This window comes from Pocillopora verrucosa, chromosome 12 (genome assembly GCF_036669915.1).
Source record: "Pocillopora verrucosa isolate sample1 chromosome 12, ASM3666991v2, whole genome shotgun sequence".
Lineage (NCBI taxonomy): Eukaryota > Metazoa > Cnidaria > Anthozoa > Scleractinia > Pocilloporidae > Pocillopora > Pocillopora verrucosa.
In genome coordinates this window covers 16,232,690-16,348,325 of record NC_089323.1, presented here as the reverse complement: position 1 = coordinate 16,348,325, position 115,636 = coordinate 16,232,690, and the positions used below count along the sequence as shown (strand labels likewise).

Sequence of the window (115,636 nt, the reverse complement as noted above, 5' to 3'; positions counted from 1 at the left end):
CTCTTGGAAGTAGCTATACTTTGCAGCAAATGACTAATTTTATCAATAGCAAAGACCAAGATGGAGATCAAAGGTTTAACTACAAAGGTAAGAATTCACCATTTGAATTTAAAACAGATACATGCAGCGAGTCAGGGAATTTAGAGTTGTTTTTACAAGGACTGCAAAAAATAATCTTTAAAAAAATGTGATGTAAAAATACCGTGATGTATGGTTCACCATAATTTACGCAGTTTTTTCAAGGTGTGCTAAGTTAAGCTACGCAAAATGTTTTTACCAAACGACAACCAAGTAGCTACAGCGTGTTAAATGTACGAAAGGGAAAATAAAGAGCTGAAGCGCAGTGGTTCAGGAAAACGGCAAACACTGAAATTTTGTGCAAACGCTTTCTGCCGTTTGCTTAGTAAACTGAAGAGATTTGCATATACTGCGAACAAGATGTTTGCATTTGTAGACCTCTAAGGATGATGGGATCGTAGGAAAATTTGCCAAAATCAGAGTTCAATTTTTGCACCTTGCCATTTGCCCTTGTCATAAAGTCATTAGTTGATGACGGTCTTGGAAAGTCCACTCGTGGCTAAGGGACGTGTATCTTCTTCAGTGTATGGGCTACAGACATACGACGACAAAATACTTCTTTAACATTCATAGTAACTATATGTTATTTCTCCAGTTACCTTAACTTTTTTTTTGGTTTGGATGCATCTCGTTGTTCTTTTTTTTCTGTATTTCAACCATAACGGAAAGACTTCTTTGAATGAGAGCTGATTATCTTTCCTGGTAGAAAAGGCTGGGATTTAATTGTTGTGAAATAGAAATAGTCTTATAGCAAGATTTTTTGCGTCTTGTCACGAGTGTGAGACAAAGAAAAAATTCTGAGTCCTAAGCTCGTGACAAGACGAAAAAATCTTCCTCTATTTCTTTACCGAGCTCAAACCTCACCATCTTTCTTATTCTGTTCACAAAAATGGCCTTCTCTGTCTTTTTTCATTAACCTTACATAAAAACCTTTAAACTCTGGCAATGATCCCTATTTCTTTCTTTCTTGTTTTTTTAGAGTTTAAAAAAGCGTTGTTTAACGCGGTGTGAGATCTGAAGGACCACAGATCACCCTGATGTGTCCTCAGCATTGTGATGCAGTGAAGGAAGATGATTCAGATCTTTGCTTGTAAAAACTGCTTACCTTCCAGCTTATCTGAAGGTTAATAAAATAGTGATGCAGTATTCTAGACTGTTTTTATTTTTTTTCCTTTTTCCATTGGTCTGTGAATTGCGTAGGCAACAACAGCGCGTCAAAAGTAAATGCATATTAGGATTTTCCTAACTGAAGAGATTTTAAATTTCTTGCACTCTATCAAAAATGGTTTCGGTAAATTTCTAGATGTAAAATGGTTTCGGTAAATTTCCAGATGTACCTTGTTTTTTTTTTCCCACAGGCCTTAGAAAAAAATTTTACACCCCTGAAAACCTAACACCCAAAGTACCTACACTTTCACGGTCAAAATATTCAACATTCAGTATCCCATGGTCCAATAAATCTAAGACCTAAATAAAAGACATCTGAATCCAAAGGACCGAAGACCCGAAAACCACTGCCCCGAAAAAGACAAAAAATAAAATTATTTTGACGCATCAGAGCGCATACAACACCGTCAGCTTCGTATTCCAGCACCAAAGAAACCGAAACTCCCCTCTTATGGCGATAAATTATTAGCTCGTAAGAAAAAACAGCAGATCAATATCAGTATCTGGGCAGCTGCCCACCTACCCCTCCCCTAACCCAACAACAGTCTATTGATAACAAGTTAGGGTTAATGTTGGGTTAGGGGAGGGGTAGGTGAGCAGTTACCCAGATACTGATATTGATCCAAAATAGCTTTAACCCCTTAACCCCTAAGAGTGATTAGCTTCTAATTTCTCTTTACAACATCACCCTTGCATTACACATTAAGTTATTGAGAAAAAAGGAAATGATCACCACCAAAAAGCAACTCTTTCTTGTTAGGCAAATTCTCCTTGTCACTGTCATACGAAAAGTATAAAGAATAGTGAGTTTAATTGTTGCTGGTGTACTTGGTTACAACCTTGATTCCTTTGCTGACGGCGTGTTTAGCCAGTTCACCGGGCAGAAGCAGCCTGATGGCAGTCTGGTCCTCGCGAAAACTGGTGGTCGATTTCTTGTTGTAGTGGGCAAGGCGAGAAGATTCCTTGGCGATGCGCTGTCGTTGACGAACGAGTTCACGATGCCCATGGCTTTGCTGGAGATACCAGTGTCGGGGTGAACTTGCTTCAATGCCTTGTAGATGTAGATAGCATAGCTCTTTCCTCTCCTCTTCTTCTTTCCATCAGCAATGGCTTTAGCGGTAAAGGTAACATTAAGGGAACCAAGTCTGGGAGCCGCTCATCCCGAGTAGGGCTTCAATTTCCAGTGGGTCGAATCCACAGTCTTCTACGCAAAGGCAATTACGCTGAGCGAGTTAGCGCCTGTGCTCCAGTGTACTTGGCTGCCGTGCTTGAACATTTGAGCGCTGAGATCCTCAAGTTGGCGGGTCACGCTGCTCGTGACAACAAGAAGACAAGAATCATTCCCCGTCACCCTCAGCTAGCTCTCTGTAATGACGAATAATTGAACAAATTAACTGGCTGTTGTCACCATTCCACAGGAAGGCGTTCTTCTCAAAATCCAGGCTGTATTTCTGCCCAAGAAGACAGAAAAGAAACCCAAGGCTTGAATCAGCTTTTCATCATCTAAAACGGCCCCATTAGAAGGCACCAAATATTACAGAAGTCTTGACCAATGAGCGAATTCTCACACAAACACCAAATTATTATCAACATTTTAACACAAACTCTTATCTTCTCCGAGATATTTCCTAGATTAGAATTTAGGATTTTTCTGTCAAACTATACCCATTGTTACAGCTTTGATTCGTTCCTCTGGTAAGGTCATGATATCACTGACCGTTGCAGGAGTTTGCGCTAAAAAAATTCGATATGAGATAACTCAAACCTGCTAGTCACTCTTAGGGGCTAAATGGTTAAGAAAAATGAAATTTTGAATTCCTTTTTGTGAAAGGTATCGGACTTTTTCTTTCAAAGCAAGAGGAGCGCACTTCACTGATCTCGAGATCTTGCGCTTCTATCACAGAACAGGTAGCCTTCAAAGTTTAAGTTTTCCTAGTAATCTTCGAGAAAATATGCTTCTTTTCTTCGAGCGCAATCACGTTGCGCTGTTAATACCGTCTAAAACGTTTGCGCGCAGCTTTGTGTAAGATGAGGTGCTCACATAAAAATGTGGAAGCGAATTTGGTACTTTCGGAAACGCTAGGAAAATCCGCTCGTCTCTCGTCTCTGGACTCTGTAGCTAACATTTACCAAGATTCACATTTTACGTATTTCTGAAGGGGGGAGGGGGGGTCAAGGGCACCCCAGGACCCTCCCTTGCTTCGTTCTTGTATTCAAGTCTTTGTCTTTCCTTTGCTTTTGAAGGAAACTATTCGCAAATACTTTTGATTGACAACTCTTTCCATAGTGTCATGCGATCGAATGCTTTCTAGCTGAAATGAGAAACATAACATTGAGACTTTCAAACATCTTTCGCTTCGTGTAGAAAAAAAAAGCAAAATAAAAAGACGTCAGCATGCAACCCACAGACCCACAGGCAAATGGATCGAGTGTATTAGCCTAAAACCGTAAAACGGCCAAAATATTTAGCCGTTAGACCTAAAAATTGACAAATTTTAACCGTTAGTCGTAAAAAAAGTTAACCGTAAAAAATATCTCTGGTGGAAACAATGGAAAGGTGTTAACCGTTAGCCGAAAATTGGCCAAAATTTTAACCGATAGCCGTAAAAGCCATCACCCCATTGAGACCCTCTACAAAGCGCACGCCTTGTAAAGCTATGTTATAATGAACTTTTCCATAGGAAATTTAAACGAGGAAACATCTCCGAAACAAAAACCAACAAAAAATTACGGACATGTTTTGTCTCCTGAAGACGAGTGCACCGGTTAAAGAGGGTAGTTTTCCGCATTGCATTGTCTGTTAAGATTAGCTTTGATGGCTGCAAATGGCTGGATGAAGTTGATATTACACAATGTATGTTAGCTCTTTTTTCCTTGAGCAGTGTAGCAAAATGAAATGATTTTTTTCTTAACCCTTTAACTCCTAAGAGTGATTGATATGTTATTTCTCCTTACAGTATCACTGTGTAATAAAACATAGAGGCCATAAGAATAAGGGAAATGATCAACAACCAGAGAGGCTCTTGATTGCTGATCACACTTTCCTCATCAGTATCATGGAAAGTTTATAAAGAACAGAACAAAGAATATGCCTACTGCTTCTATGGTTTAAAAGGTTAAAGATGGTCATCATGGGTTAAAGTTCATGGCAACACTCCACTCAAAAAATATCTCAAGAGTTACCCCCACCCCCTCTCCCCTTATGAGGCATTTGCATTATCTTCAGATACACCTGTTTCTGGAAGAGGTTGATTTATTTAACCCTTTACCCCCTAACATCAACATGCATATTCTCCATACTGTTCTCCATACATTTCCAAAGAGGCTAACAAGGAGAATATGTGTAGCAGTCAAGAGCTGCTTTAGTGATCATCTCCTCTATTCCCATAACTTCATGTTTGATTCAGGGGTGATATAACAGGGATAAATTAGATGCTTGTCACTCTTAGGGGCTAAAGGGTTTGGTATAACCCCCTGCTTTGTCTTCAACATAGAGCCTCTTCACAACATGTTATCTTATTATATTTATTTGATCATCTCCTCTATTCCCATAACTTCATGTTTGATTCAGGGGTAACAAAACAACGGTAAGCACTCGTACTCAAGTAGCAAAATATTTTGCTTTCTTGCTTAAGACTAAATAATACTTCCACAGAATTGCAACAATCTGCCCATCAGGGAGTTTTCAAGTATTCTATCCTTACCTCACTTGATCAGTGAATGTCACACGTGTTTTCCATTTTGGAGTTTCCTAGCCACTCTATCGTAGTTTTCTCCATCCAAACACCATAAAATAACCGCAAATGTGGAATGAAAAGCAAATTATGCTTAGGGCGCTATTTTTGCTTCTGTTTTGATACCAAAATAAGTGATCCCCTTTTCGATTATTCAAATATTTACGCCGCCATGTTGAATTTACTCTTAACTAGTTCCCAGTGTATGTCGTCCGGAAAAACACCCGGGTCACAGTTCATGCGAGCGACAACCAAAACGTCACTCTATATGGAGAAGAATGCGCAGTGATATACTGAGGAATCACCTCCGGGTACAACCATTAAAAACAAACTGGCTTTGTCCTTGCGAATCATAATTGTTTCCGATGTTGATGTTTCTGTGGACATTCATACTGTTTTTTCAGCAAACTTCTCAGATATACGATGTTATATCAAACGATGTACTAGTAAACTGCATCATTCAAAAATTAACAGAGCCTAGAAACTTATCAGTGGAACCTTATATTGTGGTGAAGCTTCAGCTGCACATATTACTTCAACCATAAACAGCATCACCCACTTCGCGGACGCGGCCATTTTTGGACACTTTTCCTGAAGAGGAAGGTTAGATCAGCACTCTTGACCACAGTTCGTAAGAGATCGTCAACTCTTATCATCAGTTCGACATAACAAAGCTTAAGTTAACTATAAAAACATGAAGAATACTATATACTTGGAAGCAATATGCCGCAGTTCTATCGGATGACCGATAATGGACTAATTTACGAATTAGTTCAGCTAACACTGACTTAGCTTAGTTCACATGCTGCGTCGGTGGATAACACCGACGCAGCACCACAGTTTTTTTAGAGACTTTCCCTTTTAAAACTGACTTACTTTGACTTTCCGGCAAATAATCTAAAACTGGCACAGTGAGGCTAGGCACTGGATCAAACTGACGAGATTTCGAGCATCACGGTGCTTTTATGGTAGAAATCTGACATGTCCGAAATAGCTGCACTTCTTCCACAATTTTGCGGCTTTATCGACTGAGTCAAAAGGTGGATTTTAAGAAAATTTGATAATTTTCAGAACATCTAAGGATTTTTAGACCATAATGTTAAAAAAAATACAGCTGATAACCGGAAAGTTAGTTTCAAGTCTTGGATAATTTATGGCTTCAAATGGTACTTGGCCAAGTAATTTTGTAATAGCGGTATAGCTGTCATGTTTTTGGCCTTAGTTATGCCATATGAAATGTCTAGCTTTGTTCATTGCTTATTGCCGTTATTGTTTGTTTGAAAGATAAATATTTGAGGAGACGAACTGCTTAATTAATAAATAATTGATTATTTTGAATCAGTTCGAAGGTGTTTCCATGCAGTTTCATCACAGGAATCCCATCTCACAGCTATGCTGGTTTTTTAGAGAAAATGTCGAGATCTTTAGAGATAAAGATGATATTTATGTCATTTATATTTGTTGGAAAATTTCGAATAGATTTCTATGCCATTTTTCGGGGCTTTGTATCTAGCCCCATGCTCAGCTTGGTCCCATTTTGGCACCCATTTGATGGTCATTTGAACTAATTTTTTCGAAAGATTTTTGATTTTTTTTAAAGGCATCTCATTCCAAAGTTTTTTTTCCAGTCTGAAGAAATAATGTAATTGATGTGAAAGTCCAGAACGTTGTTTATTAAGTTGTTATAAGCAGAAGATCGGGTGCTCTAAAAAGGGATCTCAGAAATATCTTGGAAGTCTTAGAGGATTTTTTTAATGCAGCAAGGTGCATTTCCATGTTTGATGTTAAACATCAAATTAGCGCGGGTAAGTTCACAGTAGCAAAATTGTAACGGTAAAACATTGGTATTAGTAAACAAAGGAATTGCATGCTGGTTGCGATCAGAAAAGTAATTAAAACCGAGGGTACATAACCCTTCGTCAGGGCGAAGGACGAAACGTCAGCTTTTAAACCCTTAACGCTGACCAATTAACGTTATCAACGAGTTGATAATACTGAATTACCCTATCAGACCATAAGTTAAGTATGGTACAATATGAGAAAAATAAATTTTTAAAAAACGTGTGTTGGCACAAAATATCGTATTTTTGAGGTCATTTGTATCACACACAGCTCTCGTTCAGTCACCCAATAGACAAGAAAGAACTCCCTTCGCGTGAACATCATTAGCAGTCTGCTTACGAAGGGAAAGTTTTTAAATTGAAGAATTGACCGTCCCTATTTATTTCAGAGGAAAAGGACATTTTTTTAGTCGGAAGTCAAAATTTCACCAATCGAATAAAGTGTGTTTTCCTTATAAAGTACGTTTAACGTAGGATCGGTTTCTTATTATCGTTGATAAAAACAACTAATACTTTCCACAATCAGAAAGCCACAAGTGTAAACAATTAACTGTTCAATTATAACCAACAGAACTATATTTGCATCTTACTCGCTTAACTCTGTATTAACATGCAAAACGCAACAATAGCCATTTGTTAACCGGGTTTTGATCGTCATTGAGTGTTTGGACGGGTAAATATCTACCAGCGCGTTGGGAACGAACTGACACAAACTGAGTGCGAATATTCTTACTTTGGGTACGAATCGACTGAGTGCGAAACGTCCGTGGCTACAAAACGACTGGATTTTAGTTGACCTCTCTAGCTTTTACGCTCTGTTTTCCGTCTGAAGGTCTCAAGGGGATTCCCCTCTTTGTATTTCGTAGATCAAGCGTACAGAAGCACGTGATTAGAACAAAATTTGAAAGAAACTGGAAATGATTTCGTTAATCAACTGAGTTGATAATATTTCGAGATATAGTCTTTTCTCAGAGCGAATAGAAGATTATAGTGGGTTGTGTGTGATTATATACGTAGGAAAATACCTAGGTAGCTTGGAAGGCTTTAACACTCTAGAACAAAAATTTATTTTTAACATCGGTTCTCTTGTTCCCCTCGGTATGAACATTGACGCAGCAAAACAATTTATTTAGAAACTTACCCACTTTATTCATTTGAAAAAGAAACAGCACTCTAGAATATTATTACAAGAATCACATTGGAAAAAAAAAAGTTAACGAAGTATATAAGTACTATAGTTATCCACTTTTGTGTTCCAAATGATGTTTTCATGGCAACGTCAAATTAGAACAAATGTGTAGCCAATAAGGGCAGATACATTTTCCATCATAAAAGCACCGTGATACTCGAGAGTGCCGTCAGTTTTATCCAGCGCTTAGCCTTACTGAGTCAGTTCGAGATCATTTGCTCAAAATTCAAGGTAAGTCGGAGCTAGTCGGTGTTAAAGGGGGTACGTCTCTAAAGAAACGGTGGTGCTGCGTTGGTGGGGAATGTCACAAGATAATTTGGTTTTAATAACGGAGTTGATAATGTTAATAAGTTACCGTTAAGAATTTGTAAAGCTAAGCTAGGTCAGTGTTATTTGGACTGATACCTGAAAAGCCAGTGAGATATTCATCTGTTATCGTTTGCTATACCTTTGCTATACCAAAAGAACGCTGAATGAATATTCATCGCCCTCTTACCATTATACCGCTCAAAATTTGGCGCCTTTTCAGCTTACATGATTAACTGAGCCTAAAATACGTCATTTTACAAAATTTGTCATTTCGAAGCAAGGTTATCTTTGTTCCTGTTCTAACTTCTTTCTGAGTTGGTTTCAAAAGTATAACTTGTAGAATTGCGCACGATATCAGAGAAAGAGAAATTATCTGAAGAGCACCGCGCCCACTGTTCCAGTAGGTTCCTAGGAAACCTTATGTAACCTTGTTAACAAATTAGTACCCCGTTCACAGGCTAGTTCACGAGCCTCAAGTTATCCTTCAATTGAGAAATACAGAAAAAGGGAAATATATGATCACAAGTTAAGAAAAATTCAAAGCAAAGATAACAACAGTGTTGTCAGTGCAAATGCAAATACAATACTCTGGGTGACCCAAGGGGAAACAATTATGAAATAAAGCATTATAATTCTTTGAATGAAGGGGTACCTTTCTAAAGGAACTGTGGTGCTCTGTCGGTGGGCGAGTATAACAGGGTAATTTAGTATTATCAATTGAATTTATAACGTAAATTTGCCACCTTAAAAACGTTTCGAGCGTCAGCCCTTCGTCAGCACAGTTGATGATACTCAACTTAGTTGATCATACCAAATTACACATTATAATCCCTTATTTAGTGAAGGATGCCTTAAAGGAATTCCAGTTGAGACTACCAACAACGAGCAGCTTCGTAACTGTAGAGCGATGTCTGGTGGAAATTGCACATATGACCTACACTGCTGATCTCGTAGAGAAGGAATTCCTGTCCAAAAAGGTACAGGATTTAATCCGACAGAAGGCCGACGTTAAGTCTCAAAAGGAAGTGTTCATCTTGGAGTTGGAAACTCACAAAAAGGAACTTGAGAAAGAAAAGGAAACCATTTATGATAGCGCCAGCTTCTTTGGTGTCTTTCTCAAGGAAAATGCCATGATCCCTTACAACGACTCCTTCAGTGAGTACCTGGACATGCTGATCAGGGAAGAAGAGGCAAAGGAGGACCTGATTAGAGACGACAAGAAGATCAAGCAGCTGAAGAATGACAAGCAAGCATATGAGGAGAGGAAGAATGTCATCACGAAGAACATCACAGACGCCATCACCTCAGGGTCTAAGGACAAGAAAGAAGTCATTCCCATTGAGAAGGTTGAACAAATGAGACAGACGCTGTGTTCTTTAAAGTATAATGGGAAAACTCTGAGTGAAGCTCTAGGTAAAGTGCATTTACAAAACTGGCATTTTAAAGCATCAAGTATAAGATTATTAAATTTTCAAGCCCAATATATGGTTTATTCCTTTTTTCCTATTTTCGTTTCCACATAAATTCAGCCTTAGGTTTTAGTCGCTACAGCTGAAGGTCGTGCATAACAAACTGCTAATTACTTTCTTGGCACTGTTATTCCTGCAGGTGTTGCCACCTCAGCTAGGAAGAAAATACTCAAGGTAGAAAGGTAAGAATAGTTTAAAAGAGCTGAAAGGGGAAAATAAGAACGATATGTCACAGATGAGAGAGATCTTGCCCAAGTCTGCGGTTCAAATCTCAAAGTCTTCGTCTTCAGTTTTTATGGCCTCCATGACATCAACGCTTTTTTATGTGACCTTGAAAGTTGTCACCAGTACCCGGACGCTCTTTCTCATGCCCTCAGTACGCACTAGCAAGTAATTAGTTTATTTGAAAATAATTAATTTTTCATCATCATCGTCATCATCATCATCATCGTCATCATCATCATCATCATCATCATCATGAAAATCGGATTTCTGTAAGATAGCCGGACCCGTCTGATATGCCTTCTTGGATATCATATAAGTTCATTACTCCTGATAATGACATTTTCAATATTCTTCAGCAGAATTTATTTTTTGACATCAAGTCAGATTGAATTACATTTTTTGCCATGCACTGCAACTCACGAATATATATCTGTTTTTAAAAATTAGGGCCAACGTCGTGATTGCAAAAAGAGGCATGTTCACCAAATTCTCCGACGCCTTTTCCAAGATGAACCCCTTCAACAGGGGAAAAAGCACCTAGAGGAGAAACTACGTCTGAAGACTAGAGCGGTGCAATAGTGGTAAATGCTACAGGAAACTCGCGCGTATTACAAGACGTTTTAAAACTACCATTAAGAATCCGTTTTCTGACATGTGGGGCTCATAATGTAGTTGACGTTTATCATTTAAGACTTTGAAGTGCTTAACCAAAAAAGGGTAACGAATGTGGGTTTGATATAATGTTGTCAAAAGGACAAACAAAGCCACGTTGCTACTGTAATTTGCTCGTGCAATTAATTAACTTTTACCAAACTTTCCCATGGCTGATTTGTATGTACAACCAATTTTAGGACAACCAAGCCAAAACAAAATTGGGCAACGAACTTTATACTGTCCTGCTGCACCAGACAAAATGGTTACAGGAAAAATCAATTATTTTCAATCCTGTCCTGATCGGGGAACGGAATGTTCCCGCGTTGACTTTGAACGTTTATAACTTCATCAAAACTCTGCCAAACTTTGCGAGTTTATCTCAAATTTATTTGGAAAAAATTGGATATTACAGGTTGCTGTGTCCAGAACTTGATGTTGCACCGCATTTTGACAGTGTGTTTTTCCAAATTTGGAATTTTTGTGTCTTTATTTATGAGAAATAACTTGAATACAGCTACTTTCACTTTTTGGTCATTTTTGTATCTTTCTATTGGTTTTGAGTTTTTTTCAGTAATTTTTAGCGATTTTCTGACATTTTGAAAAAAATTTTGAAATCCAAGATGGCGGCTGTTTGGACATGATGTCCTGTTTACCACGTGATAGATTTCGGACGTACTTTATACCCTCCTAGGCCCTGTTTATATAGTCTCGGATACCCGAGACAACCCTCCCTACCGAGGCAACTTTATCGAGCGTTTATATGAGAAAAAGTTGTCCCTGCTAGCCGAGTGCAAAGTTGACCCTACTTAATTATTCACAAAGACATCTTTCTTTGTTTGAGCTTGTTTCATTCATTTCATCAGTGTGGGATTTGTTGAGTTTATTTTACTTTTGTAACGTAAATTTGTGCTTTAAAACCTGAAATATCGAAAATAAGTGACACTCGGCACGCCGTGAGCTGTCCCGGGTGGGCGAGTTAAAGTGAATATGAGAAAAATTTGTCCCGCCCGCCATAGTTACCCTGCCCTATCCTTTCAAAGGTTTTAATGAAAGAAAAAGCTCGCGTAAGGTAACTCGGGGGGAGGGTAGTCTCGGGTACCCGAGACCATATAAACAGGGTCCTTTCATTGTCATTGCTAACATTTAGTTCTATTCCAATTTTTGGAATAGAAATGTTTCTCAGAAATCGCCCCCTTCCCACCTTTCTCTGCAAGATTTCCTTTGACCTTTTATTTTAAATTCAATCGAGTGATAGTGTGTTTTCAACACCACCACCCCCCCCCCCCCAAAAAAAATAGCTAGATACTTATTCACTTCAGTCTTCTTTCTTTGCTATAAATCGTTTCGTTGTCGCTGGGAGGCGAACGCAGTTAAGCAAAATAATCTGTTCAAGTTCATTTTATAAGTTTTAAAGAGTTTTGAACGTTTTACTGAAATATGCTAAGGGATGTGTGCGTGTGATATAGAGGATGTTACATGGCCAGGAGGAGATAAGTAATTTCTCTTCTCGTGTTGAAAAATATTTCACTCGTTCGCTGCGCTCACTCGGAAAATATTTTTCAACACAAGAAGAAAAATTTCCTTTCTCCTAGTGGCATTGTGATGTGCTGTTTAGTATATCAACACCAATTAAATACCAAACCATTTCACTCTCGCTGTAAAAGGCATGATTTATTATATGTAACCGTAGCAGCTGTGATCCTTTCGCGTGTGGAGATATCGTGGTTTTTTAATTGCAGAAAGGTTCACCCTGCATTCAGTTTAATTGATGTTTATATAATGAATAACGTTCTTAAAATGACAAACAGAGTCATCTTGCCACTATTATTCAGTCATTTATTTAATTAGCTTTTACCAAACTTCCTAACGTTAGATTTTGATAGTATCCACCACGAAATATTTTCCTTTATAACGATCAGTTGGTCGCCAACGCAACTACTTCCTGTTGGACCTGTTGACTTAGTGTCCGATAAGACCTCGGGAACCTATGTTTTTAACAAGTATTTGTAAACTCATCATAAATGTAAGAGTGGCAAGGCACGGGCTCTGACACTTAATTAGTTAAAAGAAACATTAAGTGTGATGATCCATGTGATTGCTTGTAGAGTGTAGGTTCTTACAATAAGTATGTCCATTGGCCGCGTACTTGCAAGAACTGTGGAAACTAGCTCTTCCGTTACAAGCGAGCAATGGAACAGTTTTATTGACGTTAACAAGGTCTCATATTACAATTTTGTTTCTTTTGTTGTTGCTTGAAGAAAATAGGATCACATTCGTCTTGCTTTCTAAGCATTCCGTCCAGCCACTGCTGCAGTGATTGGCCCCAAAACGTTCAGTTGTGAAATTTGTGAAGTTGAACTTCTATTTGGCGAATAGTAGATGCTGATTTCCCAAGCACGGTTTGGGATATCAAAGGTACCGGGTTTTGTAAGCACTTTTTATAAAATTTAAAAGAATATACGCGTTGGCCAATCACAGCTCAGAGCGCGGACGCGATGTCAACGAACTTAAACTTCAGATTTTTCGTTAAAGAGACAGCTAGTTGCCAGTTGCCTACAGCTGTACAATTGAGATTTGAAGAATAAACGTCTGTTGATCCGAGAAAGAAGCCCATCTTTGCTGTCTCGTGTTACCACCCTCAACATCAAACTAGCTCTGTTCTGAAGAAGGGTTTGGCAACGGACCGTTTGTAACTATTCATAATGATACAAATTACCTGTATAAGATGGTCATGTCATCCAATACTGATGAGCATCAATCAATCGTTCAGTCGTCCGATTTTAAACCGGGCGATGTTTTGTCCAAAAAGGTAAAGTGGACATCTGGCTATAGCTTACCCCGGTTTCTGTAGCGCAAAGCAACAAGGAGTATTGCTACTCCGCTCTGGAAGGCATACCTAGATAGCCAAAGAGGAGCTTACCACATATCAAACACGCAGGAGTGGAATAATGTTTTTGTTAAAGAAAAAAAGAAAAAGAAATACCTCAAGATCGACTACAATCATTAATTGGGAAAAAGACAGACACACCAAGCATATGGCGCAGACTTCAAAAGCTTTATGGAGCCCTTTCGGCTGATAGTTACCCCGCGGAAATTTAATGTTCTTCAAACAAACCTTCGAGGGCAACTATCAGCCGATACTTCCTCTACAGAAACGATCTATTGTTTAATTATTTCCCTCGTGCATGCGCCCGAGATTTTAAAGGGGATGCGTTAGAGCAGTGCAGGTGCGATCTTTCTGGATGGAGGGCCGGCTGGGTCGCAGGTGCCAGATGGTGGGGGTGGGGGGGGGTTGGTATTCTTTCCAGAAAATCTTTAAAACTTAGGTTCTTATTCTGTGACAGCACTTCGTGCGTTTTGAAAGTACTTTGTGACAGAACCAGCCGGCAGCCCAGGCCGAAAACAAGACAAGGATATTGCTGTAACGCTTTATTACAATCAATCCCAATATCATGCTTTTTACGACTATTTTGCAAATAGGAGTATTGATATGGAGTCTTTTGGGGGATCGACTAGTCAGTTCGTGTAGGTTCTCAAGCGAATATTTTTGGCTGTGGATGATTAACACGTCAGTCTATTAACATACCACAGGCAACCAAATATACTATACAAACTCTTACCATAAGAGTTTGTATGCATTTGGAAATATTGAGTTGTAAATATCGTTTTTTTTCTCTTTTAAGAGTATTAATAAGTTTTAAAACCTTACTTACTGTTTTTTTTTGGTGTTTTCCTGTGTTTGTAGCGCTTCTAAGAGCCGTAAGTGCGATTTTTCTTTTAACCGTCTGTTGTGTACTAAGAAAGCGACATGAAGGAAAGCAAGTTTAGAAAAGCCAACGAACACCAGTTCGAAAAGTTCGCCAAAAAAATGTCAAAGCAAACTAGTTGATTTCCGATCTCAAAAACGTCCTTTGAACTCACAACTCCGCCCACGAATCGCCGCCATTTTTCGTGAGACCGAAAAGAGAGCACCTTTCTCACTGTCAAACCTGGGCCGAGTTACTAAACTTCCCCCAACAGGGGGAGGGAAGACGCGCGAGAGCTGTAGCCAACACTTTCTTATACCAACCCCCACTGACGTAAGGTACGTTTTGTCATGGCAGAAAAACCCTTCAAAGTCAATGACCAATAACCCACTGTTTCTTTAGATTTTTTACTAAAAGGGGGACATAGAAAAGATTTGGATCAACAGACGTTTAATTCTACATCTCTATAAACTGTACAGCTGTAGGTAACTAACTGACTTTCAAACACAAAACCTGAATTTAAAAAAGTTTGCTCACATCACTCGTTCGTCCAAGCTCTGAGTTGTGATTGGTCAAAATGGGCATTCGTCCGAAAGCCAAAAAGGCAAAACCGTGCTTCGAAAACAAAGTGAAAACTAATGACTCCGGCGTAATTCACTGATGTTGGCTCAACTGGAAGCTAAACTTTAATTTACGACTGAACTTCTTTGGTACCAATCACCTCAGCGCAGTAGCTGGACGAAACTTAAACGAAGTGATCCTATTTTTTTAAGCAATAAAAGGAACAAGTCCTGCGCTATCACAATTGGGCAAATATTTTTGCTTATATTAGTACACACTAGTTAAAATGTTCCATTGTTCATTTGTATCGGAAACGTAAGTTTCCACAGTTCAGTTCAAGTATACGACCATTGTACTTATTGTAAGAGCATTTACTCTACAAGCAATCACACGGTTCTTCACACTTGTTGTTTATTCTCACTAAGATTACTTCCAAGGCCTTGGCACTCTAACATCAATGAGGCACCGTTTCTTGGGTTTTAAACGATGGCCTGGTCAAAAGAAAGTAACTATGCAGGCGACCAAAGAATTATAAAGAATAGTTTTCTCTGGAGGGTGCAATAAAAATTTACCGTTAGGAAGTTTGAAAAAATTAATTAATTCCGTGAATGAATTAGAGTGGCAATGCAGCTTTTTTTGTTGTATTAACAACATTATTTCACACCACGCATGCTCCAATCTCGTAAAACTGATAAAAAATATTTCAACATATTATTCGATCTCTTAATGAGGTCGCCTCCTGGCGACATGTAAGCGAATAATAGCGAAGGTCAAGAGATGCGAATAAGAAAAGACACATGTAAATAGCTTTTTTTAGCCTTTTAAATTTTGAGGGGGTGGGGGGGGGGTTGAGAACACACTAGCCATTACACTCGATTTTAAAAACACTCAATTTAAACGCATATTATGAAATAAAACGAGGAAAGCTTATAAAAAGGAAAGCAAAATGGGGTCAACTTGGAACACTTATACAAATAGTTCTTCCGAAAAAGGAGAGCGAATCGCAAGCTTAGCGTTGTTTCCCTGAGTACATAAATACAAAAGTAACTTTTACTTACAGCTAAAGTTCGTCAGTCGTTAAATGACTAAAATGTTTCTCGTTTCGAAGCCAAAACCGTCCTTTCCTTTCTAAAAACTGGACTGCTCTCACGAATATAATTATAACTAGCACCTATATTGTCGATGCCCTTTTAACCTATTTGAATTATACCTGACACACTATTGTAGGGGCAACAATGCTAAGCTTAAGATTCGTTCTCTGTTGTGCACTGGATAAATCGAAATCGAAATAGACAATGTACATAAGATAAAAAAAAAATCAATTATTTTGAGTAAATAATAGCATACTGGCTGATAACATCCGGGAGCAACAATTTTTTCCTGATAAGCAAAAGTAAAGTAACTGCGTGATATATTTGCTAAATCGCATTATTATAGTTTTACTGGGGACCAGCACCATCTTGAAGCCCGAAAAACTGATTTGTAACCCGGCATGTGTTGCACGCTGGCGTTTTCACGTCATACTGTTGAGCTCCTCGAGCACGCCTATATGCTGTTATCACGTTTCCTTCGTCAGTAAACAGTTGCGGGACACCTTGCTGCGGGACACCTCGCTTCTGTCTATATCGGATGTGTTGAAGATTTTGAGTTATTACCTGCTCCGCACAGTTACCATGGCCAGCTCCACGGCTACCGTCAGGGATTCTCTCCAAAACCGAGCGCTGACAGTTCGTTAAACGTCCATCAAGTACGCCCTGATTATTGTCGCCTCGAACAGAATGACCACCAAAGGCGTTCCCAGCTTCGTCCTGAACAACGGCTACCATTCCAGGTCGTTGTCTGGCCGGAAGACCATTTGCTTTGACCTGTGCATCCCTCCTCGCGCCTTCATGTGCTGCATTTCTATCTAATTGGTTTCCTGGGCGTTGGGGTCTCCAGACATCGCGAAAATGTGGATCCCTAACAGCACTTCCCTCCATGAACTCAAAATAATCTCCAATCAAAACGCCTTCAACGAGATTGTTGCCTTGCTCGACATAAAGTATTGTAGAATCATACGAAATAATTGAAATGCTAGAAGCATCCGAAGAACGAGAAACAGCCGATCCTGCTCTACTGGCCGCCACTGATCCAGCGGCGGATCCTGGCACTGATGACGGAGCACCTGAAGCACGAGAAACAGCCGATCCCGCTCTGCTGGCCGCCACTGATCCAGCGGCGGATCCTGGCACTGATGACGGAGCACCTGAAGCACGAGAAACAGCCGATCCCGCTCTGCTGGCCGCCACTGATCCAGCGGCTAACCCTGGCACTGATGACGGAGCATCCGACGCACGAGAAACAGCCGACCCTGACACTGATGACGGAGCACCCAAATCACGAGAAACAGCCGATCCTGCTCTACTGGCCGCCACTGATCCAGCGGCTGACCCTGGCACTGATGACGGAGCACCTGAAGCACGAGAAACAGCCGATCCCGCTCTGCTGGCCGCCACTGACCCAGCGGCTGATCCTTGCACTGATGACGGAGCACCCAAATTAGCAACATCTGCTGCTACTGCGGCCCTGCCCGCCGCTGCCCTGCCCACCATGCCGCCTCCAACGGCTCCACCCACACCACCCATCAGTGCAGCCGCTACTACTTCCCCAGCTTCAATTTTATCTTTCCTAAGTGCCTGCTCTGCTGCTGCGGCTCCAGCACCTACGCCAGCTCCTACAGCAGCCCCAACGCCTGCCGCTGCTGCAGCACCTAAGGGAGCTGCAGCACCTCCTGTTGCTATGGTTGCGGTAACTGCGGCAGTGGTAATACCTGCACTTATCGCTGCCTTCCCCATATTCTTTCCTAGTTCTTCTGCTCTTTCTGTATTTCCTTTGCCAGCCTCAACTGCTGCGTAGACCCCTGAGCCAATAACGCTATTTTCCGCATAATCGCCCCATCTTTGGGCAGCTGTTTCAGTATCTCCGCCTCCAATTACATCCCCTAATGAATCTCCTGCCGTCGCCAGTTCGTGAAAGAAGGGAACATTTTTAAGAAGCCCCCCTCCAAGTAAAGCAGATCCAGTAGCTCTTCCCATTCCTTTTCCTAATTCGATGGCTCTCTCTTCGTTTCCACGAGCCGCTTCAACAGCCGCATAAACCCCGGAGCCAATCACACTCTGCTCTGCATATGTATTCCAACGGTTAGCAGCTCCATCAAGGTCACCAGTGATAGCATCTCCAAGGGACTGAAATAATGTTGTTACTTCGTGAACAACCGGCAAATTGCCCATTCCTTCTTCTCCTTCTATAGAAACCTTAAGGAAATCAGAAAGAAATGTTATCAGTGTTACAGTTAGGACACTCAAACCATGAACACCTGATTTTTTTTTGTTCATATTTTTAATCCTTTTGTCTGGATAAGAGGTCTCATTCAGTTAACAAAAAAATATGTGCAAAAAAAAAATAATGATCAAGTGTTCACTGTAACATATTATGCCCATTAGATCGCTTGTCTTATTTCAGTAAACACGGAAGGTATTACACTGCAAAACTTATTATTTTTTAGGGAAAAACTTCAAATATTTTGTAATTGATGCGATGTAAAAACCAAATACTACACAACGAATTGAAAATCAGCCCTCTGCTAAATTCCTTCCTTACAAAACCAGCAATTGTTAGGAATTTTAAATAATACTTTTTGTTGGAACTATAGTAAGACATTGTTAAGACGTATTTCATGACATTAACAAGGTTTTCCATCTGTTTCTTGTAGCAATACGGTATTACTAGCTAACTACTTACAAGTTCTTAGCTAAATAAAAGCTACTTTTTGTTACTGTTACTAGCTAAAAGTAAAATAACATAATCGAAAATAAAACATAATATAATAAGCGCTCAAGCTTAAAATTGTTATGTATTTATAATTATTTTCCGTTCACTGCTCATGGTTTCCTTTAATTCTCTTTAGTTTACGTTCAGCTGCTTGCGTTGGTGTCTGATTAAAATACAATTCCTCGCTTTTCCCAAATCTCGAGACTTATCCTGAATTCATTTTCCCATGCAAACTCTCAGCATTTCTTGATATTCCTGGGATCCCAAACCAGAATACAATCCATTGTCTCCTACTCGCATCCACGGTTTTATTTTCGAACAGTGAGAGTGGTTTTTTTGATAGCCAGTTTTCAAAGAATCACCATTTTAATGGTCGGTGTTGATAGATGTAGACACCATTACAGTGCTAAGGTTTCACGTTAGCTATTGTTGTCCAGTTCAAGTATAAACTTGAACTTCCCTTAAGGGAGGAGACCCTTAACTACAAAACGGTCGCTACCGATGACTTCTAATCGTCGTATCTTGGGCTCCCTTAGTATCCTGGGTTTAGTTTTTGGCCATGTTTGTTCTTTGGGAGGTTGCCTTCAGTTTTGGTAGTCATGACCATATTGGGTAAGTCACGTGATCAGAACACAAAACCGTATAAACTCACACAGCTTACATCTTTCTCCGTTGAAACCAACGTTAACGGGAAGAGTGTAATGAGAAGCAAAATTTGTAGCATGGATATGTTGAAATTCGCGTTAATGAAAATGCTATGACTTCATAAAGTTTTTGTCACGTCATAACTTCTTTAATAACATGAATTTCAACAAATCCATGCTACAGATTTTGCATCTAAATGCACTTTACCCGTTGGCTTTTGTTTCATTGGAGAAAGATGTAAGCTGTGTGAGTTTATACGGGTTTTGTGTTCTGATCACGTGACTTACCAAATATGGTCATGACTACCGAAAGTGAAAGCAATCTCTTATGGAAGAAACATGGCTAAAAACTAAACCCAAGATACTAATGGATTCCAAGATATGCTGGTCTGAAGTCATCCATAGCAACCATATTGTAGTTAAGGGTCTCCCCCCTTAACTGAAGCGAAAACACATCTCCACTCGAAGCTGCGCTTGGCTGAAATGGCACGCTTGACAACGTATGACCGAAAAGGGGAGGGTGAAATTAAATATGAACAATGGGGCAAGTTTACAGTAAGGTACAGTAATAAAGCGAACTCTTCTAGCGTTTTGACTTAAGGAATATATTCATATTCTTTTAGTATAAATTTGTCTTTTTTATAGTTATTATGAAGTAGTCCCTAATGTGTCGGCGTCATAGGTATTTTTTCATTATATTTCATTTGTTTTAATATGATTGTCAAAATAGTATTGTAAATTAATCCAGAATACCCTTTTTAGGAGGATTAACCCTATCAATAGCCGACATCAGTAGAGTTTTAGCTTTCTCAATCATCACGGATGAGAGCGAATAGCGAGAGTATCGTTTTCTCGAGTTATGTACCCGAAATATAGTTTTATGTCCTCACTCATTTTAAACAGAGAAAGTGGTCATTTTTGGTGGTCAGTTTTCAAAGATGACTAATAGCCGGTATTTATACATGCAAAGATTCTACAAACTGTGTTAAGGTTTCGCGTTAGCCACTGTCATGAAGCTCTGTATCAGAGATTACAGATAAACACTTCAATCCTTTTGGCCGTAACAGGAAAAATACATTCGACAAATTAAATATGAATTTTTTCTGAACTTATCTTAAAAATAGCGCTAGCTTAAATAAACATAAGGTAGACTGTATGAAGGTTTAATTAGATAAATAGAGGAAGAACTTAAAGTTGTGCCTACCTTAAAGTAAAAACACGTCTTCACTCGAGCTGCACTTGGCACAATTGACAAATTTAACGACTTAAACAAGTGTTATCACAAGAGAGAGAGCGCAACCTGTGACCAACAGGGGAGGGGTGAATATAGATAAGATGTCTATAATAAGGCACAATAAAAAGCATTTAAATTACGTTTTAGAAAAACGATTTAGATCGTTTAAGTAAAAAAAAAACTTTTCACTATATATATAGTACCTAATCAGTATGTCTCCACAACAGAATGGTTTAGTATACAGTGTATAACATTTTTTTTTTTGCTTTTTGTGTTATTCTGTTTGTTTCTTCGGTTTCCCGTTGATATTGAGCTTTCACATACTGCCCATTAAGTGCACCTTCCACCGTTAAAACGGTGTGTTAGAATTATGTCTTCCTGTTTTCATCACACTTCTAGCTATTGTGTTTCCCGGTCACGTCACAAGTAGATAAATGAAGGGAACAACATTCAGAACATTTTTTTGTAACCGCACCTGTGCATTCTTCAAGAGGCACTGTTCACTACTCTATCCACAAAGCAGGTGTCTGTCTCAGGGATTTTAAGAGGCATTCTGCAAATAAGATCTCTACCTATCTCAGCCTTTATGTTTTTCGTGCTACTGCTTGCTGTTTTATTCCGGGTCATGATTTGTGGTATTTGTCTCAAATTCAGAGTATTTGTTAAATAAGATTTTGATGACACGCCATAGCGGAAATAAAACCTGAAGCAGCACAAAGAAGAATCATTCTATTTCAGATAAAATCTGCCGATTCATTCAGTCATTCATTCGAGTAGCTAATGAGTATTATATACGCTGTGAAGCCAAAACTTTTCTGAGAAAGCTACCATGATTCTGCTATTGTGTAGGTCTTACATAGGTTCAACAGAGAAATCTGAAAATTTAACGAGAAATTTTGTCTTGAGCCCAGTCTTCATATAAAACTAACAATCAGCTGAGCGTTGAACTGACAACAGGCAAATAAACCGAAATTTTTCTTATTGACCGCGTCCGTTTTTAGTTTCCCTTCTAGTCCTTTAGGAAATATTCTGGATGAATTTAAAACAAGGAATCAGCTAGGATACTCAATTCCTTGATTGATCTTTTTTTAATATGCCGGTGCTTTTGTAGTGGTTTTAAGAGAGAGTTCTAACCCCCTATTTGGTCTGGGAGTACTGTGATAAAATCAGGACAGTTTCCGTTTACAAGGTTCAGTAGATACAAACATCATTCGCGGCTATTATTCATTTTTTATTCACTTTTTAGCGTGTTCCTCGTGGAACCAAGCGAAGCAATTTTGTTTTCATTAGCCGACAACCAAAAATATATATATATCCTGGGTGTTTGCTGAAAAAAATTTACTTTCTAAATCATCAAGAATGACAAAAAATTAGTAAACCTGACAGGATTTTTAATATTCCAGTTCGCTTAAAATATTCAAAATTCCCCCTTTAGCTCGAGGTTCCCAAAACGTGCAAGAAACCAGGAAACAATAAAACAATCTTCAAAATATAAAGCGTACTAACCGGCCCGGATTTATCTTTATTAAGATATTAGTTCCATTAAATATACAAGCTGAAGCAGCACAAATAGCACTTTTTGTTTTAGTCAAAATCCCCGTTTTATGACATTAGTTTCGTTTCCTCAGCTCAGTAATAACTCAAGTTGGGAAATGCTTTTGCATTAGTTCCATTTTTTTTTTCTTTTTGTAAATCATTTCTGATTGTCCAGCTTCAGTAGTTATTAGTGTGCGTAAGCAATGTATGCTGTAAATTAAAGATGAACGCTTGTCGAAAGTGCACACGATTACTATTGTGTAGAGTATTAAGCCTTGAGCATATAAATTTAAAAATAGTCAAAATTCCACTAAAAATCTTTAAATCATACGTAGGTTTACCAGGAAATGTGGCTTTCATTTTAACAAACGATAAAAGAAAAAAAACATTGTAAACGCAACAGGAAATTTCGCCAGTAGAAAAAGAAAATTGGAGGAACATTCGATATAATTACGACAGTTTCTGTCAGTTAAAAAGAATTCTAACTTTTAAATAGATACACATATCATTCACCTCTATTATTCATGCTTATTGGCTTCTCCTATAGTAATTTGGCTGTTTTGTGTCCTTCAGTAAAAAGCTTGGAATGTTAAGGCCGGAATTATTATCCCTAAGAACCAAAGGAAACACTCTTATTCTAAATAGCCGACACCAAAACAATAATTCCATCCTGAATGTTCAACAGAAGAGATGTAGCTTTCTCAAACATCAAGAATGAACCAGAGTTAGTAAACGTAACATGATTTTTGATTGTCCGTTTGAAAATATCTAAAATTCCGCTTTCTCTCTAGCTTCCAGAAAATAGGTAACATTGAAATAATTATCAAAATACGAAATTTTAACATAAAGTTTATCCAAAAGTTAATTACCCTTTTAAACATAATGTTCATTGTAGGTATTTTAATTAAGGTTTCAACCAACAAGGAGTGAGATTATAGTGTACTCGAATTATGTATCCGAAATATAGTGTTATGTCCTCACTAATTTTGAACAGAAAAAAAGGCATTGTTGGTGGTCATTTTTCTAAAGAATCAACCGACCAATGGCCGGTATTTATACAAAGATTCTATAAGTGTTAAGATTTCGCGTGAACCAGGATTATCATCTAGCTCAGAATAAGAGATTATAGATAGACACCTCAATCATTCTGGTACCCGAAAAAAAAACATTCGACAAATTAAATATGGTACAGTTTTTGAACTTAATTAGAAAATAATTCAAAAATAACGTTAACTAAGAAAAAAACGGCGTTAACTGGAGTGTACGCAAGTTTAAATACGTAAATTAAGGAAGAACTTAAACTTTTGCCTACCTTTAAGTAAAAACACGTCTTCACTCGAAGCTACACTTGACGCAACTGACACTCTTGACAACTTAAACAAGTGTTATCACGGTCGAGAGCAACCTATGACCAACAGGGGGAGGGGTGAAATTAGATAAGATGTCTATCCGCGCTTGGGCCATAAATCGAAGGGGACAAAGCACAATGAAAGTATTTAAATTTACGACAAACAATTTAGATCGTGTCAGTGAAAAAAAAAGCAGTTTTTACTTTACAGGTATCATGGGGCCGTCCCTAATATGTCTTCATAACAGAATGGTATATTTCGATTATTAATTTGCATTTTAAGCTCTTAAGAACGTTTTTCTGTTTGTTTCTTGTCGGTTGATATTGAGCTTTCACTTACCACTGAAACGAAATATTAGAATTATGACTTCCTGTTTTGATCAAACTTCTAGCCATTGTGTTTCTCAGCCACGTCACAAAAAGGCTACAAGTAGATACTTAAAGGATCGACATTTTTAACATTTTTGTTAACCGCACCTGTGCCTTTTTTAAGAGAATCTGTTTATTACTCTATCCACAAAGAAGGTGTTAAAAGGATTTTAAAAAGCTCTCTTGTGATAAAATATATACCTCCTATATGGCTTCATATCAGTCTCACGCTAGTTTCTCGGTGATGCTCGCCAGTGTCTGTTGCATTTACGTGTTTGTTCAATAGGATATTAGTGTCATGTCATATAACCAATGAAAAGTTGAAGCAAACACAAATTGCACTCTTTCTTTCAGAAGAAACCCGCCATGTTTGATCACGCATTACAATATTGAGTCAAGACTTTTCAGTTCAGTAATAACACTCATATACGCTTTTGTGATAGTTGCTATTCTTTTTTACTTTTTATAAAAATATATACAAATAACCATAAAAAACTTCTTTGATTCACTGATTGTCTCGCTTCAGAGGTAGTGTCAATGGATCAGATCTTGAGTTGTTAATTCGCATTGAAAAGTGTCAACAGTATCTCCAAAAACAGATAACGATACGAAAATCAACAAACCTGGTTTTAACATGAGTCTGCCATGAAACTCACGACCAGTTGATCATTACACTGACTACAGACAGATAAACCGAATTTCTACTAGTGGACGTGAACGTTGTTAATTTTCCTTCTAACCCTTCAAGAAACGTCTAGGATGAATTTATACAACGAATTGTTCCCTTAACAATTCCTTTTCTGAAGTATGTAACAGCCGCGATACTCAATGTGATGTCTTTTGTGCCGGTTTCAATTAACTGAGGGAGTTTAAACTCAGAAATTAAAAATCTTGGGAGCAAAGTTTCCAAGCAGATAGACCGCCCAGATATCCGGAAAGCAGTTTACGCTGAATTAATGACAATTTTTGAAATGCGAGGCTTCAACATAAGAGTTTTCTTTCCCTAAATTTGGGTCAGCCAGAATCGTAAACTTGGATCAAGGAAATCCAAAAGGAGTGTTTTTCTGTCAAACTATACCCATTGTTACAGCTTTGATTCGTTCCTCTGGTAAGGTCACGATATCACTGACCGTTGAAGGAGTTTGCGCTAAAAAAATTCGATATGAGATAACTCAAACCTGCTAGTCACTCTTAGGGGCTAAATGGTTAAGAAAAATGAAATTTTGAATTCCTTTTTGTGAAAGGTATCGGACTTTTTCTTTCAAAGCAAGAGGAGCGCACTTCACTGATCTCGAGATCTTGCGCTTCTATCACAGAACAGGTAACCTTCATAGTTTAAGTTTTCCTCGTAATCTTCGAGAAAAGATGCTTCTTTCGTTCGAGCGCAATCACGTTGCGCTGTTAATACCGTCTAAAACGTTTGCGCGCAGCTTTGTGTAAGATGAGGTGCTCACATAAAAATGTGGAAGCGAATTTGGTACTTTCGAAAACGCGAGGAAAATCCGCTCGTCTCTCGTCTCTGGAGTCTGTAGCTAACATTTACCAAGATTCACATTTTACGTATTTCTGAAGGGGGGAGGGGGGGGGAGGTCAAGGGCACCCCAGGACCCTCCCTTGCTTCGTTCTTGTATTCAAGTCTTTGTCTTTCCTTTGCTTTTGAAGGAAACTATTCGCAAATACTTTTGATTTACAACTCTTTCCATAGTGTCATGCGATCGAATGCTTTCTAGCTGAAATGAGAAACATAACATTGAGACTTTCAAACATCTTTCGCTTCGTGTAGAAAAAAAAAGCAAAATAAAAAGACGTCAGCATGCAACCCACAGACCCACAGGCAAATGGATCGAGCGTATTAGCCTAAAACCGTAAAACGGCCAAAATATTTAGCCGTTAGACGTAAAAATTGACAAATTTTAACCGTTAGTCGTAAAAAAAGTTAACCGTAAAAAATATCTCTGGTGGAAACAATGGAAAGGTGTTAACCGTTAGCCGAAAATTGGCCAAAATTTTAACCGATAGCCGTAAAAGCCATCACCCCATTGAGACCCTCTACAAAGCGCACGCCTTGTAAAGCTATGTTATAATGAACTTTTCCATAGGAAATTTAAACGAGGAAACATCTCCGAAACAAAAACCAACAAAAAATTACGGACATGTTTTGTCTCCTGAAGACGAGTGCACCGGTTAAAGAGGGTAGTTTTCCGCATTGCAGCGAACATATAGCTTACCCCTAAACATAAAATTGTTATCTAGCAGACATTTTAGTGAAAATATTTCACTGCCATACTAGCCAGTATAAATGGGTTTTTGATGCCGAGATGCATCATGACGCATGCAGCCCCCAAATGGTCTGGCAGGACTCGATCCCAGGGTCTTACCGGTATTGTCTCCAAAATTGGCGGTCACGCTCGCGTTTCGTGAAGAGTAGACAAGCTCTTTCTTAGTGTGGTGTGAAGTAGGGCACTCCATAACCAGACTGGAAAACGAGTCAGTTAAGAGCTTAATGTTTTATTTTACACGCAAAAAATGAGTTATTACAAGGGATCACGACGAAGAAGCAGAAAGAGAAGCAACCTCGGTAGCGAAACACTTGGTGTTAGTAACGTGAACAGTTCGGAAACTTCTTATGTGAGTCTCAAGATTCATAACAGTACAGCTCTAAGTCAACACACAATGCCACAGTACTATAGAAAAAATACTTTAAGTAGTCTCAACATAGGCCGTCAGTCCGTTGGTGAAATTATCGGAAGGATAAATCCGAAGATCGGGGGTTCGATTGTTTAGGAGGACTCACAAATTGTAATTATCCTAAGCTCGTGACAAAAACGAGTAACGTCGTTATTTATCCTCCAGGATCCAGGAGTTAGGTAGTATATTGTACATCCCTTCGGGTGGTTGGTATATCAAGGGTTAATGCTCAGGGCTGAAAGGTTGTCTGTTAAGATTAGCTTTGATGGCTGCAAATGGCTGGATGAAGTTGATATTACACAATGTATGTTAGCTCTTTTTTCCTTGAGCAGTGTAGCAAAATGAAATGATTTTTTTCTTAACCCTTTAACTCCTAAGAGTGATTGATATGTTATTTCTCCTTACAGTATCACTGTTTAATAAAACAGAAAGGTCATAAGAATAAGGGAAATGATCAACGACCAGAGAGGCTCTTGATTGCTGATCACACTTTCCTCATCAGTATCATGGAAAGTTTATAAAGAACAGAACAAAGAATATGCCTACTGCTTCTAGAGTTTAAAAGGTTAAAGATGGTCATCATGGGTTAAAGTTCATGGCAACACTCCACCCAAAAAATATCTCAAGAGTTACCCCCACCCCCTCTCCCCTTATGAGGCAGTTGCATTATCTTCAGATACACCTGTTTCTGGAAGAGGTTTATTTATTTAACCCTTTACCCCCTAACATCAACATGCATATTCTCCATACTGTTCTCCATACATTTCCAAAGAGGCTAACAAGGAGAATATGTGTAGCAATCAAGAGCTGCTTTAGTGATCATCTCTATTCTCATAACTTCATGTTTGATTCAGGGCTGATATAACAGGGATAAATTAGATGCTTGTCACTCTTAGGGGCTAAAGGATTTGGTATAACCTCCTGCTTTGTCTTCAACATAGAGCCTCTTCACAACATGTTATCTTTTTACTATATTTAGAGAAATGCTGATCTGGAGGCAATTGATTTATCCAAAGATGGGCAAATGCAGAAGAAAAGGCAGAAGAGTAGTGACAATTCTGAGATTAAACAAGCCAAAAAATCAAAAAGAAACAAAGCACTAAGTTCTGGTAGGGGATTACAAGAAGCTACAAAAGTTCCTGGCCAAACTGTGAAAAGAAAGATCAGAAAGAAAGATAAAGATGTGAAAGATACTGTTCCACAAACTACCACTGGTACAAAAAGGAAAAAACAAACAAGAGAAACTGATTCAACACCTTTGTTTGAGCCTGAGGGAAGTTTGGCTGATGTAGAAGATTCAGAAGCTATGGATTATACTGAGGAACTCTCTGAGCTCATGAGTGACCATGAGTTCTTACAACAACAAATCAAAATACTTAAGAAGCCATTCCAGTTAGAGAAGGACTGCCCCTCTTTATCAAAGATTAAAGGTAATGGCTTTACCCCCAACACCTTAAAATTAGTAGACATATTCTCCATACTGTTCTCTGCACACTTTTTAAGATACTGTTAAGGGGAATTTGTTTAACAATCAAGAACTTCTGTAGTTGGAAATCATATCCTTTTTTCTCATGGCCTTGATTTTTGGTCCAGCAGTGATACTGTATAGAGAAATTATGTACTGGTTGACAACTTATTGTTACAACTTATCTTTCAAACTTATTAAAACTTAACCAGAAGTTGAGAAAGATAGGTTTTTTTTGTCTTGTCACGAGCGTGGGACAAAGGAAAATTCTGAGTCTCCATGAGGAGTCGAACCTCAGGCCTTCAGATTCCACACTTCGATGCTCTAACCACTGAGCCACAGAGACTCCACAGTGAACTAATATTGGTCTTTAGCCAGAATTTGTTGATTACTTTTTCATGTAATGATTGTTATGGCAAACTTTTTGGTCTTCTTCTTTTTTCTTTCAGATTTTTTTTTTTATTGAATTTACAGATTTATTTACTTTTTTATTTCAAGAAAAAGATGCCAAGCATATTCCTTTACAAGTTATCAACAATGCATTGAGAAAAGGTACTGATAGTCATGGCATGATCTATGGTGGTCACAGAAGTATTAATGACTCTAGTTAACCCTTTAACTTCTGAGATCTCACCAGTAATTCTCCTAACTGTCTGCTATGCAGTTCTTGTGATGTTAGTTTTGAGAATTTGGTATTGGATCAACTAATAATCCGCAAATTAATATTTGTCTGTATTCTCATCACTTGTCTGCTTGATATTGTATTGATATTGTAAGGAGAAATTCTGTCTTGGTCAATCATGCGAGTTAAAGGGTTAAAGACAGTTGCAAATTCTCAAGATCCCAAATGTTTCAAAAAGAGGATTCAAAACATTTCTTTCAGAAGCTAATTCATCCTGGAGGATGTGAAAAACATGGTGTATTCCAGGCACTCAGTCAATAAAATACAGCGCTATGGTAAATGGTGCAGTAGTTGCAGAGGAGAAAAATGCCAAATTCCTCATCTGTGTTTTTATCAAAACAAATAAGTACAGTTTGCAAAAAGTGAGAAGACACTTCTTTTTCATATTATACACATGTAAATTTGATGAAGCAACCAATATTAAAAACATATTTTATATATCAAGACTCCACTTGTGATTTCTTTTGATTTCTATGCAAAAGTATTCTTAAATTTCAGTTACCAAAATCGGTGCAGCTTATCTGTAAGTGCCACTTATATGCCAGTGTTTATGTTAGTTGATAAAAATTGCCTCCTTTTCCTTTAAATTTTTCCTTTTTTCAGTCAATCATAAAACAGAGGATGCCATTATGCGAAATCTAAACAGACTTGCACAGAGAAAACTACTTGAAAATTTATCTGCTGCAAGACAGGATTCAAGGAGCAGTCCTAGATCTGATCAACAGCTAAAAAGGTAATTATTTTTAGAAAATATTGGTCTATGTTTTTGTAGATTTGCACTTTTATGTGTTTTTTATATCTCAGTTTTGAGTGTCAGCTCACACTAATTTCTGTATAACAATAAATAGCTTATAAGAAAGTCAACATTATTAGTGCTGTGATACAGGTGTTTCTTTTCCTGCAAAAATGTTTGTGGTCTTGAGCAAAGCAGGCTGGCAAGAGGGGCAGGAGGGGTCTGGCACTTGTCTAGTTATGAGGGGCCTCTATAACTAATTCAAACCTGGTTGTGCCACAATCAGGCTCTGCTTACAGGCTATTGTATGCAATTATTGTGCCAATCAATAATTTGAAGCATCAACAACAACAACACCCCCCCCCCCCATGGCAACCCCTGGCACATTTGACTGTTGTCTGTACAACAGTCAAATTTAATACCCAGCTGCCATCTGTAGGAATGCACTCTTGCCCTTTCTAGGAGGGTAGAGGGTCCTAGAGAATTCAAGCCTATGAAATAATTGAAAGTGATTTTTTTTGTAGATATAAAGAAGTGCAGGAAAGAGTGATGAATCTTGAAAAAGTTCATCAGGAAATCAGAAACCAACATGCTCAACATAAGGTAACATGCATTTACACCCTAACATCAGTATGCATATTCTCCATAATGTTCTTTATACATTTCATGAGATTATGACAAGGAGAATATGTTTAAAAATCAAGAGCTGCTAGGTGATGATTTCCTTTATTTTTGTGACCCTAATGTTGATTCAGGGGTGATATTGTGTGAGGAGAATTTAGATGCCAATCAATGTTGTGGGTCAAATGGTTAAGGATCATCAGTAAGCACTGCCATAGTAAATAACTGGCATGAAAGCAGATACCTCAATCTGAAGTGGCTTTAACCTGCAGTGCAGGTGTCTTATTAGGGCAAGCTAACATTATAAGCTTGCAATCTTTTATATGATCTGCCATGTTTGATCTTTGATTTGGAGTTTGAGTGGACAGTGGGGTTACGGAGTAGGGGAAGGGCAAGAAGACTCCCCTACCCTCACTACCCTTTTGTTAAGAAAATACCAAGCATTTGCTTGCCAAAATTATGCCTGCCCTGTAGGCTAAAGTGGCTTCTGTGAGTATTTTTGTGATGTTCCTTTTGAAGAATTCTGACAACTAAAATCAAAGCTAACAGCAGTAGGAGCCCTGAAAAGTATTTGTAGATTCTTGGTGGCTTTCCTTAAAATTATCTGATTTAGTTTATTTTGATTCATTGAACTTAGTAAAGCTGTTCACTTGTACATCTTTCCATGGCTAGGCTATTGGTAGTTTTGTGTCTCAGCTGGAAGGTGACATTGAGAAATTTGACAACAAAGAATTGGTGGCAGAGATAAGAAGAACCAATAACTTACTTGGTATGTTTAGTACAAGTTTGGTAGACACAGTATCCCAACATTTGGGATACTGGTCTCTTAGGGCCTGGCCAATCATTCTCTTCTGTTCTTGCAAAAGACAGTTTATCATCACAGTGCTCTCTTCACCCAGGGTGCAGTTATTAGAAAGGCGAAAAGTGATAATCCAGAATTAAAAATTTAACTTGTCCTTGATTTTTCTTGAATTATAGCATATATTAGGACTTACATTTTCAAGAGTTTTACCTTAAGCCTACTTGAAAAAAACATGGAAGGTAAAAATAAAAATAGTTAAAATTTTCTGAAAAGCTACAAAACTGAATCAAAAATTGTTGGAAAATCCTCAGTTAACTTAATTGTGTTTTGAATAGCAGGGGCCAAAATTATAAATGCGCACCAGCATCGACATCCATGATAAAAGGTTAAGAGGTACCTCTGTGATGGACCAGCAGCCTATCAAAGGGGAAAAACTGATATACTGCTGGTCACTTCATGTTATGATAACCAGAATAGGTTTTAGTATGATGGGCCCTCTGACATGTAACTTGATGTTATCTTTATCTGTTGTTATAACAATTCTTGCCTTTGTTTTCCTTTCTATTTTTCTGGTAACCAGGTAGTGCCAATTTGAAAAATACAAACAAGGACAAAGAGATTCATGGAAACCCAGGTCTGGAGCTCAGATTTTTATCCTCATATTGTTTTTAGTTACCTTGCAAGTAAGCTCCTCTAGGTGATGCAGCAACATGTGCTGATAGATAGAAAGTGCCTGGTGTTTCAGACCCTGGTCAGCTGTATCTCGGAAATGTTGTGGTCACTCATTATGTTGAATACACTAGTTATGAAGGATAAGCATGTGTCTCATGTGGTAGTTACTTCCAAACTGGATCAATACATTTTGACTGTATACCACTGGTTTTCTTCAAGTGATGATTTCCACTGGATATGCCTCGTGTTATGAAGCCTTTTGCTCCACAGTGATTGGCTGGTTCTTGACAGCTATGTTTAGGGGCATTTCAAAGACATCTTCCTGTTGTTGGTTGTTGTGGAAGGTCAAATGGGAGTTTGTGCTCGAGCTATTTTAACCAACCTATAACTCAATTTTCAAAACTATTTGAAGATATTTTTTTTTTTCAAAAGAATGATTTCTTTATTATTTTCCTTGTAGATTCCAGGCCTGAAGTGACTTCGACAGATAATGATGATCCTTGTAGTCATGAACAGCTGGTTCAGATACTTTTTAAAGACTGATGATATATTTGTAAATAAAGAAAAATTTCATACAATGAACTGAATTGTTTTGTTTTTATTGATTCTTAAGGCATGATATATTGCAGAACAGAGGCATAATTTCATGATGTCAATATATGGATTTTGGTTTCAGACACATAGTAAAAAAAATAAATTATATAAGGTTGGGATAAGGAGTCCCCGATAGATTGGCTAGTGCTTCAGTGATGTTATTCTTTCCCATTGCCTCCCTGTTTTAAAATGTATTGATATTGTAGGGAGAAATTTTTTTGGTTGCCCCAGGAGTTAGGGGTTTGAGCTGATTTTCACTTTGACTCAACCATAAGTGCAAGCCATTATAAGGAGATGTGTCAATTGACAAACTTTGTAAATTGCCTATGAGAATATGCATCACAAACCATCATTATTAATTGTCTAAAAGTGCAGCTCAAGTCATATTTTATAGTTTATTTAATAATTTCTTAGACATTAATGACTTTTTTCACGAAATCCCTTTAACAGCCAAAGCTCATAATGGAAGTGAGGTTGAGGGTTCTTCGTGTCTTAAGTTTTCTGTGCACGTGTTACGTGCCTACCTCTTACTAACTAAGGGTTCTTGGCATTGTGGGTATATGCATCCAAACATCCAAAATGGCGGACGAGAGGTTTGAGCCAGGTGAGAATAATGCAAATTGTAATCATAATATGGTCGTTATTCCTTTGAAAATGCACCAGGAAATTTCATTTTATCGCTAATGTGTTAATGAGAAACTCCCTTTTTATTTTAAGTGATGAAAGTGACTGCTAAAGAGATGGCGGACGCGAAACTTCCTTTGGCGGCCAGAGATTACTGTGCCCACTTACTCATTCCTCTTCTGAAGTGTAGAAAGGATACTTACTATTTACCATGGAAGTGTCACCACGAGAAGCATGCTTGGGATAGGTGCCAGTACGATGAGTAAGTATATGCAACAGGGGCGAATGGGCGAAATGTTTCACTGACTTACTATCTAGGTAGCTTTTATTATGGCAGGTCCTCTTATAAGTCGACGCTTATTTTGTTTATAAATTCCTTTTTATGACTCGAATTCAATGGCTAGATTAATTGGGAATATACCTAAAAACAGAGTTATTAGAAGGGAAAAAAGAAAAGATTTATAACTACGGAATTTTTAGGACAATATTATATCGTAGTTATTGATGCAAGGAAATGTATTGTGCGATATGTGTTCAAGCAGTGATCGAGTATGTCAACTGGTCTGGATACAGAACAGATTTCCTACACTCCCTTACTGATTTCTAAGTCTCCCACATTAAAAACAAGTGAGCTAGGATAAATATAGAATAATGCAGTAAATTTCTCTCTTTTCCCTTCCCCCTCCCCTCCCCTCCACTTTGTGATCCACGTAATTCACTCCTCTGGTCAATATCAACGTTTTCTTTCCCATAATAACAAGTTCACTGCAGAAATGGCCACCCAATTGCTTGTAAGTCATCAGTGTTAAATAAGAAATACTATTCCCAAGTGAAATACTGAGTGGAATTGTCTTGAAGTGTTAACATGTAGTTAATACCATTAAATTGAACCATGTTCAACTAACATTTCAATTTAGGCTTATTTTTGTACTTGTTTGGAACACCTAAACTTTACAAACATGATCTCTGCCATGAATCAGCTACAGGAAGCACAAGGGCTACTGCATTTCCTAATGTTTGGGAAACTTAGCTTCAATTAATAGTAAATTATCTAAGTATCTATGCATTTAGCATATTTTAAGGTGAGTTCTATCTCCTTTTTGAAACAGCTATATGTACAGAGTGAGAGAAAAGGAACGCAGGAAACTTCAGCAGTCAGCAGAGTGAAACTCTACCAACTTTCTCTGCTACCAGTCTGTGACCTCCTGAGCCATCTTATGATGAATGATAATACTTTTGTATTATGACAGTACATGAATTTGCAGAACCTCTTGATGGTGTAAATTGTTACAAGGGAATTAAAAGTAACCATGTTTTCCAAATAAGACAGTTTTTTTCTTTTACTCATTTAAATTTATTAGGAGATTGCAAGAGTCACTGTCTCCTCTGCAAGAGTTATCTGAGCTCATTCATCAAAACTTTCTCACAACACTTAACCTGAGGGAGGGACACATCAAAGAATGTACAAGTGGGTGGATTCATTAACTGGGAGACTATGCGAGTCATGTTTGAATTCCCTTAACCATTTCAATTTGAAGATTTCATTCACAATTCTTCCTAATTAATAAATTTTTCTTTATTTTTGTCACTTGTCTGCTTGATTATATATTGATATTGTAATGAGGAATTCTGTCTTGGTAACCCATGGGAGTTAGGAGTTAACGATAAGATTTAAGAGTCACTGTTCCATTTACAAGAGTCATCTGGGCTCCTTTAACAGCACTTTGAGTTTTGTACTACACCTAACTGAAGGGAAAGGAGGCAGGCTATGTGAGTTGGATATGAACTCTGATAAGTCTGTTGCTTAAATCTGGAAGGCAATCTGACCAGTGTAGAGTTAAAACGTGAACAATAACTCTTCATTTTGCTTATAACCATGCAGTCAGGTTTCTTTCTCAAAATTCCATTTTGCTTATCTAAGCAACAAGGACAACACCACTCTTGTCAATTGCAGCTCTAATGCCTTGGTTTGTTTTCAAAATTGAGACCCCTTGCCCTTGGAATTTACTTTGAAATGGCTCAGAAGAAATATTTCTGAGAACAGTGTGAGAGATCATAATGACAGAACAGACACCCACATCTTAAAATTCTCCATCTCTACCATTGGAAATGTATAGAGAACAGTATGGAGAATATGCATAATGATCTTAAGGTGTAATAGGTTAAAGAAAAACCAATTCCGATTTAGATTTTGTTGTCTTTTCATGTACTTAAACTTAATCCTTAATCCTCAACTTTGAAAAATAAAATATATATAATTGTTGATATTGATGAGGATTATTCAAGTTCCAGAATGTAATGCCTAACAGGTTTATAATTCAATAATTACTGCATAATATCCTCTGGCATATTGGTGAGCTGGTGGGACTGATATCATAAAAATACATATCATACCAGCCCACCACAAGATTTTTCCTCAACACCATGACTAACTGAAACTAGTCAGACAATATTGTTCCTTGTTACTTTGTCAAAAATTGAAAAAGTGGAAGGCAATCTGACCAGTTTAGAGATAAAACGTGAACAAGAACTCTTCATTTTGCTTATTATCATGCAGCCAGGTTTCTTTCTAAAAATTCCATTTTGCTTATCTAAGTAGCAAGGACAACCCCACTCTTTTCTACTGCAGCTCTAATACCCTAGTTTGTTTTCAAAATTGAGACCCTTTGCCCTTGGAATTTACTTTGAAATGGCTTAGAAGAAATATTTCTGAGAACAGTGTGAAAGATCATGATGATAGAACAGACACCCACATCTTAAAATTCTCCATCTCTACCATTGGAAATGTATAGAAAACAGTATGGAGAATATGCATAATGATCTTACGGTGTAATGGGTTAAAGAAAAACCACTTCCAATTTAGATTTTGTTGTCTTTTTAAGTACTTAAACTTAATCCTTAATCCTCAACTTTGAAAAATAAAATATATATAATTGTTGATATAGATGAGGATTATTCAAGTTCCAGAATGTAATGTCTAACAGGTTTATAATTCAAGAATTACTGCATAATATCATCTAGCATATTGGTGAGCTGGTGGAACTGATATCATAAAAATACAAGGTCCAACAGCCCAACATATGCCAGACAAGATTTTTCCTTAGCACCATGATTTAAAATAACTGTAACTAGTCAGACAATATTGCTCCTCATTACTTTGTCAAAAATTGAAAAAGTGGAAGGCAATCTGACCAGTTTAGAGATAAAACGTGAACAATAACTCTTCATTTTGTTTATTATCATCCAGTCAGGTTTCTTTCTCAAAATTCCATTTTGTTTATTTAAGTAACAAGAAAAACCCCACTCTTTTCTATTGCAGCTCTAATGCCCTAGATTGTTTTCAAAATTGAGACCCCTTGCCCTTGGAATTTACTTTGAAATGGCTTAAAAGAAATATTTCTGAGAACAGTGCGAGAGATTATAATGACAGAAGACACCCACATCTTAAAATTCTCCATCTCTACCATTGGAAATGTATAGAGAACAGTGTGGAGAATATGCATAATGATCTTAAGGTGTAATGGGTTAAAGAAAAACCACTTCCGATTTAGATTTTGTTATGTCTTTTTAAGTACTTAAACTTAACCCTTAATCCTCAACTTTGAAAAATAAAATATATATAATTGTTGATATAGATGAGGATTATTCAAGTTCCAGAATGTAATGTCTAACAGGTTTATAATTCAAGAATTACTGCATAATATCATCTGGCATATTGGTGAGCTGGTGGGACTGATATCATAAAAATACAAGTTCCAACAGCCCACCATATGCAAGGCAAAATTTTTCCTCAACACCATGATTTAAAATAACTGTAACTAGTCAGACAATATTGTTCCTTGTTACTTTGTCAAAAATTGAAAAAGTGATGATGCTATATATTAGTTGTACATGCAAGTTTTGAAGCACTCCACATCTGCAGTGAACACATTGTGAGATAAACAATTATATTTCTCTTTAGAAAGTGTTATTTACTGCAATAACAAACCACAGCCTATTTTACAATATAAAGTTTTAAATTAATGTCCCCTTTAATATGTAAATTCTTCTGGACTACTAAAGAAAAGAAATGACAGACACAATACAATGGTTCATCCTGGTTGTTACCATGCTTTAACATAAATAATACACAAGGAAACACTGCCTTACAAAACTGAGGTTCCTTAAATTAAAATTTTCCATCAGAACCTCATGATGTTATAACCTTTTGTGATGAAATCCCAGTGATATGTTGAACATTCTTTAGCCCCAGAATAACAAAATGAATGGAAAATAAACCAGATGTAATGGAAATTTTTGTAATGAGGGCCCTGATGTAACAAATACCCTTTTGATCTACCAGTAAAACTGCATAACAAAGAGTGGGAAAAAACAACAATAAATCAACCCCCCCCCCCCCCCCCCACCCACCTTCCTCATTACAATGGATATATCTTTCTAAAAAATTGTGTTTTAAGTCTTTGAAGTATGAAAACTAGATCCTTGATGAAAATGTAATTATTGCATGTTAAAAAAAAAAGTATTGTGAATATGGACCAGAGCTGTACAAATGTCACAAATACACCAGGTTTATACTTCAAGAATTACTGCATGTTATCATTTTAAATCATCATAATCAAAATAACTTATCAAATAAATTATACCAATTTGTAATTCAAGAATTACTGCATGTTATCAACTGGCATATTGGTGAGCTGGTGGAACTGATATCATAAATAATAAAAGATCAACTAGTTTACCTTGTGCCAGACAGTATATTTCATCAATACCATGATTTAAAATGACTACCATATGCCAAGTGTGTTACACCAATCTTGCTATATACTTTTCAGTCCATGCATAGAACCAAATATGAACAAGAGAAGTTTCAGATAATCTTATATTGCACACTGTACACAAGAATATCCTGTTCCATCAGATTCATGCTTGAACAAACTTTATAATTTCACTTTAAGTTAAAGTATTAAAAAGTTGTTTGAATCAGCAATATCTCTTGCTGTGTTTCAAATAAATTAATCCACAGCCCAAGAAAATCCAATTTTCATTTGAAAAGAACATTATTACAGATATCATATTTATTTTCTGCTTTTTCTGCCAAATCTTCTTGAGTACTCTGAAAAGCTCCTTCAACCTCTTCCTGTCTTTGGGTTGCTTCTTGTTCATGAGGTAACCAACATGGCTACTAAGGAATTGTTGCTGATGTCTGTCAAAGCAGCCTCAAAACTTTAAACAACAACTCTGCACTTAACGAATGCCTTCTTTGGTGATTTGCAGCAGCATGTATCACAGGAACTAAAACATTGTCAAGATCCACCATAACATTAGCTGGGAGGTGCTGCTGATTGCTTCCCGCAAGATAACCAACCTGAGAGATTAAAGAAGTGACAAGAACAATTTTATTCATTGCACATAACCTAGCATGGCATCACAACTGCAAAACACAACATTGCCTATTTAACTGCCAAGATCTGATTGTTTATTCTCCCTTCTAGTTGATACAGATTTCCTTGTTAATTTTTATGAGAATTTGATGTTTGATCAAAATAACAACTTCTACCTGATAAGTTTCAGTATTCTCATTACCTATTCACTGAATAATGTATGGATATTGTAGGAAGAGGTTATATGATAATCACTTCCAGGAGTTAAAGTTAAAGAATTTGCAGTATGGGAAGTACTTAAACTTGATATATCACAATTTAGTACACATACATTAACATATTGATCATAGTTGTGCAAGACCCAGATTATAAAGTAAAACAAGGTCATACTTTAAGAATTAGACAATTATTCCACAAGTGCACATTGGATATGAGATGAAAGATAGCCAACAAGCCTGGGGTTGGCCATAATCATCTCATATCCAACAAGCATGTGTGTAGTAATTGTTTTATAAAAAACACCTCAAAATATGAACAAATCCTCCCAACTTAATTCTGTAAGAACAAGTGTAATGTTACAAAGTACAATCATATTTGTAGAGCATGGTGTCATGGCTCATAACCCATGATGGCTATGCCAATGAAAACTCTTGAATTGCATAATCCAATGAACTAGTTTTTAATAATGCATATTATCATCTGGCATATTGGTGAGCTGGTGGAACTGATATCATAAATAATAAGAGTTCCCACAGCTCACCTTACGCCAGACAATATTCTCCCTCAACACCATGATTTAATATTATTGTAACTAGTGACAAGTGTATTTCATCTTGCCATGAATTAATACATCCACAGTCCGTTGACAAGTCCATAATGCATTATTATCTTCAACAGGTACATAATTCATGAATCACGGCATGTTATCATCCAGCATATTGGTGAGATGGTGGGACTGATACCAATAATATAAGTTCAAACAGCTCACCATATGCCAAACAATATATTTCCTGGAAAATATGTCATCTTGCCATGCATTAGTAAGTCCACAGTCTGTTGACAAGTCTGTAATGTATTATAACCTCTAACAGGTACATAATTCATGAATCACAGCATGTTGTCATCCAGCATATTGGTGAGATGGTGGGACTGATACCAATAATATAAGTTCAAACAGCTCACCACATGCCAAACAATATATTTCCTGGAAAATATGATTTAAAGTAACTGCACCCTGTGTTTAAGATGAACAACTAAATACTCTCAACCTATCATGCAGAAAGCTACAATATAACTGCACACCTCACAAATAAAACATTAGTTACTAATATTAACAAATGAATTCCCTGTTGTAGTGCATCTGTTCAGCAATAGATAACAGATGACATCAAAATGTGGTAAAAACAAAAAAGTGGAGCACAAGGCATGAATGAGTGTGTCACTGATGTTCTTACCACATTTTGTCATCCTCTGTGATTTATTACAAAACAGTGCTACAGCATGATGAACTGATATCATAAATAATAAGAGCTCACACAGCTCACCTTATGCCAGACAATATTCTCCCTCAACACCATGATTTAAAATTATTGTAACAAGTGACAAGCGTATTTCATCTTGCCATGAATTAATAAGTCCACAGTCTGTTTACAAGTCCATAATGCATTATTATCTCTAACAGGTACATAATTCATGAATCACGGCATGTTATCATCCAGCATATTGGTGAGATGGTGGGACTGATACCAATAATATAAGTTCAAACAGCTCACCATATGCCAAACAATATATTTCCTGGAAAATATGTTATCTTGCCATGAATTAATAAGTCCACAGTCTGTTTACAAGTCCATAATGCATTATTATCTCTAACAGGTACATAATTCATGAATCACGGCATGATATCATCCAGCATATTGGTGAGATGGTGGGACTGATACCAATAATATAAGTTCAAACAGCTCACCACATGCCAAACAATATATTTCCTGGAAAATATGTCATCTTGCCATGAATTAATAAGTCCACAGTCTGTTTACAAGTCCATAATGCATTATTATCTCTAACAGGTACATAATTCATGAATCACGGCATGTTATCATCCAGCATATTGGTGAGATGGTGGGACTGATACCAATAATATAAGTTCAAACAGCTCACCACATGCCAAACAATATATTTCCTGGAAAATATGTCATCTTGCCATGCATTAATCAGTCCACAGTCTGTTGACAAGTCCATAATGTATTATAATCTCTAACAGGTACATAATTCATGAATCACAGCATGTTATCATCCAGCATATTGGTGAGATGGTGGGACTGATACCAATAATATAAGTTTAAACAGCTCACCACATGCCAAACAATATATTTCCTGGAAAACATGTCATCTTGCCATGAATTAATAAGTCCACAGTCTGTTTACAAGTCCATAATGCATTATTATCTCTAACAGGTCCATAATTCATGAATCACAGCATGATATCATCCAGCATATTGGTGAGATGGTGGGACTGATACCAATAATATAAGTTCAAACAGCTCACCATAAGCCAAACAATATATTTCCTGGAAAATACGTCATCTTGCCATGCATTAATAAGTCCACAGTCTGTTGACAAGTCCATAATGTATTATAATCTCTAACAGGTACATAATTCATGAATCACAGCATGGTATCATCCAGCATATTGGTGAGATGGTGGGACTGATACCAATAATATAAGTTCAAACAGCTCACCACATGCCAAACAATTTATTTCCTGGAAAATATGATTTCAAGTAACTGCACCCTGTGTTCTAAGATGAACAACTAAATACTTTCAACCTATCATGCAGAAAGCTACAATATAACTGCACACCTCACAAATAAAACATTAGTTACTAAAATTAACAAATGAATTCCCTGTTGTAGTGCATCTGTTCAGCAATAGATAACAGATGACATCAAAATGTGGTAAAAACAAAAAAGTGGAGCACAAGGCACAAATGAGTGTGTCACTGATGTTCTTACTACATTTTGTCATCCTCTGTGATTTATTACAAAACAGTGCTACAGCACGATGAACTGATATCATAAATAATAAGAGTTCCCACAGCTCACCTTACGCCAGACAATATTCTCCCTCAACACCATGATTTAAAATTATTGTAACTAGTGACAAGTGTATTTCATCTTGCCATGAATTAACAAGTCTACAGTCTGTTGACTGTCTATAACGCATTATAATCTCTAACAGTTACATAATTCATGAATCAAAGCATGTTATCATCCAGCATATTGGTGAGATGGTGGGACTGATACCAATAATATAAGTCCAAACAGCTCACCACATGCCAAACAATATATTTCCTGGAAAATATGATTTAAAGTAACTTCACCCTGTGTTTAAGATGAACAACTACATACTCTCAACCTATAATGCAGGAAGCTACAATATGACTGCACACATCACAAATAAAACATTAGTTACTAAAATTAACAAATGAATTCCCTGTTGTGGTGCATCTGATTAGTAATAGATCACAGATGACATCAAAATGTGGTAAAAACAAAAAAGTGGAGCACAAGGCACAACTGAGAGTGTCACTGACATTCTCACCACATTTTGTCATCCTCCATGATCTATTACCATACAGTCCTACAGCATGAGGGAGTCTATTTGTTTCGGATGATAGTAAAGCAAAATGTTGTTCATGGTGAAGTCATCTTTGCATCTGTCCTCCAACGGATCATAAAATAACTTTTCATATAAATTATACCAGTTTGTAATTCAAGAATTACTGCATGTTATCATCTGGCCTATTGGTGAGCTGGTGGAACTGATATCGTAAATAGTAAAAGTTCAAATAGCTCACCATATGCTAGACAATGTTTTTCCTCAACTATATGATTTAAAGTAACTGCACCCTTTGTCCAAGATGAACAACAACATACTCTCAACCTCTCAAGCATGAAGCCACAATATGAACTGACTGACTTACTGATTAACCCTTTCACTCCTTACTGTCTCCCACACAATTCTTATGATGTTAGTTCAGAGAATTTGGTACTGGATCAACTAATAATCCCATAATTGATTTTCTTCTCTATTCTCATCACCTGCCTGCTTGATATTGTATTGATATTGTAAGGAGAAATTCTGTCTTGGTCACTTGTGGGAGTGAAAGGGTTAATAGATTGATTGACTGACCGACTGCCTGATTGACTGACAGACAGACAGACAGATAGACAGACAGACAGACAGACTGACTTAACAACTGACCAACAAGAAAATAATGACTGTACAGAAAAAGATACCTGAACTAAAAATATGTCTTAACTACCAAAGCTTATCACAACTCATGCCAACTACCCCAATGGTGGCATATGTTATATGTGCCTTACATTATCAGGATCCAAATTTACTCTCAGTCCAACAAAGGTGAATCCATCTGAGCTCATTTTAGACAAGTGTGGCACGAGTGTCTGGCAAAAAGCCTTGGCCAGCTCTCCAGTGAGTTTATTAAGGTCCCGTGATGCACTCTGTTGTCCTTCACCTAAAAAGAACACCTCTGTCCATTGTATCCTAAATACATTCTTGCGTGTGAAGTCACATCCACTGTGAACCTTGACACTTGGAAAAGAACCTAGCTGTAAACCATCTATTGGACTGTTCAAACTGTGGAAATTTGAAAGAAATATCAATCAAGAAAAATCAATCAGTTGTAATATCTGCATTTTATTGTGGATTTAGAGCCTTTCTCAAAAGTTGTTAGTAGGACAATTTATTTCATTAGGGTGTGTAATTACAGTCAAAGACTTTAGTCTCCTTTATGGCCATAAGTTATGCCAATATCTTTACAAGTACATGAACTATTATGGCATCAAACAAATTGAACAAGTCCTGCTTCAGGACTTGTTAAATATTTGGTTGCCCCATATTCAACTCCTTATCTGCACTGTGTAAATAGCCAACTAGTCTGCTTACTGCCAGTTGGGATTTTAATGCACTTAATGTTTATTTGAAGTACTTGTTTTTCTCTCTTTCAAATTGCGAAGTGCTAGGAGGCTTGCAATAAGCACAACATAAATTGTAAATCGATTATTTATTATTTACACCGCACCTGGCTTGCTGTGAAGCACTTTGACGACTGGCCCATTCCACAATGACTTGTTCTTCACCAGCCCCACCTGGAACCCCTGTAGTAATTGAATAATCCTGCATTTCTTTCAAAGAATGTCGTAACTTTTCAATCATTTCTGGCGTCAATTGAACCATAATGCCATCTATGCAAAGGAAAAAACAAAAATTAAATCAGCAAGCATTCAAAATGGCAAGTACTACAAAATGGCTCTTACTGATATTACTATAAATACCCTAAGTTCTAATGAGTTGGAAAATGATACAAATCTGATATTTAACATAGCCTTTGCACTTCAAACATCAAATTCTCTGAACATTCTGCCATTTGTTTCTTCTAGTTTTAGCCTTGAGAAATTGCCTTCCGATCATACAATATCCACTTGAGGGTATTATTCTTTCTTCTCAACACCTTTCTGTTTAATCCTTTAACTCCAAGTGATCTGATTTTTAATTCTCGCCTGTAGCGGCTACACATTTCCTTGTAAATTAGTTATGAGAACTTGGTGCTAGATCAAGATAACAGCTTCTACCTGATAAGTTTGAATGTTCTCATCACCTGTTTGCTGAAGAATGTAGGGATGTTGTAGGGAGAAGTTTTACTTTAATCACTTCTGGGAGTTAAAGGGTCAAAAATTTACTGATATGGTGAGGAGAAATTCCATTTGGGTCTCCCCTAGAAGTAAAAGCATTGGCCAAACAAAGAGTAACTGGCAATGAAAATATGACAGACAGAAAACTACTCTTGCTGTGCTTTGACATCAAATTCCAAATTAAATGATACAGACACAAGATCTAGAGAGAGCCCCATAGAAAAGAAATTCAAACTTCTGGCTGCCATTTGTGTCTCAGAGGTAAATGGGCTCAAGCTCTCTCTAAATTAAGCCCTTTGACCCCTAAAGGTGACAGTATCTTATATTTCCTCACATTATCACCCCTGAATTTCACATAAAGGTCAAGAGTTAAATGAACTGCATACCAACTAAAGAACCTTGATTGTTATACAAATTCTCCTTGACAGCACCTCAGGAAATGTTGAGAAAACAGTGAGGAGAATACGCATCAGTAGAGTTCAGTGGAGAGGACAAGTTACAAACCTTCCACAATGTTGACTTTTGCCATGAATGGACTGCTTGGCTTTAGCGCCCCACTGAAGACAATAAAGCTTGCTCCAGTTACTAAAGAAAACCAAAATAATAGAAGTTACATTAAAAAAATACACCATATATACTTGAGCCAGTGACCCTGGTTGCATTTTCCACCTGCTTCAGTATGTACCTTTCCTGGCTTGATTCTGTATGTTGATGGCTTGAGTTTTATAGCCTTGTTCACTCTGCATACAGACCAGATGTGAGTCTGCTTCTAAGCTGAAGTTGGCTCCAAGAGCCATGACATGCTCATCAGTGGCATTGAGAATCTTTACCACCTGATGAGAGAATCAAAGACTTCTATTTCCTAAAAGATAACCAGGTATTGTCTGTTCATGATTTTGGTTAATGCTCCTACCAAAAAGGTAAAATGTTACTACTCTTGCTGCCTTAAATTCTGGACAAAAGTGCTTTTTCAGCAGTTGTGGACAATTATTCAGGTTCTTATGAGGAATTTTGCAGGCTGTTCACGTTTCCTCTTCCTGAATTACAAAGCATTTATTGCACACACACACACACACACAAAAAAAAAAACAGCCAGAAATATCCTCTGTTGAGAACTCAATGATCATGATACCCATAAGTGGCAAACTAACTGCACCTTTCACTTACTGATTTTGGTAAAGTTTTTTATTAATCAGCCTCTTTTCAATCACAAAATTACCTATCTTAATACATGAAGACTTCAATTGTCACTTAACCCTTAACTTCTAAAAGTGACTAGCATCTAATTTCTCCTTACAATATCACCTCTGACCCACACATTAAGGTCGTGAAAATAAAGGAATGATCACCAACTAAAGCAGCTCTTGATTGCTTGACAAATTCTCCTTGTCAGCTCCTTAGAAAATGTATACAGAACAGTATGGAGAATATGCATACTGATGATGTTTGGGTGTAGAGGGTTAACACTCAAAATTGTTACCTCATCATATCTGTCTTGTGGCAGTCTAACTAAAGTCTTCTTTTCTTCCATGTGTATGAGAAGCCCTGTCACTCTTGGTAATGTATACTGGAAATTCTTGAAGTCCTAAGAAAATTAATTATTATTACAGCATAAGGCAAGTTTGCACTCAGTAGCAAGGCTATATTCTGTATGAAAAACAGTCTACAATCTAGCAGTGGGAAAGTCATGATTTTGGGTTTCTGAAAGAGACGTTTAACTCTCACAGAGCTGTTCTCTGCTCTGGAATAATTATGACAGCTACTAGTAAATTGTCTGGGAGATCTAACATAATTCAAGGGGTGCAAAACTGCTGTTTCTTGTCCCATCCCACCTTGATTGTTCAAAGGCTAGATAGTTCTATTCAGTGGATAAACATTTACAAAATAAATTATATTAGGCTAACTGCTGGATAGTGTTACCCAGCCTTTGAACAACCAGGGCCTGCAGATGGATTAACAACACTCTTAGTCACTTCATGATACTGAAATTTAAGATAGCTCAAAAAGTGTTGGCAAGACAGCCATTGTGCAAGAACACTCACTGCCTAAGTACCCATCCTAAATTAAAATCTAACTGATTCTGATTTAGAGCAACCACTGTACAGTATAAAAACCAATGACCACATACTGCTAACAGATTCATGATTGTATGTCCAACTTCACCATATACTGTTGATCTGCTTCTTGAACTGAATAATGGACAGGGATAATCTAGAATCAACAAAAACAAGTCTCAAAAGCATCTAATTTTGCTGTCCACTATCACCCCAGAATCACAAATTCAGGTCACATAATAAAGGAAATGGTTGCCAACTAAAGAAACTCTGATGAAAGCATGATTTCATTATGACTAAACAAATTCCCACTTACATCTAAACTCTGCTCCAAGTCTTAGCTGCAGCCTTAAAGGAAACAGTTGGGCCCATGGTGATTCCAGGCGTTTTATTAACACTCCTATGACATAAGGAGTGGAAGGAACAGGGATGTTCTTCAAACACTGAAAAGATTTGATTGCATTTAAAAAAATATCAAACATTCATCACACTAACATGTGTATATATCGTTATTGTTAATAAAGAGAACCTTCCCACTCAAACTGTTAAAACAAAGTTTGGGTTTTTTGATAGAAAATAATTGAAAATGCACTTTGAAAAAAAAAAAAGCATGTAAGTTTGAGTTCAGAGGAATTTTTAGCTAACTGAGTTTGGGAAAGCAAAAAGATAATATTACCATAAGTAATCTTCCCTGGGATGTTTAATTGAGTTTTGTGTTCTCATGTGTAACCCAGAGAGAAGATATTGCAGCATCAAATGCCATTCAGAGCTTCATTCTTCACATCTCTTCAATTTTTTTTCTTTATTCGAAATACACTTACTAGAAAAAAAAAGTCTCAGAACCAAGGCTTTCAATTTCAAAGCATACCTGAAATGATGGTTTTACATATAAAAAGCCTGCATTGTCACTACTGCCAAGAAATGGTTGACCAAAAATTGTGTAGCCAAGTTCAGACACAGTGTGACCTAACAGCAATTGAAAGAAATCTTAGTTCCAAGAAATACTGCCAACAATTATTGCTATTCTCATTAATGAAGAGGAATCAAGATCCTACCTTGTTTTGCATATGCAAAGGCTGTATTGAAGTGTGAAAGGACATCCTTTGGAAGCATTGTCTCTTTACGATGACACTCCAACAGGACCACCTGAAAACATTGAATACAATAATCTAACTAACAATGACAATAATTTTTGACTAACAGTAATTTTTTTATATCTCTCTGCAATCAGTAACTAAACTCAAAATTTTTTGACCCTTTTTAACCATGAACAGATAAGATACAGTACTTCAACACTTAAGACACAATTATAACTTAAGTAACAGCTTTACCATTTCTTCTTGGTTAGCTGCCCCCATTCCTTCAGTAACAAAACACCAACATTTGCGCTTCACACAACAGCTCACTAGAAGAAATGAAGAAAAGTGAACAAGGATCCTTAGTCCTTAGTCCTTAGTGCTCTTGAAATTCAAGGCCCTTTGATTAATGCTATCCCACAGATTAATCTTTACAAGCTGAATAACAGATTGCTTTCAAGCATTGTAAATAAGTCTGTATTTGCACCTAGTGCCACACCCAGCCACAGCTTATCCAAGTTTCCTCAGCATGAAGTGACTAGGATTATTACTACTACCCCCTGAATGGGATGTTAGTCCAGCATCCCCTCCCCTCCCCCCCCCCCCCCAGCAATTCATCAAGCTTTCCTGACAGTTAGCCAGCACCCATTTATACTCCTTGTTGGAGAGAAGCACTGTGAGAGCAAAGTGTCTTTCCCAATAACACCACACATTGACCCCGCCAGGTCTCCAAACCAGACCTCTCAACCTAGAGTTCAGTACACTGAAACTGCTTCTCCAACAGTAAATGGCTACTTTTCAAAACCTACTGGAACTTTGTGGACATAGTTTGCTTTGTTATGACAAATAGTTACATTGAATGACTTGAATGCACAATAACTGATATCTAACAGTATCTTCTAACGCTTCACCTGGTTCATTTATTGTAACAATTCACACTTACATTTCACTAAAGTGACTTTGACAACCAAGTTCTTATTCAGCAGGAATACAACAGTTTCATGAAGACCTGTTAGCAAAAGAGCATTGTCAGCATGGGAGAAAATAATTATGAGGACTTCCCTACAAAAAAAAAAAAAATCTCTGGACATTTATTATTTGATGATTTATTGACCTTCTAGAGATTATTTATAAGCGACTTGACCTGTCATTAAATTTAAGGCTGACCTAGTGCTTTTAATACCACAACACTGCTATGATTATTAGCTTATAGTGGCTAATACAAGAACACAAGTTTCCAGGGAGAATATTAGGGGTGGTACAGCATGCTTTCTTCCTCAATTTTGCCACAACAAGTGAATGTTCCTGCTATGTTTAACAATCATATTGTTCTACAAAAGCTCTTATGGTGGCTTAAACAAGGAAAGAAGTTTCCAAGGAGATTATTTTGGGAGGTATGCTTTCTTACCCATTTGCTTCAAAATCAATGAATGTTCTGTCTACAACACATGTTTAATAAACATACTGTTCTCCCAAAAGCCTTAATCTTTTAGCTGACTAATTTTCAAGTCTTGTTTGATCTGTTAGGAATGTCACTTACATTAAACTAAGACAAAAATTAATTGCTTTGAAAGAAGCAACATTTAAGTCAATTTAAGACATTGAGTCATTTCTTGACTCAATGTCAACTAAAAAGTTTGTACCTTTCAGTTGATACATGATTTCTGCAGGATCAGGTCTTTCTTGAATTGATATCTCTGAAACAGATAAGATATACTATAGTTACTAAGCAGCAATGATCATTATTTCATCTCTCAAAGTAGAGACTTCCTGAGCAGCTTGCCATGTTTCAGCTTGTACATACTGAGAATCTTCTTTGGGAAATAAGGTTGAGTAGTCATACATCAAGATAATTTGTAAGCAACCAATATCTAATTTCTCCTTCATCATCAGTATCACCATTGAATAAGACATTCTGATCATGAGAATGAAGGAAATGATCAACAACTGAAGAAGCTCTGGATTGTTAAACAAATACTTAAAATCAGTACCATACAAAATGCATAAAAACAGTAAGGAGAATATGAGTTCTGATGTTAGGTAGTGAAGGGTTAACGACCAACCTTCCCATCCAATCAAATCACACTAGGAAGAATTACACACACCTTCATTTGTAACCCTCAAAACTGGTGGCAGTGTAGTTATATCTTGTGGCAACAATGACCGCACATTATCAACATCCAATCGAAACAAGCAATCACTGTCGTCAGACAGAGCAGGGGATGCTGGTGTGGATAATGGAGTGTTAGGTGCATCTGTGGGTGGTAGCACTGGGATTTGTAGAGGAGGAAGAACTGGGGGAGAGGAAGATGGTCTTGTGGCCATATCCACTCCTAAAGATGAGTGCCAGTCATTAGACAACAGAATTCTGGTATTACTTTAAAACGTCAACCACAATTACATGCTCTATGAGTGACTACAGAAAAATTGGAGATCATGTTGACAGAAGCAATTTAACCCTTAAACTCCCAGAATTGATGAACATCTAACTTCTCCCTAAAATACCCATACATTATCCAGCAAACAGGTGATGAGAATATTTAAACTTTTCAGGTAGAAGTTGTAATCTTGATTTAACACCTAGTTCTGATAACTAATTTAAATGGAAATGTGTAGCAGCAAGAGGGGAGAATTGAATCAGATCTTGGGAGTTGAAGGGTTAAATACAGTACGATCTTCACCTGGGCTGGGTAACTCTGTGGAATCAAGTTCATCCCCTATGGCCTCTGCACCTTCAGAGACCTCTTGCTGGTCAGCTGGTAAGTCTTCATGTTCTTCTAAAACATCTTCTGTGAGCAAATCATCTGGCACACTGTCAAAATGATTTCTGAGATTGTCATCCTCTTGGCTTTCCATCACTTCTGATAATGCCTGAGCTGAAATTACAGTCATCATCAATACTTTGCCTCAAAAATGATGCTTTGACCAAAGAAATGCTATGAAACATCTGCTTGATACACTAAAAAGATTATCCTCAAGCTATGCACTCCTTAACTAAAACTCCTGTGAGTTAGAGAGTACTTCTTTACTTTAATCATACAAGCAGCGAAAAAAAAACACCATATCCAAAACAAACACAAACAAGAACCACAAATCATGAGTCCATATTCTTTTAGATATGACAATAAACATTGGATGCTCTATGTAGAACTGATAACAATAAGATACCTCTTAAGAGGGCATTGCAGCAGACTTGGCAAACTCGACCCTCCTTATTGTCCAGGTATGGTAAAACAAACTTCATATTACAGCAAGATGAACACAGAGCCTGTAATTGACATAACTCACTTAATTAAGACAATCAACTAAAAGTAACGGTCCATAAGTAGTAAAACATTCTTTTCTTACCTCAAATAGCCAATATCAAGATAAAAAAAGTTTTATATCTTTCTGTTGTATATTACCAAAGAAGTAATTTTTTGACACTGGTTAACTCTTTATCTCTTAAGATCTTAATGTTAATTCCCCCTCTAGCTGCTAATATTTCCTGGTAAATACGTTACAAGAATTTGGTATTAGATCAAGACAATGACTTCTATCTGATAAGTTTGAATATTCTCATTACCTGTTTGCTAAATAATGTATGAATACTATAGGGAGAAGTTTAAAGCCAATCACTCATGGAACTTCAAGGGTTAGTAACACTTTGAGTACCTTGAATGATCAACTATTACATGTATGTGCCAATATATACAAATAGATTTCCTCTAAATTCCTATCCAGCACAAAAATAAGAGTGTATTGTGAGCCACAGTACCTTTCCACAAGCTCTGCAGTGATGTCTCCTCTTCAAAACACTAAATTTCAACCCACAGTTCATACAGTGAGTAGCCACAGAGTCAGGCACCCATAGGGGTGGCACTCTACCAAGACAAGCTTCTCCTGAGGTGATGCGGCGAGCCTCTACTGCTCCGTGAGACTGTAATGACATGGTTAATACAGGAGACTGTGAACCTTCTTCATGTTCAACTTGACCAGGCTGATTACCTGTGTCAAAACTCTCCTGTTCTGAATTACAATTATATGAATTTGTCATTGAAGGCTCAGTTTGAAAAGAGGTGCCAGAATCTGCATTCTCATTCTGTGTATAAAAATCCTGTGTTCCTACATTATGACTTTGATCAGACTCTGAAGGGTAAGTTTCAAAATTTGCATCAACTACTGGCACAATGGACAATCCAGGTTCAAGAAGATTTTCACTTTGCACTTGGTCATATGATGTTAAATTTACATCATCGACAGACATACCACCATCTTGGGGATGCAAAACAGTGCTGTTCATAAATTGTTCATGAGTTTCTTGTTGTTCTGAAACAACAAATTCATTAACAACACACTGGCTAGCCTCATCATTTCCAGGCTGTTCTGAGTTGTCTCTGGATGTATCTTCAATCCAGCCCATAAATTCTACATCTTGTGCATGTTCAGCAACACCATTTGCTGCCACTGCAGAGTCTAAAGCTGACTCATCATTGTTACTTATTTGTTCGTCTTTATGATCAAAATTATTACTCCTTGCTTCCTGGCCATCAGATACTCCTTCATTGCTTGCTAGAGTTGTCATTAAGCTCTCTTCATTATCAAGTGAGCTGGCATTGTAGTGTGTGTCCTCCACACCATTCAAGTCAAACTGCCCAGCAGAGTGGACACTCTCAGAAGTGTTCTGTGCATTTTCGTGCCAAGTATTATCAATAGGTGTGTAAACCACACTTTCCTCCAGTTCTTCTAGTTCATCTCTTAAAGTCTTTCCAACCACATTTTGATCAGTTATAGCTTCAGCTGCTTTAATCAGTCCATTAATACTACAACTATCATCATTGTCATCATCAATGTCATTCTTGCTGTCATCAGGATATTTTTCAGATTCCTGATCAGACAATACCTCTTCCTGGATTGAAGGGAATGGTGACTGGAAACTTTGTGTAGCTATTCGCTTTCTGTCAACAGTTGGCACTTTGACTACACTGGTTTGATCTGGTTTTGGTTCTAAATATCATAATTGAAAGCATCGTAAACATTAGCCCTTTTACTCCCATGGGTGACCAAGACAGAAATTATCCCTACAATATCAAAACAACATCAAGCAGACAAGAGATGAGAATCAAGAAAAATATCAATTTGGGATAGGTGATCCAATACCAATTTCTCTGATGTAAAATGATGAGAGTTGTACAGCAGACTGTAAGGAGAATTACTAATGAGGTCTTGGAAGTGAAGGGGTTAATCAGTAACAAATAATGTTTAATAATCTCAATAATTCAAGCCTTTTTTCACCAGACATTTAAAAACAAAAATAGCAATAAAGAAAAAAAAGAACCTTTCTGCAAAATATCACCATTAACAAAACCAAATAATAATGTTACTTATTCTTAAGCAGTTTCATACTTGAATGATATAATTTACTTTTAACCTTTCAGTATGTTTCACAACATCTCCAATGATAATATTAAAAAACTACTTCAGCTTTTTAAAATAACTCATTCATTGTATGATTAGGGATGATAAGTGTATATGTGTGAACATCAAGTAATTTTGGGCTGAGGTACATGTAGCTTTTTGAATATAAATTAAAAAAATATTGGCCTGCTTTTGACCTTCCATGCTGTAATTCCATCCAAAAATAGAGAAAAACAAATTAACACAAAAGAACATTGGTTCACAGATTATTTCAAGAGGAATGTTTTTGTTCTTTAAGTACCCTTCACATTTTACAAAACAAAGACACAACTCTAACCTTGCTCCTTTTCCTCAAATTCATCTAAAAGTTTGTCTAAGTCCACAGGAACGAAGGCACTGGCCATTCTGAAAACACATTTCACAGACACTTTAGCTATAGACTAAATCAAGACACACACAAACCCCATCCCACTTAAGTTTTCTCCAAAAGAGTCCTTGAATTCAAGTACCCTTTGTGTACAGGTTTGATGTTGGGAAAAGACCAGACTCGCATGGAGAAACAAGGGCTTTTTATGAAGTAAATGTAAAACAAGGTGAAAAAATTTTGGCCTCTGAATTTGGCGTCTTATTTCCCCTAACAGTAACAGTATCACCCCTGAATCAAACATTAATGTGATAAGAATATTACAAATGATTGCCAGTGCCATAAGGGAAGTACTAAAAGAATTATAGACTGTCGTTCAGCAATCATTCTTTTCACACAGCTGCTCCTAAATTGTGGAACAATCTTCTGTGCTCTATCTGAAACACTGAATCTTTAAACTGGTCTAAGAAAGTTATGGAGACGTTTTTAGTTGCAAAAGCTCTCTACTTATTTGAATGTAATTTTTGTGTTTCTACATGTACATCCTCCCACTCAAAATTTTTATTTTTAGCTTTAAGGTCTGAACATAGTTGAATTTTTAACATTGTTAATATATTGATAATTGTGTAATACAAGTCAATAAATTATCACTAATTATTACTATAATTATTATTATAGACATCATGCATGGTTATGTAAGGGTGTAAAGGGTTTTGTCTTGAAGGCCAAGATGCTCTCACTGGCTTGTGCTTTTCTTGTGCAGTTCCCTAGGAACTGTAACATGAAGAGACTAAGAGTACATCTACTTCCCCTGGAAGACATGCTAGTCTTAAACAGGTACCCCCCACCCTAGAAGTTTCCCTAAGTTCAGGATTGCCAATTATTCCCTTGGGAACCCCTCCTGGATGGAATAACACACTGTGAAAGCTAAGCATTTTTAAAACAATGAACTTAACCCTTTGCACCCCAACATCAGAAGAGGTATTCTCCCTACTGTTCTCTTTATATTCCCCTCAGATGTTGACAAGGGGAATTCGTGTTACAATCAACAGCTTCTTTAGCTGCTGATAATTTTCTTTTTTCTTATGACCTTACTGTATGATTCAGGGGTGATATTGTATGGAAAAATTAGATGCTTGTCACTCTTGAGTGTTAAAAGGTTAACCAGAAGCACCAAACCCTCACAAAACTGTATCAATCTATCAAAAAATATCAAAACTAATAAGACTAAACTTGAAAATAATATGAAGAAAAAGCTTTAAAAAATAAATAAATAAAATAACACAATGTACTGCAAAAAAAAGCAAAAGCAAAATACTCAAATTCCTCTAATAATTCTGACACAATAAAGTGTTTTCTTCCAGGAATTCCAATAAATTAGAGGTGTTTAAATTGGATTTCACTGCTCTTGAAACATATTTCAAAGGTATTGACACATTTTTAATTCCTGAAAGATCATTTTAACCTGAAGAAATGTGAAAGTTTAAAATGAAATGTGATAAGATCTCTTGTGTCGTCATAATCAAAACATGGTTCACACCATCACTTCTCAACATCACTGTTTCCCAGTCGACAAGGTAAAATTTGCATAAGTAAGTTGATATTCTACGACGGGTTTGTCTAGAAATAGTTGTAATGCTTAAAAAATGCAAACTTATTTCCATCAAGAAAGCAAACATTAGCAATTGCAAATGAACCTTAATTAAATAACTGCTGCACTGTTTGATTGAATTTCAAATAAACTAGTAATTCCAAATGCGCAGTTGTTGGCAACGAAATTTAAAAATTGCAAAGTATGTTCTCATTACATGCATAAAATAAGAGCGTATTTATTCTTTGACTTGGCTAAAGGTATTCGATTACAAGCCGCAAAAAAAATCCTCTCTTTAAAGCAACTACAGCTCCTTAACTTAAGCTAATCACTACGGCGAAGTCAACATGCAACCTTTCTGAACGATTGAACGAATGCTTGACACGATCACCTCACCTGCAAGGTCCAAAGTTCCGCCTCCGTCTATCATTTCACATGGCTTTTACATGAAGCTGGCGATGACAGACCACGAAACATTAATTTAAAACGTTTTCTTGCAGCAACAAACACCATTCAGTCTTGAGGATCTCGGTTTTGGTTCATAATTTTCATTATGCAACGTAGATAGCTTTAATTCCTTACTCCTTCCTCGTGAGTCTCCCATGAGCTCACGTAAGCGATCAGCGGTTAGCTTTAGAGGATATGTTGTGTAAGACTCCATGGGGGTATAACAGTTAGCATCAAACCGTTTGGTACTCTGAAGAATCTTTGATCAAGGGAACCAACCCTCAACAACAACCATTTTTAAAACCTAACGACGTTTTTCTCAGCCAAGGCGTATGAGAATTCCTTCTTCACTTACCCTGATTTCTGAAAATATATTCCCACTAAAAAATGTTGCCGCAATTTCTTCTCTAATCTGTTTTTTTACATTTGTTTTATTACCTTGGTTTTGGTAATTAACAAAGCTTGATTAAGGAAAAAAAAACTTTCCATACGCTTATCTTGGCTAGGTTCGAAATTAAAACTAATTTTCTTGAAAAATGAAAAGTGGTCAATAGGTATTAGCGTCATCAGTGCAAACACTACATCTTTAAGGGTGGTTGCACCCTTGTACATGCTAAGCTCGCATCTTTTGAGCCTTCATTTGTGTAGTCAGTTTTCTAAAAATGAAGCTTCATGCGGAATTTTTCATTTTTCATGGCCTGCTGTATTTCTTTTTTTGGAACAAAGAAGATCATTGTTCTATTGTCAAAGAATATTTCACAAACATTTCCCTGCGCACATCCTGGGGTACAAAATGATGAACAACCTGAAATGGAAAAGCAGATATAATCTGCTCTCAATTCAATCAAATTAATTGAGGTGGGTGACTGCAAAAGTCTTAAAATGACAGGTATTGACACAGTACAGCTATCTAAAACAGAGATGATGCCCCAAAATGAGAAATGAGAGGGCCTGGGCAAGTTAAGGAAGATGGGTCCTATACCTCTGTCTTACTGGTATTTGAGGGCATGCCAGGCTATTTCATCATGAAAATTTACAAATTATTTCTGAACAGAGAAAAGGAGGGAAGGGGGGGGGGGGGGCACATGTAGTTTTAGAGTCACCTCCATTCATAGCCACAACCTGTAGGTCTGCACACAAACAAGGAGGCTCAAAAGGCACAGGATTTTATCCTAGTCTATGTGGCATTAACCCTTGACACCCTGACATCATTATGCATATTCTCCATACTGTTCTCTATACACTCCCTAGGTTCTAACAGGGAGAATTTATAAAACCATTCAGAACTTCATTAGTTGCTGATCATTTCCTTCATTCTCATGACTTAAACCATTTATTCAGGGGTGATATTGTAAGGAGAAATTAGAACCATGTCACTATTAGGGATTAAAGGGTCAAGCCATCAGGAGTGTTACTACTTCCCCTGAATGGGGAGCAAGTCCATCACAGGTTGCCCCTAGCATTCTGTCAATAATAACAGCAAAACAAGAAAACGCCTACATTATAAAGTTGAACCAACCCTTTTACACTTTAACTTTTGAACTCTGTTATTGTTTTGCCTTGTTTTTTATCTCTCCCTCTTTTTAATAGCAATCCTTTGACTTTTTCTTTAGCTATTTTTACATGCCATTTAGGCTCAATAACTAACTGAGGTTTAGTAAGCGAGTCAATGAGGGGCAGAAATACGAAACTGGTAGAAATCAAGTTCACATGAAACATGATCATAATGTCAACTATGATACCAGAATAGATTTACCTACAAAAGATGATGCTTACCTCAGTGCTGTTAGCATCTAGTTGGATTGTGTAGTCTAGATCACCTCTGTGGCTTAAACAATTCTTGCTGGAGCGACAGTCAACTCTGACAACAACATCACTGTGGGACTGGTAACAGACACACCCATAACATTAGTAACCTTGTTACTCCTAAGAGTGATCAAAAAGAAATTTCTCCCCACCATATCAACACATTTTCAAGCAGAAAGGTGACGAGAAGAAGAAAAAATATCACCAACCAAGTATTATGATTTAAAGCCAAATTTTTAGGGGTAATATTATGATAATTTGAATAGAAAAGTTGATAAATTTTGAGCATGGTAGCAAAGAAAGAAGACAATTTTTTATTTCTTGCCATGAGCATGGGACCAAGAAAAACATTCTGATAACCCATAAGAAATTGAACCTCAGACATTTGGGTCCATGCTGGAGTTCTGAAGTTCAATTCCTTGTGGGAACTCAGAAATTTTCTTAGTCATGTCCCATGATACTCCTGACAAGACAAAAAACATCTTTTTTTCCTTCACACTTTAACTCCCAAGGGTGATCAAGACAGAATTTCTCCTTACAATATCAATACAATATCAAGCAGACAAGTGATGAGAATAAAGAAAATATCAGTAAGGGGATTACAGGTGGATCCAATACCAAATTCTCCAAACTGACATCACAAGATTATTTAGAGTTATCAACTGAGTTGATAACGTAAATTGTCCACCATAAAGAGTTAAAAGGCTGACATTTCAAGCATTAGCCCTTCATCAGAGCATTTGGAGGAATTATGGGTTGTGTACAGGTTTATTTATTTCATAAATTAGCCAATCTGGAAAACTGACTTGCATACTTTTATTTTTAGTATGAGTTTTAGTCAGTTGTTTTTGAGCTTTCGTTCATGTAAATTCGTTACCCTTTTGATTGGAAATTTAAGAAGTTTTGGATTTTTTATTTCAGCCAAATGTTGTGGTTCATTAAACAAGTTAAATACATAATTATTTTCTATGGAGTTTGGACTCTAGTCTCTTTTTTGTGGATGGATTTCCTGCACAGGTTAAAAAAAAGCACTACTTAAGTCTAAACTTCAAACTAAACCTGAATATTTCTTCTTAATTCTCACCATATTTTGTAACACCAGGGTCACTCTAATGGAACTTTCATACTTGAACAAAACCAGGTCCCTCATCCCTTTTATATTCTCCTTTTTGGTAACATTGTTTAACACTGATGATACTACAGCTTTATGCACAGCTTCATTTTTGTTCTCCACCACTGAATTTACTTGAATTGATGGCCTGCACCTGTTACAGTACACCTCAAGCAAGAACGGATTTGCCTACAAAAAAAAAAGAGAAAAAAAATTAACCAATTGACTCCACCAGACCTGTTAGCTATGAGCTCCATCTGTGGGTAATAGGAAAAAGGTTAATTCCTCTAAGGATATCATAAGAATTGAAAAATGCATGTAAACAACCTCATACATGTAAAAATAAAAAGTGTACGACCAACGCAAATGTTGGTTTAATTTGCAACATTTATATACACTGTAGACACTGTCTATAAGAATGCAATCAGTGTGGATAACTGATTGTTTCTTATGTGTACATTGTTATAGTTGACATCATAAAGAAAACAAGTATTCACTGCATGCATATGAGTAATTGTGTCATATTTTTGCCAAGTATAGCTGGCCTCTACAACATGGCTGATCTTCATTTTGTATTATTATTTTGATTTGTTAACGGCGTGGCATAAAGAAGCTTTAAAGAATAATCACTTGGTAGCAAAATACATTGTAATCCTTAATTACTTTTAACACACTTATTGTTAATTGCTGTAAGTAATAATAATTTACCTGATCTAACTCAAGAGCTTTGTTATAGCCCATGTTTTCAAGAGTCAGCCATAAGTCGTTAGGATCACCATCTGCATCTTGTGCTTCCATCATGTTCAGGTCCAGGAATCCTTTCAGAGTTATCTCATCATCCTCCATTTCAAAATTATCTGAAAACCATAACCCACAGCTGTAATAATGGATGGTAGAAAAGCTATAACTTTCCAAGCCTTTTTAAGGGAATTCTTTTTATATTTTCCATGACTTATGATCAAGGGTTGCTCCCAGAATAAGGTGAACATGATCATGTAAGAAGGCATTTTTCTTTTTGCTCTCAAAAGTACCAAATTCAATTATTTTCCAAGCCTTTTAATGACCCAAACTGAATTTCCATGACTTTCCTGGGCCAGAAAATGATATGTGGAGATTTACCTTTCATAATTTCCCATGCATCATCATCACAAAGGTCTCCACCAGATTTAAACTGGAACAAGTCGAATTCTTCTCTACTTAAAGATCCATTCCCATCAAGGTCACAACTGTCAAAGATTTCAGACAGTGCTTCTCTGTAAAAATGTAAAACAGAATCGAAAAAGTTCACACACCATTCTGTAATCAAATTTCCCTTTTATCTTCTAAGGGCACAAAAAAGTTTAAAGCTTGGCTGAACAGTTACCTTCTTTTGCACTGAATTAACTTTCTTCTGCATTGTGTTACTCGAAAAAATGCATTTCTCTTAGCCAATCACAATGATGAAATTGATTCATGTATATGAGTATTTAAAATACAAATTTGGATTTAAAAAAAAAACATTAAAACTTATTTACTCAAATATCTTGCTAAGCTGGAGGTTTTCTCCATGGCCTGTAGTAAGTTTCACTTGTTTGGCAGGTTCTGCTTTTCTAATGGAGAGTCGACAACCAGTAGTGAAAGTTATCAAACTGTATGTCCCTCCTTCCAGCTCACTGCGAAAACAAAATTTCTACAAAAAAAGCAAAATAATATTATAGTTGAACCTGTATTTAGCAACACCATTAAGTGGTCACCCTGTATTGAGCAGTCAATGGTCAAAGAATTCTGGATTGGTGAAAGCTGCTAAGGGGGAGGCAAAATGACATTTGTTACAGATCCCAGTAAGAGGGCTGGATCTGAAATGCTTAGAGAACTTGTTTCCAATTGCCTCACTAAAATTGAACAAACAGTTCACTGATTAAACTATAATTATTTTTCTTAGCACTGTTAGGACAGAATGCATTTTTTAAATCCCATTTGACTCCTATTCTGTGGAACCTGTATTTAGTGTAATCAGTCATTTCGCCCACCATCTGTTTGTCAATGTCTAAAGTTGGTTCACCTACATCCAATACATCCATTTGCTTACAATTAATACATAAAAGCTTTAAAAATGGAATTGTTTAAAAGTCCATGTTTACAGTCGACTGTTTACAGTCTTTGTGTTTACTTGTGACTTGAGCAGCCTATACTAAAGGAGGTGGGACTTCATAAATTAATGTTTTGACTGTTAGTTTGTGCACTTTCACGCAATCTGCAAACTTAGCTAATTATATAGATGAAAAATATATAATTATATATAACAGCTAAGGCATTATTTGTGATGACTTGTGACTTGAACAGCCTATACTAAAGAAGGACATGGTAGTTCATTTAACAGAGGATTGTAATTGAAAAATCAACACAATAATCAACGCTATCATCAATGCTATAATCATTGATCTGATTTACTATAACTTGATTCTTTCAATGCAAACTTGATAGCATAATATAGAAATATCATTCCTTTATCTCTTCCCTCTGTTAAGTAATGAAGAAAGTAATACACCTGCTGCCAATTCAACATCAATTTTTTTTCCATTGAATCAACTGTTTTATACAATGATTGTTATAGTATGGAGTTTAAAATGTACATGAACTGACATATTGGACAAAGGTGAATCACCTCAAGACATAGGCGAAATGACCCATAGGCGAAACAACCATAATTCGTATTTAGCAGTCACTCTGCCATTTCCCATAGTTAACTGCTTAATACAGATTTGACTGTACTTAACAAAATGTCTACTGAATTTTAGTTTGTAAACAGCCAGACTGATTTCACAGATCTTAAAAAAAAGTTTTATCATTGTGTATTAACACTCACTGGTCCAAGCTTGGATGCTGTAAATGCAACCAGTTCTGAATTCTTGTCTACACAAAACACTGCCATGTCTATTGTTCTCAGTTGATCTACAACAAAGTCAAAAATGAAACAGCATTATGTTATGAACTGAACTAAAAAATGTAACTATCTTAACTTTGGAGACAGCTGCTCCATTCACTCTGATGAAGGGCTAACACTTGTAACATTCATAACATAACTTCATCCAAGCAAATTATCCTGAAATACCCCAAGTGATGCAGCACTACAGTTTCTTTAGAAAGTTACCCCCTTCATCCATTGAAAGTTTTTTGCCCCTACACAAATATTAAAAGTGGAAGATTGCTGAATGATGTGATGATGGTTAGCATGTTAGTGACTGAATCAAAAGAATAAGCTTTGTCATCTGACAAAGACTAGCAGTATAGCAGTTGCAAAGTCACAGTCAATACAGTTGATAGCCTTACTCTACAATGCAAGAAATACAAGTAATCATTAATTCATCTACATGACCACAACAGCCAACAACAACTTGTTTAACACTGGGAGAGCAGATATTCAAATTTGGACAACACATCAAATGAGTCACATTCTAGCACCTTTCTTGTTTTTAGTAGATTGGATGGTGACAAAGACTTCAGAGTCCTTTGTGAGGTGCAGTTTATAATGATGACTTGAAATCATTCTATATCTGTCGATAAAGAAACTACCCTTACTACTTCCTTTATTCCAATCCTACAAAAAAAAACACAAAATGAGTTTTATAACTAAACTTGTTAAAATTTTTCATGTGAAGCTGCACCTTAGTAAAGGTCATTATAAAGACACTTAACCCTTTAACTCCCAGAAGTGACCAAGACAGAATTTCTCCCTACAATATCATTACAATATCAAGCAGACAAGTGATGGGAATAAAGGAAAATATCAATTAGGGATTATTAGTTGATGCAATACCAATTTCTCCAAAGTAACATCATAAGAATTGTGTAACTGACAGTAAAGAGAATTTCTAACAAGATGTTGGGAGTGAAAGGGTTAAATACAATAATCATTTTGAATTACTGAATCATAACATTAGTCCCTTTTACAACAAAAGTCCAAACCATTGTGATTTGATCACTCTACATTTATCTTTTATTTTGTTAATATGTTTTTGCTTGTGGTGTTCTTTTTATTATAATATTATTTTATCTAATTTGCCACTGTCACTCAGTTTTTTTAAGTAATATTAAAAAACCAGAAAGAAAGTGCTTATTTTATATGCCCCATGGTTTCTTTGGGCTCCCTTGTCATTTCTTTCAAAAGTAATACCAGCCTATGCTGTGTTTGCAGTTCTATGGTGGAAAAAAACCCTTATCTAGAAGATAACTCTGACTAATAATTACTGGCTGTAGTCTAATGTAAATCTGTGCAGAAAGAGCTGTTGTACCTTCAGGTTTTCAGGCTCCTGCAGGGTTTTTCTATTTGTGGACTGTCTTTTAGCAGAATATGGTGCAGGAGAAGAAGCAACGTCATCATCAGCTCTTGCTAGTTTCTTTAGACTTTTCTGTTTACAATCCTCTGCTGTAGAGACAAGTAGTGCTGCAAACTTGAAAAAATAATAAAATTTAATATTTTAAACTTTGGATTTTTTTATTGTTTTGTTTCTTTAATGATGATGAACAGGAATCTATGAGGTTACTGTATGATAAAAGAGGTAAAGTTTGTACTTGAGCCTATTGGTACACCCAACTGGAGTTTATCCCAGTTTCTTAAGCATGAAGCAACAAATGGTATCACTACTACCTGACCCCCTGGCTGGGATGCAAGGTTTTGTACCCCCCAACATTTCATCAGGCTTCCCTAACAATTTCCCAGTACCTATTTATACTCCTGGGCTCAGTTGTTTGAAGGTCGATTAGCACTAACCCAAGGTTAAATTTAGATCTGGGTTTCTTTATTCCTTTATTCAAATACCTTTTTAGGATAATTTCCTGTGTTCTTATTAGAGCATCAAATAGTCATATTCCAGACAAAAAGAATTTGACTGAATTTTGTTTTAAAGTTATTAGATCTGAAATCAGATTTCACACTAACCCTGGGTTATCCTAACCCTGCTTTGAACAACGCGGCCCTGGATGGAAAGAGGTCCCGTGGGAGTAAAGCCTTTTGCCCAAGAACACAACACTTTGACCCACCCAGGTCTCGCACCTAAACTTCTTGACCCTATTTTAAAAGCTGTGACATTAATTTAATGAGATATTTCAAAAATTGTCTAAATTCTTAGTAGGAAGTTTTTACTTAACTATAAAAGCAAAAGCAAGCATTATGTAAAAGAATTCAATTACAAATTGTAAGCACAAACCTCATTATAATCCAGCTTTCCATCATTGTTTACATCAGCATCATCTAGAATTGCTTGCACCTCAGATTTAGTCATACGTTCTCCTTGCTGTTAGGATAACAAAACTTAAACCAGTAATGAATAAGAGAGCAATCAGAAAACAAAAACTGAGTGCAACCATAATAGAGATTCCAAGCACAAAGTTAAGATCATAAACATACATGATCAAATTGTTAGGGTCTAAAATAAGAAGAAGAACATGGGAAGTATAGATCCAATTCTTTCTACTTTATTTTGTGGTTATCACCAAAGGATCTTTTCATTGGCGGACAGACGAAGTTTTTAAATAACGTTGCCTACAGGCCACTGCCACGAGAAAGCAGGTGGAGTAGTTTTTTTCTACACGTATTACCTCTTGAGTCTCTTCCATTTGAGAGGAAACATTCTTGGGGACCATTCCATTGGAAACATCACCGCCCCCCACCCACCCCCCCCCCCCCACCCTTCGCCCTTGTTGACCACTCTGGGCTTAATCCATTCCACCACCCCAATGTCCTGGACCCATGTGTGGGAGAAATTTCCTCCAGAGCCAGTTCTGGAATTCTGGTCTGAAAATCAAGTGTTGGTTAACCCTTTTGCTCCCCAGATCTTATTGGTAATGACGCCTTCTTTCTCACATAACAAATGTCTGATTTTTGATGTGAGTTTGTAGAAATTCGTTATTGGGTTCCCCACAACTAACAATCACCTCCTAATTAATATTTTTTTTTGTTACTCTTCATCATATTTCTCATTGATGTTGAAGGAGAAGAAATTCTATCTTGGTCATCACATGGTGAGTTATAAGGGTTTAATCTAATTTTTGATTTAATATCTCCTTTAACTTTCTTTGGTGATAGCGTATTGATCTACCGCTGATAGGAGACTAGTAATATTACCTTCTGATCAATGTTGTGAATGAAAGGCTGAATTTCTAATATAGTCTAATAAAGCAGGAGGAGAAACATGTTCGTACCTTAGTACCAAAAGGGCTAAAACAATTCATCATGTGGTATGAATCCCTCGCCATTAGTATGCAATTACTTTGTGCATTTCAATGCTTCAAGCCATAGAGTCCTTGTCAAGAGGCTTCTCTTTCCTTCATAATGTCACAGAAAATCATTGAGTAAGGATATACCATTGTCTGTAAAACAGAAATAAATTGTAAGTTAAGAAGAACGTATTTAGAGTAGTTACATTGTTTACATTTGTGAAGCATTGTTCGACGGAAAAAAGAAAAGCCTGGAAAAAATTAAAAAAATTTTGTTTAAAAGCTTTGGGATTTTACAAAGAATTGGTGATCAGATTCCTTAAGGGAAAGATAAAGACCTTTAAAAATGGCACTTGCCTCCCAACATATGGACTCACAGCTCAGTTGGTAGTAGCCCCCAAATAGTATCTGGGAGGGTCAGGGGCTTCAAAGACCGATCAAGCCTAAACTTTTAGGCCTCTCTTCTGCAGTCTGCCTATGAGGATCATTTCGAATGCTTGATTCTCATACGGCTGTCAAATTATTAGCATTAGGTTAGATTGTGATTTCAAGTACATAGCATAACCATTCTAAAACCTTTTTCCCATTTAACCACTTTCTGAACTTCATTGTGATGGTACTTGACGTTATACAAATTGTATGACAAATTTATTAAAGATTCTGAGAGCTTAATGTCATGACATTCACTATAAAAAGGTTCTACTTAAACAGGGTTTGTACCCTTTGTCAGAAACAAATTTCAAGGACTTTTCCGAGACTTTACCAGGACTCTGACTTTTGATACAAGGACTCCAGATTTCACCTTAAACCCCATAATTTTGCGATTATGCTTATTCACTGTCTACATAAATTTCCTAGAAAGATACAACATAAATTCCCATAAAACTTTATTGCTTGATTGAAGTAGAATTTCCAGGATCGTCCAGCGTGAATTTTAGTCTTTTCTTATTTTTTCTGGAGGAATGTCAAATAAAATTCCAGGTTTTCCAATACATGTATGAACCCGGTAAAGGGGAAATACTATTTAACCTAATCCCTTAACCCTTTTAGTAATGTAATCAGACTTTAAGACGAGCATTAGTATTCCACGACCTGTATTATGCTTCCAATATTTTGTCAGCAAGAGCTTCCCGATTGAAAAGGATTCCTTCCACCAAATTGAAGTGCTAGCCAAGATATGACAACGTTAAACTCCTTGCCTATAAATGTATTCCACAAGTCATTTACAGTATATCTAGTAGCTAAGCTCCTTTAACTCTCAAGATCCTTGAATTGTTAATTCTCCTTTCTAGCTGCTTTAAAACCGTTCCTTGTAAATGTAATTACAAGACTTTAGTGTTAGATCATAGACCAACAACTTTTTACAGTTCCGCATGATAAGTTTGACAAGCTTTGCAGCAAATGGGATTGTAATTTAGGTATCCCCAAATCTTTACCATTTGGCCCCCCAAGAATGACTAGCCATTAATTTCCCCTTACAAGATATCACCCTACTGAATCATAACATTAAGGTCACAAGGATAACGGAAAATGATCACTGACTACGGCTGTAGCGGTGTGTACCCCCAGCCCACACTTAATTGCTGAAAGACTATGTTCTGAGGTGGAACTCAAAAACTTTTCAGGTGGAACCCAAAGGCTGACACCGTGTTTTATGGTATGAAGAGACTTTGAATTGGAACGAAGTGACCGTAGCCACCAAGAAACGACCATGGAACCGAAACGGACAGCTGATACAGTCTTTAATCACGCCTTATCATTTGTTGGCAACTCACGCCACCAACTACCACTCCCCTCCACCCTAATAAAAAAAAAAACTCACCAGCTCCCTCAAGCTGGTGATTACGGTACATATTGTTCCGTATCTGCATACTAGGTCTATGTTTTCTTACCTAGGATCATAATCATCAAATGTGAGGTTAATCGTTTCTGTATGGATACTTAAAACAGCCAGGTAGAGCGGCTACCTGTGCAATTCCTTCATAAAATTATCAAATTTTGCAAAGGTCGATTCTATTCGAACATTCTCCCCCGTGAGATAACGATTGGCTTTCCTCACACGTTTGATGCTCGCGCATGAATTACAAATGCGCGAACTTAGGATCGACCTACGAGCCGGTTTTTACTCGCTTCTTTTTATCTTCGTGACATCCGGGTAAGAAACTTTCTAAAGTCCTTTCTGGCTACAACCCTTGTTTCGCCTGCATGATGTATGGAACCCGTTACCATAGAGTGCGGCCATTCTTTGCTTTCTTAACCGTCAACAGCATACAACTGCTGACCAATACTACCGCGGTCCAAAGGCTAGAAGGTTCGAGAAAATCGAAATGGCGAGTTTTTGAGGGAATCTCGGAGCGGGCCTGACACTTTCTATAACCGAGATAACTGGAACAAAATAAAACTCCATTGGCCCAATTGTGGCTTTTCTGATTTGACGATAGGATACATCTGCATTATTGAATAAAATTTTGCAACCATTTGTTTACATCGCAAGTGCATGTCTTTCCGGATCTTATTCCAATTGATCTCGAATTGTTTCTAACCAATTGTCTGCTGTCTACTGTTATACTGCACCGTTGGTTTTTTTTTTGTGATGTCATATGATATTCTTTGGCAGCTACATCACCAGGAGTTTTTCAAGACAAAAATTTCATCTTAAAAAAAAAAAAACTTCCGGGTTTTCACAACGGACCTACGTGTACGTTAGGATTATCTACAAAGATAACGGAAAATTGACCCGACGAAAAAAAAAAAAACAAACACCGAAAGCGTAATTAGAGACCATAAAAGAGCGGAAGATGGATAAGGACACGAAAATTCCAGGGATTGCGGTTTTTGACACAAAAACAGGATTTTAAAACAAACTTTCGCCAAATTTCCTAACGAGGGATGCAGGAACTGCGTATAGTGTATCCTTCTGACACCTATACTAGGCGCGGAAAATTCATTTAAATTATCCCACGTTTAACAGTCAAAATTGCCGAGTTCACAAGTGAATCTTGCCCCTTGCCGGAATCTATTTCTTTTTGGACCCCACGTTCATACTGTCACTCAAAGCCAGACTTTTCCATCAAAAATATCAAAGTAGTCTATCCATTGTTAATTGCTACATTACAAACATGGAGACAAAGCCATTACGCTGAAATTTTTCATTTGTTGTATATGCTGTTTTTCATTTTTTTCCGGTTTTTTTTCCGGCATTGGTTGGGAAAATTGAATAAAGGATGCCATAGGCGGAAATTTGGTCTAGAAGGTAAACTTCTTAAGTAACCTCAGCAACGCAAAGGGCACCATGCTATTGCTCAAGTGTCTAGTACGTGACTCGCGGAATATAGTTTAAAAAACTCGCCTATGTATGATCAATTCAAGGTATAACAAAAAACTGACACGATGTTTTCAATCCAACACAAATCTTGAAGAAAAGGTTAGTTTGGGAGAAGTTATAATTTGTTGAGTAAGGTGGAGTGAGTGAGGCAAGTCGAATCCAACCTTGTTTGAAAGACTGGAAAATAAATACAATGTTGGGTACAACTTGCTACTGGTGTTGTGGTAGGGGTGTCCGCGTGATACAATAATTGTTGATTGTATTGAAGAGACAAACGGGTTTTTTTGCAAAAGTTTATCATGATCATTACGCTGAATGAAGATAGCTTGTTTTTCCGCATTTGAGAATGCTGGCGGGTGGACATTTTAACGGATTGCCGAAGTGTTTCTAGATAATTCTCATTCCTGAAGTTCTGTAACGCCATCAATTCTTGGTTTCTAAGTCGGATGTTTTATACTATTTGGGCATTTGTGTGGTTTATCAGCGATTTTGTAACAAAATAGATCTTACTTATAATTCCAAATTAAAACCCGAAGGTGATTCAGTTTCACAAAAAAATTCTTAGCACTTGTTAGATTCCTGATAGGATATTTATAACAGAGAGTAAACTATCTGCTCTATTAAAATAGCACGATTTTTTTTTTTATTCAGATGAATGGAGATGAATTATGAATACATGTTACTTATTCAAACCATCATTTGGGAAAACTATTAAAAACGTCGTCAGATGCATTTTTAAGGAAATTAAATATTCCTTTTCTTTCAACATAACTACGAGAAACGTCCCGGAATAGTTAAATCTCTACTACGGTTTATGGCGGAACAATTTCCCCCACTTTGGCAACATGGCCGCTCGGTTGAACCAAATTCCGCTCTACGTCCAACATTAATCCACTCATAATAGTTTTCCAATGGGTCACAAATGTTCCAGCAAAACAAATTGACTTCAAATTAGGAAAAAACACATGATCTTCTAAATGTACCCAAGGGAAATTTACCGTAACATGTCGCAAAAGTCCATTACGAGAAAATTGGGTGATTATAATTACAAAGTTCGATATTGAACTTTAGAAATTGGTATTTTTTTTCTAAATCGTTAGCGTCGAGTTGAAATGATGTCAGGACATAGAGACTCTAAACTATTAATTTGTCCTCTGTAGAGATGGTATAAACCAGACGGAAAACTGACGTCCTGTCAGAGCACTAGCAGGTCACGCCACTCGCGCTTCGAAGAAATCAAAACAACTAAAGTCAAAAAAGAAAATATCATCGCTAAATTGTTGCTATCTGTTACGGGGTATGTGAACACGATGCCGTGTGATTTGTTGCACTTGCGTTTAAGTTTGCTTTCTTCCACGTTCGATTACCATTGGTTTTCTTTTCGTTTCGATTTCACATTCTAATAAGAAGTTTGACAAAAATATACGGCGATTTCAGGAATAAAAACAGTATGACGGAGGTAAGCGTTTGATATAAAACACTGACGAAGAAAGGGAAGGAGAATGGATTTTATTTCCCTCAAAGCACACACTGGTCAGGAATTATGCCCGTAAGATGTCTAAACCAGCGTCTGAATAGGAGCAGAGATCGTGCCACATTTGATACTAGGGAAGCTCAGATGCTATTTTTGTGCATGTCCATAAATGGTGTGTAAATAGCCGGATTGGTTCCTCTTGATCGATTGTATGATTGAATAAAAAACTACAGCCAATGGATATGGCTGTTAAAATAGGGCAAGTGACTCGCTATGAGGAAACCGCTTATATCTTCGTGTGCAGTGATACCAAAGAAACTTGGTAAACGGGCAAGCATAGGTGAGTGCAGAATGTCCCACCGGTTAGTCGATCCTTTGCTTTCAACGGTATACCTTGGATTTATTGCCGTCCGGGGAGAAGGGAGACATTTGGAAACCCTAGACAGAACATTTCCCTAGAAAGGTAACGTGTGTATAGCGTCGAGGTAGTAGGTTTAAGCAGAGCGCTGTTAGCCGTGATTTGTAAAGCAGTGTTAGTGTTACCAGTGGCAGTTAGTCAGTTTCAGACCGAGTTGGGAATTTCTGTGAGGACGAAACTAACCAAATGGGAACATTTTTAAGGTTCTGTTTTCAGGCAATGGTTTGACAATCGGGACAGCTTGAAGTTTTTCCGCAGTGTCAGTAGTAAGGTGGATATTTTCGATGACAGCGGCGGCATTTGACTCCGAGAGCTCATTGGATGTCAGACTACGAGCTAAATTAAAACGAGAAATATTTTTCGTCAGGAAGAGCTAATCGACAGAAGCAAGCTGAAAGATACGTGTCCTTGTAGTGTACGGAAATTGTCCCAGTACAATACAGTGAAGAGTGGAACATTTGTTCCTTTGGAGTTACGAGCAGCTAGTCCGGATGATTTATCAAGCTGCAGCCCTACTACTAGTGAGTCGTCTTCGGACATTGAAGTCCAGCTCGATTCCGTCGAGCAGACGGATCTCACGTGCAGTGATGGTGGAAATGAAACCCGTCTGTGCTGCTAAAACAACGACTTTGAAACAAACTTCAGAGGGAACGCAAACTGACAACGATGAAGGTTCCGCGGAATCGATGAAATCTGATTCTTTGACCAAACTTGGGAAGCCAAAAATTGACGATCGAAAGTTCTACAGCCATCTCTGGGTCGCCAAAGGCCAACTCGAATACATTAAAAGGAATTAACACTTCAGATGCAAATGATGCGAAAGATTCCTCAGAATCTACTCCCGTGCAACTACCAAAAGGAAAGAAAACATTAGCAAGGACTCATAAATGTACATTCGAAGGTTGGAATAAATCTAATACGAAGAGCTCGCATCTCAAAGCTCATCAAAGAACACATACTGGAGAAAAACCTTACCAGTGTAACTGGAAGGATTGCGGTTGGCGTTTCGCAAGATCTGATGAGCTTACAAGGCATTATCGAAAGCACCCCGGAATAAAGCCGTTTAAATGCACCACATTCGATCGAAGCTTCTCTCGATCAGATCATTTGTCGCTTCACATGAAGCGTCATTACTAACGAATTCTTAAGGCCTCATTGCAAGACAGTGAACCTTGCTAGAATATTCCAAGCTCGGTTTTCAAACGTAGAGCTGTAACATAAAAAAAAGATCTGTACTAAGATATGTTCTAGTGATATAGTATGTACAATTTATACATTAGAGACAATATTCCACAACATGAAGACTGTGAACGACCAGGTTCAACAGAATCATCAAATGGAGTAAAGAATTTAAAAGAACAAAGAGAAGAACTTATTATTAAGGTGGCAAACACCACTCCTGAACTGTGTACATTTATGTTTGAAAATGGAAATAAATGCAAAGCCTTAAAATGAGATGTATTTTACAAAATGTTTGTTTCTTGTCATGACTTGTAGGTCATGTGCTTTTGAATAAACAGCAGACTAGAAGGTCACAAGTTTTGTCGCAAAACTTATTTGAATGGGTAGAAGTCAAACTTGGAGTAAGTGAGGTTGTAATAATTTTTTTTTGGCCTGCAATAGCCATTTTTGCGGTCAACACTGTTATTGAATGATGGACTGATGTATTAATAAGTTTGGTTTAAAAATTACTCTGTGCAGAATTAAGGCAGGCCTTGACTCGGCTGTGCAAATATTTTCAATGTTTCTCAACAGCTTACAATTAAATAGAGCAAGCTCTAAATTGTCGTGAATATTTATTCTTTTTGGGACTGAATTTTTACAAAAATGAAAATGTGGCCGTGAAGTCAATGAAACTAGTAAGTATAATCAAAACAAACAAAACAGTTGAAAAATCAGAACTAACAAAAGTGTCATGACCCACTTGTCATGTGATTTTAAGAAATGCTGTTAAGACAGGTGAGAAATGAAGAGTTTAAATTAAAGTTAAAAAAAAAAAAATGGTCACTGATATCAAATAATTTTTCTAAAAATGTTATCAGCACTGAGAATAGAGAAATGCCACATCTGTAATCACAAATATATCACATGTCATCTAGTTTTGAAATTTGTAGGTTAATTTTAAATGAATCATAAATGTATACATGTGTTTACAATATTTCATTATTCTTGTTCTGACAAAAAATATGGTAGCTGTTCTTTTTTGGCTTGATTATTTATGAGATTCAATGTATGCAACAGATGATCATGAAATACTTTTGAAAGATATCTGATCATAGTCTGCACTGAGCTAAACTGGTATGGATTGCATTAAAATCAATCCCATGATGTGTCTCATTTTGTATTCCTCAAAAATGACCGCACTTCAGTCTAAATTATTCAATTACTCAAGCCAATATTACTCCCGAACATGATTTATGAGAATTGGTGATAAATGTTAATGAAAATATTGTCAAGTTTGTCTGAACCTCACACATTTACAGGCTGACGGGAGACACAAGAAGCTGATTGCATTTGCAGCAGTCAATCACTGCTTTGTGAAAAAACCATTTGGACAATTCTCTAAGAATTTTACGATTTAATTTTATTTAAATCCCGTACAGCAAAATGAATTGAAGTCGTACATGAACATTGAGCATTACAATCCAAAGTCCCAAGTCCAATTGCCAATAATATTTTAACAGGAAGTACGTTAACAAGGAATTTTTAATAAAGCAGATTAAAGATAACGAAGATTAAGCTGATGAGACGTATTTTTTACTTCTAGACGAGTAACGGAAATTTATTAATTAACGAAATCAAAAGAAAGTGTGCGGCCCATATGTTTTCTGAATTTTTATGTGAAAGATTTAGTCACGCAACAAGAATGTCACGCAATATAAGTATCTGCCTTATATGACCACAAATATATCGTGTGCTCAATTTTTCGCGTCACGCAAGGAGCGACTTACGTTTTTTTTTTAATATTATTACAAAGAGTGACTTCCTTAGTCAGGGGGTAAAGTTGTTGCAGGCAGGGGGATGGTAAAGCGACAAAGATCTTTCGATGGGAGGGGAGGGGTTGGCTGGAGAGAGAAATACGTTAAAGAAGGATTAACAATTTATGTTACTATATCAAACATCTCAGGCAAAGGAATAAACAAGGAAAAAAATACTTAGAGGGAACTTTTTCCTGAGTTCACGAGTTACTCACCACCAGCAGGTTGGTTATAGGGAGTCATGTGTTTATTACACCAAAAAAGTAAATGTCGTCAGGAACTTTCAGTGATGTGTTGTTAGAGTCATTCATGGGGAAGGAGTTAAAGACGTTCCCGGTCGTTAGAATTTTCTTAGATTTGGCTGGGTTGGAATTTAATTTTCTTTTGGACGAGGAGGCGGGTTATAATTATTTCATATCATGAATTCTCTTGGAACTTACTTATAGCAAGCCCATAGGCACAAGCTTTGTACAAGACCCTGTGATTAGCAAATAGTAAAATCTATGAAAAACGAAAACGATATGTCCAACTCTAATTATAACCAACACATTTTAACGAGAACTTGGTACCTTAAAAGCTTACTTTGTATTTTCTTTTCTTGCATTCTATCAGAAGGCAGACATGCGGACCTGTTTCAGCGTGTTACATGATATGGCTGCTTTTCTGTGATTAGGGCTAAGTGTTTTCACTGCTGGATGACATTTAGGAAAACCGTCCACAACTATGTCTAACAATTCCTTGTAAAGCTGATAAATAAGGTTTTCATAATGATAATATCACTTAATTCCGAAATTTGGATGTCTTAGTCTTTGTTCAACTCTCCGCTCTTTTTACCAGTTTGTTCGTATTGAAATATTTCCTCAGGGTCAGATTTTCTCGTGAGTCAAAATATTTTACGAATGATGAGCCAGAATTTACGGTCATTTCATGGCCGATAGCTTTTAAACGGAGTTTTATCCCAAGTGTTTCTGATTGCATGAAAGTTTGGGAACAAACATGGCCGACTGCACTTCGATTGCCGGCAAAGGTTTCAGGCATTTTTTTGTGGGAGGGATATTCATTGTGTTATTGCATCTTCTTATTTTCAACATGCTGTCCATTGGTAATAACTGTAGATACTTCTTGTATAAAGTCTTTCGAGAATCTCGACTATCTTTGCTCGGAAAATCGGAATCTAAACCACCAGCCTTCACTGATACAACAGAAGGGTTGAAAAGTTCTCTTGTACCCAGGCCATTTCGCGTTTTTGTTGCCAAAGGTTGTCGTAGACCTTCCATACCCTTTTCGATCTTTGATTTCCTCCTCGCCGTAAGCCTCTTCTCTAAATTACATATTTTGGCAATGGGGCTTAACACAGGCCCTGTATCAAGTAAATGTTCTCTCCTTTCCGGACGTCTGCCAGGGTTACAGTTGGTGTTTACCCTCGCATTACGAGCCGTTCTGTTCAAGGGTAATTTTTTTCCCATCTCTTTATCTTGCTTATCAGGTTTTTTTGGGATCCCACGCAGTATGTGGAGATTATTGGGTGTGGAGTGTCGAGAGCTTTCTTCGTGTAAACGGCATGACAATGTGTCCATGGTCGACCTATCGCTTTGTGCTGTTTCTAACATGTTAACAGCGGATCTTGATGTGAAACTTCCACTGTATGAATGACACCAGTCTAAAATGATCGAAAGGGAACAGATGAAAATTTAAAGAGTCCTTGATAATTGAATAAGCTAGAATGAGGCCACTCCCCTTACACTGCCGACAGAGGGGTTGAGGGGGGTCTCCTAATAGAGGTGGGGTAGGGATCTAGCACGTCTTATCAGCGTTGTTTATTTGATTGTCTCTGGACACTTAACTGTCACCTGCCTGAGCAAGAAAAACGCCCGTAAATAACCTAAAGTTCCTTTTACCACGCTTTCGGCCCGATTTCGAAATACTAGAGGGGGCCTTTCGCAATTAGAATTTTGAGAAGCTGACTTGTCAAGTGTTAGATTTCAGCATAAGAGACATTCAATTCGCTCACCAGCTCTGTTTGTTATAAGAAACATCGATCGTTCTTCATCATTAAGCCACTCGACAATTCCTTCAAAGCATGAAACAAAAAGACATTGAGATATAATAAAGTTCAGACATTATAACTTTCAAGCTGGCTTTACCCTACATAAGTAGTTTATGGTTCAAACGCCTGGTTAGGCTAGGGTCTCTAGGTTTCGTTCTCGGGGAAAAAAAAACCAAGCTCTTCTCTCAAATGCCTTCAAATTCAGTTGAAACACCACGTAAACCAGTTTCAGAGGTTTGATAAAAACTTGCTTCGTGAAAGCTCTCACTCACCTCTGTATTCTACCTTCAGGATCATTTTTATAGTTCCAACAGGTAACTCAAACAGGGGAAAAATTTTGAATTACGAGCGGTAAGTTCTCGTTAATTTCTTGAAGGACAGACTGGTTTCTTTAGATCAGAAAATTATTATCCAAGCTGTACGTATATATTTCATATTTTGAGTTCCAAGAACTGAATAACATAGGGAATTATATATATTATTTTTTTTGCCGATAATATTCTTCTGTTTCCTTATTACCCAAGTCATCATGTAGAAGCAATAACTGACTGATTTCCCAGCCACAGAGATCCTCTCCTCGTGATACAATGGAGGAATTCCTGTTAACAGAAACATAAAATACTAAAATTTCACCAATAAACCACCCTTCTTGCTAATCTCTCGTCCATAACGCTACTGAATTTAAGATTGGTACTGAAGTGCACTGCCACCGAGTGACGTTAAACCAAAATGGAAGCCAAATAAGACCTAGGAAAATATCACAAGGATAATGCCCGAGCGCTCAAAGTGAAACCAGTGCAATCCCGGAGCGCAATCTTGGTCAAGAACTGAGTTCTACAATTTGCAAAAATGGAACTGGATCTTGGTTAGGAACACAGGAAACGGGAGCAATCACTAGATTTAGTAAAAGAAAAATGCTGACGAAAATTTTCCTGTGGTAGACTGTCCAGATCAAGGGGATATGACCTTACCATTTACTACCTGTTTCGAGAAAGGGTATATTTCGTTTATGAATAAATTCATACAGAATAATTCTCATAATTACTATGCTCAGTATTTGAACGTGCTCAAGGTTCCTATTCCTGCAATCAAAAACTCCTCATATCAAACTGAGTGAGAAATTTATATCCTTCACTACTAAGTAAATATACTTGGCATGGTGTAAAGTGTTTATAACTAAACATGATTCCTAGTTAAGTGGGATCTTGAAACGGAGATGATGTTAAAATGGAAAGACAAACGAAGATCACGGGGAAGATAATCTTAGATTAAGACAGGTTAATATGGGTGATTTTGTGGGGCAAACAGTTGTGAGGTAGTTCTAAAAGCAGGTGTAAAGAAGAGGATTGAAAAAAGGATGAAGGAAATCAGAAAATCTGTCTGACTTTTCAAGAATGGTGATAAGTTACTATGACGACCATCTGATCAGTCTGCGAATGCCGCACGAGAGTGTCAGTTTATAAAATGTTTCTACAATAAAACTGAGAAGTGAAGAACTAACGATATAAATGTTTATGGCCTCTTTTATTTTCAAAATAATCTACGGCAATGATAATTCAAGAATGAAGGGTCCTTATCTCGTTAGAAACCTTCCCTTTCAGTGTAATTCATACCTTATCAAGCAATGGCTGATGGAAATGATATAGCAACGCGAGGGAAAATTAAGGCCGATAGGAGGGAGAATTGTTGATCAGGTCCTAGGTACGTGTTGAAGGGTTTGAATTAAACTCAGTGTTGTTTTGCTCCAGACCTACTGTGAATTACCGAGACTAAAGCTCATGAAACAGTGCATATTTTGTTATATTTAAACCTAAATATCGCTGAATGCGGTTTTTCTCTTAAGCAAGATTACAAGGGCTTGAGGCCGTTGAAAGAATATTGAATTTAAGGATAGCAAACCAAAATGTAGAATATTTGATTATTTAAATGTCTTGCTGTTCACAAGGAAAGATCATTGCGAAGTTTTGAAAACGTCTGCTTTCTTTAGAATCACTTTACATTAGCTTTACCACAAGCAATGAAATAATTGATGTTTTGTAAAGGAAATAATTTGAAATGCATCAATTTATAGAATTGATGGATCGCCTGAGTGTATGTTCATGCAAAAGCCTTCACAAGTAAAGGTAATCAGGCACAATGTAAATTCAAGATTTTCTTATCTTCTTCCGTCATTTGAAACAAAAACATCCATTATTGGATGTTTTCAATGAAGTCCTCAAAGTGTCTACATACAAAAATAATCTGGTTCTTGCTATTCTTAACATCCATCAACTTATTATCGCAGTACTAACCTCAAATCTTGTGCCGAAATATGTTGAAAATGTTTCGTTCTTAGGTTATCTTGATTGGTACTGTAATCTCGTTTCGTTTTATTCCTAAACGAGCACGGAGTTTCCTGCATCATGTCGCATCACGTATTCAAATTTTAAACTGATTTTTCACGGTTTATCTGTCACAGGAAATGTAATTCAAGAACGGATGGACATTCATAGTCCCCTAAAGTGTTCACTATTTACCTTTTCCACAGCAACATCCCACAACAAATTTTCAAAGGTGTCCGGAAATTGCCTAAAAATAGCTCCTAGTAAACAAAGATGAAGGCTGAAACCTGTCCAATTAGTGATTTAAAACGTGAATTGCGGTTTCGTGATTAGAATTTATCTTTATTTCACTTCCATGGTTTGTGAACAAGTGACAGTAATGTTTACACAAAACCTGCAGGGTGCCTAACTTAAGTTCTGTCTATGTACATTTGTTTGTGCTTGAGTAGCTTCGATAAATAGAAATCCTGTCATTTCTATTTTCATTACACTACGGGATTCAACGTAGCACCTTTTTCACACGCTTTTCAAAAGCTTTTAAGAACAAAATGAATTGTAATGGAGGGCTCTTACGACAATCTGATAATTATTCCTCTGGGAAAGAAACGGCTTTCACAGACTCCAACTAAGCAAATCTAATTATAATTACTATGGGATGTCTAACAAAGTTATGTTTATTTTTTCAAGTAAGTAATCTTTATTTTGTTAAAGAAAACGTTTCGTAGAGGTGAAGGAAATTAATGTTTTATGATCTAATGAGCTCTCTTAAAATGAAGGGAACATTTTTTAAGCTGGGAAACTGCAATTTTAAAATACACTTTGATTAGTTTTAAAAATTATTTCATTGTCTTACGGCTAACATATTTTTTCTTGAACAAAAATCTATGCCCGTCATCTGCTTCATATGCAAGCATTTCACTTTAATTAAAATCCTTTTTTTCGTACCCAGATCTCAAATGGCGAGTAAACGCTGAGAGTTATGGGTAACAAAGTATAACAAGCCATTGTAAAGGACGCCAGTAGTTGGGAACTTTCAACGGAAAGCTATAACGGTAGGCTAAAAAAGCTAAAAGCTAACCCGGGGAATGTAGCTGATAGTCAGTGAGATGGAAAAAAAGCGTAGGTGCGGAAACTGGGGAAAGCAGATATAAAAACTCTGACTTGTTAGGTCGAAACCAGTTTTCGCGCGGCGTAAAACACAATTCGACGTTGAACTAAGAAAAACATCATTAACAAATTCGTTGGAGGATAAACGACGGCCGAAATATTCTTTCACAATTATGGATCGTAACTAAATAGCAATAAAATCCTTAAAATAAGCTAAATTATCTTAGAGGCAAGAATGATGATAAGGGATGTCACATTCCTTAGAAAATTGTGTTTCAATTGGGTTCGAAATACGATACAGACGAACGGTATGATAAGACTAGAAGCTCCCGGAAAATTGAGTGTTTTATATGGGTGTATACATTAGAACCGATTTGGGTAGAAACATTGTGGAAGAAATTCTTTTTTTAACAGAAAGTTATGCGTCTTTTTAAGGATCCTTATTTAGGGTGAGGAAAGATTCGCGCACTTTGTCCAAATCCGTCATACGACATCCCTCTACGCTTATCATCAAAGTCATCGGCACGTTCGTCATCAAGCCCTCTGCGCATGCTCCTGCTCTGGCTCAGACCATTTTCCTGTGTATCCCTGAATCCTCCACCGTGTGAAATTCGGTCTCGAGGCCAAGAGCCCTGTTGTACCTGATGCCTGGGTTCTCTCATTCTCATCCTGGTCAGAGTGAAGTTGAGGTTGGCGGGTTTATTAGGCAGTACTGTACATGATTTGGTTTCCTGTTCAAATCCTTTGGCCGAAACCGTGATGTCATAAGAGCCTGGTACTAGTAATCGCCAAAAGTCGCCGTCACTCGCGGAGAACACATCATGGCGGCGATTTGAAACAGCTACTCTGGCTTCGTCCACTGGGTTACCATCTTGATCTTTAACAAAACCGTGTACACCAGTATGGACCTAATGATAAGCGGATACTTTATAAATCAACCGAGAGGTAACTCATATTGAATTCACACTAAATTAATCTATAAGGATATTTTGTCAACTTTACTTTTGACTGACAGGCGAGCGCGAAGTTGGCTTCCGCGCTGAGCGTGTCAGAAATCTTAATTCCGTAGACAAGGTGGAATGGATTGTCAAGAGTGACATTTACGTCCCCTCTCCCCTCATTCTCTTTAAGCCTCACCCCAGCTCTCTTAGTTTGCTTTGTCTCATCTCAGTTCCCTCATTATCTTTGACGGATTAAATCATACACGCTAAATTTAGCGGTAGTCTTCTCCGCAGCGATCTTTAAGCCTAAGAGGGAATATTTATGATCACCCCCCTGTCTCCATAGCACGCTGCAACAAGCCTATTTTAAAATCCTTAAAATTAATAATCTATGGATTATCATTTTTGATATACCTGCTCTATATAACTAAGGAGCGCTTCTTTGTTCTCCTGCCAGTATTCTGGCAGTTCGCTTGCATTAGGAAACTTCTGACAACCGAGTTCAAGCGTAATATCAAAGCAGTTAGAGTGCACGTAATTGTAATCTTGCATTCCTCCCGATACGCTAAACCACTTGGCACCATTTGTTATTCCGTCTATAAAATGCTCCCGCGGAATCTCTTTGCATTTCCAAGGTGCGTTTGCTAAATGCATTGTGGGATGTGCCTCTGAGTACGCACGCGCAATCTGTCTGAATACGTCATCATCAGGCGTGGCGCTGTACACGCTCTGTCCCGAGGGATTATCATCATACGGGTAATTGGCCACGAGAGCCCCACTATGCAAACTGGCTGACAGCACAAAAGGAATAGAATTGATCCACTTCATGACAGCGCGGGTTTCCGGTTGGGGTGGCCCGTTGGTGCTTGGAAAAACTGATCTGGAAAATTACGATTCAAGTCGATACCGTTAGCATTAGGTCGGCTTGATTTCCAGCTGTCTTCCCCATCAGCGAATGTGGCAGCCATCTCGTATCCGTCAGGATTCATACTCGGCATAATGTGGATTCTAGTCGTGTCCACAATGTTAGTGACTCTCTCGTTGACTTCGTAGTTTTTGCAAAGATACCTAATTAAATGAAGAAGCATCTCTCTTCCTACTGCTTCATCCCCGTGCATGTTAGCGACGTATTTAAATTCTGGCTCCCCTGGCTCGTGCTTCCCTGGGTTATTGGAGATTTCCATGACCCACAATTTGCGGTTCTGCACCGAAGTACCAATGTCATACAAACGAGCTATTTTGCTATATTTTCTGGAATACTCCTTCAAAAGCCATGTCATTTCTTCATAATTATGATGCCTAAAGCTCGAATTCTTCTCAGGTATTTCAGTTTTAGAGTCTTTTTCTAAATCCTTCAGCGTGCTTTTAGTATCTTCTTGGCTGTGGTCTTTCAGTTCTTCTTTGGCGATTGCGAGTTTATGTTTTATATCCTTGATGGTTGCAAAACTCCCTTTCTTTCCATTATTCGTGTTTGGTTCAGTATCATGTTTGTTTTCCTTTTCGAATGATATTTTTTTAGCTCCTTTGTCGGGTGGCTTTGCAGACGAAGATAGCACCAGGCTGTGGAGGATCATAAACAGTACGAACAACTTTGCACGGAGCATGGTTGAAGTGCTCACAGGACTGATCACAGTTGGAAATGTCTGTTCTTTTGTTACACAATATGAATTTAGAGCTCGTATGTTTCTTCTGACATCACCACAGGAGTGGTTGACCGCTCACCACACCTTACAAAGATTTAGTTATGATCTCTACATCTCTCATCGCATCACGGCTATAAACCATTTGTAAATGATCCTTTATCGTGTTTCATTTCAACAGCTCACAAACAAAACTGCAGTTGCATTAATACTTATTCGACATGTCAGAAAACTGAAAGACCGCGAAGTCTCAATTAAAATTTAAAGTTTGTCCTCTTGCTGGAACATTTAGATTTAAAGAGTAAAACAGAGTTTTGGCGATCGATTTGTAAAATCCAATTAACAGACCACCTGCTGAGAGATGACAGGTGCAACAATCTACCTGCTCCGAATCTTTTAGCGCAAAAATCGTCTGAATAAATATTTTATAAGTACATTTGTATTTGAACTTTTTAATCAAAAGCGAGAAAGTAAAGAGCACTTCAAAAATTCTAATATTCAGCGGGTAACCTTGTGAAGTAATTTTGTTGTTGACCTTATTAAAATTAACTTCAGATCGATGCAGTTTACATGATTTGTTGATATCTGAAAATATTTTACAAATCTGCCAAAATATGGATTTTAGAACATAATTGTTTCCCACGAGGAAAAGAAACGAGATGCTTAGAAGAATATTAACCCAAACAAAGATGAGAAAACCCCGTAAATTGCTAAGACAAGCATTTGTTTTCTACTACACCACACCCATTTCAAGAATAAGATCTAAATAAAGAGAGTGAATAAAGTTCTGTGGAGGAATGTCAGATTATGGACAAGTGATCTAATTCGCATTTTGGACTGATTGAATTTCACAGCGGAAGACATTTGACGGTTTGCGATACTAAAGATTTTTCTGCTTTTATATATTTGCTGTTTAGCCGTCCTACGAGACGCTAAAAATGCATCTTATATCGACGTTTGTGATTTTTTTTTAATTCTGAGTTTTCATCTTGGAAACTGCAACCCGTTTCTAAGGAAAGTTCTTGATATGTTCCACGGTGGCAAACAAAAATTTCAGGTAAACGACGAGGCAAGGAAAAGCGTTGATATTCTGGATGTAAATGAATTTAAACACCACGATTACGAGGAATTGACCTGGTTTTTAAAGTACTTTGCTAAAAAGTACCCAGACATTACAAGATTGTATTCTATTGGATACAGCGTGCAGAACCGTAAGCTATGGGTGATGGAGATATCAGACAATCCCGGAAAACACGAAGCTGGCGAAGCGGAAGTAAAATATATCGGAAACATTCACGGTAATGAAGCCTTGGGCCGAGAACTTTTATTACAGCTGATAAAATACTTTTGCGAAAACTATGAAAATGACCCAGAAATCAAGAATCTTGTGCAGAGGACAAGAATACATATTTTACCGAGCATGAACCCGGATGGTTACGAATTGGCAGCCGTTCGTGGTAAGGGGAACAAACTGGTTGGAAAGAGAAACGCTTTGCGAGTCGATTTAAATCGTAATTTTCCGGACCAGTTTTTCCCCAGTACTACTGGTCCACCACAGCCCGAGGTCAGGGCTGTAATGGACTGGATTAAGGAGTACCCGTTTGTATTATCGGCCAGTCTGCATAGCGGAGCTTTAGTTGCGCTCTATCCTTATGATGATTCACCATCAGGACAGAGTCAGTACAGCGCTACACCGGATGACGATGTTTTCAGACGTTTAGCAAAGACATATTCACAGGTACCTTATGTTTAATTTAATTCCTAACGGTACCAATTTGAGGAAGATGTCTAGATAACTCGACCACTAGGGTAAATCTTACATATCTTACGAATCCTTCTAGTTGCTGCTACAAGAAAATGTATGCAGACCTTTGAGGAAAATTTATGAAAGAAAGAATTAAGTGTTATTTCCCTGAAAGTTTGAATTTTATCACTTGAGCTTTTAGCATTTACTATTTGAGTTTGTTATTCCTTTCTATGAATTTAGCGTTAAGTATCATTTTACATACTGATGAATTTCAACTGTAGGTGACCAGTTTGGGGAAGGTCTTATTTCCCTTCTTTCACTCTTTACAATCTTGCATCAATATGCATATTCTCCATACTGCTCTCTGTATATTTGCTGTGGTATTGATATGGAGAATTTATATGAAAATGAAGAGCTGCTTAAGTAAGCGATCATTTCCTTTATTCTCATGACCTTACTGTTTGATTTAGCAGTGATAATGTAAGGAGATATAGAGTGTTGGTCAATGTTAGGAGTTGAAGGGTTTAAGTCAAAAACTGATTCGCTGCTTTGTTTTCTACGCAAGGCGCATCCCGTGATGCATCTGGCAAATCCTAAATGGAACTGTACGGATCAAAAGGAAGAACATTTCATAGACGGCATCACGAATGGTGCCAGCTGGTCGAGTTTGTCAGGAGGCATGCAGGATTACAACTACGTTCACTCGAACTGCTTTGAAATAACACTGGAGCTTGGCTGCGATCGATTTCCTAAAGGTACTGAGTTGGAAAAGTACTGGCATGATAACAAGAAGGCTTTGGTGGAGTTGACTCAGCAGGTATGAGACTTTCTCCTATTTTGTTGAAATGTCATTGTGATGCAGATTCTCTGCCTTCGAGACCGGTCATTGTATTCTGATGACCTCCCCCCCTCCCCTCTCCCTTAGTCAAAAACTGATCCCCCCTCCCCTCCCCCTTAGTGGCGCTTAAATGGCGGTCAATTTTCTACAGTTCCCCGTTATTTCTACAAAGAGTCAAACATGTACCATTTCTCTTGCATCTAAGGTGCATTATGGCGTGAGTGGATTTGTCAAGAACATACAAGGAGAGCCTCTCTCTGATGCAACCATTAGCGTTGCAGATCGTCGTCATGACGTCACTTCATCAAAGGATGGAGACTTTTGGCGCTTACTCGTACCAGGTTCATACGAAATCACAGCCACGGCACAAGGTTACCAGCCACAAACCCAGCTTGTGGAGCTTCGGGCGTTTGAAGGGAAAGTTGTAAATTTTACTCTAAAGCCGACTCAGGAAGACGGGATGAAGATATCACTTGAAGGAAGCGAAGACGAATTATTAGACCGAGTCATGGTGAGTCTAAGATACACAGCATTATTTTTTTTACTGATTTACAGAGTAATTTATCTCGGAGCTGTGTTGGGATTTGTACTTTTCCTGTGGAGACGAACGAAAAAAACCAGCGAACGTTTTCAAGAGCAAATAAGGAAAAATGAGGGATAATAAGGGCGCTCATTTCACTCATATTCAGTTCAAGATGGAAATGTAATTCTGTTTACTCAATCCTTCAGTCTGTGATCCTTCAATTTTTTTGACACGTCTTTTTATGTCATTTTTAAACAGGCAGGAACCTTTGTCACGGACGAAGGAGTGGATCCGAGGGAGCATATCATCAAGCTGACCAATCAGAATGACAGGGAGGAACAGCCGTTTCATAAACACGTATTACATCCAGGGCTTAACGACAGGTGTGTCATGTAAGGCGTTATGAAATGAAATCATAAAGTTGGTCGGACTTCGCTGTAGTAGTCGCCCTTTCTCAGTCACCTCAGGCACGTCGACGCACATTCATCGAGATCTTACTGTGACAGCTCATCAGCTTGCAAAATGAGCTTTTGTTAACGTAGGCTTGGTTCATAGACTAAGACTAATATTTGGGTTGAGTTAATATTCTTCTCAAAGTAAGGACCCGGCTCCTCTTTAGCCATGCCTTGAAGTTTTAGGTTTGACTCCTGTATATCAGCAACATCTCACAGAGAGTTTGATGGCAAAACCCACTTTGATTATTACAACCGAGAGAGCATATTCTCTTGTCGTCACTAGTATCACGAACACAGCAAATAACCGTGTTGATTTTTTCCTTTTTTCATATTTATAGATCAAGGTTGTCTCTTGAGAATGCGCTTCTTAGCGATGAAACTGCTCGTGGAAGTGGATCTGTTGAAGAAAGCAAACCCGACGATATCTCTGGTGAAGGAGGAGGGAGTGGTGACGTAAAATCCAAGCAGGAACCAGACAGACGGGTGTCTCATCCAAAACTGGTTAAACCAGACAAACCTGTCACTATCTCAAGACCGGTAAAGCCGGCTAAGCGTGTCACTATTCAGAAACCGGCTAAAACCATCAGCAACAAGACAGCCCCCAAAGTTATTACAAAGCCCCAAGCTCCTAAACCGAAAATCAATGTGATACAAAAGAAACCAGCGCTTGCAGCAGGGAAGAAAACCATACCCTCTAAATCACCTGCCACAGACAAGCGCTTCTTGAAGTTGATTGGCTCAAACGTGGCGTGTCGTCTGGTTGGAAAGAAGGGATTAAAGAATGGAAACTTGAGGTGGGTGGGGCACTTACCCCACTTGCCATTAGACGACTCCCATCTCATCGCTGGTGTGGAATTATCCACCGATGATAAACTGGGAACTGACGGCACATATCGTGGTGTAAAATACTTTACAAGTACTCCGAAACGAGGTTACTTCTTCCGACTGAGGGACTGTAAGGCTTTAAAACATTGAAAATTTATTTCCCCTGAACTGATTCGAAATTATCCGTCATAAGCTGCACTGCATTCATTGTATGCTAGTTTCGAGAATGTGGTGTTATATGAGGATGACGTATGACAACCATTCTGCTCCTCAGAGAGCATCACTAAAAACCGCTTTGGCTCTCCCTTACAATATTATTTTCATCATAGTGCGATATCATTATCATTTGTTAAATTATCATTACTATTATTAGCTGATGCCTTTTTGTATTGTCATCAACTTTTTTTCTGTACAAAGTTTTGATATTAATCGAAACAAGAAGTTATAAATCAAAAAATATATAGCCACTAAACAGTAGAGTGAAATGCAACCTTTTCAGTCACACTAGAAATATCGGTGTTAGACCTTCATGTTGTTCCTGATGGACAGTTCGGATTAGTGTCAAGACTTTCTTTGTAGCTTCTCTTGACCTTGCTAGTTTTATCTTCACAGTTTCCTGATCAGTGACTGAGAATTTTTTTGATAAGACGTAAGTTTTTTGTACATGTAAAGCATAAGTTGTTGCAGAATCATCGTCAAACAGTAAAAAAACTAAGAGGTAATGTATTATCAGCGAGAATAACCTGAGAAAAAATAATCAGATTCGTAACATTTAAACTTATCTATTACCTGGTCCAATTCGACGAGCGGCCAAAACGGCGAGAGTTGTGTGGGGGTCTGGCACTATAAAAATGCCAGAACCCTCGTGGACCTCTCGCGCGCTCGCATTGAAACTTCTCTCGTGATTGTTATGTTTACCACGTTTTACCGTTTTACTACTTTGTTGTACTGTAGCAAGTCTTGCCTGCAATGACAAAAAATAATGCTGTTGGCCATATTTTCTTAAGTCGCCTAGCAACTACTAGAAATCAGCAGCAAAGCATTAGATTTCAACTACTAAAATATTTCCTCAAAGGAGTCCACGAACAATTTCCGCCAACGAGAAGGATTTTGCAGTCGCCATCTGATATGGCTTTCATTAAGGAAATAGAGAACGTGTTCTAACTTGTCTCCTACAAAACAATACGATGATTATCCTTTTCATGATCTCAGAAGCTTTCCTCCTTGAAATGATACAAGGATGCAACTCTACGTGATTTTCCTCCCTTCCAGCGCATTCAGCTTCAAGCGAATACCTTGAGCATCTCCCGCTATATTCTTCCTCTAATCGACTTATTCGCTTCTGCTCAAATTAATGAAACGAATTATGATTTCGTTCGTGAAGACAACATTTGTTTTTATATTTATTGATGGTGACCGTCAAGGTAACGAAGACTGTAAACGAAGAACTTTCAAGACCATAATCCATCATCGGCTTTATGAAAGCCAAGTTGTCAAGTTGGATTTTGCCCTGTTTGACTACGAAACCTGAGACTGCTTTAAACCATTCGGTTCATTTTGCTTGACCTTCTAATTTATTGTCATATAGGTTCCTTGCTAGGCAGCAGGAAAATAGTGAGTCTACAGTTGTGGAGTTTCTTAGACACTGGAACAAAATGGCCTCTATCGTAATTTCCGTGTTTGAAAGTGCAGTTGGTTTGCTTGGGGGTAACATAAAAGGAAAAGCAGCGGAGATGCTTAGAGATGGAGATGTAACCGATGAAGAATGTCGGGATTTGGTCATGACGGAAATCAATGATATCAAATCAATGTTGAAAGGAGTTTCAAGGAAAGACTTGAGAGCCAGTATCTCTTATTTTAAAGAAGGCATTGGGTACTTATATCAATTCTTCGACAAGGCAAGGATCCATCGCGAGTACAACGCAGAAATAGCACATGCTGCTAGCAATGAAGCCCTTTTGCTCACAGAAGAAATGACAAAATTGGATCTTAAGGGCTTAGATGACTCTACTAACCAAGATCTTTCAAGTGCAAGAGAGCGATTCAAACTTGCTCGCGAAAAAGCCACAGAGGCTTTCGCTAATGAAGCACTAAACATATCCGACCGCCTTCTTGCAACACGATACCGAATTATGGCAACCATACTTGAGACAGTGGACAATCCCAAAAGAGCATTAGTACCCTGCAAAGTATGCATTGAAGAATTAAATTGCCTTCCAGCGGTTCAGAATAATTTTGGTGTTCAGGTTACAAGAGGCATCAAGTCTGTCAAGGGTTGGTTTAGAAAAAAGGAACGAGGGAAACTAATTTCCAGTGTATGTTCCATGAATCGGGTCCTCTACGATGTCTCACGAATAGTGCTCGGTAGATGTCCTTTAGAGAAGGCATGGCCCACTGTTGATACCGGAGGGAGCGCAGTTGATCCATTGCGTGACGAAAGAATAACTAATGCGCTACGAAATCAGGGCATTGAGGATTTTTGCGTGAAATGGTCCTTTGGTAAGGATGAACTGAAATGGGTGTCAGGCATCGCTACAAACTCCAGTGGACAATTTATTTTGACAGAACACGCTAGTGCCATTATCAAGGTGTTTGACAGCGACGGCAAGTTGGAAAAACGTATCAGTCTACCGGACAAGGCGATTCCTTTGGATGTAGCCACTGACTTCAACGACGATATCTATGTGCTGGCTGTCATCTTGTCTTCAGATGAGGTAAACTCGAATACCAGCCGCTGTTCAGGAAATGAGCCCAAACTCCCCCCCTCGAGAGGATCGGAGACCGAATCTGAGAAATGTGTGGAAATCGAGGCTATCGACGAGGGAACCCTATGGGTTTACAAGTACACTGAAACTGACGTCTATCAACAACCTGTGGGCAAAGGAGGCTGGGATAGCAAGCTATCGGTCGATGAGCGTGGTAATATGATTGTTTTGAGGATCGGGGATGGGATGTCTATGGAACGTGCGTTGGAAAAATATGACATTAAGTGGCGGCTTGTTCGCAGGCTTAGAGAGGAAACTGCAATTAAAAACTTGAAGGATATCACTTCTGTTAATGACGGTTAAGTCATGGCATTGGATAAGGCGGATCGCCTTATTCACATCTTCGGTGAAAACGGGGAACATCTTCGGAAGTTTAAGCTGCAAACAATCTATGAACCCGACATCATAACTTTTCATCGGAAAAGTGGACATGTCGTTGTAGCTGGTGTTAGAGAAGAGAACGAGTGTCTGGTTGTGGAAATTACGAGAAAGGAATACGAAGGATATCGGCCATGACAGTCACAAATGAGGGACAAATCGCTGCGGTTACCAAATACTCCACCAAAGTACTTGTTATGTGACATTCCACCAAAGTACTTGTTGTGTGACATTCCGTTTTGCTCGTTCATCGATGAATTATGAGGCGTTCTTTCAATGATAGAATGCCCTAACCTTTCGCAAGCTGCTAACTTACTTTGGAATGCACAAAAGTAAACTTATATCGGGCGAATTGAAAGTCTATTTCTACAGTTCCATTACACCCTGTTGGCGACATCCAATCCCTCTCCGTGCCCTCTGAAAACCAAGATTCTCCACCTCATCCTACAGCGAAACTGTAATCAGTGATTTCTGGTCCCTCAGACAAACCTTTCGTGTTTAGTCGTTCGATTATTTCCTTCTTACCGGGAGATAATCACTTCGAAAGTTTTGAATAAGTCGGCGTTGCCAAGTAGGTGTGCCAACCGTTAAATAGTTCAACAATGGCAAAAAAAAAAACAACAAAAAAAAAACCAAAAAAAACAGCAATTTTACTTTTCCTAAGCGAATGTCGTTAAAGAAGCGGAGCAAATCTTAACCCTTTATACCCTAACATCAGTATTCATATTCTCCATACTGTTCTCTGGACATTTACTGAGGTGCTGACAAGGAGAATTTGTCAAAATTTTACAGCTGTACAATTTTTTCATAAATTTATCAGTTACATTAATATTCTAGGGTTTGCAAGGAACCATTTATAGCGTAGATTCACTTTTCCTATCATCCTTAGCAAGATGGGTTTGATGTAACTTCTAGAGTTTGCTTTGACATAAAACCACGAGTAATCTCTGTTTTATGGCAATTGCAGAATACGTAACATACGCGCACCAAGCGCGCTTTTTGGCGCGAAAATATGATTTGGCCTTTTCGCAACTTTCAAAATGGGAGTCTGTTTGAAAGACTTCGCCGCGAAACCTAGAGAGATTTTCAGTTTGCTTTTATCATGTTTATGACCAAAAAGCACCACCAAAGCGTTATTTGATATATTCGTAATTGTATGAAGAAATAGCCATGTCAACACCACACTTTGGTTAACATTTGAGTATATTCTTTGTCATAAAGGACTTAGATGTGGCCTACTGTGACGAGTCTTTACCTAATAAATCAAGTTTAATATCATCGATCAGCTTGATGGTGACTATCCAGACCGACAGCCCCAATTTGAGTTTCATTGGCAAACTGTACTGAAATAACTTCAAAATTTAATAGCCTCAGAAATCGTCGTTCGAGTATTGAATAATATGACAGAAAACAATTAAACAGATCTCAAAATGGCAAAGCGCATGCGTAAATTGCTAGTCACTCCGCACCGGAAATCAGCCAAACATTTGTCACAGGGAAAAAGTCGACTCTCTATTCTGTTAGATCCTATGTGTACTGCGTTGGCCGATGGGATTTGCGTCTTTCAAGGACAGAACTTATCAACAAGAATAATTTTTCCCCATCACTGTTTCTCTTATTATATGTTAAACTTATTTCTACCATCATGATATGGATGTGTTGAGCAGTGACCAGACAGTTCTACCTAATAGCGGGCGCCAGTAGTTTATTAGTGTTTGCCTAATGCAGGTGTTCCTCCTATCAGTCTCGACTGCATGTTAACACACATTTTAAAAGCAAAAAAGGGCAGCAAAGGTGACAAGTAATTCCTTTATTCCCTAACAATTATTTCAATTGAGAATACAACTATCTTCCCAGCTTAAATCAACGCCGGAGAGTCAGGTACAGCTTACATTAATTTTATATTTACAAGCCGAGGCTTAGAAGCCTTTTTTTTTTTTTTTTCCGGAGAGAGCACTGGATCAAGAAGAAAACGCAAAAAAAATAACCCTGGCCGATTCAGGCTGTGTGATAGTGATATACCATTATCGCTAGCAGCCGTCAGCTAAAATTTCAACGCGATTTGAAAAAAGGTGCGTGACAGAGGAGGCACCTATCTGGTAGCAAAACGCTCTTTATACTATTTCCAAACTTGAAATTGTCAACATATGCATATGTTCATCTTGTAATGTTTCATGACAATAATGCGAAAGCAACTCCCTGGCAATTGTCAATTAATTGTAAGCCAGTTGACAAAGAAGATTCTCATGTGGCTATTTATGCGTTCCTTAAAACAGGATCAAACTAGTAAGCGCCATCTTTGTTTTCATAACACCGTTGCGTGACCAGCTACTTGTGATTCCAAGCCACCAAATGAATAGTCACGCAGTGCTATGGAATGTCATGTGCCCAAGATTTTACCATGATTCCACAAAAAGCTATGTTTCCTTTAAACACGATAAACTCAACATCGTAAACTCGTTTCCTAAGGTAACAATAATGGCACGGCCCGACGCTGTCTATTGAGAAGAGTAGAGCTCCATTACTGGTATTACACGTGGTGAATTGATCGTTCAGGGGATGAAAATGACCTTTGCTTCTCCAAGTCAATCAGAAGGTCGAAATTCTCTACAGTGGTTTCAACATATCCCACAATTCCTCTTATTGAGCCTCTTAGCGGCCCAATAATTTGTGCACCTGGAACAGACAAAGAAAATTGTCAACTATAAAGTGGAACGTCTATTTTTGGACACCACCTTCTTTCGCACTGGGGTCTCATATGAATAAAGGTGCATCTGTTACATTCATTTACTGGACACTTCTATTCTGGGATTCTTTCTAGTCCTAAGGGCGCTCTCTAAATTAAGACCGGAACTGGAACTAACACCATGCTTAAGTGGGTTTTTAACCCTTTGTGCCCTTACATCAGTATTCATCATCTCCACACTGTCATCTTAACTTATCTAGTAGAACTGACAAGGAGAATTTGTTTTACAATCAGGACCTTTTTATAGGAGCTGAGAAATTAGAAGCCAGTCACTCTTAGGGTTAAAGGACTTTTGCTGCAAGGAAGAAGATCTTCACTCACTTTAGAAATGAACTAGGAACCGTTGAGTTTTCGATATTGAAAACAGTGAATTTAAATTTCAGTTTTTACATTACACTTACCAACATTTTCAAACGGTGTTCCGAGGTACTTTTTGACTGTGGGTGTTTGAGCTTCTGAACTCAGTGATTCGCATGAAGTCTGATCGCTGCTTATACTAAAATCTGCGCTGAATCGAGTGTCATCGAATGAACAGGCAGACCTAGTTCTTCTAAGAGACGAGCTTGGGTTCGCTGGTCTCTGAACCTCAGGAGTGTGTGAAGCAGTCCTTTTTAGAGTTTCTTTAGGACGCATACATTCCCGTGACCAATTCAGAGCTCCCACTGATCGCTGGTTATTGATACGTTTTACTGGTAGCCGGAAAAATTTCGGTGTCGAATGCTCAGAATTCGCAGTAACCTGGCTACTACGAATGCTGGGAGCACGAGAATGCGTGACAGGTTCACCACATTGCGTGACAATAATCGAGCGTGATCGGAGACTAGGTGATCTGGAGGCAGAACGAGATGAAAGACTGTCCATAGACTCGTCAACTTCTATTCCTTCACTTCCGCTCAGTTGATAATCGCATGTTTGAATGGCTACAGTTGGAAGCTGCGTTCGCTCGTCTTCGTAAACCATGTTGCTATGGTAATTTACGTTATTCGCAGAACCTCTTGGCACGATTATTTCTGGGAAACTGCTTACTTTGCGTAATGGCATTTGAAGGATCTAAAATGAAAACGAAGCCATCGTTAGGTAACATTTAGGTTCCGTTATATAATTTTCCCTCGCTTCTTTAAGATCCTTGGCTTGTTGTCTCTCAGTCTTCAATTAAATCAAGGCAAACAAGGCAAACAGAAGAGGATGTATCAAAGATGATAACATGGAGGCCGTCACCGCGGCAATAAAAGAGGAACGTTGAGAGTGAGGGACAGTTACAAACGTAGACGAACAAAAAGATACTATGTTGGAGACAGGTGAGGAACTAAGCACTATTACCAAAGACAGATTGAGGCGTCGAGAGGTTTCTCTGAATAAAACAATCCAGAAGGTATCAGGAAGTTCATAATTAAAAAAAAAAAGACTCACTTGGGACAATGCTGTGTTACTCCTGGCCCTCATGGCATCAAGCTGAACCCTGCTAGCAGATGACAGCCTCCGACGATCGTAAGAGTCTGTGTAGATTGACTTCGACTTCTTTAAACTTCCCAGATTACACGTGAGAAGCGCCCACCAACACTCGCGCACTTTCTTCTGAATCACGCAATAAAACATGAAGATAGCAAAGCCTTGGAGACTGTTGAAGATCGCAAAGAGATACTGGAACACAAGACGGGCTTCCCTAACAGCAAAGAACCCAAACATCCAGGTGATACCAACTAAGATAAGAATTCCAAATGCTCTTTTGATTTTCAAGAGTCCTTCGCTAGTTCGGTCTGGGTCGGCAGCGTTCGGGGGTCTCGTGGCCAGCTTATACATGATCAGTAAGAAAGTTATGGTATTGATGAAAATGACAAACACTACAGGGGTCATAAAAGCAGCAAAGAATGCCACGTCCCCGATACGACAGCTGAAAAAACAAACAAACGAAACACCTCATTAACTGCGTGGTTTAAAGATGGCCGATCTAGACCCACTTTCCCATCGTTATCTGTCTAATATTTACAATTCAATAACCAACACAGTCTCATTAAGTGCGTGCTTTTCAGGTGTCAATTTCAGAGTTCCTAGCTCCCCCTCCCACGCATGTTAACATCAAAATATTTGCATTTCAGTAAAGTATTTAATCCCTAAAATCTTATTCAACGCATCGAAATTTCACGGAAAAAAATCATGCTCTTTCTTAAAAATTTTAACAAGCAATACTTATCTATATATCTTAATAAAGCTTCACGAATTTACCTAAAAGTATTTAAATAAAGACGGTGATATAATATCCAAAACTATGTACAGCATATCAACCTCAATAAGGGAAAGTTAGGTCTGAGAACGAGACTGGCTCGCATAAAATGAAATGAGCGAGGGGAGGCATGGTGAGGGTCAAATTTCCTTGTCCCAGAATAAAGCACGGTAACCTCACGCTAATATCAAAACCAAAACTTTTTGTCCAGAGTTGAAATTACTCGAAGTTCTAAGTTTCTTAACCCTTTTACTTCAAAGATCCCATTAGTAATTCTCCATATTGTCTGCCATACAATTATCAGTAATTTTAAATCTGAGAATTTGGTATTGGATTAACTAATAATTCCCTAATTGACATTTTTCTTTATTCTCATCACTTGTTTGCTTAATATTGTATAGATATTGTAAGGAGAAATTCTGTCTTGGTCACTCATAGGAATTGTATCTCTGCTTCACTTACTAGTTTTCTCCACCATAGCTACTTTTATCCACGCCTAGAGTAACGATAACCACGAGGAAAGGCACACCTGTAAAATGAGGACAAAATAACTCTAACTGAAGCGTCCTTTACATTAGAAATGGTTCTGATAACAGGGTAGGGATAGGGGTTAGCTTGGGTAGAGGCTAGCTTAAAAAACCTCACAGTTCTTCTAGCGTCCAGGTTGCAGTGATGATTAAACTTTGATTTTAAAAAATTTGACTGTTAATACAAATAACTTTCTTGTTATTCCACAGTTATGTCTCTTCTTGAGAGCACTAAAAGTTTTCTTGGGTTGCTTGCTGCTAACAATTGAAAAGCACACCGACACTTTTTTCATGACATTCCAAAACATTTTCGTGCACCATGGCTGAAAATTGCGCATCACTATCACCAAATTCTTGTCTATGATTCTCTGAGTTGTTTTGAACAACGTTTGCATTCACTTCACGTGAGGCAGACCGAAAATGTTAGATCAATCGAGTAGAAAAACACTTGGATGCGGAGAATCAACAAAAGTCGAAAAAGAATACACGAGGATGGAGAAGATTCTCCGATTGCCTTTAAAAAACTTTAAAAAATCTTGTTTGTACTCTAAAAGAACCACAAACTATGACTCTGTTTCTTCGATAACGCGTACAACTGACTCACCCCAAGCCAACGCCGTACATTTCCATATCACGTAATCCCCAGAGTCTCTGAATACTTTAACAAATGCTTGGTACATGAAATACGCCTCGATCAACATCCACAGAAACGCCACCAACAAGAAATAATGAATAAGGGCTGCTACGATCCGGCAGGCGTCCTCTGCCATCCCGCCCCTCTCCACCCCCGCGACAAATACGATTAGCACACACAGAAGCGAGACACACAGATGAAGCAGAATTTTAGCTGCGATTTGATCCTTTCGAAGCTTCCTGTGATCGAGGATTGAAAAAAAGAAAAGCATGAAAACATTTACCTAAACACAAGTGTAAAAAATTGTCAAGACCCCAATCTTGTATGATCAAAAGAGTGAAGCTGGCTGAGAACACCTCTTATAAGCTTTTCCTTACACATCACACAATTATACGCCGTACAAACACAGAGCCACATTATGCAAAAGAATTACCAGCACCGCCAAAAACAAGTGTTACATTGCTTTCAATTGAATGATCACACAATATAGAATTCCCAGATTTTTAAGTCCCCACCACCTTATACAAAGTAATGAAAAGTACGGTTAGAGGCTTTTAGTGAGATTGTCCCCCAGAGAGGTTTCGCTCACGGACCAAAAAATGTTAGAACTAAGTTGCTAGGCATAACACTGCTCAGAAGCTTTTGTTGAAATCTGCGAACACCAAAGTTAAATTCGAAGTTCTCTTTCTAAGCTAGCAACACCGCTAAGAAACCAATAGAAAGGATGATTCAAAGTAGAAAATCATCAAGAAATTTAAGTCTGAGTTTAGACAGAAATGATTAACAAGTTCAAAACTCTTACCTGAAAAATGCAAAAGTAAATATGGTCAGCGACAATCCCAAAATAGACAATCCACAGCCGATGTAACTAATCAGCGACAGCACCATAGAATGTTTGCCGCAAGGCTTCGAAGTATGAGCTTCTACATCCTACAAATAAACAATAACATAGACTCCATGTTTCAAATGTGAATGATAGTCGCTCCTACTGTGCGCAAACGTTAAGACTGGGAAAGGTCCACCAAGGAGCGGTTTCAGAATCTCACGTTTCAACCCTTTAACTTTTAAGGTGACTAGCATCTAATTTTAACTAACTGTATCACTCCTGAATCAAACATTAAGGTTACATGAATAAAGGAAATCATCACCAATTTAAGACACTCTTGATTATTAAACATATTCTCCTCGCCAGAACCATAGGAAACGTATAGAGAACAATATGGAGAATATGCATACTGATGTTAGGGTGTAAAGGGTTAAGGAGCTGGGTTCATGACTTTGTGTTTGCTACAAGGGGGTGTCCCAATCCGCGACTTGGAGTGTGCTTGAAGGGAGTGTCCTTATATGGGAGGCCAAAGGGCAGATGGGATTTGCAATAAAAGGCTACTCACCACTAGGACTGCAAAGTTAGTCATGTGATTACAATCGCAAATGACAGTATCATCAACTATCCCTCGAAGTGAACAGCCGGCAGTAGACCATTCACCTATGAAAAAAGACGGGACAAAAAATTATTGTAAAACGGTAAAATTTTACAGGTTTAATTCTCAGTCATGGACACAGTTACAAAAAGAAAAGTAACTGTGACTAAAGAGGATTTAAACTAAAGCATGGAACAATCCAAGGAAGAATTTGAGAACAGTGTAGGAGAACCGGAGAAAGTAGTTTCATATACTTCGATCAAGATCGTGTTTAAAAAAAAATGGAATATCACAGACTAATTCACATGAAAATACAAGGTTCTTCAAAGTTACCAACTCTGATAACCTTGAATCATCATATGAATCATATGTTATGAATTATACGCTATACCTCCAAATGCCACTCAGACGCTGGTGTAGGGATCACCCAACTCCCACCCCACCCCAACAGAAAACATTTAGCTTACCCCTCAAGTTCAACACCTGACACAAATAAGGAAATTACGAAAGCGAGAGCTAACGCTCAGCCACAAGTTGCTACTTAAAATAACGACATATATGCAGCACTCACCCCTTTCAAAATCCCACCAGACACATCTGGTGCTGTTCTCGATAATCTGTTTTAAAAAGGGATGAAAGTAAGTAAGGTATTCAGTAAAATAGATCTCGTTAGTAATTCTCCTTACTGTCTGTCAAACGATTCTCACTATGTTAGTTTGGAGAATTTGGTATCGGATTAATTAGCATTCCATAATTAAGATTTTTCTTTATTCTCATCACTTGTCTGCATGATATTGTATTCTGTGCTTATTCTCAACAAATTTTTACCTGTTCGTGAGGCATTTTAAACTTAATAACGACGGGCTTGGTCAGGTTGAACACGTGCTTTTTCCTCAAACTCGCAGCCAACACCGGGCTACTCTCTGTGATAACATCTCCAGTGACGTTTTCCATGGTATAACGTGACCGCGCTGCAGTTTCCCGCTGGAATTTGGACACCTTCTCGGCTGCGAAACCATCCTCGCACTCCTCCGTCTTGCGATATTCAGGGGAATATCTGGGAGCAAATAATTTGCTTGTGCGATAGTACACCACAATCAGAGTCGCATTTTCTTCTGTCTTCAGAGCGGAATTGGGTACAGTCACACTAGCTTCGATTTCCGCGTTCTCTCCGCGAGAAGCGTTTGCGCTTGCGTTAAACGCAATACTGTTCTGGGTAGTTTGGACTGACAAGCTGACCCCATTACTGGCTCCTTTGATGAGTTGCTCGTGAACAGCAAGATTGCGTGTACTTCTGCTAAATTGGCCACCTTTGTCGATGTACTCGTCAAGAAGCTTTACAAATCTGGAAGCGAAAACAAATTACAGGGATTAAATTTTTAGAGCAAGAGGAAATATTTCAAATACAGAGAGCAACGTGAAGCTCTGCCTCACAACCACTTTAGGGTGTCCAAATGGAAATGAAGCCCCCGTCAATTCGAATGTTCCATCAAAATAACTTTGAACCCTTACTTAGCAGATGTGTTGAACTTATATCGGGTTTTCTGCAACACGTCTGTTTCCACATCCATCACGTGACTTATGGTATCCAACACGTGATCACCGACTTCAGATGACGTCATGTTCGTCTTAACAACATTTTGGAGAATGTTTGCTGTGATTGAAATGTCCTTTTCTTGCAAGTCGGAAGACTTGGTTGTAATATTTTTGACTTCCTTCATGACTTTAACTGCGTTGGCGTCAGTGACTGGAACCTGAAAGATAGATAGATGAATAGCTTATAACAATAATTACGCCATATTTGTGCTGTTTCGTGCACTGGAAAAAATTAAACTCCGTCAACCACCGAGTAGGGGTTCTTCCCGAAGAAAGATTATGAATTGCATAAAAAGCCTAAGAAGAAAAAGTCAAAAAAGGTTTTCTTTGAGCTAAACAGAACCACTTACTTTGCTCAGTTTCTCCAATGCGCGTGTTATTTGGGAACCTTCGCTGCTTTTCTCTGTAAAAAATTAAAACAAGCAAATGATCATTTGGGGCAAAGAACCAAACCACAAAGCAACTAATCAAACACCAAATTCTCAAGGCTAAGATCATGACAACTGCTTGGTAGAGTTGAGAGAGTTGATATTCAGATCTAGATAGTGAAGTTGACAACTTTCCTCTCTATTTCATACCTATTGAGTAGGTAATATTTTTGCTATAAGGTCCAGGCCCAACTCTTGTAAAGGCACGCACGCCAATGTAGTACTTCTGATTAATTACCAGGCCCCTTATGTCCTTTGAAAGCTTCTCTTTGCTTATGAAAGTGTACACCTCCCCGTTGGGTTTGTATAAGATAACTTCATATTTGGTGATTTTTCCATTACTGTTCTCAGCACTGGGGATGAACCATGACACTCTTATGTCGTTTTTGCCACGTGGTATGATGACAACATCACGAGGTGGACCGCTAGGAGCTGGAGACGAGAGGAACGGGAAATAAGCAAACGTGTTAAGAGGGAGTTTAAAAAAACCACTTCTAGAATATTACTTTAGTAAAAGTAGTTAAGAAATAAAGTAGAGGAATGACAATAAATTAAACAGGAACAGTGATGACGAAGGATGAAAGTAGCATTCCATAAAAAAGGTAAACCACCGCTGTCAAATTGTTTGGGAAACACGTATAAGGAATTTCGCTGAATCAAGGTGAACACGCCTTCTCGAAGGAACCAAATGTCTATGGCTAGATAGATTCTGTTAGAAACTTAGTTTCGACACGTTCAGTGTGTTCGTTTCGCGATAATGAAACCATTCTGTATTGATTACACTCATAACGACGTCTCTTGATTTAATCATTAGCCTAAAATATCTAATCTTACGAGTGAAAAGAGGAACCAAAAAACGGTTTGAATCCGGGGGTAACATTCGATTGTATTGTCTAATCGTCCGGGTAAGGGTAATCCTAAGAAGGACAATTGTTTGAAAAGTGACTTACGTTTCGACAACCTTGGTGGAGGCCATCATTAGAGTCGAGGAGAATCGACAGTGAAACAATACTCCTTCAGAAAGCTACCCACGTCCGGACGACCAAACGACATGATCACAATACAAGTAAACAAACAAACAGGCAAAAAAAAAAGGGAACGTAATCCTCACCTGCTTCCTTTGTCTCAAAAGACTGTGGCATACTGAATGGTCCTTCGTCATCGTCGTTGTAGTAAGACGCCACTTCTACTATGTACGCGGTATAAGGATGCAGTCCGTCTAAGGTGACCATAGTATCGTCACCTCTTGTGGTCTTGTTTAGCTCCACTTGTACCCAGTCCCAGTAAACTGAGCGCTTTCTGTAGCGAACAATGTACTTAGCAGTGTCTGTCGGTGTGGGATCTTTAACTCGGAAACGGAGAGTCCTAGACTGGACGTCCATGATAACCACTTCTGGACGAGGAGCTGGGAAAAAATGAAATAAACGATGTTCAGGGTCCGTAAACACACCTTCACCAACGCAAAGGCTTGCGAACGTAGGGGAGTTAAGTCAAAATAATCAGGCGAAACCAGAAAATAATGTTTTCCTAAGGAAGAAAAACACCAAAGCGGAAGTAATTAACCAAAAGGGAATGATAAACTAAACGTTTGGGATGGAAAAGATTAAAGCAGATTCCTCATGACACACTTACAAGAATAGGCTACATTTTACAGGAGGAAAAACGCAAAATCGGAAACACATACCATGGACAAGAAGATGAATGTTCCGCGTTGCATTGATTGGTAATCCTGGGTACCAGGCCGTGCAAGACAATACTGAACCTCGGTCTTTGTACTTAACACGTGATAACATCAACACGCTCTTCACACTTCCATTCCTTAAGACTGCAGCAGGGGGTGGGGAGGGGATCACAAGTCCGTTTCGATACCATTCCATGTCAGCACCAGGCTGACCGGAAACCAGGCACGTCAGATTGACAGAACTGGTGCGATTCAGTTCCACAGTCTCACTTGGCGGATCAACTACCGGTACGCTCCCTGGATGAAAAAAAAAACGTGACCAGTATAAGATTTATCGCACAAGGCGTGGCAGATGGAAAGCGGATTTGTAACCTGAATTAATAATTGTATTTTTAGGTTAAAACCACAGAGGTGTCAGCAATTAGACTCGTATCATAACCGTTTCATCAACGGTTGTTGGGAAATTGATTGCTATCAATGACTACCAGAGGAGATGGACACGAAACTTCTCATAGCAGTTGCAATAATTGTCACCCAATTATGGGACGAGACTACATAACAATCAGCCAAATTGTGTGAAAAAATTACATTGCATAAATAAATGAAAATGTACACCAACTAGATGGGAGTTAAAAGGGAGTTAAAGAGTATACCAGTATTGATACCCGCGATCTAATTGATAATTCTCTCTCTAACAGTAACACATTTCCTTGTAAATCACTTACGAGAATTTGGTGTCAGATCAAGATAACAACTTCTACCTGATAAGTTTGAGTATTCTCATTACCTGTTTGCTGTATAATGTATGGATATTATGGGGAGAAGTTACATATCAATAACTTCTGGGAGTTGAAAGGTTAACGTCAAAGCTCACAGGAGTGAAATTAAAGGCAGACATGGTGATAATTTTAGAGACCAAAATATGTTATTAATCTCCCTTGGCGCGCTCACAAATCTTTATGTGGCTATTCTACGAGCTGAAACAGGAAACTCATCCCATGCACACAAAGAGGAAAAAGGTAAGAAATCAGAAGACAGGAAAAGGGTCAAAGATCTAATTACGTTTTAGTCATGAACAACATCCCTCCTATTTTTAGCCTAAAAATCACAATGTTAAGACTGACACACTCAAAAGCTTTTTGTGAGATTCACTATCCAACGTTTTCGCTATCTGGATTTAAAACCGCACTTCGCATCCTACCATAATTACGACTAAAAAAAAACCAGAAATAAAATCTTTCAATAGTTGTTTTCTTTAGTTAGTAGAAGATATTTTCCTCCGTCTAAGCTCATTATAATGAGTCGAGTTGGATAATAAAACTCTTTATTATAAATTGCGTTCACTAGTACAAGTTTTTAAATCAGTGCTTCCAATGTCACAACTAATTCAAGAATGATGAAGGGCTCTTAGCATATAGCAATTAAAAATTCGTTGTGTTTAGTTCGAGAAAAGGGAACTATATTTAGTAAGCATCAAGCGGAGAAACTAAACTGTAATTTGCGTCTTGGCCTCCTCTTCAGCTGCAATCGTTAAAGATTAACTTCATTTTCTTGTACAGCGATTTTCAATGAGTGTCGTAAGTAATCTGAGACTGCATTGGTCACAATTTACTTTGTCATCTGATTGGTTCCGAAAGCTTCCCGCTATCCTCTCAACCAATCAGATTCAAAGTCAAACCAATTGCGACTTGGTCACACGCGTTTTCCCGCGCTTTACGTTGTTTGCCTCTTTTTTTACTTTCTTCCTCTTTCTTCTCTTCCTTATGATATTTCCCTTATTCTGAAGCCTACAGAAATTACTTCCACTCGTTGTAACGACACTCAATCGAAATGCGCTCTAACTGAACATGAAAGCACATCAATCGAACCACGCCTCAGTTCTTAGCACCAAGCCGAGTTTAAAAACGACACTAGCTTGAACAAATCTACCACTCGATAACGTAAAGGATTTGATCTGAATTCAACAAAGCAAAATAACTTAGGCATTTTCATGGTATATCATTTTTCAGTGAGACAATTTGTTATCAGCTAAGCGAAAAAACTAAATCAAAGACTTACAAACTGAAAATCTATCACAGTCGTGTACATAAAAACTAAATTTAAGAACACCCTCGCATGATTCTGCTATCAGTTAATGCGTTGACCCCATTAATACGCGTCCACGAATCTATCTGTACCTTTAGTTGGAAGACACTCGTAAATCTCCACCCGCAAACAGATAAAGCCCCCTGCGTTCCAAGCTAAAGGATTGAAGCGGATGTAACGAGCAAATATTCTGTGAGAAAGGCGCCTCTTTATCACAGTGTCGTTGTCAAAGTTGCCTTGGAAAACCTGATAAAAGAAGAAATAAAAGCTTGGCAAACCCATTTATTTTTAAAGACAAATAAAGTAGCACTGCTCTTCCGGATTCCAAGAGAAAAACAAATATTGTGATGACCTTTCAATGAATACATAATAGCCATTTAACTCCCAAATTCTGATTGTTAAATATCCTCGCTAGCTGCTACACAGTTCCACGTAAATTAGTAACCCGGAATAAGGTATCAGATCAAGTTGACAACTTCCACCTGATAAGTGATTATTCTCAATAACTGTTTGGTGAACGTATGGATATTTTAGAGAAGTTACATGTTAATCACATTTAGGAGCTCAAGGGTTAACAAACTTTATGAGAACCTGAGACGCACTGGTAGCCCCTGATGGGTAATCATTCCATTCAGGCACAACAGTTTGGACTCGCAATGCAGTCCTGCCCCATAGTTTAATCCCTTTTTTTTGTATTTGCTCATACCTTGCTTCTAGTTTCTCCCCTCTCTCTGAAGGAACGCCACGTAAGCCCATCCGTACTGTAATTCAAGTGATACTTCGATACAAACATTTCCCCCATGTAGCCCTGAGTTGCTACGCCAGACACAGACCGCACCCGACCCAGATCGACCTGAGTTACGTAGAGCACAAATACTAGTAAGTATAGTTATCATGAAGGCACACAAGTTCAGTGGTAGCACCCTCTTCTAAAAAGAGCTTGATAAAGATCTGTTGATGCTTGAGATTAAGGTGTAAATTCGAAAGAAAAGGAGAAAAAAGCATCCGCCAGTCCAGGATGCAAGAGCTTACTACTAAACCTTCCATTTTTTAAAAATTTCACAATCCTTCGCTAATGTTGAGAGAACTTTTTTCGAATTTGGGGTTTAGGTTCTTGGGAAAAAAGAATTCGGGTACAAAGGGGTTTCTTATGCCTGAACCCTCGTTTCACAGGGCTTGTTACACTGAAATCCTCGCTACAAAGGTCGTGAGATGGCTGGTCATTGCTTAACGGGGATTCGGAACATCGAGACCTTCTCCATTATACAGAGGTTTGTTGTATATCAAGCTGCAAAGTAGCCACGCACTAACCTGTAAATACTGGTTCTTATCCTCTTGATCGGTGCACCACCCGCCCCAGTTATATTGGCCATCATGGTTCCCTGCCTTATTGTTCAGCCGAGCGTTGAAGGCGTAATGGTTGTTCCAATGGGAGGATGCAGAAATCTGTCGGTTGGTGATTCTTCGATCCTCAAGACCAACTGGCGTTTTACAATCTGTTGTTGTGATGAAGAAAGAGTCTTAATATTTTTATGAGCCTATGACAAAGTGTTCCCCTTGAGTTCCGCAAGTGGATTTGAACTTTTGGTGGAAACAGAAAGGGTAATGCTCCAAATGAGATAAGCGCGGTTCTTTTGTCACCCGAAGACGCATGTCGTTACATTTCTCAGATAAAAGTAAGTTCGAGGAAAATAGTAATCCGTTAACGAACTCGTGTACTTCTGGGGATCATTAACGACGCTGCCTGGCTACGAGGCAGACGCGCGGCAAGAACGTGAGTCACACGCGCATGCGAGAAGAAACCCGCGCATGCCTGTTCAATTCACTTAGCGTGGTTAGATTAAAATGCTCGCCACTTCCTAACTGGCTTTCAAACCGCACAATTTGTTTGTTTAAAACACAAAACTCACCAGCCCACAAATAACCGCCGCAAAATTCGAATGCTCAAAATTGTAACAATACTTAATTGTGTGGCTCCGCTAAATTAGAGAGTTTCCATAGTGTAAATTAACTTTTACTGGGTTGACAACCACAACTAAGTCGTTACTTACACAGTTATGTGGCTCCGCTTAATAAAAGGAGCGTTCACACTGCGCACTAATCTTCTCTTGGCCGATAGTCATAATGAAGTTGTTACTAACATACTTAGGTATGGACCTCCGCTTACTGCAACCCCTTAAACCCTAAGAGTGACTGGCATCTAATTTCTCCTGACAGTATCACCCCTGAATCACACATGAAGGTCATGAGAATAAAAGAAATGATCACCAATGAAAGAAGCTTTTGATCAGTAAACAAATTCTCCTTGTCGGCACCTTAGGAAATGTATAAAGAACAGTATGGAGAATATGCATACTGATGTTAGGGTGTAAAGGATTAACGTAGAGCACGTTTAAGGTGAACACCAACCTTCTCTAGGTTCACATCCATACAGCTCCAGCTTGAGACAAGGCTCCGTGTCTTTTCTTTCACCCAATATCGGGTGTAACCGAATCAGACGAGCAGTCAGCGGCTGTGTCAAATTATTTTCCTTGGGAATATACGCGTTTCTATTACCCTCAAATTCCTAAAACAAAAGTATATGGTACAGTCAATATCTTAACATAAATTTTCCCTACAGTCTGTCACACATTTCTTTAACATTCATTTGGAGAATTCGGTGTCAAACTTAGCAATATTCAGATGAAGATAACTCACCGTAACCTTGCCATGGACTGTGTAATCGAACCACTTTGTGTTGTCATAACTGAATGTTAACTTGAATTTTTCAACGTAGTTACCATAGCCGCCCTGAGTCTCCACTCTTGTGATGGTGTGGGGCGTAAGAAGATCTATTTGAATATACGGACTGCGATCTGTATCTTTTGGACACCAACCACCAACACTGGTAAATAAAATGAAAATGTGTAACTTCAATAAGGGCTACATTCTTTGCTATTGAGCGCATTTCGACTGAGTGTCGTAAAACCAAAACCAAAGTAATCACAATGACCAATCAAAAGAAAGGGAAATACCTTTAAGAGCCAATGAGAACTTAGAGTAAAACCGACCAATCAGCCTAAAGCGCGGGAAAACGCCAGCGACCAAGTCGTGATTGCTTTCAGATTTGTATCTCATTGGGTGATTATTTTCTATGACTTACATGTTTGATTCAGGGGCGATTTGGTGGGGAGAACCTACCTTATTTGTTACTGTTATTGGTACTGACATGACAACCATTGAAAAGAACTCGTATTTTAACTAAAACAAGAAAAAAGTGAACACTTACCCATGGAGCCTAGCTTTTGCCGGCATTGAATTGGATGTTCTGTAAGAAGAAGCAGTGATCTGTTCGTCTTTGATTTTCACCTTGCCTCCAGACTCCATTCCAAGAGCTGAGTAGCACCCTTGAACACCAAAATTAAAAAAAAATCAACATAACAATACATCTGATACATGGATGTATCAATGGACAGTGTCACTCCATCCGTTCTTTCCAACCATCCGAATTTTAAGCTTTGAATAATCCCACTGTAAATCAACCCTGATTCACGACATCACGACGCAAATTATCCCTATCACCCCTAAGACCTAACTAGCACTTCTCTGCGCTGTTCGTATACATTTCTTTTACATCTAGCTCAGAAAATTTCGTACTAAATTAAACGATTAAATCTTTACCGATCTTTTCACTTTTTCTCCCAACTTTCTGCTTGAAAATGTATCGATATCTGAGGGAGAGAGTCATTTTTGGTCACTGCTAGGAGATTACGCAAAGGCAGTGCAAGGACAAACGACTTTCAAAAAACTAAGAATAAAGGGGGTAAAGTTTCTAAAGAAAGTGTGGTGCTGCGTCGGTGGGAGAGTATAGCAGGTAATTTAGAGTTAACAACTGAGTTGAAAACGTAAATTGGCCACCATAAAGAGATAAACGGCTAACGTCGCTCTGACGAAGGGCTAACGCTCTAAACGTCAGAGCGACGAAGGGCTAACGCTCGAAACGTCAGCCTTTTAACTCGATACGGTGGCCAATTTACGTTTTCAAATCAGTTGTCAACACTAAATTACCAGCTTTAAAAACTACGTCCTGCGTTAAAGACCAAACCCACATATGTGTAAATACACGACATCGCAATCACCTCGAAACAATGTCCGAAAATAAATTGGCTTTAGCGAGACTAGCGAAATCCTTGCTACCTTACTTAACGATCTTAATGCAACAAAAACAATAAAAACTTAAGCTCTAATAGTTTAAAGCTGTGATTTTCATGAGCGAATTGAATACTCCATCAGAGTGGTACAAAAACAGCAAACTTGAGTAGGCGGTCTGTATAAGGCTTTACACGAAAACCCTGAAATCATCCCGTGATCTTTTACTTTTTCACACAAATCAGAAATTTAAAAGCAACCTCAAAATTTGGCCCCTTAATTCCACAAAATCATCAGGATTTCACTCAAAAACTAATACAAATTGACCATATTTAATGATGAGGTGATGTTCCTCGGCGCACATGTAGAATTGAAAAGTATCGAGCGCTTCTAGAAATAACAAATGAAGACTAGCATATGAAACGTACCTAACTGAGTGAAGTGGAACAAAATCACCAATGCCCCAATACGAAATGTGGCGTGAATACGAGAAAAAGCGTTCATTTTTCTTTGTTCTGCCATAATCCAAGCCGCCTATTCAAATCACATATCTGCGCGTTCTTTTGTCGAAGCGCAGAAACGAAATTTAATTTTAATAATCTTTCGCCGGAAAATACAAACATTGGGTGTGATAATGCTACGCCACTCATTGAAATGGTAATTTCGGTTTGAATGAAACAACGACACAATTTTAGAAAGGCCCTGTCAAATAAATAAGCGAAATTAGATCAAAACTTTTGATCAGTGTAATAAAATCGTAAAATATTTCTCGTTAAAGAAAGCAAAGCTTGCTCGGGAGGACAAAATCGAAAATTGCAAGTATCAAAGCGAACTGATGACATTATTGTTCAGTTATCAGAAGAATGCAACACTTTTCCCAGATGTCATTTCGATGGCTTGTTTTGACTAATCTTCAACAAATAAATCCTTCCGCTTGTTCAGACTTGGTGACTATCAACAGTATCCCTTAGGTCAGCTTATCCGGTGGTTTTAGCGAGATTTTAACATTAGCATCCGCACGCTAATAACGAACAACTCTCCTTAACCAATTTATCGTTAATAAGGGAGACACTCCATAATTTCCTCTATCGATGAACTTAGAAAATGGTCCGGGTTCTTGTTGTTGAGTACTATACGTGACTAAACAGACACGAGGAAAAATGACATCACTGGAATGTTTGCTTACATCTCTCCTACTACACTGAATTTCCAAAAGTACAACAAACATTATGACATTATGACAGATGTCACACACGTAGATCCTGAAGGCACCAGGATGTTGTTCCTAAATTTAAAAATTCTCTCCTTCTACGTCAAAACCATTACACAGCAAATATTTCTCTGAATTAGATGATCCAAATATGGCTAAGTGATACTTTTGAGTATAAAAAGTGACAAAAACTCCCCAGCGTTTCTGGGTTAGATTGTAAGATGCTGGTTCACAAACTCGCGGACATATTTGTTTAGGCGTTCCTTGCCTTTAGAAACTTGAACAAACAACACGGCCTGCCGTGATAAGAGTCACACACGTAACTAGTGTCATTTCTGCCATGTTGTCAAAGATTCCTTCTCCCCACACAATGATGAAGGCGAGACCTCATTCAGTGCTACTAATCTACTCAAGTTGACACTAGGACTCATACAACAGTTACATAGGTTTATAAGCGTAAAGGCTAAGGCAAATGGTAGATTTTTGTGATTTCCCTCTAGTATCTAACTCATTTCTAACAATAATTTAGTACAAAAATAAAAGGCTACACTCAGTTAAAGAAAATAAGACACAGAACAGACAATAAGCAACATAACGGTCGGTCTATCATTCAGAGCTTGGCCTGAAAAATTTCACCTCGTCATTTACAATCACTGTAAATATTCTCCATCTTTGTTCCTTATTGGTCTATTATCTCATCTGTGTTTTTCTACCACTCATGTTTTTTAGAAAATTACAATCCGTGTCAATCTTCTCAAATTCTATGCCATCCTCGTTCCTTCTGGGTCTATTATCGTCTCTAAGATGTTTTTCAATCTTACTGAACTCATATTTTTAAGAAAATTACAATTCGTGTCAATCTTCTCAAGTCAAAAGCCATCGTCGTTCCTTCTGGGTCTATTATCGTCTCTAAAGTGTTTTTCGATCTCACTGGTTTAATTTTTTAATTTTTTTACAATTTGTGTCTCAAATTCTGAGCCATCCTCGTTCCTTCAGGGTCTATTATCGTCTGTAAGGTGTTTTTCTATCCCACTGAACTAATATTTTTTAAGAAAATTACAATCTGTGTCAATCTCCTCAAATTCTGAGCCATTCTCGTTCCTTCTTGAACTCTTATCGTCTCTAAAGTGTTTTTCTATCTCACTGAACTCATATTTTGTAGAAAATTACAATCTGTGTCAATCTCCTCAATTCTAAGCCATCCTCGTTCCCTATGAGTCTATTATCGTCTCTAAAGTGTTTTTCTATCTTACTAAACTAATATTCTTTAGTCATTTATAATCCGTGCTTATCTTCACTATCCTAACCCATCTTCCTTCCTTTTTAGTTTTTTTTAATCACCTCTTAGGTGTTTTTCTAAACTACCAAACGATTATTTCAAGGTTTTACTCTAAACGCAGTTCTCTGTGATGATAAAAACGACTCAAATTATAGCAACATAAATTCGTTAGAACACTTTTAAATTGAGTGCTCAAAGTAATCTGGGACTACAATGGCCTAGAAATCTTACACCACCCTTTTAGTCGATCAGATGCAAAACCAAAACCAATCGCGTTTTCCCGCGCTGCAGAAACTTTACTAGCTTTCACTTTGAGTTCTGATTGGTTAATTGTTGGTATTTTTCGATTTCTCTGATTGGCTAATGTAAATACTTTGGTACATTATTGAAGGAAGTTAGATGTTAACCACTGCTTTACAAAGCCAAGATATGGTAGAAGCTGTCCCTTATCATTTTGTTCACTTTGTTTCCAGCACTGTTTGGGACATGAGTAAGTTAGAGCACATGCTGCTACAGGAAAAAACATTTGTAGAAATTTCACTTTGTATTTCTTAGTCAAACAATGAAGGAAAGCGATCATTGTTTAAAATCGATATATCTAGAAGTTTCAAGGGTTTTCAAGGAAATGGGAGAATTGTGCTTTTAAGATAATTTTGATTTACTAACTAAAGAGGTTTCAGGGAAGAGTTCTTGATATTTTGTGAAGTAAGCACATATAAACATGAACATTAAAAACAAAAACAGGTCCAACTGTATACAATAATTCTAACATAAACCTAGCTAAATGTTTCTTCATGGCATCTTAGAAATTGATAAGTTTCATGATAGCTATACTGAAAACTCGTCTTGCATTCTATAAGCCATTCATGCATTTGTCATTGACAAATTAAGAGTGAAATATTTTGCTGAGTACATAACATCATCCCCATGTAGTGTCTCAATTCCCATAGTCATGAAGACCTACTTTTTTGCAAGAGTAAACATATATATATATATATAGAAATGTGAGGGTAGAGTCTACCTTGGCAAAAAGTGCTCAATGCTGTAGTAGCAGAGCTGAGCATATATAAGTGAAAGAATCAAAGAGGACACATTGATTCTCTGTGACTCTGAGTTTTGCACCTAGGCGCTCGTCAGACAGAACTTTCGCTTGTCCGACAGTTCTGTCTGACGAGCGCTTAGGTGCGAAACTCAGAGTCACAGAGAATCGATGTGTCCTCTTCGATTCTTTCACTCATATATATATATATATATATATATATATATATATATATATATATGCCAGATACACCATCAGAACAGGTACATTTTAATATTTTAACAATGTGACACTCTCGATACTTTTTAAGATGCAGGTGCATAAGATTTTGTCTTAGATAAAAGCCTTTATACTTAATCGTCTAGCCTGTATATCATATCGGAAGCACTCTGGTTAAGAAAACAATGAGCATAGGGATCATGCATATCCAAACTTTTCCAGAACTCACAATCTATTGGAGAATCCCTACATTTCTTTTTGTTTCCTTTCCTTTTTTTAATTATGGATATGTATAGCTTAGGAAAAAATAGTTGTGGAGATTTCACATGCAAATTTTTGGGCATTAGCACAGCTTTCTAAGGAGAGCATGCATCTTATCAAAGATGGTGCAATGATTGTTAAGTATGGGAGATCGATAAAAGAAGACTTGTGAGGGTGAAAGCTTGTTTCTGTTTCTTGGAATTACTGGATCATTGGCTTTTAGTACAATTACTTTACATTCTTATCTTATTCTGCACTGCATATTGACAAGGGCACCACAGTGTCACTGATTTCACCAACTGACCAACCCATTAGATGAGATGGAGGGAAATGGGAAATGAAACATCTCGTACAAAAACAATGAAAGATAAAACTATATAGAATGTTTTGTTCTATATTATTCCAAGGCTTGGTCCTATTTGCTATGTTCCCATTCGTTTTTCACAGTAGTACATTTTGTCATCAGAACATGAGAAGGAGCCAAGGAAAAGACAGGAAATTGGGAGGAAAATAATTTAAATGTTGCAGTTAATTACAAAAAATAATGAAGGTAAAATGAACCCCCCCAGCCCAAAACAAAAAATTCATACATCAAAAGTGTGCGGCTGTAACAACCTTTCCTCTAAAAATCATTTCTTGTGTAATAGTTTGTGAAGCATACCACTTTTTTTCAACAGCACCTGGCTGGGTGCCAAACACTGTTTCAATGTTTTCAAGCACATTTCCTATCTTTTGTATGCTATGGAAAATTGAGAGCTTCCCTTTACTAAATAACAAGACTGTCATGTCATCATTAAGGGTACTCTCTAAGTTGCCATTTGGGGTAAAAAATTTCACAAAAGGTATGAATAATTTCTCATCAGATATACAATGCATTTAAGAATGAATTTATAGCAGTAGAGTAACAAGTGTCTGGAATAAATTTTTTTTCAACATGAAAGTTTCAAATGGGACAAACATCTGTTTCAGATAATCATGTAGATGTTGCACGGCTTACTAGAAGAGTACTACGAGCATTTGTTTTGCAGCATTCAAGACAGATAACTTACCCATAAGAAACAACATCAAAACATTTTTTTGGGGACATAAAAAATTGTACAAAACCAGTTTCAACAAATAATGCAAAAAACCAGACAGTGCAAAATAATTAATTCAAAACAACGTGGAAGACAAAATGAGACATACAAAGCCGATAAATCTAATTAGATAATTTTGCTCTGGATTTTAATAGGTGTCTATTTTCTCTTAGCTTTGTTCTTGATAAAATACCAATTATTCTGGGTGGGTCCCTTTGAAAATGTGAAATTTGTTTAAATGAAATATCAAACTACTAGGGCGCAAAGTTTTGTTTACACATTTCATTTCAAAGCATCCCGGCAAGTTTTCCAGCCGAAATAAATTTTATAAGCTCCTTAGATTTTGTGTTTTTATTTAAAAAGGCCGACAATGGGTCAATGACTTAAAATAACAGTGACTAATAAAAGCATATTTGCCGTGTCTTAAATTTTCTCTTTTCCCTTGCGGAGGGCCGGCGATCTGAGCTCACTTTTGAGTTAAACTGAAAACCATTCCAACACGGGTGAAAATAACTTCTTATATGAATCGAACGAAGAAGAAGTCCCAGTCTTTCTAGATTACAAGAAGGAAAGTTTGATTTTTAAGGAACAAAAGATAACGCGAAAAACAATACCTTCCGCAACACCAGCATCCCACCCAAATAAAAATGGACAAAGCGCACAGCGAAATTTGTGAAACAATTTCACAAAAATTCGCGGAAACGAAATTTCAATATCTAATCAAGAGCAAGTTTCAAAACATTCTGTTTTACAGCTGGCCTTAGCAAGCAAGCAATAATGATAGTTCTGTTGATAATAACAGCGAGTCAAATTTCCCGGATTCCATCTCGCGCGAGAAAGACAACATTTTCTCACGAGATTGTCGCAAAGACTTATTAAGATTTTAGACAAATAAACTAACCCACTGGAAAAACCCACTGTATTAAGCACAATGAACGAAGTAAATAAACGCTCGAAAAAGTGAAAGCTAATTTCCTAATAGCAAAAAGCAAATATTTGAACAGATTACTACAGAACAGATACACGGCGTGAAAAAAATTACGCCAGAAGAAAATATGCTTTAATTTTCAGTCACACATGTACAAAAAAGATCAAAAAATGAATTATTGAATGTTCACTTATCTTAAAGTTGAATTTAAACCGACCTTTCACACGAATATGTACATATGTCGGAAATAAGAAAATATTTTCGCTTTTAAGCTATGTTGCAGCACATGAACCTGAAGACCAATAATGTTTGGGATATCCTTTCCTAAGTGAGAAATATCACATGCAAAGTACTTTTCAGCTGAAAAATATCTAAAAGTACTCCCCTCGGTCGAGTCGTTGGATAAACAAAGGCATTGATGTAAACATGCAAAGAAATTTAAAACCGAGCTATGAATACTGAACTTGTAGAAGCTTTCCACCCAAATACCAATTTTTTGGCTTTTTCGGGCTCTGAAAGGTTTCATGTTTAGTCTTCTTCAATAATTTCCTTTGTTAAAAACTGAAGTTAAGCAGTTAGACACTAAATAAAGAAGACAAATATTGGCAGACACGAGCTTAACAGCCTGTGCCATTATCGAAAACCGAGCGAAGCCGTGCCAGTTACAATATTTCATCTTCACATTCGATTCTACCTCCCATTTTCTGTATTTCGCTCTCATGAGTAATTCAGCAACTCCCCAAATCTCTAATCATTCGAATGACCGAATTAAAAAGCCCCTCCTTTCAAAATCTTTCCAATCTATCGCCTAATACCGAAGCAACTTCGTATTATCTTGCGGTATGCAATGTCTAACGCCACGAAAACGGGTAGAAAAAGCTCTTTCAAAATACTCACCTCCATAAACGCCTCTGAACCATGAAATTACAAGAAATCCCCACAAAAGTAATAACTTTGTCCTCATAACTCTTTTGTAAAGCCCTCACGGTCTATAACGACTCGTTTGTCCCGTTCAATTATTCACTGTACAACTTGTGAAGACATGCGCCTGACAAAGAGACACAGAAAAAGCCTATTAAGTTACAATCTCCAAATAGGTTTTTTTTATCTCCAGTTTGATTGACATTTCGCCTGGAAGTGACCTCTAAGGCCGAAACGCAAACGAAATTAACGTATCTCAAGGAAACCAGAACATTCATGAACATTAACGACACTTGGCGCTGAGAGGTTAAACATTTGCGAAAACATTTTTCGTTAAAAGAGTGTGAAAAATAATTCTCCCAAAAGCAAATTGTAGAATTTGCGTTTTTCAAGACGATACGGTAACAAGAAACTGTCTATTATCAAAAAGCCAGACTGTCTGCATTAATAGGCACAGAGAGGTTAAATCATCAATCATATAAACATGGATAAAAATACATCGGTTTTTGTTATTGATAAGGAAAGATACGCTAAGAATGAAAGTGCAGAGGTAAGATGAATGTCTTTTACTTTATTTTTTGTACCAGATCTGAGAGCGAACGAAGTATTTCCTCCTGGTAAAACACAGTAAGCTGTAAGTCAAATCTCTTAAATTTAAGTTTTCATCAGAAAATTGTCTTCTTTCTTTTTCGAATCTTTAGAGCGCGAGGTCTTTCTGCGACATGTGTGTCAATGTTAAATGTCTACCATATGGTCACACCTTCGTCTATCTTTCAACGAGTCTCAGTGGTAAACCTTGAGGACACCCGCACCAATGGAATGGCGTGGTGTGAAGAACTCGTTTCCGCCCACGAAGGAAATTCGCAAACACGGTTCACGTCATAAGTGTTTAGCGGTTTTGATAGCTTCTGCCGTTAACCCATGGATGATTTGGCGGAATGCCCTACCATGACCTGTGATACAACATCAAAGAATAACCACTTACGCTCTCAGATTGCAATGTGGGCCCAGGTAAATTCGGGAAAATTTCGGAAATGAGAAATGGTGGTTGTGGGATCGATGGAACTCTTCCATTATGTATTCTCACCTACTGTAACCTGGTTTAGTAAGTAAAAAAAAGATCACAGGAAAATTCGTTTGTTACATGAGTAAATGGACACATACCACATACAAATATGCCTTTAAAAAAATGGTAGTTGGAGTATTTTTTGTCTTAAAAAGTTATTGTTCAAAACTACTGGCAGTCTCTCGATATTGAACGAGAGCTTTAGGCGAAAACGTTTTACGACATGTCAAAAGAAAGTCGCAAAAAAACCCTTTTCTGTTCAAACCTTTCTCTCAATCCTCGCTCGTAATACCGAAAAAAAAGTAGCTTAAAAGGACCTATTTTCTCAATTTATACTCCCTAGAAACCTGTCGTGGCAAGTTCAGCATCACTGTCACATTTCAACTTGCAATTTGCTTTTTCATTTGTTCAGTTTGGGACATTTGTGCTTCATTATAGTTAATTTGCGGTTTCCAAAGTGTCAGGATTTCCTCCATGTCTGTCTTAAATCCGTTAAGTGATCCGCATTCGGTGTCTTTTTCCTTACGGTGTATTATCAGTTCATTAGTTACTGAGTTCCTAAAGAAAAAAGACCCGAAGTCATGGTGGTTAAAGTGTACATAACAGCCCGTTCTCTCCTCTTGTAACGGAAGCTCAGCCAGTACAGGCAAAACTGACTCAGCTTTAGGGGGGTACCAAAGAGATATGATCAAAAAATTATGTCATTATCAACAAAGAAGGTATAGGAAACAGCGCTAGATTTTCAGTAATACTGTAAAAACTCACTCTTTTCTCTTCCAGAATTCGTAAAAAAATTGTGTCTTTGCTAGTAAAATAAACGCAGCAGATTTGCCGTTTTAGTTACTCATAATAAACTGCCATTCGGAACAAAAGAACCTTCTACCATAAAATCCGTGTAAGATTTCACCTCATTGACACACTTAAAAAGTCTTCTATTGCTACTGTATTTATGCTCTCACTGATTTGTACCGGGCTATTGAAATGGTAAAATTTTATAAACCTTCAGATCAAAGTGTTCAAAATTTCCCTATCTTTTCTGTTTGTTTATTTATTCCGATCTCTCGGCGACTGGGGAAACTTCTTTCCTATCAAATGACGCTCAACTAAAGAGAAACATCAATAACTTTCAAATCCAATATGAACTTTTCTATTGTCTTTTATGTTTGGTAAATAATCAAAACACTTCCGTATTTCCCTAAATATAGCACCACATATTCAAATCTATACAAAGCATTCAAAAGCTATAACTTTTTTCAAGACCGAAAGTTGAGGGCTGAAAACTTAACCATTTACTAAACAATTTTTCCACGAACGCGCGTTGGATATGAGATGTTAGATAGCCAACGAGGCCCATAGGGCCGACTTGGCTATTATCATTTCATATCCATCAAGCGTGAGTGTAATAATTGTCTTATTAAAAATACCCCAAAATATAGATAAACATTCCCAACTTAATTTTGTAAGAACACACGGAATGTTACAACGAGCAAAAACACTTCCGGTTTAATTCGTCTTCATGCAGGGTTGCCTGTCGGTCAAGCTCTCTGCTGTCCCTCGTTTTTTTGAGGGGAGGGGATGGTGAAATTCCTACGACAAACTTCATAGTTAAAGGTATAGTGACTGTGACTCTTTTTAGGTTTGACTTATAAATTGATTTTGAAGGAGTTTTTGTATAAGTACTGCCACAAATTTCTTTCGAAGTTGATCACATTACTGTGTGCATGTAGAAAATAGTACGTATAGTCTGACGACGAACTGACGTACAGTACAGGGTCTGCCGAGTCAACTTAACGCCAAGCTGAAAAGATAAGGAATTTTAACAATAACAAATACGTTAATTAAATTGAATTACCACTTTCGAACTGCGATAATGTGGGAATCAAATTAAGATTTTATTACTAACCTTCATTGTAAACGTGCACTCTCAGATAAAGTAACAGTTTCATTTTAAAGCCAATAATTCCTGAGCTAGTATGAGCAATGGTAAAATGTTCGAGGTGGGATCAGTGACTCTTTCTCAGATTCAATTTTTTTACATGACATACTGTATCTTCTTACAAGTATTTTCGTATCCAGATTGACCCTTTTCACCTTTAAAATTCATATAAAAATTTTACACGCTATCATCTAAACATTTCTATGGACCAACAAGGAGACTCGCCTGTCATTCAAGAGCTTTTAAAGTCGGCGATCATTTCCTATATTCTCATTTCCTTAATGTTTGATTCAGGGGTGATACTGTTAAGAGAAATTTGATTCTAGTCACTTTTATGAATTAAAGGGTTAAGGTGTCTTTTTGATTTCAAGTACTTAGGAGTTATAATACTCTATCAAACACACTCAAAGAAGCACTTTTAATTACAGAGAGCAACACAACGTCAATACTTCAGTACTGACTGTCGGGTGTATTTGTGTTGGAACACTACTGCCAGAGGTCGTTGGAACGTGTAATT

At 37.8% G+C, this 115,636-nt stretch overlaps 10 protein-coding genes and 1 pseudogene across 12 annotated transcripts; 5 read left to right on the top strand and 6 right to left on the bottom strand.

Moving 5' to 3' along the window:
• The first annotated feature begins 9,247 nt into the window (after positions 1-9,247).
• LOC136277210 (uncharacterized) lies at positions 9,248-10,553 on the top strand. Its single transcript, XM_066158909.1, has 3 exons — positions 9,248-9,731; positions 9,927-9,969; positions 10,460-10,553. Exons 1-3 carry the CDS (start codon positions 9,248-9,250, stop codon positions 10,551-10,553), a joined length of 621 nt encoding a protein of 206 aa, XP_066015006.1.
• Positions 10,554-14,940: 4,387 nt separating this feature from the next.
• LOC136277209 (isoniazid-induced protein IniB-like) lies at positions 14,941-18,270 on the bottom strand. Its single transcript, XM_066158908.1, has one exon. The coding sequence runs from the start codon at positions 18,240-18,242 to the stop codon at positions 16,413-16,415; it is 1,830 nt and encodes a 609-aa protein (XP_066015005.1). The 5' UTR covers positions 18,243-18,270; the 3' UTR covers positions 14,941-16,412.
• Positions 18,271-26,329: 8,059 nt separating this feature from the next.
• Positions 26,330-32,181, top strand: LOC131783423 (uncharacterized). Its single transcript, XM_059100174.2, has 8 exons — positions 26,330-26,542; positions 27,582-28,032; positions 28,566-28,619; positions 29,353-29,482; positions 30,007-30,085; positions 30,776-30,872; positions 31,486-31,539; positions 32,038-32,181. Exons 1-8 carry the CDS (start codon positions 26,441-26,443, stop codon positions 32,118-32,120), a joined length of 1,050 nt encoding a protein of 349 aa, XP_058956157.2. The 5' UTR covers positions 26,330-26,440; the 3' UTR covers positions 32,121-32,181.
• A 454-nt stretch (positions 32,182-32,635) lies between these two features.
• On the top strand, positions 32,636-34,120 carry LOC131783323 (NADH dehydrogenase [ubiquinone] 1 beta subcomplex subunit 7-like). Its single transcript, XM_059100058.2, has 3 exons — positions 32,636-32,775; positions 32,889-33,057; positions 33,905-34,120. The coding sequence occupies exons 1-3, from the start codon at positions 32,751-32,753 to the stop codon at positions 33,960-33,962; spliced, it is 252 nt and encodes an 83-aa protein (XP_058956041.1). The 5' UTR covers positions 32,636-32,750; the 3' UTR covers positions 33,963-34,120.
• A 3,075-nt stretch (positions 34,121-37,195) lies between these two features.
• On the bottom strand, positions 37,196-55,172 carry LOC131783141 (zinc finger FYVE domain-containing protein 9). 2 transcript variants are annotated; one of them, XR_010715873.1, is made up of 20 exons: positions 54,773-55,172; positions 52,759-52,826; positions 50,782-52,010; positions 50,193-50,292; positions 49,706-49,900; positions 49,130-49,357; positions 48,668-48,721; positions 47,968-48,033; positions 47,280-47,353; positions 47,004-47,094; positions 46,817-46,914; positions 46,265-46,391; positions 46,023-46,105; positions 45,375-45,479; positions 44,580-44,727; positions 44,399-44,479; positions 43,285-43,447; positions 42,566-42,839; positions 37,535-38,160; positions 37,196-37,498 (listed from the first exon to the last, which is right to left on the bottom strand). XR_010715873.1 is itself a non-coding variant. In XM_059099883.2 (19 exons), exons 2-19 carry the CDS (start codon positions 52,823-52,825, stop codon positions 38,002-38,004), a joined length of 3,342 nt encoding a protein of 1,113 aa, XP_058955866.2. In that variant the 5' UTR covers position 52,826; positions 54,773-55,172; the 3' UTR covers positions 37,196-38,001. The 2 variants fall into 2 exon arrangements, 1 of the variants encoding a protein (XP_058955866.2); XM_059099883.2 differs by having other exon boundaries at positions 37,196-38,160.
• A 112-nt stretch (positions 55,173-55,284) lies between these two features.
• Positions 55,285-63,009, bottom strand: LOC131783151 (EF-hand calcium-binding domain-containing protein 7). The gene is made up of 10 exons (XM_066159532.1): positions 62,927-63,009; positions 62,012-62,170; positions 61,182-61,317; positions 60,586-60,671; positions 59,255-59,409; positions 58,860-58,993; positions 58,449-58,597; positions 57,714-57,929; positions 56,600-56,707; positions 55,285-55,628 (listed from the first exon to the last, which is right to left on the bottom strand). Exons 1-10 carry the CDS (start codon positions 62,999-63,001, stop codon positions 55,554-55,556), a joined length of 1,293 nt encoding a protein of 430 aa, XP_066015629.1. The 5' UTR covers positions 63,002-63,009; the 3' UTR covers positions 55,285-55,553.
• Positions 63,010-68,710: 5,701 nt separating this feature from the next.
• Positions 68,711-70,607, top strand: LOC131783316 (Krueppel-like factor 7). The gene is given in 4 exon segments (XM_066158907.1): positions 68,711-68,719; positions 69,520-69,741; positions 69,743-69,874; positions 69,876-70,607. Coding segments are annotated over 4 exon segments (777 nt in total). The 3' UTR covers positions 70,290-70,607.
• A 1,712-nt stretch (positions 70,608-72,319) lies between these two features.
• On the bottom strand, positions 72,320-76,717 carry LOC131783295 (uncharacterized). Its single transcript, XM_059100023.2, has 4 exons — positions 76,469-76,717; positions 74,697-74,776; positions 74,142-74,201; positions 72,320-73,790 (listed from the first exon to the last, which is right to left on the bottom strand). Exons 1-4 carry the CDS (start codon positions 76,579-76,581, stop codon positions 73,084-73,086), a joined length of 960 nt encoding a protein of 319 aa, XP_058956006.2. The 5' UTR covers positions 76,582-76,717; the 3' UTR covers positions 72,320-73,083.
• A 482-nt stretch (positions 76,718-77,199) lies between these two features.
• Positions 77,200-80,425, bottom strand: LOC131783285 (carboxypeptidase D-like; annotated as a pseudogene).
• A 699-nt stretch (positions 80,426-81,124) lies between these two features.
• LOC131783344 (carboxypeptidase D) lies at positions 81,125-85,252 on the top strand. Its single transcript, XM_059100079.2, is given in 6 exon segments — positions 81,125-81,152; positions 81,155-81,924; positions 82,499-82,750; positions 82,977-83,282; positions 83,553-83,677; positions 84,088-85,252. Coding segments are annotated over 6 exon segments (2,118 nt in total). The 3' UTR covers positions 84,725-85,252.
• A 4,259-nt stretch (positions 85,253-89,511) lies between these two features.
• On the bottom strand, positions 89,512-112,250 carry LOC131783064 (uncharacterized). Of its 2 annotated transcripts, none has more exons than XM_059099821.2 (21): positions 112,094-112,250; positions 104,325-104,442; positions 103,754-103,940; positions 103,466-103,622; positions 102,368-102,552; positions 101,763-101,909; positions 101,149-101,302; positions 98,975-99,268; positions 98,402-98,695; positions 97,441-97,722; positions 97,213-97,265; positions 96,779-97,020; positions 96,095-96,611; positions 95,838-95,883; positions 95,237-95,331; positions 94,648-94,775; positions 93,816-94,084; positions 93,147-93,213; positions 91,874-92,354; positions 90,865-91,513; positions 89,512-90,393 (listed from the first exon to the last, which is right to left on the bottom strand). In XM_059099821.2, exons 1-21 carry the CDS (start codon positions 112,158-112,160, stop codon positions 90,248-90,250), a joined length of 4,578 nt encoding a protein of 1,525 aa, XP_058955804.2. In that variant the 5' UTR covers positions 112,161-112,250; the 3' UTR covers positions 89,512-90,247. The 2 variants fall into 2 exon arrangements, with proteins under 2 accessions (XP_058955804.2, XP_058955802.2); XM_059099819.2 differs by lacking the exon at positions 112,094-112,250 and adding an exon at positions 105,613-105,751.
• Between the last annotated feature and the right edge of the window lie 3,386 nt (positions 112,251-115,636).

Coding starts and splice junctions, on each gene's coding strand:
- LOC136277210 (XM_066158909.1), top strand. CDS start 9,248: ATGACCTACACTGCTGATCTCGTAGAGAAGGAATTCCTGTCCAAAAAG. Junction 9,732..9,926: donor AACTCTGAGTGAAGCTCTAG/GTAAAGTGCATT, acceptor TTATTCCTGCAG/GTGTTGCCACCTCAGCTAGG. Junction 9,970..10,459: donor AAAATACTCAAGGTAGAAAG/GTAAGAATAGTT, acceptor TTTAAAAATTAG/GGCCAACGTCGTGATTGCAA.
- LOC136277209 (XM_066158908.1), bottom strand. CDS start 18,242: ATGGGCAATTTGCCGGTTGTTCACGAAGTAACAACATTATTTCAGTCC.
- LOC131783423 (XM_059100174.2), top strand. CDS start 26,441: ATGAGTTATTACAAGGGATCACGACGAAGAAGCAGAAAGAGAAGCAAC. Junction 26,543..27,581: donor ACAGTTCGGAAACTTCTTAT/GTGAGTCTCAAG, acceptor TACTATATTTAG/AGAAATGCTGATCTGGAGGC. Junction 31,540..32,037: donor AGAGATTCATGGAAACCCAG/GTCTGGAGCTCA, acceptor TTTTCCTTGTAG/ATTCCAGGCCTGAAGTGACT.
- LOC131783323 (XM_059100058.2), top strand. CDS start 32,751: ATGGCGGACGAGAGGTTTGAGCCAG. Junction 32,776..32,888: donor GGACGAGAGGTTTGAGCCAG/GTGAGAATAATG, acceptor TTTTATTTTAAG/TGATGAAAGTGACTGCTAAA. Junction 33,058..33,904: donor GATAGGTGCCAGTACGATGA/GTAAGTATATGC, acceptor TTTTTGAAACAG/CTATATGTACAGAGTGAGAG.
- LOC131783141 (XM_059099883.2), bottom strand. CDS start 52,825: ATGGCCAGTGCCTTCGTTCCTGTGGACTTAGACAAACTTTTAGATGAA. Junction 49,358..49,705: donor CACAGAGTTACCCAGCCCAG/GTGAAGATCGTA, acceptor ACTCATCTTTAG/GAGTGGATATGGCCACAAGA. Junction 43,448..44,398: donor AAAAGTCAACATTGTGGAAG/GTTTGTAACTTG, acceptor TCCTTTGCATAG/ATGGCATTATGGTTCAATTG.
- LOC131783151 (XM_066159532.1), bottom strand. CDS start 63,001: ATGACTAAATCTGAGGTGCAAGCAATTCTAGATGATGCTGATGTAAAC. Junction 62,171..62,926: donor GAAAGCTGGATTATAATGAG/GTTTGTGCTTAC, acceptor TATTTTTTCAAG/TTTGCAGCACTACTTGTCTC. Junction 59,410..60,585: donor CAGCATCCAAGCTTGGACCA/GTGAGTGTTAAT, acceptor CTTTTTTTGTAG/AAATTTTGTTTTCGCAGTGA.
- LOC131783295 (XM_059100023.2), bottom strand. CDS start 76,581: ATGATGCAGGAAACTCCGTGCTCGTTTAGGAATAAAACGAAACGAGAT. Junction 74,777..76,468: donor ATTTCGGCACAAGATTTGAG/GTTAGTACTGCG, acceptor TTCTGTTAACAG/GAATTCCTCCATTGTATCAC. Junction 73,791..74,141: donor TCTTATAACAAACAGAGCTG/GTGAGCGAATTG, acceptor CGATCATTTTAG/ACTGGTGTCATTCATACAGT.
- LOC131783064 (XM_059099819.2), bottom strand. CDS start 105,706: ATGGCAGAACAAAGAAAAATGAACGCTTTTTCTCGTATTCACGCCACA. Junction 104,443..105,612: donor GTTCCACTTCACTCAGTTAG/GTACGTTTCATA, acceptor TTGGTGTTCAAG/GGTGCTACTCAGCTCTTGGA. Junction 97,021..97,212: donor CATTGGAGAAACTGAGCAAA/GTAAGTGGTTCT, acceptor TCTATCTTTCAG/GTTCCAGTCACTGACGCCAA.